The sequence below is a fragment of the Lytechinus variegatus genome, chromosome 3, assembly GCF_018143015.1.
Source record: "Lytechinus variegatus isolate NC3 chromosome 3, Lvar_3.0, whole genome shotgun sequence".
Lineage (NCBI taxonomy): Eukaryota > Metazoa > Echinodermata > Echinoidea > Temnopleuroida > Toxopneustidae > Lytechinus > Lytechinus variegatus.
This window is the reverse complement of record NC_054742.1, coordinates 58,502,164-58,646,342: the sequence shown is the minus strand read 5'-3', so window position 1 is coordinate 58,646,342 and position 144,179 is coordinate 58,502,164. Positions and strand designations below refer to the sequence as shown.

Here is a 144,179-nt window from a genome sequence, read left to right as displayed (position 1 = left end):
TGAACAAGTGGTTATGAGCACTCATGAACAAGGTTATGATATAACCTTGTTCTCAGTTACATCTCCATGTGTGGCAAAATAAGGATGGCAATTTTGGCTTATTTTCTCTTTTTCTATGGGACGAATGCTTGATTTTCTTTCACTGTCAATTTCCAATACAGCTATTCATCATATAACTTGGCTCTTATGTAAATTTGATTCTTTAAATTATTTTTTCTTAATTAAAAATAGAGATTGAAAAATGAAAATTTTCTTGCCATATTACTTTCCACCAATAGAGGGCGTACACAAAAATATGCCCCAAATTCAAGTTTTTGAGCACTCTGGTGAATACATAAATTATTTACAAGTTACTAATAAAAAATGAATTGCAACTGTATGGAAATTAGTAATTTTGGTCACAAAAGTGATATTTTTATGATTTTTTAAAGTGTGTGCTATGTACAGCATTGGCACACCATAGTCCTACCTGTAGATTCCCCACAGGCAGGATGGTTGCAGTGAGGGATATTTTCAAGGTGATTTTGCAGGAGCTTTTGGAAGCTGTCAAGCGAAACTGCATTCCAAATAAAAGGGGAAAAATAAATTATGCACTTAACTTGATTATGGATGAAGGTTTATCGTTAAGACAGTTGGCAGCCATCTGCTTTTAGGAGTTTTTTAAACATTTTTTTAAAATTTCTCCTCGTACACAGACGGCTCGCTATCGTGCAGCCACCATTAGGGGGTAAATAATGCAACCCCCCCCAACAGGGCTCATCGATTTTTGTCTTTATTTTATAAAAGTATGTAAAAAGAACTAGGCCAAAATAAAGATTATTCCATTTTGGCCTGAAATGCACCAAAACGGAAAAAAAAACCTTAAAAGGGGAAAAACAGCGACTAACTTCGACTGTCGCGCAACTCCCACTTCCTGGTTTATCTGAACTTAATACATAAACATATGGCCATTGAGTCCCTGTACAGATCGAGTTAGAATTTTGGTCTCTGTAATTGGTGAGTGGAGCCAATGGAGTTCAGCGGAACAAGCAATATATTAGAGACCAAAGCTTTTGGTCTAGTTTATCGTGACACAGAATCCTGACATCGAGGCACAAACTGGACCCTAAAAAAAGGAAAAGTTAGACCTCTAATTCGTGTTCGTTCTCGGTATCGATTGGCCATTTTGTTTTCAATTTTGAAAGGAGAACGAACGAGACAGAACTTTTCCTTTTTTGCGGGTCTCTGTAATTGGTGAGTGGAGCCAATGGAGTTCAGTGGAACAACCAATATATTAGAGACCAAAGCTTTTGGTCTAGTTTATCGTGACACAGAATCCTGACATCGAGGCACAAACTGGACCCTAAAAAAAGGAAAAGTTAGACCTCTAATTCGTGTTCGTTCTCGGTATCGATTGGCCATTTTGTTTTCAATTTTGAAAGGAGAACGAACGAGACAGAACTTTTCCTTTTTTGAGGGTCCAGTTTGTACCTTGATGTCAGGATTGTGTGTCACGATAAAAAAAACCCAGAAAGATATCAATATCAGAGCTGTGCACAGGTCAAGGAAGCTTAATAGCGAAGGTTGATTTAGTGTCTTTGTTTAATAATAACTTGAATAACCAATGTGTTTGTTATAAATTTATAGTCATTAGAGACATGATGACATGATATTTTCAAAATATTCATTCAGTTTATTAAGCTCTACCTATTCTAATTATCTACAGGTTATCACTGTGCAGTATTAACAGAGATTCGAGAGAGGATGCCAAGGATGGACATGCAATTGGAGAGTCTGACCAGCCTCCTGCTAATATTAAGGTATCTTTGAAATGTGAAATGGTTGAAATGAGATTTTAAGGAATAGATATTGCTTGGTTGTTTTGCAGTATTGATATAGCTAGTCCTCTGCTAATTTAAATGCTAGTTGTGACGATTCCATAATGAGTTCAAAGAGAGTCCAATAAAGAAACCCAATTGTTTGTATGAATGAATTCAAATAATATGAGCCAAATGATTCTGTTAGAAAATGGGTAATTGCAGAGAAACGAATAAAGTTTCCAATCAATTATAATACACCGTCATACATGTGCCTATTTATGTTGTTGACATTCAGTGAAACCGTTCTTCACCTTGGATTTCATGATATCATGAAGTAAAATTTATGTTACTGTACCAAATATAGATCTTTAAGCATTCAGTTGTGGATCACCTGTCTTGGGCATGATCAAACTGACGAATTAGTATGATGGGATTGATGATTAGAAAATTCCAGCCAATTGCCAAACTTTGTCTCACAAATTTCTTTCACTGTCCAGAACCCTAATGGTGAAATAGAAATGCATTTAAGCACTGATGAGGTCGTGAAGGAAGAGAAGGTTGGAGGCATCACAGAGAATCAACATCAACAAGACTCCACTAAACAAAAGGTACAATACAATATAAATCAGGGGCCGTGGCTGGGCTAGGGGTGCCTCAGCCCCCCTTTTCCAAGACTGTGTACTAAAAAGGTAAAAATGACCATATGATTGTGATTATTTTGCATGGTCAGCCCCCCTCCACTTTGACAATCGTACCGCAGCCCCTGTAAATGCCATTCAGTGTTAAAATACAGATCATTATGTGATTAACTTGAAATTGTCTTTTTAAATGCCCAGTCACATGAAAACAACACACACTGTACAGCCCATTTATTGTGTGATTTGAAAATTACTCTTATGAGGTCCTTGTTTATTTTTTATTTTTATTTTTTTTCAGAATTCAGGTGTTTTGTCATCAGAAACTGTTTATCAGGATGTGCAGAATGAACCACCAATAGACCCTAAACCATCACCGAGAGAGCAAAAACATGATCAGGATGAGAGCAGGTATGTCACTTTCTTTTTTACAAATTGGTCTCTATTTATAGAAAACTGCAATATTAACATAATTCTATGGTAAGCTTTTTTTTCAGCAAGAAATATATTCACTTCATGCTCTACTCAACACAAGTAAGGTATAGTGGCATAGTGTTATCCATGAATGCATTGAGCATTGGCAATGTCAGTTCAAGCTAAAGCTGATGTAATAACGATAATACAAAATAGTATGTTAATTTGCTTTGCATTCTTTTGAAAAGATGCTGTATGAATCAAGTTTTATCATTATTAAAGGACAAGTCCACCCCAACAAAAAGTCGATTTGAATAAATAGAGAAAAATCCAACAAGCATAACACTGAAATTTTCATCAAAATCGGATATAAAATAAGAAAGTTATGACATTTTAAAGTCTTGCTTAATTTCACAAAAAAAGTTATATTCACATCCTGGTCGGTATGCAAATGAGACTGATGACGTCATCCACTCACAATTTCTTTTGCATTTCATTATATGAAATATTGTAATTTTCTCCTCATTGTCAAGTGAAAAAATGATTATGAACACATGGAATTAGCATTGTGTTGATATTATATGGTTCAGTCAAGTTGGTCCTCATTGTCAAATCTGTAAAATATGAAATAATTCAAACAATAGAAAACAAAAGAAATAATGAGTTACATGTAGGAACATCATCTCATTTGCACGTCACTGAGTTTTGCATATATCACTGTTATGTGAAAAATAATCAAAACTTTAAAATTTCATAATTTTCTCATTATATATCCGATTTTGATGAAATTTTCAGCATTATGCTAGTTTGATTTTTCTCTATTTATTCAAATCAACCTTATTCTGGGGTGGACTTGACCTGTGATAAATTGCACCTGCCAAATATTGCTGCTGATATTGTATTTGCAAAACCATTCTATTGTTAAGAAATTTCCATTGTGACATAGAAAAATAAATATTATTTTTAGGCTTCAAATATTGTTGCCCATCTTAAAGTTTAATTTATCAAGAAAAATATATTAAAATCAACTTAGGTGTTTGAATGGATGTAACCTTAGTTTCACGTTTCTACTGTTTTCCTCAGTCATCTTCCTTTGAATGTTAATGTACTCCTGTATTTTACTTTCTACGGTATTTTATATTCATCATCATCATCATATTTATTGTTGTTGTTATTATTATTGTATTTTTATCATTGTTATTATCATTATTATCATTATTATTATTACAATTATTACATATTTTTCATAATTACTATTATTGTTGTTATTATCATCATCATTACCATTAGTATTATTGTTGTTATTACTTTTACATGTATTTATATTTTGGTGTTGCAGAGAAAAAGACATTGTCATTCCAGATGATGATGACAGCCCCACCGATAATGACCCTATGCCTGTTAACAATGATATGGATGGTTCATCTGAGGACGGACTGATTAAACAGGATATATCTGGGTAAGATTTCTGTGTTATGGGGTCTTCACAACAAAGTACAACCAAGAAGTCTTGGTGAATCAAAATGGCAGTTTCGTCCTAGACTCTAAACATAAGACACATTTGCAATTGTTTGTCAGCTGCTAGACTTGGGACGAAACTGTTGTTCTGGTTCACCAAGTTTTGACAGATCTTCAAGGTTCTTTATCATTTGACAGGCATTTTCAATACATTTACTGTTCTTGAATCTGTCCCCATTGCAGTTGTAAAACTCCTTATTGTTACCATCTGAAAGACATGAAATAGCAATTGAGATTATTTCCTTGGCCAAATCAAACCCTGGATACATGTGTTGACTTCTTGAGTCCATTCGGTCACAGTACTTAAGCTTGCTTTACATAGGGTGATGTTTTGTTGGATACACTAAATATTGTATAGTGATCGCTTCAAATAGCATTGCATTGTCTGTTAGCACATGTAGTAAAGAGTGCAGAGCTACATGTAGATCTAGATTTTGGTCCAGATTCATTGAACAACTAGGACTAGCTTATTTGGGATCTGTCATTCTATCTTTGGAAAAAAGGATATAATAAAGGAAATGTACCAGACTTTGAGAAGTAGAGAGTGAATTATATTTATTGGATGAAATTACTTTTTTCTGAGATGCAAATTTCAAAAAAAATGTCTGGTATATTTGTTTTATATCCATTCCTTAAGATAGAACGATGGATCTTGGCAATCTACATCTAGATGATAAATCCCAGATCCAGACCAAAATATAGATATCGCTGCCCTTGCTGAGCTGATGTGTGTGCTGATTGACCTACTTCTTGTTCAGTTGTAAGCAATTGGGTTAGGGATGTCTCTGCAGTCACATCTTGAGAGAGTCCACAAAAGATTATACGATCTGTGACATTGATGATGGAATAGTGCACTTTTCCATTAACAACGTCACAGCATTGCAAATTTTCATCATATGCATTTTGTTCTCACATCATAGCCAGAATATACTGGCTAACTCACACCAATCACTATACAGGAATTAATTCATGTAGAATATCAGATGATATGTCACCCTGTGTAAATTAAACTGAAATGCTGTGACCAAAAATTCTAAAGCATTAATTGACAAGACAAATGAGAGTTCAGGGTACAACATCCAGTCAAGGCACTTGTGTCCCTGAGCAAGGCATTTGATCTGCATTGCTCTTTCATATATTTTCAGTTGATGACCTTGGGAATTGTTAATCCTCAGTTGGACTGGCAATATTGCTATCTTTCTGGGCTTGGCCCCTCAGATAAAGTGACCTGCACAGGTAGATGTATTTTTGTTTAAAGGTAGTGATAGAATCAGTTGCAAACAGCTTTTGCCATGTAGATACAATTAATTCATCTTCTGCACATTTCAAATATTTCTTATTCATATTTGCAGGGATAATGAAATCACAGAAGATGTCGAAGAGGACAGTCAACAAAGAGAGCTTGCACAAGCAGAAGCAGAGGAAGATGAAATAGACAAAAGTGAAGAAAAACATTTAGATGGAGATCCAAACCAGGATCAAGAATCGAGTGCGGAAGATATATCAACAGATACCACAAAAGAGCCAGACCCTGGTGAGAAATCAGTAGATGCCAAGACAGAGGTAGTTGATGAAAATACAGAGGAAGAAGGAGCAAATGTGTCGGCCGATGACTCTCATTTAGCTGATAATTTGGAAGAAATAAGGACAGATGACAAGAAAGACATCTTAAAAGAACAGCCCAGCATGGAAACCTTTGAAGAAACAGGTGAAAGAAAATTACCTGGGACTGGTGAAGATGAAGGAGAAGAGATAGAGATTGATCAGCAGATAGATGAGGAAATCGCGGGGGATAATGTAGTGGAACAAAAAGACGAGGAGGAGAAAAAGACAAAGGAAAGGGGGAAGGAAGAGGAGACAGAACCGGAAGAAAAAGGAGGTGAGAAATCACTGGATGTAAAGCGAGGCTTAGATGAGAAAGACAAAGAAACAATGGATGACAAAGATGAAGAATTAAAACAAGATCAAGAGGATAAGACAGAAGATGAGAAAAGGTCTGAAGTTGATTCTGGAGAGGGGATCAAACCTACCGAGGAAGAAACCAAATCTAATGCGACAGATCATGATGTGATTAAAACTGATGAAATGCCATCCTATGATGAGTGGAGGGAAAAGAAGTTACAACAAGCAAAGGAAGACTTTGATAGAGAATTGGGTGAGTAGTTTTTATTCACTCTTTCTTGATTGAAAATAATGTTGCTATCTATAGATACATGTAGATGAAATAGATTGTGTAATGAAAAAAAAATCTACCTCCAATGTTGAATAGATATTGTGGGTGAAGCAATTCAGGTTTAATCAACAACTATGAAATGATAATCAGCTTTCAAGAAATTTATAACAATAGTTCAGCTGAGATTTTCAAGATTACCATATTTAGAACCAGGGCAGTTATACATTGACTTCAATGGGACCAATTATGTATTATCAGGGGTGGATCCAGGAATTAAAAAAGGGGGGGGGCACATTTTTCTGATGAAAATTTGACAAGCAAAAAAAAAAAGTTTTTTTTTGTCCAAGAAAAATTGGAAAAAAAGTTCTTCATTTTCAAGGGGGCGGGGCACACTTGGGTAAAAGCGGTATATTTAAATTACAAATTTTAACTATGGCCCCCCCCATCTGCCAGTGGGTATTATCCATGTGATCATACAGTGCATCCCAGCAAAAATTGAAACTGAGAATTATGAATTATTTATCATAACTTAATCACAAATACAGTAGACAAACAAATAATAATGATGGGTGATGGTAATGCTATTGGTGGTGATGATGATGATGATGATGGTGATGGTGATGATGATGGTGATGATGATGATGATGGTGATGGTGATGATGATGGTGATGGTGATGATGATGATGATGGTGATGATGATGATGGTGATGATGATGGTGATAATGATGATGGTGGTGGTGATGATGATGGTGATGGTGATGATGATGATGGTGGTGGTGATAATTTATACAATCACAAATCATTGGTCTGAATTTTACAATTGATTGCATATTTTATTGTGTATGATCAATCATAAAAATATCCCCATAATCAACGGGTAAGCTTTATATATGGCACAGGATGGTTAACATTATAGAATTCTTACCATAATCCTTTACAGGTCAAGGTGAGAGAAATCCTGCGCCCGCTCCAAAGTTCAACTTGAATGAAAACAGTAAGAACCATGCATCGGCTGACTGCGGATCAAAGATACTTGGAACCAATCCGGAAGCCCAGAGCCCTTCGGCTATTCTCAACAGCAATAGGGACATCTATATGATCAACCCTTGCTCAGCCAAAAGTATATGGTAGGTATCTGTACTATGGTTTATCCTAGGTGTGTCCTGCCTTCTCGTCCAAGCTTTTCTTTGTGACCGAATCGCCTTCATAGATTGTCCATTCCCATTCCTATTTTATTGCCCTTGGTGTGCTTTGTCTTTGTATGTGTATATGTAAAAGTCTCATGATTTGTTACAGTATTTTGTTCATTAATTTTGAAAATTAATTTCATGATGTGTTTTTGCATTTCGAAAAAATGAATTTCAGCAATGGACAATAAAAAAATTATTAAATCAAATTTGTATATTCCTATAAGACAAAATAAAAGCAAGTATAGCACCACTGTGATACTAAATTTTTAATATTATTTGAATTATTTTACATAATCTATTGAAACTTAAATATTTAAGTAAAAAATGATAATTTCTACTACATGTAATAAAAGGACATCTATTGTGGTATGGGTTTAGAAGAACATTAAGTTAAAAGAGGGAGCATTTTTTTTGTTATATACATAGAAATATCAATGAAAACTGATTACCTTCATGGATCCTTTTTGTTTTGTTCCACAATATTGTCCCCCGTCGTTCTATCTCTTTTTGCTTTCTGTCTGTCTATCTCCCTTGTTCTCTCTCTCTCTTTTCACACACTCACACATCAGGTTTACTGTAGAGTTATGTGAGCCTATCCAGGTAAAACTGATAGAGCTTGCCAACTATGAACTCTTTTCTTGTGTTCCTGAGAGCTTCAAAGTCTCAATAAGTGACAGGTAAGGCTTAGAAATTGAAGAAAAAAAAATGAATGGGAAAATGTGCTTTTATGTAGTTTTCCAAGAAAATATGAAAAGATATTGTGAATTATGCTGTGAAAGTAAAATTCTCTTTATTAACATATTTTACGTTCTTCAAACATGTCTTTCTTCAACTATTAAAAACACAATTAGTATGTCATTCATGGTGTTTATAGGTACATGTTATCTTCTTAAAACTATTTCTGTAAAATATTTGTCCTAAAAATATATAAAAGTATTTGTGGTTGTCTTGAACTTTTATCCATCTATGATCAGGTACCCAAGTGGCATCATCTACGTTCTTTGGATAAAAAGAATAAAATGAAAAGGATAATGAAAATGATTAAAAAAATGGTGGTTTTTCTAATTTACTTTATCAATTCCTATCAGGTACCTATTGAGAGGGTGACATCAACTAGGTAATTTTCAATAAAAAGAATAAAATAACTTGGATGAAGAAAATGCTAGTAAAAATTGTGGATTTCCTAATTTTCTTTAATCCATCCTTATCATCAGGTACCCAGTGAGAGAGTGGCATCAGCTAGGTACGTTCGTAGCTCGCGATGAACGATCTCTTCAGAACTTCCCTCTTAATGAAGAAACCATGTTTGCCAAGTACATGAGGATTGAGATGCTTACTTTCTTTGGCTCGGAACACTTTTGTCCTCTTAGTGTGCTCAGGTTGGTGTTTCAATCCTTTTGTTTGTAAGTTATGAATGAATTTACTCATGGTGACCTGTTCTTGTGCTAGATGATGTATCCATTTGTACCTGAGTTAGCATCAAAGAACATGTTCCAGTCATGTGTAAAGTCGTTCGTAAAGTAATGCATAACGTCTTGCAAAACGTTACAAACAGTTCCCTTTCATTGAAGGTATTCCGTTACTTTCTTTGGCTCAGAACACTTTTTTCCTCGCAGTGTATGAGTGTACGTGGGTGGGTGTTTCAGAAAGCTGTTTGTAAGTTCTTGGTTCATGTAAAGCTTACATAAAAACATTAATCTTGATAAATCATGATAAATCTTCAAATTTCAAAAGTAAAAAAATATAATTCTTTTCAATTTCCATTCAAAATAAATTATTTTAATATGAAATAAACAATGAATATTCAAAGACCGTTTCAAAGATGTGGGACATTAATTTTGTGATTATTTTTTTAAATGTTCGAGTGATTTTCTTGTTAATCTCTTCCCTATTTTATCACTTGAGTTAACGGAACTGCCAAATTTGTAAAAACGCTTAAATATTTTGTGAAATAAACTTGATGAGTTGGCCCTATTTGTAACGTATGCATGCAAATTTTATATTGTACTGACCTCTTATTCAAGCTTATGTAAATGCATTTGGGAGAATCTGGCATTCACAATGATATACAAATTCCAGGGTCATGTTTCATGAAGATATTATGACACCTTAAAAATTGAATGGTAACTTGCTTGGACTCCTTGATTTTGATTGGTTATCCAGCATCGTAACCATGGTACTTGCCATAATGTAACTTTCATGCAACAGGACCCAGGTCTTGATTATCATGCCGTATGAACTAAATAAATATCAAAGCTTTCTTGCATCACATCTGAATGGGCCTTTATAAAATCAACATCACTTTAAGAATGTTTCGTGACCAGAACTTCATCTTATTCTTATAGAGTATTTGGTACAAGCATGGTGGAGGAAATTGATGATGCAGAGGGAGTCGACTCGGCATCTTCAACAGAACAAGGTCAGAATCTCAACTAACCCTAACTAATCCTAACCCCTAATCCTCTTTGATTTTCAATCGAGAATCAATCAGTAGAACTATACATTAGATAATTTGAAGACTTCAGAGTTGAAATGTGGTCTGTAATTACTTTGAAAGAGAGACAATCTGATGACCTCATGTGTTTAAAGTGCACTGTGGTTGACCAATTTCTCAGGATTAATGCACAAATATGACATCACAATGAGGGCTTCTTTTACATTTTCTTTTGGGCATCATTGTTTATTTTTCAATAAGCATTTCCCATCTTACGAAGGGTTACTGTCTCTGGCACCATGATGACACTCCCACCTCTTTATTTCTTGAGCGTCCTCATTCATACTGGCCTTACCGCTTCCCTTCCCTCTTCTTCACATGGATTATGAAATGCATAAATTGTGCACAATATAAAGGAATTATTGTTTGATTGACTTTCTTTTCTAATAGATGTGCTTCCCGTACATCCGACACCATTACCTGAAGATCTCAAGGGTAATGGTATTCTGGACCACGCCAAGGATGCGGTCTTCAAGCTGGTAGAGAAAGCTGCTAAAGTTCTAACAGGCTCCAAGTCAGACGGGGAGGCGGACACTGATAAGAGTGCTGATGATATTGGTGAAGAGATGCCAATGGATAGGTATGTAGATGTTGATCGAAGATTTCTTTCCATGTAAAGACATAGAGGGGACACACTACACATCATCAAAGGAATTAGTGAGATTTATACCCACAAGGTATGTTTGGAACAGTTCTGACACACCTGTGGCTTTGCCAAGGCCATTGGACCGTTTCTTTGGTGACCTTACCTTACTGCTGTTCCTTCTCTTTAAATAGGTTTGTTTTCCATCTTTTTCTCTCTAGTGCAATCTCACAACATTCATCTTTCTGCCTATCATCTCCTTAATATTCCCAAGTCAGCTTTTAGTTTCCAACCTCTTCCTCTCCTGCCTTCAGTTTTTCTCTCCAGAATAGGTGACAAATGTGGGTAATTATTCTATTGCCCATGCAACATTATGTGTATCATATTTTATTTAACAGTGATAAACCATCCTCATCTTAAAACCAAGTCAGTATTGTATACTTTACTCATAACTGCTCGCTCATCACTGGTCATTAGTAAGTCCACACGTTAGGCCAAATATATGAATTTAATTAGGGGATGAAATTACTGACTTTATTCAGTTTGATTCTGGTCCTCCTCCCCCCAAACTCCCCTGGTTGTGATAAGAAATCCCCCCCCACCGAAACTCACAATATGGACACTCAAACATTTGGCGGTACCTATAATCTGAAAAAACACAACTATTTGTAAGAGATATTACTTCGATTTCATATCCCCATCATGACTTTGATATTTTTCCTATTCTTTGATCATTAACAGAAACTTTTCCGATGGCAAAGTGAAAGAAGATGGCACTCAAGGCTCTGACAAGGAGAGTGAACCTCATAATGACAGGTGTAACGGACAAGAAGTTTGTTTCCAAGAGAACTATGCCACCGCATCACAACATTGCTGCTTTAGTCTCCTCGCCCAAGCTGCTGGATCAATCCTTTTATGTTGCAAGGCACTGAAACAAAGACCTAAACCTATCAAACCAGGAGGAGAGACTGTTGAGGAGACTAGCAATCTTCTTCTGCCTAGTCAAGTACCGATGGAAGTGATTCAGACAAAGATTGAAGATACAAAAGACAAGATAGAGGCCAGTATTCAGACGTCGATAGTCTTAGAACCAACCCCACCTGACATTTACCATGGAGAAGACAAGAAAATAGAATCCAGCTCTCCCCCTTCGATTGTCTTCCCATCAACGGATGTCGCACGGCCTATCAAAAGTTCACGTTCGGAGATATTAGCCACGAAGACCAAGACGAAGCAGATACTCCATACATCATTAGACCAAACACAAAATATGATGGATGTTGGAGGTGAGATTAATAGGTTGCCGAGTGAAGATAAGGAGAATAAATCTGAGATAAGTGTTGAACCAAAACCAGTCCCTCTCCTTAAAGATTCTGTAACAGAGGAAAAAACAAAATCGAAAAACAAGAGCATAGATGTTGAAGTTGCGAGTGCTTCTGAGTCAAATAAATCAACTAATATCAGCCATGATGTTCCACCCATTGAAACCATCACAAGACCTGAATCGGAAGAAAAGGAACAGCCTCCGGTACAAACTTCTGACAAAGACGCCATCAAGGTGAATGCTGCAGTAGGAACAACAAAACCATCCAGTCAACAAATAGCCAAGTCAGAAATTGATAGCAATGTCTCAGAAGAACTTGAGGACAAAGGTTCCCCACCTGTAGCTGATACCATCAAAGAAGAGAATGGTGCTAATACGACAAATAAAATTCAAGAATCAAAACGGGAAGTGAACGAATCAACAAAGGTAACCCAACCCAGCACGCTTGGTGAGAAACCAACGTCTCTGGCCAATAACAGTAAGTCTACAGCGGCGGCGGCAGATGTGGGGAATGGGTCGTTCTCTCCAAGTGCTTCAAGTTTAGGTTCCCTTCCCCATGGTGTTCAGAAGGAGTCCGTACTGATGAGGCTGAATAACCGTATCAAGACACTTGAAATCAATATGTCGCTGAGTGGATTGTATCTCGAGGAACTCAGTCAGAGGTAAGCATCGAGCTAGATTTGCTTTTACAATACCTAAAATTGTTGTCATTTTCTGTTATTGGGCAATTCCATGAAATTTAAATCCTTTGGACATTCTACTTCAATTTTTGTCCATTCTTCAGTTTGATAACTGCTCAAGCTATGATAATTTAAGAAGATTACCACATTTGAAATGAAGAAAAATCATTTCCGAAAGTCCCCACAGATATGGGATCGGATATTCATACTTTATGGAATTGCCCACTAGTATAGGTGATAATAACTACATTTCTACTGTGCATATACAATGCATGAATTAGGATTGCATGAAATTACACTACACACCATCATATTTAAAGTGTTGCCTTGATTGAACATTATCATCAAATGAAAGAGAACTTAAAAAAAAAATAAAGGCTGAGTTAATGTCACAGTCACACCAACGAAACCGATACCAGACCAATCAAAGCCATTTGCTTTAAGATGAATGGCAAACCATTTGTTTGCTTGGGGTTTGATTCAATCGTATGACTGCACTATGAGTGTAGAATATTATTGTCAAGACATTGTGCTCGTACTGTATGTTAAAATGAAATCGTGAATGAGATTACCATTATTATTATTTGATGAAGGTATCGCAAGCAGATGGATGAAATGCAGAAGGCTTTTAATACGAAGATCAAAAATGTACAAGATAATGCCCAGAAAGCACAGGAGCTTGTAAGTATTGTAAATATGACATCAGGTATTCTTCTTCTCCTGTTGTAATATTAGGAGGGCTCAGCATCCATGAGTTCTGTATTAAATTCTATTTGCATGCTTGTAATGAGGGAATTATCTAAATGGATTCACAAGAGATTTTGGAAACTCTCAAGTGAAATTGTAATGACTGCTTGGTTTGGGAGCTTGTCCTAATCATGGACAGATCGTTGGGCATGCCCAAGTTTTGGAAAGATCACCCCACATGCATCTGCCCCAAGAACTTTGACCCAACCCTCTGATATCTTTAGGCAGGAACTTATAAGACACTGCAAAAATCGATCTTCCATCAGTCAAATAATCATTTAACTCAAAGCATTATTTAAGACCAGAATATGCACAACCTCTATTATTTACATTTCAACACTGTTACTAAACTGTTTACTGTTGGATAAGACAGGAATTGTTGTATAAAACATCTTGACGAGTCCATTTATGAATTGCTTCCCAGTCTGAGCCAACAAATGTTGACAGTCAATGTTCTCTCTGTCTCCACATGATATCCATTTTTCAGTAGCAAGCAGTATGGAGTGTCTGAGACAAAGCCAGAAAATAAAGTTTAAAAAAAGAAAAGGGATAGCATCCATATTTTGACATGTGACCTGCCCACAAGCAGCTCAAATATTTGAAAAAGATTCCCTTTATCACTAGAGCTCCTCATTGATATGATGTCATATTGTTAAAATGAAATGGGATGAGTATATGTGTATTTTCATCTTTCAAAGTCTGAAGCAAAGTTCTTTCTATAATAATGATAATAATAGGCATTTATATAGTGCCATCTATCTAGAAATTTTCTATTCCGAGGCGCATTGTTTATTATTATTACCCCGGCTTTAGCACGAGCTGCCTTCCAGCGCTCAGTGCATTCATGGAATTAATCCTGCCGGGTACCCATTCACCTCACCTGGGTTGACTGCAGCACAATGTAGATAAATTTCTTGCTGAAGAAAATTACACCATGGCTGAGATTCGAACCCATGACCCTCTGTTTCAAAGTCAGAAGACTAATCCACTGGCCCACAATGCTCTATCTTTCTATCTTTACAGAGACAACAGCAAGTAGAATACATTCAGCAGCTTGAGAAGAAATTGGAGAAGATGACAACAGACCTTGAGAATGTGACTCACAGAATGGATGGAATCCTGAGAGAGGTTTGTCACTTTTCATTTTCCTTCACCCTTTGTTCTTCTACCCATCCCTTTCCCTTTCCGGGAATGTATTTATTGACCACAGTACCTCCATGATATTGCTTGAGTTGAGCATATTTGACCTTACAAAAAATGTTCCTATTATTAATGGCAAAGATTTTTTTTGTGTGTGTGTAGTGTGTTAGTGATGTGCTTAAGGTATCAAATTCTAGCTAAGTATTAACTACCTCAGGGTTAAGTACAGTACAATAAAATATATGTCCAGTTTAGACTCTTATTTTCTTGGAGTCATTTTTGATAGAGGCTTACTTTGCTTTTATGGCAACTGCCGCAGAAGCCTTGATTGTGATTTGCTTCTTCGCCCCTGTTACTGTGGTACTAACATAATGACAAGGTTACCAAATTGTAAGTCTTTTTAAAACAAGCACATCATCAGAGGTCAATGAGGGTTTATTTTATGTTACTTTTATTCCTTCCTTATCTAAACAGGTTGTTGAGCGTCATCTCTTTTTGATGCTGTGTGAGGTAGTCGTCATGGTGATCGTCTTCAGCTACTGTCTACGAAGGTCTTCCTCACAATCATCTCACGGCATCAACACGTCTGTTGGCATGGCAACCAAGTCAAGTGGTAAGAAGCCTGTTGAGGAGACTGGGAGAAGGAACTCAGATGGTCTGCTCCATGTGCCTATGAGGGACAAGATCTCCTTGAGTCCTGGATTGGGACCAGGACTCGGCTTCATGAAAGATGTCGGAAAAACAGGTAACAAAGTATTTCATGGAAATCACTTCTAGCTCAACGAGTCAGGTTACAGGGCATTCTTAAATTCAGATTTTCAGGTCTAGAAGTCTTTTATTATGACAATATTTACAAAATTATACAAGCAGAAATAATGTAGCTTCATGGAATAATGACGTAATAACTTGTAATGCATATAAATTTATAAAATTACACGGTAAACAACACAAAGTAACTAGGACATGTGTTTAAAAGAACATGAGATAAGAGGAACTAATAGAGTACCAAAGTGTGATGTCATCAATTTTCACTTTTTGCATACCAGCGTTTTTGATACCATATTTTGGTAGAGGATGATGAAAACCCCCACAACCCAAATTTGGTGGGAATCGGTCCACAGGGCCCCAAGATATAGCCTCATGAATACTTAACTCCATTGAAGTCAATGTATTATCGGTCTGGTTCCTAACATTTAAATCCAGGCCAATAATACACTGAATTCAGTGGTGCTAATTATGGTAGTGTTATTTTTCCTCATTCTCTACCAAAATATGTTATCAAAATGCTGAAATGATAAAAAGGTTTTTTGTGATGTCATCACTTCAGTACTATATAAGCATCCAGGCTTGTGTAACATTTTAGTCTGACTAATATTTGTCAACTGAACTATCCCTTTTTTAATCATTTTAAATTCCAATATCTAAATGTATATTGGATTTTATGTATGCATTGCTTGATGATGCTCCTCTACAGCATTGTATTTGTGTTTTGTGTACTAAGCTGAAACTGAGTTGAATAATTGATATTTTTATCGACATACAGGCAGCCTGGATGATTTGTTGATCATAGGACCCACGACCCCTCTCAGGGAGGCTCTTAGACAGGTATGAATGAGACCAAAGGAATCAACTAAAGCTAATCCCATTTCAGGGCTAATTTTTGGAGATTAATGACTAATATAGCTTAAATTTGCCAAAAAAATGAGAGGGCAACTCTTGAATTGTTATTGATAACCTACTTGTATCTTGTACACCACTCATGACTTAACAAATTTCTGCTGAAGACATCAGCTGGGAATCCTATTTTTCCAAATTCTGGGAAGTATGGTCAAGATGAAATTTTCACTGATGACTCAGTTAATAATGGACATGATCCGTTTGAATGTTAATGATTGGGTATGAAAATAAATTTTGAAAAAAAGACAACTTTTACCTATGTTGGACAAAATAATCGAGAATCCCAGTTTCCTTTTTTCCTCTGACACACTGTACTATCATTAAAATTGCTCTCTCGATATCATTTTCCATAACAGGCATCTGAGCCATCCAAGCAGAGAAACCGTCACAAGAACAAGGGGAGGAATAAAAACAGCCAAAGGCCAGCTTCTGCAGCCTCTGCAACCTCCACAGAGAGTGTTCCTCAGGATCTTGTCTCCTCGTCTTCAAACTCCTCTATAGCCTCCAGCTTTTCATTGTCCTCGACGTCAAGCACCAAGGGACTATCGTCATCGGCAACCTCTAAGCAATCGACGTCAGGACCGTCAACATCCGGCAACAGGGGATTGCCGTCGGCAGCGAACTCTAGGCATTCCACAGCGGGACTTCTATTTCGGGGTTCTGCTCCGGTGAAGAAGGGATCACAAGGGGGGATGGGTGGACACCAACAGCCACAGAGGGATGTGCCCGAGAACATTGGACAGATGAATGGAGAGTATCAGGGTCATGCAGGAGGAGGAGGAGGGGGTAAGAAAAACAACCAGTGCATTAACGGCTATAGCAAAAGGTGATGATTGAAAGAAGTTACCCAGAAAATGTCCATGCCTGTCCTTAAAGGGCTGTTCTTCCTGGACGTTTCAGCCACTGTATGCCAACATACTGTATATGTGGTCAGCCTTTTTCTCCTTGAAACACATTATTTTTTTATTGACAAGAATCGCATTTCATTAAAAACATAAAATATCAAGTAGTCAAATGATTCCTTTGATGAATCATTTTGTTTTAACATAAGGCAAATCTCGATACTTTTATCAAGAAATGGCATGAATAAAATGGCTTGCCGCGACCAGTGTATGTCGGCACACACTGGCTAAAACATTCAGGTGTGATTACCCTTTACCTGAGTTTTAGCAAGAGCAGAAAGCTAAGACCTTTGCTAGTTGTTAAATTTATTACAAAAGCTTTCAACAAATGCCTGCTTTGCAAGGGTGTTACATGTACCTTATGATTGGATTATAATGTGAAGCTGAAACATCAACAGCAAAAGTAAAACTATTACATGTTTGTCTTAAATTTTTTAGGTACTGATTAGTAATGTTCTTTTTTGTACTAGTTCCTTTCTTGTAAACAGCTGAAACGGTAACTAAACTTTTTTTTTGGTGTGGAAAGTTAGCAAAAGTACTTTTAGGATTAAAAATATTACATTTTTGGAGAAAATTACACCATTATAAGCTTCAGCCTTAATGAGATGAAAGATCTTGATAAAGTGTTTATTTGTTTGATACTAAATTAATTATGGTTTCACTAAATATTTCTGAAGATTTTAAAATTTGGGTAAATGGGTCATGTTGCATCTGTCAAATTCTAACAATGCTCAGCATCACCTAATGTCCAAACCAGAGTATGTTTCAGGTAAGTGTTTAATAAAAAAAAATTGTGCACACATGTGCACATGTACCAAGGTCATAAAGCATGATAGAATCACCTTATGTCTGTATCATGGCATTATGATTATTTTGCCAAGCTATTTCTACCTTGTTCAGCTCTCTTTGACCCTTCATTATGGAATAAGCGTCATGAATGAGCATGTATCATATGACAGAGCTGCCAAGTAGTACGGATTTTCAGTATTTAGTACTGAAAATGAGAAGAATACTGATGGTTTCATGCAAAATACTGATATCTCAAGTTTCAGTTTTATGTGTTGTCCTATGGTATTTCTTTGAAAATACTGATTTCCTTGCCAATATACTGATTTTCAGCTTTAAAAATACTGAAATGTTCTTGTTCAGGTTGGCAGCTCTGATATGAGCACAAAATATGTCCTATTTGGACAAATACTTACACGTATATCTAGTGGAGCCTGTAGAGTGTATACCCAGTCCTATTGGAGTGCTTTGTAATTACAAGGAAAAAGGAGTTTATTAAATAGATTTGATTGGATACATGCCTACTGCAGAATCGACAGTAACTCTCAATTTTCTTTCATAATTGTATAGAGTATACATTGTAGATGCAATTTTATGTTTCATTTGACCCTTAAGTGTATTGTGATGTCATCGTAATGGCATCTAAGCTAAAAATTACCATTGTGAACTACATGATGCCTTTGAATTTATGAAATTTGCTTGTAACTTGGTTCATATTAAAATGTAGCATTTTCTGCAGAGTATTTTTTTCTTTATACTAGGATGATAATTTCCTTTTTTTTTCTATTTATCCAAAAGCATCAAAATTAATATTTATACTGCAACTGCAATATAAAGGTAGAAAAATCGATATTTTGCAGACAGCATTGATCATTCATGAGTAAAATCTTTACAAAGAATATATAGATCTCTTCATATCCTATGTTTATTAGTAATTTGCAATAAAATTTGTACTAGGCATGTTTTATTATGTACATCTGCTTTCATGGGGGATAGCAGCATATTTTTTACCTTTATATTTCTAAAAACAGTATTCATATAATATTATGCCTGTGCTTCAATGGTCCATGGAAACAACCAGTCATATATTTTTCTATTTATTTATGTTTTTTGTATTTATGTTATGAGGTTTTGATTTTTACTTGCATCATGGAATTGTTTATGTATTTCTTGTACATGTAATTCGTTTTCCATGATGATATTTGATGGGGGATGTATTATCTATGTTATTTTGCATTTACAAAGGGGGTTTGAAAACTTGTGCTCGTGAGAATGTGAATCAGCACAAATTTGTTTACTGGCAATTTATGAGCAGCAAAAATATTATACAAATAATACATGCCATTGAGGGCATTATTAAGAATTATATGCACTTTGTACCTTTGGAATAGTTTTAACTATGCCTGAGCCAAGGGCGTTTAGACTGTTTCAAAGGTAAAAAGGGTGGGTGATTACTGTAGTGGCTGAGCAGAATAATGTGTCTTCTATGTTTTATATGGTGGTGAGCTGGATCCTTGTTATTTTGTTAAAATTAATAACCCTTCACATCTAAAACCATTGACCTGTAAAAAGAACAAGTCATTAGTACCAGTCATTAAGACATTTGCCTATTAGCCAATATCAATGACTGGTCATGTGATAGATCTCAGCCAATTATTTGATTAGGATCCATATCACTATTTTATAAAGGAAGATAGGATTTCTTATTGTGAATGGTGATTGATGCAGTTTAATTATGTAGTTGAATACTGTATTTGTTCAGATATTCATTATCTGATTTGGAAAGTTAATTTCATTTCATGTACCACTTTGTATTTTCCACTCTGTACCCAGGTGAAGTAAATTTATATCCACTGATATGCCCTGAAGATAATAATACTAATTCTATCCAAGGAAGCCACTTCAATGTTCAAATAGTCTAATATGTCAAGGTTGGATGAAGTCTTGAATTCTAGTAATTTTAACCCTCACGTTGCACTCACACCAATGAAAACTAATTCCATCCATCGATTATAACCAAAAGTTCCTGGATGTAGCTGACAACGTTTACTTGTGTGACCTAATAACTTCCGAGACCTTGAAGATACCAACAGTATACAGCAAGAGGGGTAACACAAGTAGCAAGCTTTACGATGATTCCTCCTCGAAATGTAAGAAGGGATTGAGAACACGGTGCAAAGGCGGATGCAACTAGACTGGCGCTAGCTATGGTACGAGCAGTCCGGCAGTTGTAGGGTCACGCATCTCCGAGCAAGGAGTAGAATGTCTAGTTAAGTGCACACAGGAGATGGTAAATTCATGCCATGCGCTACATCCTGGAACCTTCGGTTATTTTCAAAAACAAGAATTTCAATGGCTCACCAATTACCATCCGTTGGTTTGGAATCGGATACCTCGGTGCGACAGTGGCATCACCATTCTGTGCCAAAATTTTGCCAAATTTTTTTGCTACAATCAAAACTGTTTCCTGATTCTCAGTATATTCAAATAAAGAGAGGATGGCTACGTTGAAAAATATTCAAGCCTTTATGGTCATGATTATACATATTATATCTTTCAATAGTTCATGATGTTCTGTCTCCGCAGTCATTGGAGGGAGCACCATGGTTTGGGCATGGACCTTACTGGGATAGGATCTCTACAAACAGGGTAGTGTTTATTGATATATGTTGGTGTTATTTGGTAAGGTTTGTTTGTTTTTTCATTGTATGCTATTTATACCGTCCTTCGTAAAACATGGCAGAACAACTCCCCACAATAGTGCTTGTGCCAAGTGTCTACTTCTTTTAGAGTAGATAAAATGCTTCTCTCAGCAGAGTTTTGTGCATAATGGAAGCGTCGATGTGGGTTCTAATCCCTACTCCTTCAACAAGAATTTTACCATTTCATGCTGCATTCAACCCAGGTGAGGTAAACAGGGACCTGGCAAGAATTGCGTTCCTTGAAAAGCAGCGCATGTAACAGCTGCTCTGCCAAAGCCAGGGTAATTACGCTGCATTTATTGTAGAGCACTTCCTATAAAGTAGGCGTTAAGCATTACATTGCAAATTATGACAGTATATAGAAATGTTGTATTTAAAGCACAATTTATATAGTTATCAATATTTATTCTTTTAATCTTATCCATGCCAATGATAAAAAGAAAAAAAAGAATGTTAATAATCCTGAATTTCAAATTTTATATTTGTCATTTCACCTTGCTCAGTTAATATATGTATATTGTGAACTTCATATCCATAACAGTATATGATTGATATTAATTGTGATTTACCTGGACCTGTTTAAAGAAAAACTCTTTGAGGTTTCCAGTTGATGTGCCAGTTTGTTTAAATTTCACTCATGATTGTTACATGAAGAGTATTATGAACTAATAAAATGCTTTCAATTATATCTTTGATATCTTATAGAAAAAAATTAACTGCTTTTGTTGACTATTATTATTTTTGTTTTTGTTTTGATGTATCATAATTATACTTAAATTGCAAAACAATCATAAATATTCATATAACTAGGTTATTACAAAAATGACATGAACTATCACTATGAAGCAACTTCTGATATAGTTGAAATAAGGGAAATCTCTTGCTTGATGATTTGTATTTTCTTTCATAAAAAACACAAATACATATGTTCATGATTAAAGGGAAAGTCCACTCCAAACTCCAATTAAAAGTTTATTTCAATATAAACATACAATAAACGCTGAACAATTTGTCAAATTTTATATGTATTGAGAAAATTATGACATTAATTCTTTGGTATTTCATTACATGAAATACGAAACAACTTTTTCTTTCTTACAGTATTGAAGATGAATTCCAGTTCTGGTAACAATCTCAAAATGACTTTTTACAGAATCTAATATAATGACCACCCAAGTGTCTGTTTGTATGAATAAAAATAATGTGCCCAAGGATTCTGGAAGAAATTGTGTAATTGCTGAGAAATAAGCAAACTAAGCGCGGATTCGGTCACTTCCGTTGGGTCTTTATTCCAGCAATAATAATACATTGTCCCACGTGTGCCTATCTGTGTTGGCGATCTTCAGTGTGATCGTATTTCAGCTTAGATTTTATGATTTCACAAAGTTCAGTTTATGTAACTACCAGATCTAGATCCACGATGATATAGTCATACTTAACCTTGGTTTTAAAGACTTCCTCACGAAATTAGTGTTTTACTGCAATTACTATCGTTTAGCTTTAAGTGAGGTTTAATATCTCATTGAATACATGGGATGTCACTGTAGCTACTTATTGTGATTTAATGAAGATGCTACCTTATTTATTGTCAAACTTGCAAAAATAAAAATATTCTATATTTCATGTAAGGAAATACATAAGAAATAGTGAGTGTGAGACATCATGGACCCTCTTATTTGCATTTCACTCATGGTGTGTACATAACTGTTTTGTGAAAATAAACAAAACTCAAATTTCCCAATGTTCTTATTTACTTCTGCTCTTGGTGAACTCTTCAGCGTTATGATTCTTTGATTTTTTTCGTTATATCCAAACCAACTTTTCAAGGGGTAGACTTCCTCTTTAACAATCAATACATACAATGTAATATGATGAATAGCACTTTTCAGTCTCAATAATATTACATGTATGTCAATGTTCTTCCATGGGGTCCTTTGACATACAAGTAAACACATGCATATAAACAAAACAAAAAAATTACAATGAATGAAAACCATACTTCATCAAATACACTACAACCCTTGGCACACCAAAGTAGAAATACAAAGACAATGACCCCACGCCTAACTGAAAAAAATTATTGTTAGTATGTAGGGGATGTCAGTGTTTATATATGATTTCATGATAACCACCCAATTGAAAGTTAGTTTATCGGAACAAATTTCCAATTTCCTCATCTGACACTGGTAAGAGCCATCATTTTCGTTGAAGATTGAATTGAATTAATTCCCAAATTTTACCAATATGAATTAATTTCTTATTATTTTAATATTACATATAGTATTTTCCAATTTGAGCTAACTTGAGCTAATTAGCAACATGATAATAGAATAATACTCCAAGCAAATCATCTAGATTAACTAATGATTAACATGCAATTAATCAATAGTTAAAATCAATTCTACTTGTGAAACATTTCTTCATCGTTGTAACAAACATATGTGCACTATTTATAGAAAAAATTACATTAATATATAAAAAAAAACATTTACAATGACGTTAAAGATGCATTTCAACTTTACCATACCCGGTAACCTTGTTAACCTGTTACTTTCTTTTTAAATGCTCTGACGTGGGTCTGCATTATACAATCTTTGTCTGTACAATGTTGAATAAAACAAATACAGATTTATAAAACAGGTCACTATATAATTGTTAATTTCATCAATTAATAATGGTAAAGAAATGTCATGTATTTACCTTGCTCGAGAGAGACATGGTCCCCGTCTTACAAAGAGTTATGATTGATCCAATCAATTGTAACTCAATGGATGTCCATCAGTGTCATAATTTTTTCTACCGGAAATTTGCACAATGTCCTTTGTAAACAAAGAGAAGCACAGTGAATTTTTAAGAAAACAATGAATGCATGAATATACATCATAGAAAATATTTTGAACAAACATGCATAAGAGATGTTGACGTTGCTGGCCGTCCATAGTTGTGATTAATCGGATCAACTGCAACTCTATGTAAGACGGGGCCATGGTTTATTTATTCTTTGTTACAGAACTTGTCCCAATCCTATGGGAATACCCAAATAATAGATATGGACAAAATATCTTACCACAGGTTTGCTATATCCTGTATTTAAGGAAGGAGGTGACATATAATTATGGCAGGTCGTCAGCTTGGTTTTACTAAAAAGAAGACAATAACAAAAAAGGATCAAATTCACATCATTTATCTCTTACTTCAGAATGGATGAATATGTGCGGTGTCCTCCAAAGTGAAATAAACAGACGGTGCAGTCAGTTGGCCTACCTTCGTTAAATACATATACATGAATTATTCATATTTTTTGTTCTTTTTGAGCATGGAATCAAGAAAATTTAATGCCTTGAAACATTAATTTGTCACATTTATTTGTCGTGCATCCGATAAGGATCTACGATGTCACGTTTTTGAACGTGTTTTATTCGGTTTCAGTTTTAACCATATTATAGAATACATTTCTTATCAGAGATCCCTTTGGTTTCAACTTTCAAACTGTGTTTATTGATGACAAGCATTAAAGGTCAAGTCCACCTCAGAAAAAATTTGATTTAAATCAATAAAGAAAAATCAGACGAGCACAATGCTGAAAATTTCATTAAAATCGGATGTAAAATAAGAAAGTTATTACATTTCAAAGTTTCGCTTATTTTTAACAAAATAGTTATATGAACGAGCCAGTTACATCCAAATGAGAGAGTCGATGATGTCACTCACTATTTCTTTTGTTTTTTATTGTTTGAATTATACAATATTTCAATTTTTACGAATTTGACGATTAGGACCTCCTTGCCGGAAGCACAAAATGTTAAAATAAAGGAATTCCACGTGTTCAGGGAGGAATGAAACTTCATTTCACATGACAATGACGAGAAAATCAAAATATTTCATATTTCATATAATAAAATACAAAAGATATAGTGAGTGAGTGATGTCATCAGTTCCCTCATTTGCATACCGACCGAGATGTGCATATAACTGTTTTGTGAAATGAAGCAAAAATTTAAAATGTCATAACTTTCTTATTTTACATCCGATTTTGATGAAATTTTCAATGTTATGCTTGTTGAAATTTTCTCTTTTTATTCAAATCAAGTTTTTATTGGGGTGGACTTGTCCTTTAATGACTTTAACGTCTTACACAATCAAACTCGTGAGAATTACACACATTTACCATTGGAAAGGTTTTAATACGCCTAGGCATAACAGGTACTCAAAATGTCTTGTGAAGCAGTCATCTTGTTGTAGTGCAAAGGGGTTTAATTCACAAATTGGTCTCCGATCAGGTATTAATGGAGTCAAGTGGGGGCACATAATCCTGAACGAAAATCTCTCTCTTTCTTTCAATTTCTGAAAATTCTGAGTTCTTGAATTTCTGCGGCTCCACAAAATTGTGGTATTTCGCTAAAAACAATTGGAATAAAAAATTATGATCCATTTTGACATGAAACAATAAATTGATGATTCGCATATTTCGTTTCCACAAGTAAATTTTCATATATACTCTCCACATTGAGTAGCAATCATATTGATTTACCTGAATTTAAATAATTTAAATGTAGGGGGGGGGGGGGGGTCCCGTATTGTAATACTGATTGATATCTAGATGAATTAACGTTACTTCCCTACATGGCACCTATGTACCATCATCTTTTTTCCCCCATGTATTCACTTCTGATATTTTGCATGTTCTGATTGTTTTTTTTCCTTGTGTAATTTGCTTGTCTGTTATACTTTAAATATTTGTTTACAGGGCCCCCTGGAAAACAGTACAAGACTACTGATGGGGTTACCCTGTATAAATAAAACGAAATAAATAAATAAAAATAAATAGACATGCCCGTATTATATAAGGTTTCCAATTTTTCTTCATTTTTCTCTCTATTCTCTCTATTGTGATAAAGGTCTGTGCGCCCCTCAAATTATTTCTACAAATGTCATGTATTATGGATTCGATAATTATGCCTCTAAAAAGTAGTTTCAGAACTATGCAAAAATCAAAAGAATCTATCGAGGAACCAAAGCAAACGAGCTTTACAACCAAGCCCGTCTTTTGATGCTTCTAAATATTTGTTTCTATCATGCACTTCACCAACTGACATGGACGCAAATCCTCAAAATTCATATATTTTGTTTTTCCTACGCATTATTTTTTTTTCTCTTTTACGTTGATTTTGTGCCTCTCGAAGTGCCACCTGTTGGCACGAGTCACGTACACCAACCTACATTAACATACGCCACTAGATGGTCCTCATTATGTATCATTATGAGATTAAATGGTTCGAATAATATTAGTGGAAATGGGAACCATGAAAGGTATCACTAATTGATTTCAATTCGAGATCTTCCCAACCCCCTCCCACTCAGATGTCTTATGTCTCAGCTCTTCTTACCTCTACGAAAGGGCGGCGGTAGGGGGTGATTACCCCCAAAGATTTTTCAAAGAGTGAAGAAAAAAAAGAGGAGCGAAAGAAAAGAAGAAGGGGAAGGAAAATAGAAGAATGGAAGAAAATCATTGGTCGTGTCTCTTTAAATTGCCCCTGTAATCTAATCGAGAGTTGTCTGGCCCCTCTTACTTTCTGACAAAAGCGATTAATCTACACATTAAAAAAGGATTGGTAACAAATTACTATTCTCTTGGTTCATATGTGTCCGACCGAACTCCCCCCCCCCAAAAAAAAAAAAAATCAATATTCATCGGTCGGATAGAGAATGATCAGCACCAATGCCAAGCTCATGAATGGTAGTCCACAAAATTATTGAGAGGTAAAAGAAATCCCCGGAGGAAGTTTCAAACATACGATAATAAGACTACATCAACCACCGTGTATAAAAACAGCTAGGCAGTTGAAGAGAAACAATGTAAACATGTGGGGGGGTATGGAAGTTTAAAGGAATTAGCGACAGAAGAGGGGAGGAAATCCCTGGAGAAAAATAACGCGAACAACAGGTATAACCTCGGTGTATAAGAAGTTGGAAGATCGGGGGTCTTTAACCCCGTCTTTAACATCAAGTTCAATTTAAAGTGATCTGATGATGTCGTGGGTCAGTGTGTTCATTGGACAGTAAAGGTGAATAAAGCGGATTCGTGTAGAAAAATAGGGAAACTTGGAAAGCATTCAAAGATGAACTTGTAAGCCAAGACCACGAAGTTCGATGTCCTCGCATTAAGCTGGAAAGTAAAATTAATTGGAGTGAAACACTTGAAGAGGGGACAACTTTTTAAATCCTTTGATAGATCTTCTTTTATAAGGTTCTTTTCAATACAATTTAATAAGAAAAGCCTGTTCTCAAAAGTCTGCAAAGTAATCGAGGGGAAATAGATACAATTTTTAGGAAAGCAAAATTGAAATAAAGTTTCTTCAAAATAGTAATTGTCATGTTTTATTCATAAGGGAATCAAAATACATTCATATTATGACTTTCGTTTTCATTCATCAACCGCTTACAAACACTGCTCTGCTATATCATTTCAACCAGTGAAAAACAAACTCTTCAGTGTCACATTTGTATTTTGTACCCCTTTCTAATGATGAAGGTTTACGTACATAATTGACATCTCCATCACACTGACTGAACTCATGATGAGGCCCTCTATTGACAACTTTGCCAATCATTCTGCCCCTGTGAAATTGCAGCATGCCTTGACAGAGAGCAGACGACAGGTTTTGGGCCAGCACATGCGCTTAGCAAGGGTGAACATATTATTATGACTCATTCAGGTGTACAGGTGGTGGGGAAAATTCAGCCAAGGTTCGGTAAAAGTTAGCAGAAGTGCAGTTTCTGCATCGTCAGTGCTTGGCCGTGTAGCGATGCATCCAAGTTCGCCTCTACGCATGCTGAGTGTGACTGAAAACTAAGCTCGGAGCTCGGAGAGCTGTTGGGCGATACTTGGTTCTGGAGGGCCCCTTTGCAGTACCGACTTTAGGAGCGGGTCTTCTTGAGGGAGCCAGCCATCTGGTTCTCTGGATTCTTAATGTGGAGTTCCTCCCTCGATCCTGACTGCAAGGTGATGATCAGATCAAGTTATTTAATCCTTTCTTTAATTGTCTATTATCTCGTGACTTGGTCTTAAGTTAATAAGAGGAGGTCGTTTTTTTTGTGGTGCTGCTTATTCGTGTGCCGTTTTTGGCCGGCTGTTTATTCTGTTAGCGGAATACTCCTGATTTGCATGTACTGATTATACAGAGAGATGGTTCCCGGGTGGTTCCTTTATTATTTTTTTAAGATGGAAGTAATTTTGCTTTACAGTTTGAAGCTCTTTTGATACACTGCTTTCACCCTTCAGCTGACTTTCTATAAATCTTTATGAAGTGTATTAATTTCTTTGCTTATTGTATAAGGTCCTAAGTTCAAATACTATGGTATTAACATTGTTCTTCAATTTAGGTTTGTTATTTTCCTTTTGATAACTAATTATGTAATTCTCTGCTTCAAAAATATTGTTAAAGCTGACTACTGTACTGCATTTCCTCTTATCTTATGTACATTCTGTTTTCAGGGGTTTTCAGAGTCATTTAGATGGATTTAAAAAAAATATATAGACAAACATTCTGAGAGATTGCCAATGGAAAACAAAAATATTGAATCAACTTATTGTTTTTTTCTTTCCCTCCAGACATCAACACCTTGTCTAAATGTTAGGAACCATACCAGCCATGGATGATGAGCCTGTTGTTGGATTACCGTGTGGTGCTAGGTCAGGAGAGGGCACCGTAGTGGATGCTACCCCAGAGAGAGATAAGATACCCACCCTGGAACATTCTAAGGAGCCGGGCGGTGAGAGTCAAAAGGAAATGGGAAACGTGATGAATGATGTTGATGATGTTTCATCCGCTGGACCTAATAGGGATCGGATTGATACCGCATCAAGCGGCACAAGCGAAGGATCGTTGGGCAGTGGGTGGTGTGTCATGTCGGAGGCATCCGTCAATCGGGAGATTTTTCAAGATCTTCAATCTCATGATGAGGTGAGGGAAATTTGTTTTTAAATGTTTCAAGTTCAGTTCTAAATGCTTCAAGTTACTTGTGAATTGTTCAAGAATCTTATATTGATTAAGTTAAATACAATGCACAGAAACAGCCTTAGGTTTGATTGTGATGGAAATTTTCTTCTGAAAATTCTTAGTTTTAAGGTTTTCTTGTAGCCTATACCTACCATACAATCATTTTGGAAACATTTTTGTTGTTTGATAATACTGAGCAAATACAGTGGTTTCGGATGTGCCCTTTTCAAAAAGAGCAATTTCAAAGTTTAACTGGGCATCCTAAAATGTTGTGTGTGTGTAGGAGGATTCAAGCCAATTACTCTAATGGAATAGCAAGCAAAGAGAATTGATGTTGTAGAGAATTTATATTCACAAACTGATGATTCAAAAAGGTGCCTTCTTAGGATTTCATAGATCTATTCTGAAACCAGAAAAGTAGTTGATATATTTCAAGTTCATTCAAATTTCTTTACCTTTTCAAATTTTGAGTTATTCTGCAGAAGGTCATTTTGAAATATTTTAAGCATTATTTACATTTACTCAATTTGCAGTTATGGTTGTTGAAGATTGATCAATATCATTCAATAGAATACCCATAGTTTTTCTTTTTGTATTTGTTTGTTTGTGTATTTTTTTTCAATGATTGATAATCTGAAGTGCTGTCAAGAAGTCATATCGTCTTGTTGAAGAGAATTCCAAGCCCTTTTTTTTACTCAAATGAAACAGTTGGATCGAATTATACGACTCTGTTGGGTCCCATTATGTTAAAGACAGGTGCTTCATCTTCACACTTTGTAACAGCAGGTCTAATTAGCGTACAGCGTTTGAACAGGAGATGCTTGGTAGCTTGCTCACAGGAGGGGTGAAATCATTAACATAAGGGTTTTCAAGGGGGGCTAACAAGACTGACGAGGAGACAATATTATTAATCAGAAATTAAGGTCATGGGTGTTGGCACTGTGACTCACTGAATTTGACACTGGTTGGAATTGTAACAAGAGCCTTAGAAGTTCTTCAGAATGTTCTCTATATATCTCGAGTCTTGATCAAACAACATCTTAAAATGGAAGATCGATTTCATTTGTGTGGACAACTTAGGAATGTCTTTAATTTATGCACATTTTTATAAAAAAATTAAGATTGTATTGGGCATTACATAATATTCAAAGAAGACTACTTATTGAAGTTCTAAAGTGATATTAAGTTTTAATTTTCATTCTTTTGAAGTATTTGAAAAAAAAGTTTTACCCCCAAGTAGAGGAGGAAAAGGACATCCTAGTTGATTAAAACTTGCAATATGCAATATAGTGCTATGTTTCCAAGTGCTGTGCATACTATTACTCCAGCTTTAGATTAGACAGATGATTTTGATTTGAGAGCCCATTTTCTTTATTTAAATTTTTGATAGATGAATTCCAGATGAACACATCACGTCATGCCTTCACCTACTTTGTAGCTCTAGGTGATTAATTCACATAGCAAAGGTGTAAACATTGTAGTTTTGTTAATACCTAATAAAACTCGACCCAATGCAGCTACTGCAGCGGCAACAGCAGCAACATAACATGGGTTGGGGTATGGCACGGCGAGGGCAGAGTTTCAAAAGCGAACGGCGGGGGATTAAAAGCTGTAATGGGATATTTCCTCTGAGTGTGATTACGGGGACTTACGCTGCAAAAATAGCCAATGTCAAGGCACATCTGACTGAAACAGAGCCACATGAGCAAAACATGACTTCTTGTGTTTCAATCTGGTGCTGCCAGATTGTCAGAGTATCGTTAGAAACATACACAGCGCGCTGCATTATGCATGCTCCGATACTTTGATTGCAGTTGTAGAAGAATCGCTTTGGAAAGTCTTAATTTCCTTGATTCCAGAGTGATCCTGCTTATCCCACTTTAAATCGAGGAAAGGTCTTTACAGTAAATGCGTAGGCTATACCCTTTTTGACCTGGCCTTGAGTGTGTACATAGTATGAATTTGAAGAAATTACACAACTTAGCTGGTTATTTTTTATGTATACTGTACACAGTAAAAATGAAAAAAAAAAATATTATACAACCTGGGCCCTTTACCTTCAAAAGTGCAATCAATTTTGCAATTAAATGTAACTGTTAGTGTATGGCATTCCCTGTACAAATAGTTAGAATCAATTGTAAATGATCAGTCATATATATTTCTTTATATTACACCCGCTGAGTTTACACAAATGTTTTAACAAAACTTTTTAAAAATTTAAACAACTAAGTTTAACTTTTAAGCAATAGAATCAACTTTAGCACTTAACAAGGTTGATGTGTGTGTTATACCCTATATTTTTATTTTTAAAATATTATTATGAATATTCTAAAAATTGAACATTGCTCTTTGAATTTTAAACTTATTTCTTATTCATACAATACCTAATGATCACTTCATAATTTCATGTAGTAAAGTTAGTTGTATACCGAAAGCATTTTTGTGTATGGAAGAGCTTTATGGAGGTTTTCTTTCGTTGATAATTAAAATGACAGTTTGGGGGAAGTGTCTTTTGCAGGAAGCTCAACTTTTGACAATAACACTTTGTTATTCATCCTTCCCATAAAACTGCTTCAATGAAAAACGTGAAAAGGTTGTGGGGAATTTCTGTATTAATCATCAGATTTCCACATTTGACAGGAGGACATTCTTTCACTTTCATTTTTTATGAATAAAGCTGCCATATGGCATTGATACTATTTAACTGGTTAGAACATGGTTTCACTATATTTTATATTCATATATGATTGCATTTTGTCGACTGTATTCTGTTTTAATTATTAGATGCCTTTAGCATTCACATAGTGAATATATACATGTATATGCACAATTAAATTATTATCATTATTGATATCATCATTATTGAAATCCTAATTGTCATTATCGTCATCACCATCATCATCACCATTATCATCACCATCATCATCATCATCATCATCATCATCATCTACAACAACAACATCATCATCAATTTATAATCATCATTATTATTAATAATCATATATCATTATTATATCAAATTTATATTTGAAATCATTTCATTGTTCAAATATACTAGTAAATTGTCATGCAGGCTTTAAGTAAGAAAATTAAAAATATTGCTTTTAATCCTTTACTAGTAAGCTTCTTTCATTATTCATGGTCCCTTTTTATTTAAAGGAATATTGAGTATTGACCTCTAATGTTTCAACTCTAGTTTGTTTACATTTGCAAATACAACCTGTCAATCCCCATAAATTGAATATGAAAAGATGAAGAAGATTTTTTTATATTTTGTTTTGTATAGATTAAAAGCATGTGTTGTATCTTCCAAAAAATATCTGATAGATAGTGGGTGGAACAAGATTTTTGCCTCGTTTATGGGGCGGGGTAGACTGTTGAAGGAAAGAGGACAGGACGTCTCAAAAGTAGGGTAATATGGATCAGGTGTTTCTATCAGGGTTCTTATATGGGTGTACAAGTTAATCTGGTGAAATGACGATGTAGAGGATGGATGAATTTCAGAAATAGAAATATGTTATTTCATAGGCTTAATTGTTTGTAACCTCACTTGCATACTGACAAGAATATGCATGGAAGGTTTTGTGAAATGAGGTTAAGTGTCATAACTTTCTTACTGCAAATCCAATTCTGATGAAATTTGGAGCGTTATTTTATTTTCTATGAATTTTCCATTCAATTTATAAACTTATTGTTTGTGTGGTCTTGACATTTGATAGTAATTAAGAATGACCAGTGGTTTCAAGTGACTAGAAATGCTTTTGGAACATGAAAAATTTATCAGATTCATTCCATCACTTTGATCAGCCGTGCTCTATGCATTTCACATTTGGATATTTTCATGTGATGATGGACTGAGAAGAAGCTCACAGGTTTGGTCTATTAAAGTGTGTGTTCGAAATAAGATTTCATCGTTTGAAAAAAAAAGTTTGGGGGAGTTTGAGAAGCACAAATGTTGAATCCCTGAAAGAAATGAGAAGGGTACATGACCTGGCTAGAAGGCTTTGATGGGATGTAGAGTTAAGAGGTGAAAAGAAGTGCTCCTGCAGTGAAAAAAGGAAACAGGATGTTTAGTAAGGGAGGATAGAGGATCACCAAAGGGCCTTGAAAGAGGACCTAGGGTGTTCCATTTCGAAAAAGAAAAATCATCTGTCTCCTTGGAAGTTGAATTTGAAACTTGTACTTGGCTAAAAACTTCAGTATTGTATTGCATTTGCTGTGGATAGGCCTTTATCACTTGATATGGTTGAATATTTTCATCAGGTTTAGTTTTGAATGTTTAAACTTTAAAGTAGAAATGAAATTCAGAAGTATGTACATTAATTTTTTTTGGAGACATTCAGTTCTATTTAATTCAAGCCTCCATTCAAGATTTAACTGCATAATTCAGCAGCCCATAGCAAGCTGACAGAAGATGACATAACAAATAACCAGTCAAAACATATGGGGGAAAAAAGAAAAGCTAAAAAGTTCTAGTAAACAATCTAAAGAACATGAAGGTATTGTAAGTTACATTTTAAGAAAAAAATTGTTCACATTTATGGTGCTGATCATGAACAGTACATGATTTCCTATTGGGCATGATATTCCATCATAAAGTCAACATGTATACATGTACATGTAAGCTACTGCTCTGTATTGCATAAAAACAAACACTGGATACAAAGTCCGACAAGGGTATATTTGCTTACAAATAAAATATTGTCTGGTATACGTTGTCTTTGGTATTTTCCATCCACCAACATCCTCTGTGTGTACATGTATTTGGTCATGTGTCTTCATGACGCAATATCCATTTTTAACTTTGATAGAAATATTGGGATTTACCATATTGTTTTATTGTCAAGATATGTGGTTTATTTTCATTTTGTGGGATTTTTCACATTTGTATGGTAGTGGTAACAGAGTATTTCCTTTTTTACCTCAGTTTTTCCGATTGTTTTTTGTATTATTTCCTGCTCAGGGAAAGAAAAAAAAAGAAAGCTAAATGAAAGCTAATGTGATCAATAAGTTTTGGGCTTGGGTTAAAAAAATTCCATACTTACCTACATACCTATACTTGTTTACATATAAAGATTTATTGACAAATCTGTAGTTTTTGAGAGAAATTTTTCAATTTGCATTTTGAGATCAGCAAAGCAATTATTCTGTCATCTACAAAAATTTTGTATGCATTTTATAATGAAAAAAATTGTATGAATCATTATTTGTTCATTTTATGAATAAATTTTGTATTCATTTTATAATTATTCTCATTCTATTTGTAACACAATTACATAAAAGGAATGATATCATAACATAATTTGATCAGTTTTAACTTGACTGATCCCCTTGAAGTAAAAACCTGAAACTTATAAATCCATTTTCTCCCTGAAGTTGTAATAAGTATCAAATTCTAAATAGTTGTTGATATGAGCAAGAAGTTACAAGCTCTGCCTTAAGTGTGATCAGTGTACACTGTAAAAACTGTAGTGTTAAAACTGACAGCAATTGGTGTTAATAGAGGACCACACCCTGAGGTGTTAAAATTACACCCTTAAGATTGAACATAACACCAAAGAGTGTAAATGTAACAACCATAGGTGTTGTAATAACACCTATAGGTGTAAAACTAACACCACCAATTTAACACCGGTGTGAAATAACTGGTGTGGTCCTCTTATGTACACCGGTTAACACCACAGTTTTTGCTGTGTAGAAAGTCTTTTAATTAACCTAAAAACCATAATTATATAGTACTAGTAAAAACAATTTAAAATCACTCACCCTTGCATACCTCTCAGATATAATAGCTAGCCAGGTTTTGATTCAAACAATAAGCACTTGAAAGTTGGGAAGGATCTCACTCTTTAATATTGGCTTGAAGTGTCCAGTCATACATTTTGATCTGAGATTAATCGATTGTGATTAAATAGTAAGATCTACAGGGAGTGAGCTACATTGAATGTGGGTATGTGAAGTGCTTAAATTTTCCTTTTTAAATGAATATTTGAAACTCTGTAAGTGTTCATTTTATTTCTGTAGAGAATACTACAGATAAATAATTAACTAATGAATGTAATACTAAGTTTGCATGATCATTGTTATTAATTCTCTTACAATATTTCAAATTAGACTAAGCTTTTGATGTAATTTTGGTTTAAATGCTATGCTATCATTTAACATGGATGTAGATAAGCAGTTTTGATGTTCATGAAGGGCAAGTCAGATATTTTTCAATGGGACAGTGTGCTAAATATTATAAATGACTGTGATAAAGACATGACATGGTATAAGCTATGAAGTAAAATCACTGTACATTACAAAAAAAAAAATTATTGAGATGTATACACAAAAATTTGAAAGTGCAAAGTCCCTATTGACCTTCACCACAGCAATATTTGCTTTTCAAGTCATGAGTGTGGCTTATGGTGCTAAAGTTGATTCCAGCAATGATATGTATGAATGATTTGACTAAAATTTCTTTGAAGAAAAAATATTAAATCTTTGTTTTGCATTTGTTATGCCAGTGTTACAACTGAATACCTTTATTAATTCATCTGGGATTTGCTACTAAAATGTAAAAATGCTGTTTAAAATTTCAAGCATATTGTTTAAGCCCATGACTCCAACAATTTTTGTTTACAGTTTTGAAGCAAATTGTTTAAAGTTGTAAACAATTGTTTGTAAGTTTGAACAATTGTTTAAAAATCTTGAACAACTTGATGTTAATGTGATGGGCTTAAACAACATGCTTAAAATTTTAAACAGCGCTTTTACAATGTAGAGGCTAAATGTGAGATGTATGCAGCACCCCAATGGCTGGGACTAGTTCCTATAAACAACGGGCTAACTGTCATTTTCCCTGCTGTCTTCATGTAGTCATTCATTATAACGTAATTAAGATTATTTCCTGGTCAGGAAGAACAGGAATTTCACACCCGTCACTCAATCACATGCAGAGTTACTGGCCGGAGAACATGCCTTTTACCTCAACTCATACAATATGCATACATGAAGTGGACATAACTCGGTGACTGATGGTCATTGGTGAAGAGATTGGGGGCCTAAGGGGGTACTGGACTCCCCAACTGAGGAAAGATTAAGAGAACAAGAAAGGAAAGAAAATGATGTATTTCATTATGAAATATTGTGTTGAAATCTATTCCCAAATTAGATTTTTTATTTGAGAAAGGTTAATATGTGCACTTGCTTGCCATAAAAAAATGCGCCATATGAATGTTGCATCCCCCCAGTATTTATTGGCTCATTATTCCTCTGCTGGTGGTCAACATCGTGTTAGAAATTTTTTTTTGAAAATAAATTGAACAATAATTAAAGCTGATAGTGTAAAATGAAATCATTGAGATTGTTTGTTTTTGTTTTATTAAAGCTTCAGTATATTCCCTCCTTTCTTGAATTAATGTATGGTTCCTGTTTGAGAGTACTTGGTGATTCATGTATACTAGATTAACTACAGATGATATGTTAAAAAACTTTTTATCTTTAAATGTAGGATTGTATGCCTATTACCTGCAAACAAACTCTACTGTAAAGAATAGTGTCAAACAGTGGGTTCATGTGATGCACTATGTAAAGATGTAATTCACACTGCTAAAGGGCTCAAATGCGATAGTGTGGAGAAAATTCAACAATGTGGATACCTCAAGCAATAGCATGAGTGTTCACAGTGTGTTCATACTGTGGATTATTTGAGGATGTGATTCACTCTCTTATTAGATGTACTCTTATTCAACACTGTGAAGACAGTTCCACACTTGTACAGTGATAGTTCAGTGTGTTTACTGTATGTTCACATACATCATTGGCTTGTGTAAAACTGTGGTACACTCTGTTAAATCATGTGATTTTAGATTGTGTTTACTGTGAACACAATGTATATACTCAGTGGAGCACACTGTGAACACACTGTAACTCTATGGCACACACTGTGAACATAATATGGACACACTGTGATCACGCTGAGACACACTGGGACTCACTGTGTGACACTGCTCTTTTCAACAGCGTTATGTGTAATGAGTCTTTCAGTCAACAATGCTTTCATCCCAATCTTAAAAAAAGTTTAATTTTACACCAAGCTTGAATTCATGTTGACAAGAACTATCATTAACCCTCTCTCTAGCTAATTCACCAGCCATTGTATTAAGTTTTTTTCTTTTTGTTTTCTGGAGCCATTCCCAGCAGTGAGTAAGTCTTGACAACAGAAGTGTATGGCCTTCGGGGAAGCTCAAATTTGCTCAGTCATTACTGAAAATGTGGGAAATTATGATCCATATCCCACGCTGAAATGTCAGAGATCATACTACAGATTTTATGAGTCATAAGTATTTGATTTTTTAGTGAAATTATGATTTGAAATAAATGCTTTCATATGAAGATATTAACTTATCATTTACAATTTCTTGAAGATATTCTATTGGGAAGTACATGTAGAGTGACAGTTAACAAAATTTAAACCAGAGAATATTACTTTCTCAATGAGGAAGTAGTAAAAAGTGAAATAAAATATTAAAAAAACAGAAGGTAGGCTCTTAAAAGAATATGAAAGATTCAAAAGTTTAAGCATAGAGGGGGGGGGGGGGTATATAACATCGAAAAAGAAAATGGGGAGAATGAATCAATGAATAAATTAAAGAAAATAAATATAATTGGTATTTATAGTATACTTGTCCATGGTTATGAAGTTATAATGTTTTTCATTTTAGTATGACTCTAGTCAAACGTCTGTTAATGATAAGTGTATGCTCATTAAGTCATAATTGAAAGTGGTTTTATGATGCCCATCGTTGCTGTCCAATGTTTTATCAATCAATTCAAGCTGAAAACAAATAAGTACGTGCATAATCCTTTCACATACATTCATGTCATTGTGCTGCCATTTGATCGGATAATCTGATCTAATCCGAATTTATACAGTTTGTGGTTTTGCAGTTGAAATAAACATGGCAATAATTATGACATGATTTGCAGAAATGTTGGATGGTTTTTGTATAATCTATTTCCTGTTGCTTTAATCAGTCGATTAACATTAAAGGATCATATACAAATAACATCTGTAAATCATAAGTGTGAACATTTGATATTTTTATTCTCTGATAAAGTATCATGCATGCCAGTAACAGTGAATATTGATGGAATGTTTTATTGTGGAAGTGAAAGCTACTTTGTTGGTTACTCTCCTGTCTTGTCTCTGGAAGTTTAAATCATGGATAGGCTACGCTGTACTTGCTTAGAGACGGTGAGATGTGTATTATTTTTTGCAGGAATTTGAAATCATTTGTGAGCGATCAGTGTGCTGCACTCGACCAAAGTGAATTAATTTCGTACCTGGGGCCCGAAACACAATAGTTAGCATTGATCGTCGAATATTTTTCTACGATTGATTGCATTGACTACATTGTACAATCAATCGTGAAATCAAATGTACGATTAATAGCTAACCTTTGTGTTACGTAGGCCTATATTTATTCCAAATTCTTGTGCACCATGGGATGGCACGCCAGGCTAAAGATGGGGTGATAGTATCGACAGTGAGTGCCCTTAGCACTCTCGAGAGTGGATACATGCACAGTATCGTATTATAATAATGATAGTAATAATTAACATTTATATTGTGCTTAAGGCAATAGTTATATCAAAGTGCTGCACACTATTACTCTATTGCTTTACAAAGCTTCCCTGATAAGCACTCAAACATTCAAGGAATTCCTTCCTGCTGGGTCTGGGTACCCATTTACTACACCTGGGTAGAGAGAGTAAATGTAGATGAATGCCTTGCCAAAGGACACGAGTGCTGTGATGGTGTTATCATCATCATCTGACAGTTGAGAGCTCCATCTTCATAACATAAGGATTTCATTTATAAACTTGAAATTCAACATTTAGTACATGCATTTTCTTGTTTATTATGATATTTCCTTCAACTTCATGATTTCTGTCCAGTTTGGTTAAAAGTCTGCTTGTGTTGAGTTTTGCTAAAATCTGATTTTTCTGTAAAAATATGATTGTTTTAAAGGATAATTAGTCTGATTTATTTTGGGCGGTCAAGAGGTCGGCATCTCTGATGGACCATTTAATATTAACTTTAATTAATATGCCAATTGATTTGTATTTTCTGCTGAAGATTGAACATGAAAATTATACTAAGAGGATTCCCAAGAACAAAGCAAAATGATTTGATGATGTTTGTAACATACTAGGGCAGCTTGAAGCTGTCAAGGATGTAAGTCAAAGGATTCCTCTTTCCTTGAGGTGTCGGTGTCATGAGTCTTTTATTGATTGTCCTTCCTTTTCGGATTCTATTTTCAGATATCCCAGCTTGCCTCATCCCTTGTCACAAGAGATTTACTCAAGCAAGCTGAGGACCAGATCTCCACCAAACTAGTCGATCAAATCTTCAGAAGTATCCAGGTGAGGAGTGCTGGCAAATAACTATTTTTATTATGAAAATAACCCTGGTTATAAACACTTGATTTTACAATAAACTCAATTTTAATGTGAGAATGCCAAAAAAGCCTGAAGAAATTATAGCATAAACTCTAAAATGTACAGTGGAAAAATAAAATCAAAGTGAATTTCTATCAACTTGCTTCATGACCTTCCTTTGTGATTTTAAGGGTTTTAATCACTTAGTTTTATCTTTTTTGGGGAGGTTCTATGGTATCTTTACTGTTGATTTGGGTCTTTCTTTTTAATTTTAATTTCATGCTTTTTTCAGTCATCAAATGAAAAAGCAAAGCATTCAGTCTTAGAGTCCTTTTTTGTAAAAGACAAATTGGCAATGCAGCCAGTGTGAGGTCAGGTAATGAAAATATTAATCACTAATTGATACCCCAAAATAACAATCTTAGTTTGATGAAGGTTGATAGAATTGGCCGTCTTCTACAGAAGTGCAGAATTCGGATAGTCTTGAAAAAGGGGGGGGGGAGGTGGGAGAATTTGCATACATAAGCTGGATCTAAAGAATAGGATTTAAAGGGTTTTATTCCGCATGGAACTTGAAAGGGACAGGGTAGGCTGATAATGAACAGACTCTTTTATTCACCTGTAACTGACTTCAAGTTACACTCCATTCATACACCAAAAGGCTTCTTTTCATTGAAGACCTTCAGGTACATTTAATATGTCTGAATGGCTGTAAAAAACCAGCGGCAGTTTCTCCTCTAACTTTGCAAAGTCCAAGAATCATTTACTACTACTGAAAAGAAAAGGTTTAATCAGTAAGCAAAGTATCTCTTAAGTAATCAATATGCATACAGTATATGGCTGATGATGTTAATTCCAAGTCCTTGGGTGTTTCACAAAGATTTAAGTGTGATTTAGAGTATGTACTGCATATCAGTCAATAAGATCACATGTAACAACAAACCACATTGGCTTTTAAACTGATTCTAATGGGTGTTGCAAGAAACTTGCGATCAATTGCAAGTCTATTTTGGTCCCTAAGTCAATCATGTCTTGTAGTTAATTGCAAATTAGTGATTAATTACTATTCTGCTCCTTGAAACAGGAAGTTTAATCTGATTTGCTACAGCTAACATTGATCTATCAGTTGTAAAACTGCTAATATGAATTGCAATATTTCTTGCAACATCCCTGTCACATCAAGTGTCTTTGTGAAACACCCCCTCCCAGGATTCATTAGGTAAAGTGAGAATAAAATTATAAACTGAAGCAAAATATGTGTTAAATACTTTCACATTAGAATGAAACCTTTGTCCATGATAAGTACAGGTTTAAAGAGTAACCCTGTTGAAGCATATGACCCAGCTGTGATACGGAAGTATGATTTAATTGAATCCTCGTCAGTGATAAAGAAACATGGCAGATGGTCATTAGCAAGTCACTCAAGGATGATGATATCCTCAATGAATAAAGAAACGGGAGATACTGTAAACAAAGTCATATCGATCACCATAAAAACAGATGAAAATGAGACAGAGTTTAATGACAATTACAGGATTTTTTTTTCTTCAGAAATCACTGATCTTAGGTTCTCGCTAAGGCAGTCTTTGTCTTTGTGAAAGATGCATGACCAGAAAATAAGGAAATAATGAATTGAAATGGGGCTGTTTAGTGACCTATGTGATATTTTTTTTTCATCTTTTGACTCTTAAAGCTAGTATGATCTTTAGATAGGTACAGCTAAGGGGCTTGTGGCCAGGTGTCACAGGGATGGGGGGGGGGGGCAAAAGTATAAAAAGAGGAAATAAATGATGTCATCCGATGATGAAGAAAGTAGCTACGTGTGGAAGGGGCATGATTTTAGAGCTTGCCTTGGTATCAAGTGTTAAAAGGGCAACAAATATTTGGCATGCATGTAGTCTAATATACCACTGGATAGAGATACAGAATGGGAGTAAATGCATGTACAGCAAAATATGTGAATGTAATCAAAATATGTAGCAGAATTAGCCATTCATTGCAGCCTTCATGTTCATATGGCATTTGACTTATTCATGTTTGAAAATACATGTAATGCTTTATTTTCCTTTAATACATTCAATGGTTTTTGTTATAGCACACTAAATACAAAAACCTACAATTTTGAAAAATACAGTAGCCTATGCAGCTTTCGGAACATTGTTTGCTTCCAGTTCCAAAGATAGTCATTTTAATTTTAGAAGAAGCAGTGTGCAGCCAGGCATGCATCTACATTTCATTAGTGCTTACCGATGCCAGACTTCACTACCATGTTAGCTAGCTGCTCTTCAAGACCTTGTTGCTTTTTATCTTTCACTATCAAGATCTAATTTTATTGTTCCCAAGGTGTCCCAGTGCTACCCAGAAGTATATCAGGTTAAAATACATTTTAGGTCATCGTGTATCATGTTATGTTTTATCAGAGGTAGATATTAAAACATTTTCCTAGATTCATTCAAAATTCCAAAAGAGAATGATAGAGGTAAATGATGCATAATGATATCCCTGAATATTTCCATTTTCAAAAGAGGGAAATGCTTCATACATTGCAATCAATGAAAAATATTTTTAAGGTAAAATTCTGAACCAACAAACAAACTAAATTTGCCATGATTAGATGACAGTGATTGAATGCCAGTAGGGGGTCTTTTTTAGAGACTATCATGCTAAGCCCCATAACAGTCACATGCGTAATCATCTGTGTGACGTCAGAGTGTGGAGGTCTGCAGCAATCTGCTTTCTGTAAAACCCTCAGCTTTTCTTGGGTTTTTAAAGCAATATCATGTTTACTAAGAACAACAGCAAATTAGTTGCGCGAGACTGTGTCTCATAAATGCATTCATCCATTAAGTTTTATAAACAATATTCCGATTGTTATTTTGACCGGAAGTCTACCAGGTAGTACCACCATGTGGTAATAATAATGAAGGTGGTAATGATAGTATTAATACTCTACTACTACTACTACTACTACTACTACTACTACTACTACTACTACTACTACTACTACTACTACTACTACTACTACTACTACTACTACTACTACTACTACTACTACTACTACTACTACTACTTCTTCTGCTGCTGCTACTTCTACTACAACAACTATAAAGACAACTACAAAGACAAAACGATGACTACTACTACTACTACTACTACTACTACTACTACTACTACTACTACTAACTACTTCTACTACTACTAAATGCTGCTGCTTCTGTTGTTACTGCTGCTGCTCCTTGATGATGATAACAACAGAATTGGCCACTTGAATCAACCTGATTTGTACCAACATGAACCTGATGAAACAGAAGTCTTGAAAAGAATCTGATTCACACAGGCAAAAAAAATGTGATTGGAAAGCATCTATCACTATCAAACAGCATCCCACTTGTATCATCTGTACAAAAAAGGTAACTTTATGAAAGACATGCCAAAGTTTGACAGGAGAAGAAGGAAATTGAATTAGATAGAACAACAAAGATTTGGTAATAGAGTAGCCCACTTCATATTGTAGCTATTAGGAGAGAGAGATAATGATGGGTGCTTCAATGTGTCATTTTCCTGTTGCAGATCAGATTTGGCTGTGATTTTTTTTCTTCTGAATCTTCTTTTAGTGTAAGTGTTAAATAGGGAGAGAGAATGAGATAGAGAAGAGCGAGAGAGAGTGAGAGAGTAAAATTAGTGAAAGATAGAGGGAGGAAGAGCGATGTCTTGTCATTAACATGTTGTGTATGTTCCTGACATAAGCGTGCGTCATCTTCGATTTCCTAGTGTTCTATGGTCCATCACCTTTCCCTTTTTATGCTAGGTGCAAGTTTTGTGCTTGCAGTTTCAAAGTATCTAATGTTGATTGGGTAATGTGTGAGCGGACCAGCTGGGCATTCATGGGCCATTCAGTTGTATTGATGTTTCATCTTCTTTCCTTTCATAGGCCTTTAAGATTTTACCATCCCCATTCCCTACAATATTGAGAATGAGAGGGTTATTTTATTGCACACCAATACATGTGAATTTAACTTGGAATTAGATTGGAACAAAATATAGTTATCAAGTTGGGCTTGATTCAGAAATATGATATTATTCACATAAAAAGGAATATCGTTTCTTGTTCTTGTTTTTTAAGATTATTGAAAAATAATTGTGACCAAGTTTCTTAATGCAGTTAATCATATCTGTTTCTAGATTATAGTCATACTGAAATAATATTAAGGTCAATTTCATTTACTGTAGGACGTTATCTGCTTAAGATGTGAACTTGGTGGCCTATGTGATAAAATATTCATTCGCATTACTTTACAAGATCACTCATATCTGTGTTTAAATTTCTTGCCATTGCAACTGGGGTGAACTAGAAAAAAAGTATATATTGAAAACATTCAAGCAAAGCTAGATCAGATCTTAAAGTCTTCAGTCCCACGTATGCTCATCCAAGTTTCCTTCAGTCCACCGTTCATCTCCTTCCACCCAATCCAAAACTTCCTCAGTTGGTGCCACTATGTCTGGCCCTGCACATCTCTCCACCCTTGTTCATGCTTCTTCATGATGTTGGGGTATTCTCCAACTTCCTATCGTAATTATCGCACCACCCGCGGCAACAAAGTCTCTTTTCGGCACTACGCAGGTGATAATTGGCACGATATCAGCTTGCTCGGTTACTGAAGACCGCGAGCTATTTTTGACAGTTGCTCACACAATGCTGCACTTGAAATTACTTGGTAAAGTGAGCCCTTTTAATGAGTGAAAGTGTTCTTGATCAGATACGATTGATTTTTATGATACCTTTGCTAATTATCATTGACGCCTGATTACGCAGTTATCTGCAGACTCGGCTGTTGCTGTTGAAAAGACTCCCATTCAGTTGATGATTTGTGTTTAATTAGTAATAAGCTTGGTAGTGATTGAGTGTGATGTCGTTATCCTTTTTAGTTGCCCAAAATACATGTAATAACCAGGTTTTTAAGTGATTTTGAATATTTTCTTACCAGAATAATATATTTGAATAGAAAAATTAATAAAATAGAATAATAATATTCAAAGTCAATGCACTTCAGCGGGAACAAAAGGAAACATTTGCATATATACTCTTGAATCTTCTGGCAAATTATTACAACTCTTCATTTTTCAAAATATTTTTTAATCCAGGAGGTAATTGTAATGAAATATCTGTCTCCTACATCATCAATACATATCTCCCTGCCTCCAACTTATGTCAGCTGTTTATTATTTTTGTTTATTTATCCAATCTGAAATTTGAAATGCCAAAATGTTGATAAACAGGAACGTGCTTCTTAATAATGAATGACTCAGGGAAGCATCTGTACACTTGTGACTCCTCGCTTTAAGTCCTCAAGGGTAAAGTGATGTAATTTGGTGCAATTAATTGCCAGACAGTCGGAATGGGGCTCCCCATCTTACATTTCCTCCTCCCTTTGCCCCCCAATCACTTGATTATTCTAAACCTATAGAGGTTTTCAACAACTTAAATAATAATCAGAGGGAGATAAGTATGTCAAGTTTAGGTAGCAGTGTGCAAGGTGTCATTACTCAATCAAATTATCTATTTTTTGTTGGCACCAGAAGTTCACACTCTAAATGAGTAAGCCAGATTTGATTAGGGTAAGAGAAACCACTTAATCTAACCCTTGATGATGAATCAGGGGGTTTAAAGGGTCTCAAATCACCTGAAGAACATTTTTATTTGTTTGGGATTCATTAGTTGTCATTGTCTTTTTATCCAAAAATAGTTTATGCAGATGAATAGGAGATATTCCTATATTTTTTTTTATTTCATTTTATTTTTATCAGATTGTGGAAATGAATATATCTAAACTTATTTTTTTTAGACTGAGGAGTTGTACTTTAAAAATCTTTTTCATCCCTGGGCCACTATCTTTTTCTGTAAATAATCTTTCTTGAAATGCAGTTGAAATTCTATTGTGTTTATTGATTGATAAAAATAATGTTAATTATATAGAGCAGATGTTTGGTATTATCCTCATTATCAGTAAAAGAAATTGATAGGTATGAGTTGTCTAGTTTGATATGAATAAAGTAAAATTTCAGCCACTAATGATTTTTTAGTAAATCTTAGATTTGATTCATGGATAACTATTAATTACTTTGGCATTATTAAGCATTTCACTGTCTCCATAGGTATACTCAATGTACTATAACCTTCTCAAATTTTCATTGTACAAATGTATGACATAAGATTTATCTCTTTTGTGGCTTGGTAAATCAAATTTACAAAGGAGTTTTCACATCATATTTATTGTAAATTTGAACTGCATTTCAATTAACTCTGGACCCTACAATGTCAGTGAATTGTAATACACATTTTGGCCTATTGTATTCAGCAAATATTGTGTTTTCATCAGTAGATCGCCATGATGGTGATAGTTGAAACGGAATTGATAGCACATGATACCTATTTCCATGGACCTTGAAACACCTTAATACAAGCCAAAAGAATTCTATCAGATATGACAAGTTCTGTGCCAACATCACATTAGTGTCTTGGAAACATTCAACCACATTGCGCAGCAGGATTTATTGGAACACTCTCGAAATCATTATCACCTTCGAAGGAACATTGCCAGTGACATTTTTGAGCCAAAAATACGAGATTTAGGAAACTCTTGTGTAAGAAAATTCCATTAAAATCTGAAGGAAGAGTTACATAGGTGATTTAGAGAGAAAGTTGTGTGATCAACCTGAACAGATGTTGATTAATGTGTGAAATTCAAGATGTGGATAGATTTTGTTTAAAGAGAGAAACGTTCAGACTCTATTGGTGACTCATTTTCATGTTGGGTCATTAATAATCATGCTCAATATTTTCATCAATTAGAAATGGATGGATAATGTTGTTGATGTGGTTTGAAGACAGCAACTTCCAGTATTGTCCAAGTTGGTGGACAAAAGTAGGTTTAGCAAATCATGTAGCTTTCCAGATTTCATACTGTGTGTATTTCAAATATAAGGAATTTTTAGGTGACTTTTATGACATTTTATCAAGTCGTAGAAATAATTCATTGTTCAAAATAGACATGAAATGAAATACTCCGAAAATTTGCTTTGCCTAATTGATCATGGGCCCGGCAGCTGCTGTGCAGCGTCAGATCGACGAGGCTCTATCCAATTGCTGAACGCCATAACACAATATGAATAATAAGGATGGTGGAGGTGATGGTTGTAATGATGATGATGATGGTGGTGATCATGACGATGAGGATGATGATGATGATGATACTGATGATGTTGATGATGGGGGTTAATAATAATGATGATTTTCGTCATATAAAAACATTCTTAACTACTTTTAGATGTATGTTTACTCTACATATTTTATTTTAGTGATAGAGTTGAAAGATTATAATTTACCACTTTTGGAGTGCCATATTTGCATTGTAAAGATATTCACCATGAACTGAAGATGCTATGATAAGTATCATTGTGCATGTAATGCACAACAAGTAATTTGGTTTCTATGGAAATAATTCTTGATGATGTTATGATCCTTGGAGATCCCAAAGGTCTATGACTGACAAATTTAAGAGGAATCATAATGTGGAATGACGTTGATTGGGCAATGCTGATGGTTGGGATTGGAAATGAATGGTTATAGGCCATAAAAGAAGCAACTTGGCACAAACCTGCTAAAGAGATCATAAATATCGTAGTGTGTAATAATTTTTTTGTCAAGAAATTTTGACCAATTGGATGTTTAACCGAGAGTGAACCCATTGTTTCCCATATTTTGAGTTTTTAGGTTGTGTTTAACTTCATGTTAATCTTGGGCTTGAAAACACTTTCTAGAAAGGATTTTTTTCTCATATCTGAAAGAAACTTTACTCTCCTTTCATACCAGGATCAAAATGTTGATATTTTTAGGGCAAGGGCGACAAGGCTACTTTTCAAAAGGGCAATTTTTTACATTACAGAACAAGTGAAGAAAATTCTAAATGCTTCACAAAATATCAAAGTCTAGTGAAAGGGGATTGAGGCCAATCCAAAGGGCATTCACAGCCATCATGACCTTTGATAGCATTGGACAATGTAAGCCCTGCAAATATATAAATGGATACCCCATTTTGTTGAAAGTCCAGACATATTTCTTTGCATTGATGATTTTTATAAGCATTTATGACTTCTCTTACATGTTTTGTTGCTGTTGATATTTATTCAATCTCACACTTCACTGATAATGAAATCAACCAATAAAATGTTTACAACAATCCATCTCTGATTTTATGACCATCCATCAGGTTATGAACATGGAAAAGTTTACTTCGGAGAATAATCAATGTCAGCGGATATTTCCACGACTTTCGTTTCAGTAAATCCTTCAGACTTTAATGGGGGGCTTGCACCTTAGTGGTTTTTAAGCCAGGATAGTTTGTGTTTCTCCTTTGAGGCTTGGACCTTTTGTGGTTTTCAAGCCATGTTAGTTTGTGTTTCTCTTGGTTACCCATTCCTACCCTTCAAGGGTTTTAAGACTGACTCGGAAAACGAAAATGAAACAAGGTATTTTCTGAGCTGGAAAATTTTTGGCAGTCGAACACGAAGTTTTTGTAAGAAAACTGAGAGAAAACTTCTGAGAGAAGATCCCTGTTAAATATTTGGTACTGATCAAAGTTACAAGAACTTTCTCAGTGATTTTTTTAAAGTTGCAGATATTCTCATGACGTGAATGTAAATGACAAGAATTTCCCATGGTGCAGTTGCCGTAAGGGTCTTTTTTTTTTTTTGAACTACCAATTTTGAATCGTGCACCTAATGTACTCAGACTATATTGTGCATGCTCATAATGTTGTTCGGGTAGGTATGAATGCTAAAACTAATTTGGTATTTTGAGGCCAGGATAAGTAATAACTTTAAATGGGTATTTTGGTGATATAGTCAGTTTGAAAGCACCTTTGATGATGGGGTAAGTTGGAGTGCATCCAGATACACAGGAGCTCCTTCCTCTCCAGTCAACCACAGACTCTGAATCACTGACCAGAGGCGGCCATTTATAGATGTCCACTGAGGAATAACCGGTACCTGTTAGTGGATTCATATTACACATGTGACATGGGAATGATGTGTTTTCACATGATAATAATGATATTAATTTCTTGTAAGTTGCGCATATCACATTATCATCTTTGCATCTCTCTGCTCTTTCAAAGGGAGTTTGGGTATTTTTTTAACCATCTGAATTAAGCCTGCTTTGGTAAGCCTATTACATTTCAAGGAATGCATTCCTGCCAGGTACCCATTCACTCACCTGGGTTGAGTGTAGCACAATGTGGATCATTTCCTTTGCTGATGAAAATTATTTCTGGGATTTGAACCCAGACCCTCTGTTTCAAAGCCCAGAGACTAATCTATGTGGTAACAATATTTCATTTCTCAATACATGAGAAAATCTCTTAGTGTTATTTGTTTTGGCAAGTTTTTGATGAGGCAATTATTTTGAAAATTCTTTCTGATATGTTTTATATCATGCCACTTCTTAGTGCCCCTTGGTAGCAATGTAGATTGCTGAGTATATTCGTCATGTTGGCTGCTGAACAATGTACGTAGGAACCTGCATTATAAGTTGCTACACTTCTGAAAGTTGAATATCTGCTAATTCAGATCACTGACTTCAAGGATCTTTAAAGTCCTAGTACATGCATTAATTTAAGAGGGATTATTGATCTTTTTAACAACAAATAATCTTCCCTCAATGCTTAGTAGTTGTATAGCCCTTCCTCATAATCGTTTTACCTTTCAAGATTCTTCCACTGATGCAGGACAGATATATGCTTTTCACACTGCACTTTTTTTTCCTTAACCCCAGGAAATTGGTGGGGCTAAGACCCCCCCCCCCCTAGCCCCACCAATTTCCGGGGGTTAAGCTTAGCTCACTTCGTTTTCAGACTACATTTTAGCAAAGTGGGCTAGCAAAGTAAAAAGTACGGTACTATCTGGCCCTGCAATAAAGCAGGGTTAGCTGGCTTATTGTGGTGCTAGCACCACAATTGCAGTGCTAAGAGATGCAGTCCCCTACAGAAATTTCCAAGCTTGCGGGAAGCGTGCGACTAGCTTGCGCAAGCTTGCGGCATGCTAGTAACTAGCATGCGGTTAGCTTAATAAGCGTGTGATATGCGTGCAGAGTAATAGTTAAGCGATCTTTTAGCGAGCAGGGACTGTTCGCTAGCATGCACTCGCTTATTAAGCGAGTGCCCTGCTAGTCGCATGCTAGTTACTAGCAAGCGGCACGCTTAAATTTCGGTAGGGGGTGTGAAACAAAACTGGGCTAAGGAAAAGTGGGGCTAAGCATTAGCCAATCACAGAAGTTGAAATTGCATGATAATCGTGCTTTGTGTGGTAAAATCATCAATATTCATGAGCTGTGTGATATGGGATTCAAGCATTAACCCTGGCTAGGCAAATAGTATGGGGTTAAGAAAGACAGTGTGAATTAAAAAAAAAGAAAGGATGGGGTTAATGATAGTCTGGGCTTATGGATACTACAGGGTTAAGGAAATGCAGTGTGAAAAGCACAGTATTCACCAGTATTTAGGATTCTGCCTGAATACTGAGAAATGGACTGCTCTCTGTTCTTTTTAGAAGAGGGAAGAATATTGTGAGTTTCTGCCAAATTTTTCACATACTTGTTAGCATGCCAATATTACGGCCATAGATGAAATACATGTAGAAAAAAAATGCTCAGTAACAGTTTTCTTAATCGTACATAAACCCTATACTTTAGTCGTTAGAGTATAAATTTGACAAGTATTTCAGAGTTAGGGAATTTCTATATGTCATTGCCAGGCTCCAAAATACTACAGACTAATGAAATTCATTTTAAAAAGTTGAAGATCAAAGTAGGTTTTGTCAACACAACTTTGTACATTTTCAAAAATATTTATTTTCCCCTCCATAGGGATTTTATTAATTGTTCAACATAATACAGTGGTGTTCAAAAGTTAGTTAACCCCACCAGAAAAAGAACATATTTATAGTGTTCAAGTTCTGTCATGTTTTAGATATGTAATTGTGAAGTCAGGTGATAAAATATTACATTCAATAAAATTTGTTTCTCTGGGCTCTCCGAAAATTGCATTGTTGTCTACATTCAACACTCAGCATGAAGGAGTGCATTTTGTGGTGGGGTTCACTATTAACTTTTGAGCGCAACTGTATATTTTCAGTCACAAATCACAGTTATAACAGTAAAATATAATATGGCAATAATTGAAACAAATATATTACTTGAAACATACGGGAATTTATAAATTAACTTGTCACACTCTTTATGAAAACTGCATCAAAATGTTCCTCAGCTTTGATTTACTTGTACAGACATTATTAGGACTACTTTGTAGTTCTGGCGGTCTAGGTCCCGTTTTACAAAACCTTGTGATTGATCCGATTAACCTCAACTATTTGTGGATATCCATCAATGTCATAATTTTTTTTCAACAAAGCATTTGCACAATGTACTTTTGTAATCAAAGAAGATCACACTGATTTGTCAACTCAATGATGAATGTATCAACATTTTGAACAAATGTGCAGTTAGATGTTTGTGTTGCTGGCTTTCCATAGTTTTGGTTGATCGGGGGTCCGTTGCAGAAAGAGTTGCGTTTAAACGCAAATCAAAAAATCAGTCGCAAGTACCAAATCCGTGCTGTTGATTGGTTGAAAATCAAGTTGCGCATGATTTTTAGATTTGCGATTGATTGCAACTCTTTCTGCAATGGGCCTCGGATCAATCACAACTCTTTTTACTCTTTGTAAGTCGGAGCCCTTGGGTCCATTGCATAAAAGTTACTATTGCAGTGACGCTGCCATTAAATGATAACTTTCCTGAAATCCTTGATTCTGATTTTGAGCTTTGTTGCCTTGCTAGGTACCATTGGATGGCAAAGTTACCTTAGTATCAACTTTTATGCAACAGGCCCCTGGTCTATCATAGTTGTTAAAGCAATGATGAAAAGGAATCAGGAAACAGCTACCCTTGCAATGTGGCAAGGATGGTGCTGTGTCACTCCTGATTCAGCCCAAGCAGATTCAGATCAGCTGCAAATTAGTTTTTGAGTGGGTACATGACATTGAAGTTCTTATTACCTGGGAGTTCAAGTGTAAAGAACATACCTTACTGCACAAGTGTATAATAATTATGGTGATGACGAGGATTTTAATATGCTTTTTTAAGAGGCCCTTTAAGAGGTCTAGAGAAGAGATGTTTTAAAGAGTTGGAGAGAAATTGTTCTGAAGATAGTGTTTTGTACTCTTAGTGTTTTCTTAAAGGTGGTTACATCACCAACTTTCAAAATCTGGGGCCCGTTTCATACAGGACTTACAACTGTTGTAACTTTGCCATTATGGCAACTACCATGGTAACAGGGCTCAGCAGCCAATCATAATCAAGGTTTCCATGGTAGTTACCATAATGGCAAAGTTACAACAGTTGCAAGTCCTTTATGAAACGGGCCCCTGGTCATCACTGTTCTCCAATTTTCAATGCAAAAGTTTGGGCTATTTACCAAACGGAAGTCAGCCCAACCCATGCTGTTGTTGAATAATGATTTGGTCTTTATATATTCTGGCCTAACTGTCATTAAAAAGACTATACGACAGGATGACTAATTGACCATTGACACAAAGTTGGCTAAATTACTGATTTTCCACCTGGTAGGTAAAAATTCATATTTAAAAAAAGAAAGATTGTGATTAAGAAAAGAGATTAGTTGAGCCTCCTAAGGTTAAAAAAGGCAACTTGATACTACAGAAAGAGAGATGAGTTAAACCTTTAAGCAACATAATACTGATGTGGTTTCACAGGTAGCCATGACTCACCTCCTGACCACCGCCTCACCTCAGCAGAGCAGACATCTTGGGACAACCCTAACTAGGGACCAGGGTAGCAGACGACAAAACGATCACGTCAGGTCGAAAATCACAGGGAAATACAGAACAGCTTTCCCACTTTCTTGAAAATACTTTATTCTTCAAGGTAGTTAGATAATTGATTTTGAGGGCCTTTCCTTTGTTGTGCTTGCAAGAGTAAACTGTTTTTGCTGGGTGCATCCCTTCCATGTTCCTGTTTATGGGGGTGCAGTCTCTTGCGTGGTGCGTTCTGGAGGTTTGTAGGAGAGTCAGGAGGATATGCTCTTGAGTCTTACCAAATGTTCATATGCCACCAGAGAGAAAGGGAATCTTGATCAATTTTGGTGGGTTTGTTGAAATGATTTGCTCATAGGAAACTTAGTCAATACTACAACCTTTAAATTCTAACTACAACATTACGAGCTTCAAGTACTAATAAGCGTGTCCTGAGCGTCAGAGAGTGACTCACAATCATCAAACAAATATTGAATTATTTATTATTATTACTATTATTAAATAAATGTTTAAAAAAATACCTATCAGAAGGTGATTTCATACTTTCAATCACCGAAATACCTGTGCATGAATTCAACATTTGAACTTAATATTGTTTTTATGCAAGTAAGATCTTGAAGGAGAAATGCTAATGATGTTTTTGTACTATCAACAAAATCTAAAAGTGGCGTTGTCTAGAGGTACTTACAACCAATGCAATAACAAAGGGTGTGTGGCATCAAATATTTTGGGTTAGAATGAAAATACAGATATACACACAAAGAGGTTATTTTGCAAGAGCGATCAGTCGCACTGCTTTCCTATGTATTTTAAAGCCCACCCAACCTCATATTTCAGAAAGTTTGAAGTAAATGTCAGCTTGGAGAATGTGCAATACAATTCTATATCAGAGAGTACCATGGTTAAGGTATCTTGTGTTTAATTGACTTTTGACGTCATTGGTTCTGCAAGTTGGCCTTTTTCAGGTTTTCATGATCGCAATTCGAACTTTTGTGTATGACAGACAAAAATTGATTAAATTAAACACAATGGTGGTTGGAACTAATGTTTTTCAAAACCATGTTTCTAGGGTAAAACACTGTCAATTAAATACAGCCTATGGTCAGAAGTAAGATAAGTCAATGACATCCAAAAGGACGTAATTGAATCGCTGAAAGACAGTCAACCTCAAATTTATTGCCTCTGATAAAATCAGTCTTAAATCATTACCCATTAGCGCAAACTGGCTGGATAGACACAAATAGCCATACTGGAAGGTAGAATGTATTTGAAGTGAAACATCTGGTTCTATTACAATTGCAGCTATTTTTGTAATCATTTCTCGCCATGGTAACCACACCTGCACTTAAGGTTATTACTATTAGAAACCCTTTCCTTTGGATTAAATCTCCATTAAGCCCAAGAAATGACATTTTCTCTAATTTAAGGAAGAAGGAATTTCTAGTTGTGTTTAGGATGATGAGTTAGCATAATTCAAAGTAGTGTCAGATGTTCATTTTCGGGCTGTATGTCATGTTGCAGTTTTACGTCTCGGGGGATGGAAATATTAATACAGGAATTCTACTATTTTTGGTCTCACTAATAATTCTGTACCAATCAGTTTCATTAATTCACTGCTGAATATGTAGCTATCTTGAGAATCCTTTTCGTAATTATTTTTTGGGAACAAATTGTCATGATAATGTCACAAGCCCAATTCAGACTGACAGGAATTGTGTGTAAAATTGGGTTTTGTGTGCTGTGAACTAGTGACCTTTGACCGTTTCAGGAAATAAAAAGTAAAAGAAATGATAACATACAGTTCATCTTTACAAAATTTCCCAAGAAATTTGTTAGAAAAAAAACATTCAAAATGGACAAGACCCCTACTGGTTATTTGCAGGGATATTGAGTGCTACTGTGATGAGCTAGTCCTGTACAGCCATGTGGATATTCCTTCTACTTTCTTCTTCTGTTCACTGACTACACTATATGTTGAGGACAAGGTCAAAACAATTATATCTGTATAATCTGTCAAAACCCATGAAGAAGTTTCATGATATTTCCAATTTCCTAGTAAGTCATGGGTTAAAAACAAGGATTTAGTGAAGGAGATGGGCCCAAGTGTTCTTGATTATCCATTGGTTTCCAAGACCCAGGGTTGAAGAGCCTCAATCAGATAGCTGGTGATTTATTGGCAGTGACCACTTCAGTTAATACATGTAATTGATAATATGCTCAAAATACAGTTGTAAAATGGGAAGGGGCACCTGAATTACTTTCATGCCTTGGTGATGGTATATTGATTGAAGTAGGTGTCTATCTAGCAGTGTAGCAAAATAAGTCAATTCACAACTTTTAGCATGACTCAAAATCAATTACATAATGCAAGACAATAATAATAAAGATAATTATTATTCACCCAGGTCAGCCACTTCAGTTCTTATTACCTGTTTTCCCAGCGGGTCCTGCATAATTAACCTTCTCCATTTTCATACGTCAAGAAGGCAAAAAAGGTCCCAATTTCAAATCTTTGTTATGACCTCGTCATGGATTGAACCCACAACCTTCCATTCATTAGATGGATACTCTATCATTGAGCCAGCATGTACATTCAGTCTATATAATAAAAATGAAATAAACTTGATATAGAGAAGTTTACAAGAAAGGAAGGAGTAAATAGGTCTACTAGAAGTTGATAGTAAATTGAAGATCATGAAGAAATGGATTCTGGTGAAGTCTGTATAATCTGCACTCCTGATTTGGCCATGTCCTCTGAGGAGAGTGATTCCTCTATTTCCTGATAGAAGAGCAGCAATCAAAATGTCTGGGTCCGAATTAACTTATCAAACCCCTCCACTCTAATGACTTTACTTTGATTAAGTCAATGAGATTACGAAGGCTACTGATGTATGATGTCTTCATAATGTCAGATTCCCATGAAAGGGAAAGAATTCGGATGCCTGACAAGGTTCCTGAAAATCACTTGAAGGACTGACTTAAAAAAAACCTCTCAAGGAAGGATTGTGAATGATATTAATCTATCTGAAGCTGTCTAGCATTGCTCGACTTCAGGAGAGTTCATGTATATTTTATTTTCAGTTAAGACAAGGACAAGAGGATGAATAAGCTTATATATAGCACAGTTGTGTTTTTTTTTAGATTAGCTGTATAGCATCCTTCTTTTTAATCCCACCCTTCATTTTACCACAGTCAGTTGCAGCTTGGAAAGATACCCCAAGCAAGAGTAGCCTTTGAATTCTCATTTCAGCAGTGTCAAATTTGACCATAAGGTGTGCAAGCTGGGAGTTTGAACTTTTTCATGCAGATTGATGCAATGTAATTCTTAGTCTCACTGAAGATTCTCAGCTGAAATAATCAGTGAATTGAGATTTAAGAATTCAAGAAAGATTTAACATGAATCTGAGAATGGAAACTAATTGGAATGAACTTCCTATCCCAGATTGCTGAATGAGGGTTATCTTTCCTTTCACAATCAATTGAATTGACATTTGATAGGTCAATAAGTAGTTCAAGTGAATTATTATACTACTGTCATTGTGTTTTAAATACTCAGGGTGGGAATTGGAGTGTGATAGGATAAAATGTCAGGGATAGTTCTCCCGGTTCAATGAAAGAGATTAAATACGTTTTCACGTAAATCAAAACCGATTACGATAGATGACAAAGATGATGAAAAAGAGGAGTTACGGATTGTTCCAGGATTGGATTCATTGCTAGCCTGATGAAATCCCAGTTTAGGAAGTAGCACTGCAACTTAAAACTAGTCATAACACCTGACTCTAAATGTGTATTAAGACTCCGCTTACTCACAAGGACGTGAGATCAGACCTTCTTGAAGCTACCCAATGTGGGGTTTAGAAGGAAGACAAGGATATTACTAACTCTCAGAAGCGCTTTCATGATATACAAGCTTTAGAATGATGAAACAGTCATATTTACACCTGTTAGTCGGTTGATGACGTACATGATACTTTAGTAGGCAATTTTCATGCTCTGGCCTCCTACTATTTGGGTATAAAGATTAAGCAATTTACAATATTTTTATAGACGTATGTATCATTAAAAATGACACAAACAGGAACCCATCATATTAAGATGCAATTGATATTGACTTTGTGAGTTTAGATAATATCACTTTAAAAGTGATGATTGTTTGTATCGAAAGCATTTCTTTAACAGAGCAGTTGTTAGGCACTTTACATTTCAAGTGTTAAATTTCTGCCGGGTCCCTTTTATTAATCTTACCTTGGTTGAGTGTAGTGTAGAGTATTTTTTTTTGCTAAAGGAAATATTGATTAAAATTTAAATTTAAGAGAAAAGCTTGGGGTTTTCAACCATGACCCTCTTTTTTCCTGGCTGGTGCTCTGTTAACAGGTTTTTAAAACTAACTTTTCTCCACCTCCTGTATGGCCACTTACTCAATAGTAACAAAACAAGAGTTAACAATTTCTCTGACATATCATAATATTTGCCAAATGGAGATGAACAAATGTTACTTTCAAGGATCTTTTTGTACACAATCTTCCAGAATCATATGCAAATTAGATGAATGAGACCAAGATCCTCAAAGAAAAAAAAGGGTAACCCTGGATGAGATGAATCATAAGGTTCACCTCACTATCACCTAGGAAAGATACCTCAGTGAAGAAAGTTGACCTCCTGGTCATTTCTTAGAGTCTAGTTTCCCACTTAGCAAATTAGAATGATCAGGCTGTGATTTAGGAGACTTTCAGAAGATTAAAGTTTTAATGATTGGATTAACCATCCATCTTGGCTCATTTCCACCCTGCCATATTTCTTGTGCCTGACAGCAGCTACTCTTGAAAGCTATAAGTTGGCAGGACATTTAGTTCCAAGATTGAGTATATCTTGACAGGAACACAATCTGTAGGAGATATCAAGTAATTAATTTTATCCTCTTAATATTGCCTGTATCTACATGTACTTGGCCCACAGACTGATGGTCTAATTTTCAGATCATCTAATATCATCATGGCTAAACTCATCTGGTCTACTCCGGGGGAGGGGGGCCACTTCCATTGACAAGTGGATACCATGCGTGACCAAAAAAACATGTAAAAAGGATCTACATCCCCAAAACAGAAACAGAGGACAAAACCATACCATCTTCAGCCAGACAATACCAATACTGTGCTTTATATGCACTGTTAAGTGTCCATTGAAGGAATCACAGATAGTGATGTCCCTGTAGGTGTGGACTGGTGCAGGAAACCAGAACTTTGGGCGAATTCAGTATGCAAGTTCATACCACTGAAAGTTCAATATTTTAGTATTGGAATGGGTTAGGGTTGGATACACTTCCAAGCCTGAAAGGAGTTTTCCTGTTTCTTAGCAGCGTGCTCCCTCCGTCATTTCTCCTCAAGGACCAAGACAGTATGAGGAAGGAATGAGAGGCTGAGATAGTGGATAGGTTTCCTGACCCGAAGGGGGTGTCCAGCAAGGCACTTCTGACCATTTAAAGATTCTCTTGGGGGTATTGACCGTATAATGATCATGAAGAAATTTAATACTGTACATGGTTTTTTACTGTACAGTGGTTTTAAGTAAATGACCAGGGTGAAATAATTTGCCCTTCCTCAGACTTCCGATTAAACACGAAGATTGAAAGATAAGCCATTAATGTGCTAATTTTCACTAAGCTTTGTCCACGTTGATCACTTAGTGTTGATGGGGGTTAAAACCTTGTATCTCACAATAGAAAATATTTTTAGGACTGCTCAGAAAAAGTTGTATTTGAGAATTATGGCATTTACAATGGTGGCAACCTCATATTGTCTGAAAACAGTCTCTTAGCCTGAATCCCTGTAGAGAACTCTATCTAGGTAAAAAAATGTTTCCATTGATGTTACAACTCTAAATTTGAGTATTTACTCGGTTGCACTTAAAACTAGTCAAGTTTGAGATCCAAAGGCTTATAAATAACCCACTTGCAATATGCATCCTCCAAACATTCAAAACAAATGCAGCTGCAATATGTTCTATGTTATAGCCTGTTAAGTATTTCATACTGTCTTTAAGCTTCTTCTTTTTGTCATTTGAAAATAAACTTAATCTAGGCTATATACCTTAACTGTTCTACAAGAATATTATTCTTGATTTAATCAGTGGTATTAACTAACTCCATTCAATTCAATTCAATCTTTATTTCGCAAATAGGATAAAAATACAAGGAAACATCAAATAATGTGATTAGATAATAAAATAAATTGTGTGGCTTTCCATGAAGGTTATAAGAAACCTGTGAGGCTGGATTGCCAAAACATAGTAAAAACACAACAATATTAATTAAAAAAACAGAATCTCATATCATTATAGTAAATACAGTGTAGGAAAAAGGAAAAAAAACACTTGAGAATACAAAACACGATTTGAAGGGGGGTGGTTAGATACGGTACAAGTAATGTATTGATACCAACTGTGAGAATTAATAATCATTTACTAGTTGAAATTTTTATACTGTTTTTTAAAGGAAGATATAAATTGTGAATTAGTTATTATTTGGGAATCTCATTCCATTGTTTGGGACCTACATAACTCAATGATTTAGCTTCGTGACTAGACTTGATCGACTATAAATAAAATTTATTGGAAAAAATGGTATTATGATAATGAACTTGATTATTGATTACTTCCTTTTATAGGAGTTTATTTAATGTATTAATCTTTGAGGCTCTTAATGATGATTAGAAAGGTTGTTGGCAATCCAACTGATTGATCTACCTCTGGCCACTTCTTATCTTATTGCAAAGTGTATCTAATTAATGAGCCGACAGTACCAGTACCCCCTCCCCCTTCCTCTTGAAAGGAAACTCATAATAATTCAATCAATCAAATTAGAAGAAAAGCACATGTATGCCCCTTTTAAGGTCTTCCTTATCAGAGTAATGACCTCATATTAGAACAGTGTTGACCTGTATATATCTTATGCATTAGGTTGTGGTTATGAGTGTCATTTTTTTGTACACATAGTTATTTATAATTTTATGATAGTTCGTAATGTAAGAATCAGTAACACATTTTCAAATAGGTCAAGTTGGTCAATGATAGCGTCATGTAACTTTTTTTTACTATAAAGAACTTAGTAGGATGCATAAAATATGATATAAGATTAGTAGGAATTGAAAGTTGACTGAGAGCTGCCATTTTTATTAAGGTTTATAGTGCACATGTTGGTACATCAGAGACAAAATCTAATTACGTGTAAGGGTAGATAGTTATTTCATAATTTGAGCCTCCATGGTAATATGATTTCATTTTGATTTATTTATGAAATCAGGGTTTGTTTATTGCCAATGAAGTGATGTGCATGACATATGTTCTTATGTAATGTCTCTTATTGTTCTATTTATCTGTACTTTAGGAGGTCACAGAGCTGGATCCAGATATTGTGAGGAGTTTTCTGTTGTCACACAGCCAACCCCAGGGTACCACAGAGAAACTTGATGACATCACATTATTAGTTGATCTCTTCATGGAACTTCTTCAGTGTTCCCCAGTAAGTATCCTAGTATTAGTAGCTGCAAACGAACCTAGGGTGCTTTATAAAGCTGTTCGTAAGTTAAGAGCAACTTTGAGAACAATTGGTGAACCTTCCTTATGCACTAAACCACCGCCAATGAACATGTTGTTATGTACCATTTTCCACAACAAAGGGTCGCCAGTTCTTAAAGTCACTTTTAACTTACTAACAGCTCAGTGAAACCTTCCATAATAGCCCTGTAACATAAGGCTTTGCACTGGTTTTTACAATCGATCGTACACAATAATCAATGCAATCAATTGTCAAAATCAGCCCCATGATCAGTCATTGAGCTTTATGTTACAGGACCTCTATGGAAGGTTTCATAAAGCTGTTCATGAACTGATACAAATAATTAGTCAATTCAAATAAATTTATTTAGTTAATTTCAAATAGTGATTCACACTGTTGAAATACTAAATTTTACCAGTGTAAAGATAATTTCACCATGGGACACCTGTAGGCTATTTTGTGAGTGTTTGCAGTGTGTGTTTACAAAAGCGGGCTCACTTAATAATGGACTATGTGAAAATGTGATTAACTGTACTCAATGTGAAGATAAATTCACATTGTCTTTCACACTGTGAACGCACTGTGGGACACTTCATTGTAGCAAGTTACATGAGTTTAGGTGGCATTGAAAATCAGCCTATTGGAGAGACATGTCAAAGATATAACACTTAATCTCATTGAGTTCATTTTTTCTAAAATCCTGTATCGTTGCACCTATGTAAAGCTATGCGGCAATGTGCAGTATTTTTTATGGTCACACAGTCAGTTTGGTTTCCTTTAATGGTTCCATTTTAAATGCAACATGTTAGGAATTGAGCTCCTTTCATTCAGGTCATGCCAAAACAATGAAGAAATTCTGCTTCTCAAAATAGCCATTATTCCTTGAACTCTTGCCAGAAACAGATTTTGCTTCCATCAACAGATAACTTGGCCAAAGAGTATCAAGTACAGCTAAATTACTATGATTGATAACTTTCTGATAATCTAATTCAAGAATTATACTGTGACCTTATTTTTTTTATTAGTCCGGAAAACAACATTGTTCTTTAATTTCTGCCCTGTAATTGCATATTTTTATTTCCTTCTATGGATAAAAGAATTTGCAGTATTGGAACTTGCTTTGAAGAAATTAATGCATCCTGCAGTGTAATTTTGCTAAGGAACAGTCAAAAAATATTTCCACATTTCCAAAACTCATGAACACATGATGTTCTTGCTTTTGATGAAAACCAGATGATTACCCACATTGCCTATTCCTCTGTGAATGTAAATGCTGTGTTTCGTTTTGTGCAGTTTTCATTTCTCAGAGAAAAATAAACATATTTTTGCTTCAAATGTCCTTCAAATATTGCTTTCCATAAATCGACTTAAGTCTCTTAAGTACAGGAAACAAGCTGTTACAGTGTGTGATGGTTTATGAGAGCATTCATGTGATTTCTATTACTGCCTGCAATAATGTGTATAGGAAGAATAGGGGTTGAAATTACTTCAGATTACTGACAACTTAGCTTTGTCCGATCAAGTTCCTTGCTTACAAATAAGTTTTGGCAAGATTAGTATTCATATTCTTCACTAAATCAAAGTCCTAGCTCAAGAGGAACAATGTGCAGCTATGTATATTGTAGGTAGAAGTGAATTAAAATTTGCTTGGACAAAATATTTGGAAATAGAGGTGGAAACAGATTCAAAGTTAATTGAAACATTTTGCATTCAGATGTCTTTCTGAGTCTTGGATGAATACTTCTACATGGTGATTGGACATGAAGTCTCAGTATTTGCTTTCGTTTTTTTTTATCCTGATATAATACTTTGAACATTGTGTCTATCTCCAGTTGCCGGTAGAGCACAACCACCTGTGGCTACAACTCCTGTATGTCCTCATCTTAGATGATAACAACCTCTTGCTCTTCATCAAGAAGAAAGTGGCTGCCACAGTCTTAGGCACCATGGCTGTTCACAGGCCACATGTGTCAATTCAAGAGATCGGCTGCTCCATTCTTAATCCATTGGCACACTTTAATCAGATTCCTGGATTAAAGGTATGTTTTAGTCGTTACATTTTATTTCTTTGTTTTCTTGTATGTATTGCAGTAGTCATATAAAGACAATTTATTTATTAAGCTGATGATGAATATTGACTATTTTGATTGTGTTAGATCTTACATTTTTTTAGGGTTTGGGTATTTTGGTGGTTAAGAAATATATTTGTTATGATAGTAGAAAGGAAAGCAATACATATTGATAACGCAAACACAATGAGGAGTGATAATGATGGAAATTTTTAATTACATGCTTTAGTAAGCAGCAGGAGCCCAAGTTCATAAGATCTCATTGGTTTATCATGAATTGTTTTCCTGGGGTACACTACGTAACATCGATTGAATGATTGGAATCATTTGGATAAATCCATACATGCAGAAATAAATAATTAAATTCAGTAGATGGAATAATGTCTATGTAACCGAATCAGTGGGGAGTTTTTCATGGTTTCATGGTTTTATGCTCATGAGACTGTGTATTTGTGATGACTAGAGTGGTTTTCAATCATACAAATTATATAAAAAAATAATTTTATTTTCTTTTTTTACTACTTTTCTACTTTTTTTTATATGGCAGGCCTATCCGTGAGAGTGGAATACAGGTCATCCTTCAGTCCATGGAGAAGCATAGAAAAAGTGAAAACCTGATGATCAAAGCCCTACAAGTTCTTGCCAATGTGGCATGCACAATGTCAAGCTACAGTAGCTGGGCTATACATCAAGGTAGGTTTGAAATCTTATGGAGTTTCATTTGAAAAATCACCAAATGTTTCTTTCCCTCCCATTTCTCTTAGAATTCTGGATGCCTAGAACTGCATTTGTATCATTCACATTTCACCATACAACCTAACCCTTGCTGCAATGGAGTAACTTTTACAGAAATTTTTTCTTTCTTTCTTCCCGGTCATAGAATTCTGAATGCCTAGAGCTGCATTTGTATCATTCACATGTCAGCATACTTCTAACCCTTAAGGGACAAGTCCACCCTAAGAAAAACTTGATTTGAATAAAAAGAGAAAAATTCAACAAGCATAACACTGAAAATTTCATCAAAATCGGATGTAAAAATAGAAAGTTATGACGTTTCAAAGTCTCGCTTATTTTTAACAAAATAGTTATATGAACGAGCCAGTTTCTTCCAATAAATGAAGAGTCGAGATGATGTCACTCACTCACTATTTCTTTTTTTTTTTTTTTTGATTGTTTGATATGAAATATTTTGAATTTCTCGTCATTGTCATGTGAAATGAAGTTTCATTCCTCCCTGAACAGGTGGAATTCCATTATTTTTACATTTTGTGCTTCAGACAAGGAGGTCCTAATTGTCAAATTCATAAAAATTTAAATATTGTATATTCAAACAATAAAAAAACAAAAGAAATAGTGAGAGTGAGTGAGATCAACGACTCTCTCATTTGGATGTAACTGGCTCGTTCATATAACTATTTTGTTCAAAATAAGCAAAACTTTTGAAATGTCATAACTTTCTTATTTTACATCCGATTTTGATGAAATTTTCAGCATTGTGCTTGTTGATTTTTCTCTATTGATTCAAATCATTATTTTCTGAGATGGACTCGACCTTTAAGGATATGGAGTTCTCTCTCTCTCTCTTCCTTTTCATAGAATTCTGAATGCCGAGAACTGCATTTGGTTCATTCACATTTCAGCATACCTTGTAACCCTTGTGGCAATGGAGTAACTTTAACAGAAACCCTTGAATGATTCAGATAACTTTGATAATCATTGCTGAGGAGGAAGTTATATCCAGACATCAGGGTAGTTATCAGTTGCTTGAGATCTTTTCTTTCTCTCTTTTAGACCTCTTTCACCGAGAGATGTGATTATACAGCCTGAGGGCAAGTTCAATCTTACAGAATGTGTCTGGGACAAACGTCCTTTTTACTTACTTAGTGGTAATAAACGGATAATCATTTCAGATACCTGCATTTTACATTGATGATTATCGATCCTGAACATGTCTGCAGACCGACACATGTAACTGCGTCAATCGTCATTCCAGTCATTTGCGATAAGAGATGCCACCAGCCAGCAAAAATCAAAACAAATGTGCGCTCTGATGCGGATTGGTCGTCACACTGGATAGCAATCGATGGAGGGTGCCCCCGAGCAATACCACACTTCCTTCTAAGGTCACTGTGTGAACGTCTGGCGTGGCATTGACATTTGACTGTGTGAAAACTCTACCTTTCGTCTTTGTCGTAATCGCATTACCTAGTCACATGATCACGCTCTGATGGAATTGTAACCACCGTAAAGTTTTCCACTTGGTTGGAAGAGATGAGAGGTGATTGAGAAGATGACAGACACATCTCAAACATGATATTCTTAAAGAAGAAGTGTTGAAACTTTTTACCACGTTTAACCAATCAGAATCATGCATTGCCTAAAGCTTAAACATCACCTTCCTCACCTGAAATGAAATATGATGGTCTTCAGAGAGATGTAATTTGAAGCAAAGAATGATTTGATATGCCACATGAATAATTGAATTCTTGTTGCCCAGTACTCTGAGGTTTATCCATGCATTGCAGTCATAAGTTTGTTGAACCTATGTGAGATCCTTGACAAGTTGTGTCACGGTAGATTCTGTATTATGCAGACCTTTTTGTACGTTCAATTTTCAAGTGTATATTCTCTGCTGCATATCCACTGTTACTGAAGCCAGTTAGAGCAAAACACATAATGTGCCATTACTAAAGAAAGTAACATTGTAAAATAATATTGGGATTATCATTTTGTTTATCAGTCTGTTACCTGATTTCCCTGAAAGGCAGAAGCAATTTGTATTTTGGTATTCATAGAACCCCTCTCTTTGTTATTCCATATCACTGATACTTGATACTTGACTTGACTGGAAAGCAATCACCAACTTTTTGATCACATTAAAATATAAAGATTTTCATGCATTAGAGAGAAGATGAGTCCATTTTTTTTGAGATCATATAATAATAATGAGAATACATCATTAATATGGTATGGTGCATGATGAACTTGATGTTTCTCTTTTCACTTTTCAATAGAGAATATCATGATATATAAAGATCTCAAGTTTTCTTGAGATATTGGTCTGATTTTTTTCTGTCTGTTCATTCATTTATTTTATTCAAAATTCCATTCATTATAAATAACATTTATCGGTGACACCTGCCCTAGACTTTGACTACTAATTTGATTGAACCACAAGATCATATGAAGAACAAAACATCAGCCTGAACAGAATTAGGTTTGGGCTGATAGAAAGTGACAAGTTGAGCGTCATAACTCCGTCTAGGGACACAGTCTGCTGTATGTCAGCTTGAGTTGGCCTGTAAAGCATCTTTACAAGGAAAGCATCAGGAAACCCCTTCAAAATAGCCTAATTATATCCTGATTTTCTTCTTCCATTTTGAGCTGATTTATAATTTGAAGTCCTTTATAGCACCATCCATTAGACATCATCTAGGCAGTGTTTCATGAAGCATTTTGTCAGTGATTTTCACCGACAGATTTGCTCTGGGCCAATCAGATGCAAGGATTTCAGTAGCTTGTAACAGAAAGTCAGTAGGAATCACTGGCTGTTTGATTTTTGAAATGCTTTTCCATATGTCAGCATGCTCCAGGCTAGTTAGAATAAATTTGTTTTGGATTTAAGTTGAGCTTTCAGGAGAACAGCTTGTATTCAATCAGCTGCTAATGAATTGCACTTTTTTTATCATGAGGTTTGAAATGTGAAAATAAATTCATGAAACTAACTTTAAACCAGAAGAGAGAGAGAGTATTTAAGACTAACATAAGCATTCATTATTAGGAAATAGGAGAGACATAGTATTGCAAATAGAATCAAATTTCATAAATTTATAAGATCACCCATGAATATACAGCTTTTTGTGTTTGAAGGCGAAAACAATATGTTACACTTTATATTTTTCTCACCTTATACATGAAGGTTGTACTTATAAAATTTAAGAGATATGTATTTCTTGATGTTCCTTACGAATCTGCATTTAATCATATAATGAATAATGATAATCCATTGTAAAACATCAAAGGTGAAGAAAGTGTTGATCACCAGCAAACATCCCCCTGTTAATAATTTGCTATTTATAGATAAATGTGATTGCATTGAGTTACAGGTAGTCTTATCATACAATCTAAAACCATGTTATTTCTCATGAATGCTTTTGAAACACTTATGTGATGATTCAATCATTATGACTATAAACAGGTACAAGAGTACATCATGTCAGGCAAAACAGCACACTTCACGGAACATAAATCTCACGTAGGCAGGAAAGCGCTCTTATTGCACGCCGAAACTACATGCGGCAAGTTTGACGCATGTTTACATTTGCTGCTCCAGTTAGCGAGGGAGGGCCCGAGATTTAAGTGAGCATGATGCGACCGCTGCCATTCCATGAGGGCAGAACGTGTTTGGGGCTGACATACATGGGAAGGGGGAAGTCTTTAGACAGGTCTGAGGTATCCCCCTCCTAGTTTAGAGGAATATCATTACTTTTCACATCTTTTTGAACATGTTCTATAATTCCTCTTTTATAGGTTTCAGATGTATAGCCTCATCTGGGTCCAGTATCACAAAGGTTAGCGTACGCTTGATCTTTGTAACTGATTGTACATTTTGGTTAATGCAAGGAATCATAATGGTATTTTTCTTTGATGATTGCTAAGGTTTGTGTTACGGGCCCCTGTGGTATTAGTGCATTGTCAACAAATTCCCATCTTTGAAAATGCTCAATTTATCTGCTTGAATTTAGAAATTACATCATCAGAAAAAAATATCTCGGGTGAAATCCTGATTTTGCTTACCTGAAATGCATAATGCTTTCATTCTATTCACCAAGAGGAGGATAAGAACAGAGGAAAATCTGCGTTTTTTTCTTTCTCTGAATTGCAATTAACTTTGATAGTACTAGTATTCCATCCTACAATGTGGTGCTTTGCTCTTTGGATGCATGCCATAACAGATGATTTTCAGGTCTTGTTTGTATTGCGGTGTTTGACCAATCACAAGTGGGCAAAATGGTCGCATCCCTTTCTCTCTTTCATGAGTCACACGCCAGCTAATTATAGCAGTCCGAGGAGTAACTCGATTTGCGGCACTGAAATCTGTGGATTTCGTTGCCCTATATTTATCTATTTTCCCTTTTACTAGTCCTCTTTCAGCTGATTAGGTGCATTTGGAAAGTAACCTAGCAATCGACTTTTACTTTTACTGAATTATAAGGCCAATTTATTTGGAATAAAAAGGGATTCCTGTTGACCGTGGTCTTAATGAAAATAAATCTGTAATTTAGTCTTTTCCACATGATTTATTTGACCCATATTCCACGTCAGATTTACAGGAATTACTTTGTAAATCGGTTGTTCATTGGTCTCTGATTGTTTGTATCAAATAAGCTAAGTTTGTGATTTGATAGAACAAACCTTTGTTTTTAAAATTAGCAACCTATTTTTCCCAAAGGATTATCAAGCACAAATTATATCCTGTGTTACTGTCCTGACATGGCTTCTGTTTGTAATAATGAGTATTTTGTCAGTATATTTAAAGCACCCCTTCCATCTCCATGGGATTATATAAGCAATGCTTAAAAGTGCTATAGACTTTTCAAAGACTGCAAGATACTGTGCATGGCATTTTTTGTGATAGATTTGTTTAAAGCCTGTAAAGCTTTGGTAAAGGATTAGTAGTACGAATTAGTGTTTTTTTTTAATAAATTTGCATTCTCTATGACAGGAAATACTTGTAAAGAAAATTAACAAAATCCTACATTTCTGCATAAAAAAATTAGGAACATATTTTTTATAGGTGCACATGTATGATGTGGTCTTTTTTTACCACTTTAGAATTTCTAGTGGAAAAAAAAAACAAAGTCAAATGAAGTATCGAAAGAATGGTTTAACATTGTCTATATTGCAATAGAGCACCTCTAAGAAACATGATGAGATTGATTAGATTTTGTAGATCTGTCTTATGACCCAGATCATGTACATTTGGAATAGAGAAAGAGAAATAAGTGAGTGAATTTGATATATCAAACAGCTGAAACTTAAAACTGTCTTAGGTGTGGTAGCTGATTCTGTTGGTGTAAAGTTCAGCTCTAACCGCAGTGTCAAATTAGGTTTCACTTAAAGAAACTTAACAAAAATCAAACTGGCTGGTGTTGGAATGGGAAATAGTATGATTATTTTAAGATACATATATTACATCTGCTAGCAGAACTTAAGTAAATCAATGTTTACGGACGAAAAAAAAGTTAGTTGGCAATGCCATCAGATTTTTTTTCTCCCTCACACCTAGAGTTTATTAGCAATAAAGGACCCTTGCTGATATTATGTTGGATTGGGGGAAAAAAATTATGATCTACAAATTATTCTTATTAATCAATGTTTAAATCAATACTTAAAAGGGATAAGAAGGTTTGTTGCATATATTTTGGTATCATTCAATTTTCTTTTTTCTGAGGCTATGGTCTAAGCAGTGACCCAATTTCAGCTGTCGTGATTTTTCAGGAGAATTTGGGTTATGTTATGATTTGGTTATGACATGGTTTGTGGTTCAAAGTAATGAAAGGGGGGGGGGGGGGGGGGGTAGCGGCTAAGGTAGAGACCCAAGTTATCTGTTTTCGAAAATGCTAATTAAATGTTCTGTGGTATTCTAAACATTATTTTTATTTTATGACACATATAAAAATATCATACAGCAATTGTAAATAATAACAATATAGACAGACATTATTTTTAATACAGATAAGCTTGGCAAACATAATGCTAAATACTGTGATTCAGTGTGATAGGTGAATTTCTCACTTCTGTGCGGTTTCGTTTCAGTATTCTTTGCTTTGAATTTCATGATCTAATTTTTTTTTGGGGGGGGCTGAAAAATTGCATTTTCCATTATATGTGTTCTTCCTAAATCCGATAGAAAATTGGGGAGTCTAGGTCACGGTTCAGTTTGAGGCTTTGTTTTATGTTTGGGCTTCTAAAGAAGAATTTCCAAAGAAGCATTTGTTACCAGAGTGAACTTCAACAATCTATTAAAGCAACTAAAAGTTAAACTGGAGAAAGAGGATAGGGCCGAGGAAAAGAATTAGGCCTATATTGTAGAGGGAAGGAACCCACGGAATAGTAGTTGTGGGAAGTGACTTTGCTCTATTGGACATCTCCTTCAAATTCAAGGATCCTACAATCGAGTGAATCCCTTTTGAGTAGCCCTTCCAGTAGTAACCGTCCCCCATTTGTAGTCCTTTGGTTGTTGCAGTTTTTATAATTCTTTGCAATGAATATGCAGTGAGGTACTGAAACAAAAAGCAATTTTGCTCCCAATCTGTCTCTTAGTCTGCGTGTGCATATTAGAAAGCAAAATAATTAACCCGGACCCTGACATCATAATGCAAACTGCCTCCTGTAGAAATGATTTGCTTTATCAGGGTTGGGGGTGGGAAGACTTTGGTGAAGAACTTGCTTTCTGCCCCTAATGAACTGTGTGCAGTAACATATACTGTCAAATCTGTTTTAGTGACCTATGTATAGAAGGTCCACCTTTGAATAATTTTCCACAGTGAAACATGTATTACCATAACCGGTCCATAAAGATCATCCACTCAAAAAAATTACTTTTACTATCTCGCTAGGTGTGAATTTATATTCAATGGTAGCCTCACTGTAGCTGACCATGACATGTAGTAACTTCTTTGTATGTTGCTCCCTTAAGATTAGACTGAACAGATTCCTGGCCCCTGTATCACAAAGATTTGCAGTGGAATACAAATATGAAAGAATTCCTCTGATTGGTTCCTGGCCAATAGTTTGAACAAATTGCGCATGCAACGATGATCTTGATTGGCCATTGCCATTTATTGAGTGATTGCAAAACTTTGTGTTACCCTGAAAATGAAGGAGGATGGAGACTTCAAGGGGTACAACAAGGGACCCATCTTGAGACCATGGCCTGAGATGAGCTACTTGAAGAGCCATCATCAAGCAGTAGCAGACCATTAAATGTGACAGCTAGACCTGTTTGGCTTTCTTCCATGGACTGACTTGACTCAAGCGCTCAAGAGTCGAGTTAGGAAATGAAAGGAAATGGTCCAGGAAATTAGCACAGGCTAGAAGTCCTGAAGTCACTCAAGAAATGCTCCTGGAGTTATTTTTGCATCATCCGACGAGGGGGAAATCTATATTCTCCCTTACCGAGAGAAATTCTTGGATGTTCTGTAGTATTTTGACATCTAAACTGTCCAGTCGTCTAGACACATAGGTTCGTTTGTCAATTGTAAATGGTGGATGAGAAGGAGGAGGTATGAGAAATACCAAGTAGCCCCACAATGAAAACAAATAAATTCTATCTATTGGTACTTTCAATGGAAGAAAATAATGATATATCCTACTTGGGAATCGACCTCTGTACCCTAATCCAACAATACGTTAAACCGTTTGGGGAGGGATATTTGATTGCATGGGGATTAAAACTGTGTTGGTTGGACACCGGTGTCAATGGATGTTTGACTGGTGTAAAAAGAAAATGAGTTGGTTGGACACTAGTGCCCAAACAAGGCCAAAAATGTACACGAATTACTCATCCTTTCCTTTCGTTAACCTCCTTTTGTGAAGGAACATGGGAGCGGAAACCGATTTCTCGTGGGAGGATGGATATAGCATCTCCTGCCCACACAGAAACATTGTCACTCTTCGCTTCACTGCAGAGGATCATGACTTTGGAGAATTGGCAGAAAAACACCAAGAGGAGAGCTGTTGACATTTTCAAATGTTAACCACATGAATGTGTTTGTGTGGGGATAAGGGGCTTATCAGTCTCCCTTGGATATTTCTTCACATTAATATCATGTGCATGTATATTTTCTATACTGTTTTTTATTGTATATTGAATTTATAAGTTTCTGTTCCCATGCAAACTCTCTATTGTATGCCTTAGATAAATGAATGAATCTATTAAAACTCTTCTCTTTTTAGTTGTATGTGGTTAAAACTCCATAGAAAAACGTCGGCCAATTTTAGATTAAACATGTTTGCTTGTAGTATTAGAAACGGCAGTTTTGAAATATTAATTTGTACTGCGCCTATTGTACTTTTATAGAATACCCTAATCTGCACATATTTTCCTGAATTTCCACAAAAGTTCAAGTATCAAAAGTCAATTGTTACTTTAAGGAAGAAATTAAAACTATCTCCACCCACTAAATTGGTTGATACTTAAACATTTTGCAAAGTGCAGGCCTCCTTATCTGAAGGGTTCGTAAATATTTTAGTCCATATTAATTCTCTTCCTCTGTAATTAATTCTATCATGCAGTACTTTGTTAATATTTGGATGACAATATTTAGGATTGAATGATCCCGTCTGTCTAATCCTGGCTCCTCTTTGTCAAGGTTGTCTTCCAACTGTCTCCTCCTAAGCAGCAATCCTTTACTGAAGAGAGAAAATATTCTATAGGGAGGCACAGACATGTGGCTTCCGTAGCCTAAAGCTAGGTATCCCCTGATCTCTCTCTCTTTCACGCACTCTCATCCCATTTCTGTATCTATTACTTTCTCCCTCTTTTCTCTCTTCTTCTCTGACTTTCTCACAGTTTTCTTTCCCATTTTTCTTACACGCACATACAGACACACACACACACACATGCACACACCTGTTCCACAATGTTATAAGGTGAAAAGAATAAACAAGTTAAAAAAGAAAACAAGTTCATAATCATAAGAGAGAAAATATAGACCTATACTCCCTTGATTGCTTTCTTTTTACCTCTCTTTATACCATTCCTCATTCATGTACTCTTATCTGTGATTAACCAAAATGGATGAATTATGGTATTGTATTCTGCTTTTGTATAATACTATTAATACATCCGACTGACATCTCAATGCACTTTATATTATATCATTACCAAGATCAGATGATCCTGGTTTGCCTGCACACAATGTATGCATTTTTTCCACTCCCTGGGGGGTAATCCAACAGTTTTCAAAATTCAGTTTTTAAACTCAACTGCTAGGCATAGCACATATGCTATCGCTTCCTACCAGGAACCCATTTATTACTATAGCTGTAAAGACTTCATCTTTCTTTCCTGAAGCTTGTTCCAAATTAATATCTCTTTGATTGATCTTGTAGACGTTAGTTGTAAATTAAAATCTTCCTGGCTTGAAGTACATGTATTGATATTCTCATTTTCAATGCATGGTGGGGATTTTGAGCTTCCTTTTGTTCTACTCAGCTCCTCTCTTACAGAAGAAGGTACTGGGTGATAAAAAAAGCTAATAAGTATCAAATCTTTCCTATTTCTACTGCCTTCCATATGTTTAGACATTTTGAGCTCTGTTCAAATTATCAACTTTGTATCCATTGACGAGAACTATATGATCATCATTATTTCAATTTCTGAAGATATGAAAGGTAACTATAATGCCCTTTTCATAAACCTATCCTCCAATTAGCCGCCTAAGAGTAATGCGGATAATTCAATAAAAATTGCGTTCACAAACTCCGAAAATAAGCCGCATTATTTTTACGAGCGCTCGTCCTGAAAAAGGCGGATAATTGTCATGACAACTGGACACGCCCCCTCCCGATGCGGTTGTGTTGGAAAAGGGTGACCTTGTGACCGCACCATGGCAATTATCCGCATTATTTGGAAATGCGTTCATAAACTCAAAATCTTGTCCCGATGCTGCTATTATGCGGATAATAGCAGCATCAAAATAATGCGGATTACTCTTGTCCTCCTCCAATTTTACGACCAAATTATGCTGCTATTAGCCGCATAATTGGGTTTATGAAAGGGGTATTAGTATAGTGGAAATGTGGAATAATTTAGCACCTTTCAATTTCTCTTTAGCTTGTTTGTTTCTTATTCGTATGTATATACTCTCTTAGGATTAGAAAATGAACTTTGATTTTTTTAAAACTTGAAATTTGATTTTTTTTAAATTCAAAAGCTTAGAATGAGAAGTACAATTTAGGGACTTGGAGCAAGGTCTGGGCCATATATTTTAGTGGGAATCCTCAGCATCTTTTGCAATGGCCATCCTGTATTCCCCATTGCTTTGTCTATGATGAGATGAGGGAATTATTGATAAAAAGATGCTGTGCTGGATACCTACTAAAAAGACACTGTTGAAACTAGTGTTCTGGGTACATTATATCAAGCTTTTGCTTCTGTATGTTTAGGGGAAGTGCATCGAGTTAAAGCTTGAACATGTCTTGAATTGTCAGGGATATTTTAACTTCTTCCAAAATGATGTAAGATAACTCTTAAATCTATATCACCTCTCCCAAGAGCCTACTTCATAAAGAACGTGTACTTACACTATGGCAACCTAGCGATTAGGGCAACAACCATGGTAATGGGGCTCAGCAGCCAATCACTATCAAGATTTTCATGGAAGTTACAATGATAGCAAAGCTACCATAGTTGTTAAGTCTCTTTAAAACAGTCCACAGATTGCCTGGATTAAAAAGATGGGTTAGTTTAAATCCATGGGTTCTAGTTAACCCACATTTGAAAATTCAGGTCAGTGTGTTTAGGATAGTTAAACGCAATCACAATGAATTCTCTTGAAGGTTCTTTTCCAAAGGTACCCCTCCCCCCATTCCCACCTGTTCCATATCTGTGTGATGATGGTGCAAATTTGTTCACAATGTTCCATTTAAATGACTACTTCCTGGCTAGGTTATCCTCTCTGAAGTCACAGCTATCAACAACTCACAATACAGAACACATATCAAAAGCAGCTAGATTAGCACAAAGACATTATGTTGGACAAAAAATTAGGCCAGAAATATTAAGAGAGAGAGTCTGAATTGATTGAAGAGCCTAGAGAATGTAGGCTGTATTCAGAAAGCAATGACAGCTAGCACAGATTCCCACATCCGTTTCCAGGGCAGAAAGTCCCCAAATCTCACAGGGCTTGGGATACCTGTGGGACACCCGAAAAATAATGTTTCCCTGACTGTGCAGTATAATCACTTTAATGAGCAGATAGAGCTGGCTCGCTTTGTCTTTTATTCGAGGAAAAAGTACCTAAGACCTTGGAATATGGGGGATGACTAGCTCATTGTCATTCTCTTTGCCAAATGTCAGTCTACTTTCTGAAAATTCGAACAATCAGCATGAACAACGAAAGACAATGTCATCACTCATTCAATGGCGTGATTCTCCTTCAGGGTCGCTTGGGGAATGCTCGGTGAATTTCAAAATGATTTGATTTGGAAAGGGAAAGGGTTCTGAACCTCTATATTCAAATACAAGGAAAAATGAAATCGGGGAGCTCGGCAAACCACGTTCATAGGCCTGATGCATTCAAGGTATTATTTTTGCTTGTCAAATCCTTGTAATCTGTGACTATAGAATGATCTTGACATACATTTTGCGAGAGTTTTCGTAGTCGGATCCTTGGGATATCAGAGTGGATGCATGTCTCTGTCTGGTATATTTCTGATTGATTAGTGTTAGCATTGCCCTGCATGACGGCTTTTTTTTTGAAGCACGAACTTGCAACGTTCATCCAAGAGAATCAAAATGAATGATTTATGGTTTTGTTAATTGTTATTGATACTTGTGTTTTACTCAACATAATTATCTTCTTTGAAGATTCTCTCTGTCAAGGATGAGTCATGCTCAAGCTATGTTATTCCAATGAATATATCAAAGGAGACTGTACAAAATTTTGATATGTCAGACTTCAGGTAAACTTTCATTAGTCGACCTTCCATCAGTGGGATATTCATCCAAGTCAAAGCAATATTTTGGACCAGATTATGCAAAAAGTTATCTCTTTATTATTTATCTCTTGTTATTTTTCTTCAGTCAAACCGTTACTGTGTACCCAATGCATTTCATTTTGTAGGCAAAGTTACCTTTATATTCTACAAGTTGGTTTGATACCTGCAAGTACACAGGACATTGTGGCATGGCACGACTGCATATCCTTAAACATCTCTTGACTTTTTTACATTCATGTCAATGCTATGATTACAACTTTTTTTTCCTGTTGTACATTAATGAGGTAGGATAAGACCAAGGAGCTTGGTAAGACACTGCAGCCATCTCTACAGCAATTGGTCTTGACACGTTTCGTCAACTAGACATTTCCCTTTGAAATTGCATTCCTTGGCTCCTTCCTTCCAGGTTTTGGTAGTGAGGAGTGAGACTATGATGTGCACCTGGTATCAAGATTGATCTTCACTTCTCAGTCCATACACTCCTGGAACTGAATGATCGCTAATATGGGATGAAAGAAGTCATTGGGTCACCATGTATGTCCTACACAACTTAAGTGTGACGGCAGAAGTGGCTGGAATAGTACAGGCATTCAAACTGTTTGTTGAAATCAATTGCTCTTCGGCAAAAGTATCATCAGTGGATCAAGTTGTCAATTGAAAAATGTCCCCTTGGCTTCATATTTTGTGTGATGCAGTTGTACCACGCAGATCAAATGCATACGGGGGTGTGATCGCATTTTCGAAATTGTAAGTTCATATTTCTTGTGTGTGTTATGAACTGTAAGTTGTGAATTGTGCCTGTACTCCCTATTTTTGCTGTTGTACATGTTACAAACTTTACCAAAGGATGCTGTATTGCATCTGAAACTATATAGGCCTTTCACTTCTGAGAACTACCTCTGCATCTGCAAAGTGAAACCTTTTTATAATGTAAGTTCTGAAAGGGCTTGTTGTTCTCCCATTTCTCACATTGTTACACGACAATTACCTGATGTTCGACTGGGAACTTGCCTCAATGATGCTCTAAGGGAAGACATCCCGGATTACAACCACTGTTTTCCTCTCACCAGATGTGGAACTTTCCTTGGAAAGCTAGAAGGGACTCATGTCGTCTGTCAGCTTTATGCCTCACTGAGCCAGACATGAAAATAACAAATGCTGTAAACACAGGGAACTTTATTTTTAACATTTTGGTTTTCCTCCTGATATGGGGCATTGATTTTGCTGGATATCTGATGGGAGAACAAAGTGATAATGTGAGTTTTCCCCTTCACATATAGGCTTGTAGTATTATGGGAACAAGTGATAATTTTGATCAGCAAATGTATTTATTGTATTGTGCTCTGAGCACTCTATGGAGTGAATGTATCTATTTATATAAATGTCATATTATTATCATTGTTGTTGTTGTTATCTATAGTATAATTATTATTATAATTATCATAATTATTATCTTTATCATTATTATTATCATTATTATTATTATTATTATTATTATTAGTAGTAGTAGTAGTAGTAGTAGTAGCAGTAGCAGTAGTAGTAGTACTAGTAGTAGTACTAGTAGTAGTAGCAGCAGTAGTAGTAGTAGTGGTATATTTATTATTATTGTTATTATAACTATCATTCTTATTGTTGTTGTTGTTGCTGTTATTATTATTATCATTACAAACCTTATTTACCTGCAGAGTTCACTGAGGAGCAATTGGATCGACAGATGTTGTCTGCCAGTGATACCTTGGACTACATCAAGACAGAGGCTGTTCCATTCATACAGATGGTCATGGAGGATTTTATTAAGAATGATGAGATCCAGATAGAAGGGAAAAGAATCGTTGCTTGCTTTGGATACCACTCCCCTAGAAGGTATGTTATTATGGACATTGTGAACAAAACAGAAACTTTCCTGAGAATGCTATATACTTCAATAAAATTCAAGGTAGAAAGGGCATTTTGCAGTTAGAACGTTCTCTTCCTGTACCTTAAAGTCCTTTTTATTTATATAGACAGTTGGGAGTTTAAGATTTGCATGATGACATTGTGGACTGCACATTTGTCACATTCTGTCCCTTAATTGTCCACTATTAAAACCAAGAATCCAAAAATATTGATTCTCATGTCATCAAAACTCTAGGTCATTAGCATTTATTTGGCATTCTCACAAACCGCATACCCTTGGCTTTAGCCTACATGTAAAGTGTGATCTTACAGGTTTTAATTATTAAGTCAATGGGCCCTATCAACGACATTGACCACATGATGGGTGGAAGGGGACACCCTCTACAATCTAAAACTCCCAAATGTAAGGCATCACTCACATCAATAACACTGCCACAATCTGATTTAAAAAAAAATGTACTACAGGGCATTTTCACGGTAACTGACGTTACACGGCACAATTTTTATACACACTTTTCATCGTGTGTTTGATTATCTCTAAAACAACAAATGATCGGAATTTGCTTAAAAGCAAACTCCCATCATTTGTTGTGTTAGAGATAATCATACACACACTGAAAAGTGTGAAATCGTGCCGTGTAACGTCAGTTACCGTGAAAATGCCCTTCACTGGATGGTGTTTAGGTCCAGGTGTTGAGATTTAGGTCCAGGTGTTAAGATTTAGGTCCAAGTGTTGAGATTGAAGACAGTTTTGAAGCAAACCACAAACACAGGTGCTCAGATAAGAACAGATGATACCAACGTATGCCATATTTTCATGAGTCATTTCTTAGACCTCCCTAACTTCAAGTTCACTGTAGTAGACTGATGTCACCCCCCCCCCCTCCCCTCCCATGCTCTATAACCTTAATGAGCAATGTAGCTAAAAAAGACCTGAAAATGATGGCGGCAAATAGGAAGGTTGTGCATTATGCCATATATTCTGGCCAAATATCTGACATTCATTTATAAAATTGATTGACATAAAATAAGGAAGATGTGGTAGACTGATGCTAGTGTCCATACGTTTAATTTCGATTTGTCTAATGCCAATTCGTCAAAATGCCAACTTGTCTACTATCATTTGGTCTACCATCGTTTTGTCCACAATCCACTTGGTCTAATTGCCAATTCGTCCACTCACCATTTCGTCTAATAACCAGTTGGTCCAATAGCCATTTAGTCCATGTATCATTTGGTCTAATTGGACTAAGTGTTAATGGTGCAAAATGAATGAAAATAAAGTGGATATTAGACCAACTGGTTATGAGAAGAAATGGTCATAGACAAAATGGTGATTAGACAAAGTGATGATTGAACCAAATGGTTATTGGACCAAATGGTTGTTAGACGAAATGTTGATGGACAGAATGGCATTAGACAAGTAGACCATGTGGTGAATGGCCGAGTTGGCAGTAGACGAATTTGCAATTTACGGTTCATACAGCTCCCATGCCAGGTTTAACACCAAACTTACTTCAACTCATTCCCTGTTTTAATGAAAATTAAATCTGTTTTTAGTCCATCTCCTAGTCAGTCAGGAATTAGGCAATTCGACTGGATTGGGTAAAAGACCTTAACTTTACCACAAGATGAAACAAGTCTTGATTTTATCTAGTCAATTGAGTTCTGTTTGTCCACTGGCAACTGCAACTTTATTACAAATTATAAAGCTAAATGAGCAATTCAAGTTAATTTGAATTTATCAAAGATTTTCGACACAATGACTATAATATGATCAGTGCTCAAAAGAATAGCAAGAACACATACCATAAGACCTACCATGCCATTGATAAGCCATTGAAAAGTGTTTTTGATATGATTTTGAATAGGCGTCTTGGAATTACAGAGACTGAAAAATGCAAATCTAGGCAGAGCAAGGAGCAACTCTGTAGGAAACAAGAAAAGCCTCTGGGATTTTCCCAGGGAATGGGTAATGATTACGTTAGGTGAGCCAGCTAATAGCAGGAAGGCTTGCTCTTGAAACAAAGAATATGGTGAGAGGCTGCTTGGGGATCATCCTCTTCAAGATACCCCTAGCTAACTCTACTGCCTGTGCTGCCTGGGAAGAAAGGCCGATGGAAACTCCCTAATCCTAACCAGACAGTGAATCATAGTTCCTCTACTGTTCTTTCATTAACCCTCACCATCCCTCCTTCATTCAACCCTGACAAAGTCCTTAACTTGCTGGAGACTGAATAATTTCGCTTTAACACATGTTTTTCATTGACTCCAGTTTGTGCATATGCGAGCTCAGTGTCCAACGGGTTAAATCTTTGGTTTTACTTGCATGCTGTATTAAGCAGTCATTTATCAGTGGTTGTACATTTGCACACTGCAATTCACCACATATGACAATACACCAGACAGTGGTCCGTATTGTTACCTGAAGAAAAAGTCATCTAAAAGCTGTATGGGCTGTGTGCACCTTTACCCCAGAAACACACGTTTAAAGGTTCAGTGCAGCAGTTTGCTTTAAGGGATTTTGCATTTGTCTCTGAAAGGTCATTCTTGAGTACCAATACTGTTAGAAATCAATGAGCTCCTCAAATCTTAACCATGATTCTACTACACGACTTCTTTTCCAATTTGGATGAACCTCAAGTGGTACTTTCTACATTGCCCTGCACTTCCTGGGACAAACTCATGGCTCTGTTATGTGCAGTGGGTAGGCTTAAGAAGTGTGGGATATGATTTTGTAATGCTCCAGGCATCTTTTTATGATACTTATTTTATTTCAAGAAAATGTAAAAAGAAAAATAAAGAGATAAAAAGAAATAGATTTTCATTAAAAAAATCAATGGAAAAAAGAGTTTTTATGAGTTTTAACTTTCTTATTTTTGAAAAGTGAGAGGGGGCAAAATCCTGTGAAAGTGATAAAGTAATGCTGTATGCCTGAGAAGATAATTCTCTGGAGTCCTCACCTTTGGGGGCCATTGATGAAAATGATAAAACCAATCATTGCACCAGGAGACTTGACATTAAGATGATCAAAGAGTGAGAGAGAGATTGGCAATTAGCAGACTTGCCTTGAAGATCTTTCACGTTTGGGTGATCTGCGATGAAAGAACAGTATCGAAACCACTCTGGTTTTAGTAATCATTTGTGTTATGGGATTGCGTCCCAGTTGATGCATTCTTCCTATTTCTGTGAACTTGTCTCGTTGCTTATCTCCTGGGGAACATTTCATGAACAATTCTGTCAATGATTTTCACTGACAACTTTGTTGTGAGCCAATCAGATGCAAGCATTGCAGTAGTTTAGTACAACAGTCAGTGAATATCACTGACTTGTTGTTCCGTGAAATGCTCTCCTAAAATATTTGTTATCTCTTCTAGATAGAGTGGCATTGGCCTCATTGTAAAAGTGGTAATTTGACGTGACCTTTCAATAAATGATGTTTACTTCCTGCAAGACGTGTATCAATATTTAGATGATAATTTTGGATGAAAAGGGAATTTGTACTCATATTGTGATAAATCCTGATGAAGACCACTTTAATATAGCCCTATTATGTGATTGACACTTCCTCATCATAAACTAGGCTATTTAAGAGGAACAGAAACAAAGAGGAATATGATGGTTTTGTCTTGATATCCATGATAATGTTGAGGTTCATCCCCATTGGAGATGTAGAGTCATGGGTAAAGATAATTTACAGACAGACAGAATACTGTAAAGATACAGAACAATGAGGTTGTCTTCAAGTTTACAAAAAAAAGAAATATCACTCACAAATTGGCACAAAAGCGTGAGACATAGTCAACTCGATGAAAGATTGGCACTTGTAAGAAACGGACAAGGAGTGACAACACGCCTTGTCAGAATGGGTAACGAACTTCAACGTGTGATGGTATAAGAAGCTGACGGGGATTAGCCCAAACTGACCCTTCTCGTGATTCAGTTCAAATTTGCATGATAAAAAGTGAATCAGCGGTACCACACCATATTTGGCCAATAGAAAATTTTGGAAAATAGAACTTGGGCGATGATTTAAGATTCCTAATATTTAGGCAGATAAGTGATAAACTTGTGCACTTTTTGTTATGAAATTGAGCACAGTGGTAGAATTTTAGGCAAAAAGCATTTTAAGGAGAAATTTTGAGAAGTGCGCAATCTGAAAGAAGAGTTCCAATTAAAATATAAGTTTTCCAGCAGGTTATGTTTTAATGCGATGATTACTTTTGATGGTGCTAGTAATTGTTATAAGTAACAACTACAACATTGCAATCATGGTATGGTACAGTATTCTCAAACAGGCAAACAACCAAGAAATATATCTCAAATAAATACTACACCAATTATCTTGAGACTGCAGTCAGACTCGATCAAGGTTACATGGTCAGAGAGGCAAAACTTGTGGGTGGGGACAGTTCAAAGATAGTGAAAGAAACCAAGGCATTACAAACCAACTACTGTCAATAGCCATTATATGAAGATTACATGTGAAATTCTGTGCTGGACTTTCGAGTCTCTCAGAATCAGCATCAAAAGTAAGAATAATATCCCACAGTGCTCTCACTCTATCTCCCCCATCTAATCAATATTGTCTGATGCATGTCTTCAACCTCCTGAAATTGACAAATTCTGATATAATTATCCTTATTTATTCATTTTTGCAAATTCGTATAAAATTACCAGAATACACGCAGACAAGCACAAATTGAATTATGACCAACAATGGTCTCATCTCCATTGCGACTTATCCCCCTAATATAAAGTGTCATATTAACATTAAAACACAGACACCAATCAATTGAATCATGGGATAGAAATTTGTTGCTGAGATATCACCGAGAATCTGCTCTTTATCGTCTGACAGACTGATTATTAGAATCTGTATATACAGGAAAAATTCAATGTAATTAGATCAATCCTCCATTGTGTAAGAAGTCTTCTTACATCTCTTGTAAATTTTGATAAAATCAATGACGATCAACACATTCCCATACCGATAAAAAGTGAAGTTTTGTTGGCCTGCATTTACAGTGCCCAAATAGAATATATGAACAATGTAGTAACAAATCCTGTTGAATTTGAATGAATATTGGGTGGTATGAAGATAATGATATTAATGATGCAGCTGTTACATAGACTTCTGCCCAGATTGTTCTATGAAAATCATATTTGTTTATTTTTAAATCAAAGTATAGTAATCTAGCAAAAAATGTGTGCACAGTATATTTCGGCAGGATATTACAAAGCTGGAAATGAAATTGGGAAAGAGGACTATGTGAAACAAAAACAAAGATGCATGAGTAGATTTAACTGACTGTATGCAGACAAATGCTCCCATAAAGCAATTTAATCATGTTTTAAAGAAAATAATGAGAATGAGTTTGGGGAAAAAGAATATTTTTTGAAGGATTAGGATTTTTTTAGGATCCTCTTGAGAATTGCATGTAAATGCAAAAAGAAATGTTAGGGGAAAGTGTTGTGTAAGCCAGCACGATCCCCCAAATTTAGCTTAATCCTATGGGATTAGAATAAGGATATCTTAATCTTCACCTGGATAAAATCATCCATCATCTTCCATGCTTCTCTTCCATTCCACTGTCTATGATCAGTTACTCATTCTTATTAGGATTCCTTGAAGATCATGTCGGGAGGGAAGGAAGGAAACTTGTAGCGATGGGAGAAAAAAAGTACAAAGAATAGGAAAAGCAAACAATTCTGAAGATAATTTTGTGCGGGAAGTTGCACATCAAGTCAAGTTTCAGCAAGCTGATTAAGACTTCAGGAAATGAAAAGACAGAATAAGGACAAAAATAGGAGTTAATTTGAACCAAGAGTCATCAGGCAGCAGCATGGGCATACTGTAGAATACCAGCAAAGGATTTAAAATAATGCTTTTCAAAGATATTGGAGTAAAGAATTTTCTTCATATTCATTGACACCAAGATAATTTCCTTTTCAGTTGATAATTGTTTGATCTATTCCATTAAGACAAAGAATTGGTTGAACAAAACCTTTTTTGGGGTGGGTTTTGCAATGGAAGTATGGAAAATTTTCAAGATTTTCATCAGTTTTCATTACTGTTTACCATGATAGCCAATATTGATAGTAGGCCTAAACCATGATATTAATAAATTGAATTAAATTGTCTTTGCTTGTTTTAATTAAATACTAACTCTCATAATCATTTCGAGATCCTATTTGATAAAATTAATTAATGCATAATTTCCTTTCAGTAATTATATTACCCTCTCTTCATATATGAAAAGTGTGTCCATTCCCTTCTGATTTCTATGATTGTTTCTTCTTTATCTCTTCTTGTTACTTAGAAGTTTCATGAAAATTACATTCTCCATCTTTTTCTCTTGTATTTCCTTGGGACAGGAATAGTAGAATATGAATGGATTACTTCTAGCACAGCTTAATCTCCATAATCTGCTTCACCCATCGAAATAGATGCAATGTTTTAATCCCGAATGTCAAGGATGTTGACAACATATCAGAAAGAGGCTGATGAGTAGAAGTAACAAGTTTTGCTGTCACTTTGAGTTGCACCACTTGATATTCTGTATAGTTTATAAAAAAGACTTCACATTTTGAGAAAATAAAGGATAGAAAGGATTTATTTCAAGATTTGGGGATCACAATTTTGACATTCCAATGACAGGTTAATGTTTTGGTCAGGTCTATGGAGGCCATTTTTACACATTTGGTTGACGTAAATGCATCATTCATGATTTTTTTAAATGAAACATATTCAATTGAGATGTTGTACTGAACCATTTGGGATATGGCTTTGTTTAGCTATATATCTTTCCCTAAATACTTATTTTATCCTCATTCACATGGAAATGTTAAAATATTCCCTTTCAAAATCTGACATATGATATATTTCTTTTTCAAAAATTTCATTTGATTTCTACATACATATACATTGTTAACAGTACTGGAAGTCTAATATGTAAGATTTAAGCATTGTCATGCCCCTGTCGCCAACCCCAAATTTATGAGGTTGATTCTTCAAGTCATTGTTTGAGTCACTATTATTCTTCAGACAATAGGCTGTGGTTTCTGGGTCAAGGTAGAGCAAGGTTTTGACATAATCTTCCTAGTCAGGTAGATCTTAAATTATTCAACATCTTTATATCAAGTAAAGTGCCTAGGTGAGTTAATGACTGGACTCTCTTATAATTACCACCAGCACAGACATTCTGTAATTAATTTTTAAATGAAAATGGCCAAGGTTGTGGATCATTAAGGAAGCTTTGATTTACGTCTTGGGGTTCGATGACTTTATGTTATTTCATAGATGAAGTATGGCATCACCTGTTGCATTGTGGGATTGTTGAATTCCATCACGGTTCAACCTTCAAGTTAGCTTCCGGGCGAGCATTTCATGAATCCAACTAGTCTGTGATGTTCACTGGCAACTGTTATAAGCTAGTGAAATCCTTGCATCTGATTGGCTCAGAACAAATCAGTTGATGTGGATCACTGACAAGATGAGCCATGAAACACTCCCCTAGTTAAACTACAACTATGACCCTGATTGAATGGGATTAAACCTGCTTGACATAGTTCTTGTGTAGACCTGAAATTTATGAGATATTTAGGCAGATAGTAACTTTTTAACTTCACTTCAACCTATCCCCGCCTCTTTTTCTCTCTCTTCCCTTCCTTCATGATGCTAACCCAAACCATCACCTGTCCAGCTCCGGGGGGGGGGGGGCACTCAACCTAAAAAGTGGTAGGGGTGTGCCGCGGGCCTTGGAGCGGGCTTATTGTAAAAAGGAGGGTCCTCAGAACGGGCTTCGGAACTACAATTTTGTGAAAACGGGGGTCCTTGGAACGGATCGCCAGCGTGTGAGTACTTGCGTATGCACCCCTATGGAACGGGCATGCGTGCATGATGCAGCTAGCGCGGCCTCCGCTGGGTGCACTCCCACAGAGCGCTCGGCGGCCGCTTTTCGCCAAAATTGCAGCAGATCAATGTGACCAGAACGGCGCGTAACGAAAAATATGCCAAGCTTTGGAGCGTTTTTTCTTTTCTTTTTTCTCGATAAGAACAAAATGCTATGCCTTGGAGCAGCTTTCTTTGTTTTTTTCTCAATAAGACAAAAACGCTATGCCTTGGAACGGATATTTTGGTGTAAAAATGGGGGTCCCCTCCGCGGCACATACCCACTATGCATTATATACTGAGTGCCCCCCCCTGGGTCCAGGTACTGCTGCAATCATAATTACAAACTTCTCGGTCATTCTTGGTCTTTTGTTTTGCTTTGAATAGTTTATCATTCTAATACCGTTTTTTTTTTGGGTGGGGGTTATGTGAATATATATATATTTTTTTCTTCTATATCTCACCTTCACTCCAACCTATCCCCGCCTCTCTCTCTCACTTCCCTTCCTTCATGATGCTTACCCAAACCATTCTCTCTCTCTTTTTTGTTTATCATTCTTACATCATGAAGGACATAAAACTCAAGGTATATGCCTTCATTGATCGCCATTCATAGTAACATGTATCGTCAAATCATCCTGAGTATCCGAGACATCATTTTTCACTTTTTTTCACACAATCCATACCTCTCCGGCCTGCCCAATTATATCACTACCCCCTTTCCCATAGAGAGGGAGACACTTTTCCTTTTCTCCATACAGGATATGAATCAGGCCCACTCACGTACCCCTCTTACGTTTGTCCCAAATTATGACAACCGAACTGGCAGGTGATGACCCTGTGTTGCGTGCTTCCCCCTTGTTCCTCGTTTTTGTTTTTCACTTACAGCGTGAGGCCTATAAATAGAACATGTTTGCGTACACTTAGCTATACCGATTCACACATTTGGAGCTTTGGCTCAACAAAACATGCTATTCCCATTTATTAATAATCCAATCATTTTTATGCATCATATAAATTAGCCAAATCAAAAGATTTTTCATTTGATTTCTGAGGCTTGATCAAACATGTTAATCTCATTTATTAATGATCCAAGCAATTTTCATGAGTCATATAAATCAGCCAAATCATTTGAATTTTTTTTGGACCTGTTAGGACTGGCTTTATTGGTATTTTTTTTTACATTTCCATTTTGTTATGTTTGGCATTTCAAGTCATTTCCTGTTTAGCATTTGGTTCAAATTAATGAGATAGATATTTTATTTTGAAATAAATCATTTAAAATACTAAAGTATTAGGCACTGTTGAAATTAAAGTAGATTTGCCTAATATACCTACACATACTGTGTAAAGCTCACTTTACTCCTAAAATGTCAATAGTAGCCCCCATGAATTGCAAATGGGCCCGTATTGATTGCTGTGGGGTTTAGTACAGAATGAAAAAAAGATAGTACAGAATTAGTTTTTCTTCTTCCTTCTGTCTCCTTCCTGGCAAAATCAGGAAGTTTTTCTTCTATTTTCTTGATCAATTTGATACTCGGGGATTGTTTCATTTGGTAAGCTACTTGTTTCTGTTGTTAAGCTACATATGACATAATGAATGACAGACCCCACCTCCCTAAAAAATGAATAAATAAATTAATTAATTTAAAAGTAAATGAAAAAATAGATAAAAAATAAAATGATATAAAATTGAAATAAATAAAATAACTTTAAATGAATTAAAAAAGTAGATCAATAAAATAGAAATACAAAATTAAATGGTAATTTTACAAGTACAAAAAGGAAAAAATGAAGGCAAAAACAAATAAATAAATGACAAAAATAAAATGATTCAGAAAAATGAAAAAAAATCCTGGTGTTTTGATATAAAAAAAACTAAATTGTCTATTATCTCCAGATATCATATTTTTCAGCTTTAGCTGATGGAACTTCAGATAACTCAGATTTCGTAGTAGCAAACATGATACATTCATATGTAAATTATTATGTCAAATAAAAAAATTGGTTCATAGACATTTCACCTAACCATATAGTCAAAATGGGTAAAGTATAATTGGAAATTTAAAAAAATGCCAAATGGACTAAATTGAAGTTGGCCTATATTTGAATATGGGTCTATTAAAGTTTGATGGAAAAACACAAAACAAATTACCAAGAAGCCGACACATGACCCATCAAATGGACAGGATTTAGGTCTAGTTTCTTCAAAAATGTAATTAATAATGACAGAAATCGATGACAAATTTACTCTAGGACTATCAATAATCCAGTATCATGGCTCTGTTTGCATTACAGTGAACAAGGCCTTCACTTTTATGAGTGACAGGAGCACACGTAAAATGGTGTATATAATTTACTATCACTGCTAAATATAGGAAAATAATAACCTTGACTGTTTTATTCATTGATGTATACTAAGGGTGAGTTGCCTTCTCGCAGCATGTTGTGATTATAATAATCTTCCCCCTATCATGAGCTGTTCCCATGGTGGATGATGAAATAATGCACATTCCATTTGTTTTTTGGTATGAATGAATTGTAATTTTAACTTTGATGTGGGTTATTACCCCTTTCAGATAAGGTCTCCTTTGAGTAAAGTTCATTGTTTATCGAGCAGAATCTTCTCTTTATTTTCTTTCACAAATCAGGATTGCTTATTAAATATAGGAATTGTATCTCTTGATTTGCTCTGTGTCATATTTTGATGCAGAGTCCTTTAAATTCTTTCTTCTGTTGCCTGCTCTCAGCTTTCTAATACAATCTTTCGTTTTTAATTCTCCTCTATCTTTCTATCTTATTATGAGTTCTGAACACGCCCTTGGACAGTGTGTCCCTTGATCACCCCATACTCTTGTTGATTTTCTGGCGTCCCTCCACTCGTCTTGTGTCCAGTCTGTGACAACTGCGGGGCAGCAGAGGTTTGACATGTTAAAATCCAATCAGAAATAATTCAAGTACAGAAGGCTCAGTGATTAGGGGGGCAGGATGCAAATTATAAGTCTCCAAAGTGAAAAAAAACTAAGTCGGTCATTAAGAGTCGTGCTGCCTGTTTTCATTCGTGAAATTGCGATAGGTGTGGTGTACTGATAAAAGGAGAATGCCTTAGGGTACACACTGAATATGCACACATAGGAATACTGCAAGAGTGTGCATAGACTGTTAAAGTGTAGGGCTTACTTCCCATTTAAGTGCTGTGTCATTAAAAAAAAATGTATATGTGACGATGCAGTGTTATTAATTGCTGTTTTCTTCGTGTTATCTACTAAACGGCACAAGTTTCAACTGAACCTTGCAGTAATTCGTTGTCAAGGCAAGGTACAGGACTGCATGTACAATCTTCTATTTGGTACCCTTATTTTGATATACATGTAATATAACTATACTTAAAAATATCAACTTGTTTTTTTTTACTCTATGTTCTTGTCTTTTATGCAGTATTTTGGGCACTCCTAAGAAGACACATTCCATGCCAAGGCCGAGGAAAGCTAAGGCAGATGTAGGCCCTTCCAAGGAATACATGCAAGCACGAAGAGTCACATTTTCCAATGTATTGGATGTGAATGCCATCGAGATCGTAGAGCTAGAGGACGACGGAAGCCAGGCGAATCGCAGAAGACACTCTTTTTGCGTAGGAGATATCAAGAAGGTCCAACAAAGACTAGAAGACGACGAGATGGGTAAGGCTGTCTCCAGAGCTGTGGACGATTCCAACATCAAGTACCAGTGTCCAACCCCATCTGCTCCCTACGAGGACAACGATGTGGAGTCGGGTCAATGGAAAGTGCCGATGATCAATGTTAATGAGTGGAGAACTGTCGAAGAAGACGACCATGGTTACGAAAGAGTTATCAATATTGATCATGATACTGATGGAGTTGAGGCAGTCATTCCTCCCAAACCTGAGAGGGGAAATTTGGAAGAAGATACCGATGAAGATGATGATGATGATGAAGACACCGATGCTTATGAGAAAGTGGAGACTGTAGATGAACAAAAGCAAAAGGATGCCAATGAGAATGACTATACAGAATTAGAAGCCCTGATGGCTCAACTTGCAGAGATAGCTGGGCATGAGAATGCTGCTGATTTAAAAGCATTAGAAGCCAAGGATTATGATATGGTTTTTGATGGGGCCGAAGAGTCTGATGTAGATGGCTACGAGGTGCCTATGACTGAGGAGGAGGTTTTAAAAAGCCGAAGCAGTAGCATGGAGTATCTTGTGGATTCCATGGAGGAGGACGATTTTGGGGTTTCTCTTGCAATTTTGTTTGGTGAATTAGGGGAGGATGATGATGGGTATGAAAAAATTGAAATTGGAGCTCAGGAGGCTTGTCCATCAATTGCTGAAGTAGATATTGAAGATGAGAGTGTAGAAAATAAAGTGGAAGCAACAGAACAAAGGATTTCTAAAGAAGATGAGGAGGAAACCATGGATGATGATATCAGCCGTTTCTCTGAATATTCAGAGATAGACATTGTTGAAGCTCTGGTAAAGTCTGGGCTTATGAACGCTCACAAAGACAAAAGCAATTCTGGTCAAATGTCTTCCAGCGTTGATTCAAATGAAAGTAGAATGTCTCAAACTGTAAAATGTGAAGTTGAGATGCCTCATACAAACTCAGGTGAAACTAAGGAGCTGGCTTCCATGGAGAGTTGTGAGGAATCTGTCTTTAGTGATGAATCAACATGTATGCTTAGGACAGAAGATGATATCAAAGTAGACATGGAACAAAATGGAAATAATAAAGAAAGTTGTGAGATGGAGACCAGTGAATCAGACATTAGCAATGCTGATGATACTGTTAATAATGTCAATGAGAATGAAGAGGTTCAACCAAAGGAAAAGAAGGATGATGGTGATGGAAAGAGTGGAGTCACCACCCGGTCTTTCAAAAAGTCCATGAACAGCACGTATCAATCTATAACGGCAAACCTGCTTCGTAAGAAACGGTCTGCTAATGAGAAGCGTCAAGGAAGTGTTTTTGGTGAGGATATGAGAATTGAGAATGTGAACTTTCGTGGTGACTCTTTGGATTCTGATGATGGCTACCAGGACAGTGGGGACTTCAAGGAAACCACTTGCAGTGATGTCAACAACTCTTTTGGGTTTCCAGCACCAGCAGCTGAAGATGGACAGTCTGTGGATTTGGAGTATGCCAGTGACTCTAGCACAGGTCAGAATGGTCTCTGTGACGACCCAGTCTATGACAATGTTTGCATGGATGATGATGACAATCTGGATAGGAATGTATTCAATAGTAGTCCAGTCAGTTCAGTCAGTGCCACATTTACAGAGGGTAGTGAAGATGCTGTTCAAGAGGACAAACAGGAAACAAAATCAATGGGTTCCCTCGAGAACATCTGTAGTCTTGGCGAACTCAGAGTGCGAAATGTCATCTCTAAAAGCATACACTGCCTCCCTAGCGGGGACAGGCAACTGATGAAAGAAGCAGAGGAAGGTTTAGACACACCACCCAAGCCGCGCAGAACGTGGTACTACCGTTCAAGTGCAGATGTCCGCAAGAGCCTTATCCGTAGCTTTGGCTTGGATGCAGATGGAATAATGCGCAACCCTACCTATGCACAGGTTTCCAAACCGAACACTCGTGTCATTCATGGGAGTCTTCCTGGACGTTCCAATCATGGTTCTGGTCACAGGGCAATGAAGCGTATCCCTTTGACTCTAAGCAGACATAGTAAGATGATCTACAAGGAGAGGTTTTCTTCGAAGTCCTCTAAGCTTGGGAGGAACACCTCCCATGATTCGGGAGTCTTGACTGGAGATGAAGATTCCAGATCAACCATCAGGGATAATGAGATCTACAGCCAGTCACATCTCTATGAGGAGGTTGCTACGGTAACCAGAGACGGGGATCGGTCTGGAGCGAAATCAGAAGTCAGGAAGACTCTCACTATGGATGAAGATACTACTGAGGTGAGAAAATCAAGCAATTATGATTACAAACATTATCTGTTCTTAGATCATTCTACAATTTTTATCTTTGGTAGCAGCATGATGGTGATGTCAAATAACCTATGTTTCCCATTAATTTTTTCCATAAAAAAAGTACAATTTATACTGTGTTGCATTAGATCAGAATTCTCTGACAATTTAAGAAGCTTAATCTCCAAACTTTTTTAAGTGTAGTGATTGCAGGGGCAGGGTTGTATCTATGATAGATGAGAATTTAATGAGAAAAGCTTGCAGTCTGTTAATTCATATCAAGCATGATATGCTAGTTGGTGATAGGATGTTTTGTTTCTACTTGCCGTTAATGACCACTTTTACGAGCATTTTGTATTATTGCAAATCTAATTCAGTGGTTCCCCATTTGTAAACACAGTAGAAAGATATGTACTATGAAATTCCTGTTAGAGTACAGTAATTCTAGTTTTCAAATTCCTATTCATAGTGGGAGGACAAAATGGTCATTGCCTCAGACAAATCCAAATTGGCAACACGCCCCAAGGGAGGTTACAATAAGAGGCTTCCTTCGTGACCTCCGACATCTTCCTCTATCACCCCGATGACCATTCTTCCCTTCCCACTGGTCACTCCAGTCCAGACATTTTGTTCCCCAGAGTTTCAGAATTTTACCTGCAGGATCCTATGCACAGTCACACCCACCAAATCGACTCCAAACCAATCAATGATATGTCATTCAAAGTAACCTGATAGCTTTGCTCGATCTGGAGTCAGTACTATCAGTGTGTCTGTAGCTATAGACTGTCATTGAATGAAGGAAGATGCCTCTGTCCTAATGTCCTTCCTGTAATTCAGCTTAATGGACATGCCACTGGTTGAGTAACAGAAGGTCTTATCTGAAAAAAAAACATGAAAGAAACGATCTTTTAATGATTTTTTACCAAAGAAGCAACTCTGTTTAGAGGTCATAGGTGTCATTTTGCTCTGTAGGAAGTTTAATTGAGTTAATGTTTTATGGTTACCAGAATCTGTAGGTGCTACCAAACTAACTTAAGTTATAAAATGGCATAAAAGTGAGTTACGTCCATACTCAACTTGCAGTGTATTAGTGTCCAAGATTTTGTCATGTTACGTAAGCCATGTCAATTCAGGCAATATGTCACTGTCTGATTAGAATCACTTCCCATTGTCTATATTAGATTTATGTTTTATTTTGAGCTGATTGAAATGCAACTTTTTGATTGCCCTGTTGAATAATTATCTGACAGTCTCAATTTCTAGATGTAGAATTATACGAGAGTTGTACACAGAACCTGCAAGTCTAATAGAAAGTTTGATCAATATTGATTTTAGAAGGGGAATATTAGTAATGAAAGATGGATATGATGATGAAATTGAAATAAATTACTCTGTGACTTTAAAAATTGCTAGTTTGTTAACCCTATTTGATACATTGAACACTGTAAGAGGTTACAGTAAAGGGAGTCCGTCAAAGTTGGAAAATGACCTGAAAGGGTTCAACATATGTCACTTTTTTCATATACATACTTTACTACTCTTTGGAAGAAATAAACTGGCCAGTTTCAACTTTTTGTGTGAAAATTTCTTTGAAATCATAATCATCGTAACAAATAGTTACTTGTATTGGATATGTCACTTATTAATAAAAGGGTATTTTTAATCACATAGAGCTTTCATGTTAACTATTGCTGCTGCATATTATTTTGGTACACATAGTAGATTCACACCATTTACTTTAATTTTCTTTCATTGTAAAGTTTTTTGTTATTTCTTTCTTTTATTTGTTTAATGTATAAATGTTTATATTCCTGATACAGTTTGTTATGATTTATTTCAATTTTTTGCTTTGATGTATATATTCATAATAAATTTTGTTTTAATAATTCCATTCTATTTTTTTGCTTTGATGTATATATTCATTGTAAATTTTGTTTTTCTGATTTCTTCTTTTTTCCTTTTGCTTTGATACAAAATTTTATGATTTATACAGAAGGTTGAAAAGCCCAAACTTGCTAGTAAACCCTTTTCTGAGGTGAGAAGAAAGTGAAATATTAATTTTCATTTCAAAAGTTTGCTTATTAATTCTTCGGCTGAATTTCTCCTCATAAATTGCTTATCTGTAATATTTGCTTCTTTGCTATTTAGATGAATAGCAGCTGGTTTTCATGCTTGCTGTAACATTAGTATCTGTATCATTGCTAGCTTAGATTTTTGTCTGGCTATTTGTGTTGCTTACCCTTTCATGTCCTCTTTCCATTTTCATGTTTTCTGTGACAAAATCATGAAAGTTTGAACCGAGTGCTTAGTATAGTCTTCTTCTTCTGAAAAAACCTAATATTTCATTTTTTGGTGATATTTGAAATCTGTATTGGGTCCTCAACGTGTTAAATATATTTTCCTCAAGGAGAACATATCTAAATGCATTTTCTTCAGTATTCGTGATTATCATTTAAAGCTCTATTGCTTCTTTTCTTCTTCTAAATTCCAAATGTATTTTTTTAGGAATTATTATCTTTTAAAGGATAAATTAAGAAAGAGTGATTGTGCACACTTTTCTATTAGAAATTTGCATATGCTAAGGAAGAATTGAGGCAAATAAAATACACGCTTATAGGAGAGTCTGAACATTGGCAGTTCATGAAGTCATGTATTGGAGCTACAAACTTTTATTCTATATCAATCAGTGACACAACAATTGCTCCTGCAACATTTGCTCTGGTCTTGATATCTCAGAGGGCATAGGGATAGAGTTAGGATTGTAATAGAGTTTGTGGTTTGGAATAATGTAAAGATAATGATTAGGGTTTATTTAGTTATGGATGTTAGGTTTTATGTTTGGCTTAACATGCAGATTTTCTATTTGAGCAATTGTCTCCAGAGCAAATATCATGGAACCATTTCAATCACATCTTTTTTTTTTTCTTTTTTTTTTTAAACCCAAGTACAAACCATAAACAGAACACAGTGCGCTTAGAAACAACAGTAGCAAGCGCGTTATAAATGTTATGTATTATTATTATTATTATCTTTTAATAAACATTTGATGTTTCCATTTTCAAATGAAATTAGTAAAGTACAAAATAGGCTATTTTGTTCTCCGTGTTTAATAGCAATTCATAACACACAGTAGGGGAAGGCGGGGTAAGTTGTGACAGTTTTTGCTTTTTGCATGTTAGAATTGATATGATTAATAATCTTGTCGAAATAAGTACCTTGCCTTGAAATTTAATTCTTCTGAAATATTTTCCACCTATATATAACTTTCTATCCCCACACTGAAAGTCATCGTGACCTCTGAAAAAAACGATGTCAAATGGCTCAACTTGCCCCATATATGGGGTAAGTTTGAGCCACCTTCTGGGGTAAGTTGAGCCACAAAAACTATGTACAAACTGTATGGGGGAGAACCAGCATGTCAATTTTTGTTTTTAAAGTCTTTTCACTGGCTAATTCTCTATAAATACTAACATCCTGTAAAAGGAAAAGAGCAGTCATGTAAATTTGCTCCTTTCAGCCTGCTTTTCAATCGAATTTTATGGTTTGTTTGTTTTTTAAGATATATTACCATAGGAATTACCATGGCTCAACTTGCCCCATGCTGTTTGGCTCAACTTACCCCAGTCCGAACTTAGTGCGATAATTTTGTATCCACACATTTATTATGTATCCATCATATAAAAGACTATAACAAGAATGAAGATCCATACCTGGACTAATAATGTTGTTATCATGTCTTTATTATATTTAAAGACGTGTGTGTTTATAAAGCACTTATCTATTTCACACTCTTTTTTACTTTTTTGGCTGAAATTCATATTTTCCCTCCAAAAAACTACTTTTTGTTTCAAAGTTGGAAACAATGTGGTGGGGTTAGGGGTTATGCTATGGGTCATCAATACATGACACCACCACAATGTCTGACTCATTCATTATTGGCCTGGGGCTGGTGGCTCAACTTGCCCCTATGCTCAACTTACCCCGCCTTCCCCTACTGGTCAGTCCGTTCTTGCTTTAAGCAACACTTTGGGCGATTTGACCTGTCTAGCCATCCTCTTATCATATCTCTCATCCAAATTAGAATCAAACCAGACTATCATCAATCCTCAAAAGAGTGATAATTTCATCCAAACCCGACCTGCATTCATCCTTGATCAGCCTTCTGATTCTGATGTCACTTTGACCCGCTCGCTCGCCTCCTCTTCATGAATCCTGTTTACGTCAAGATGAATTTAGATTCCCCATGCCACGTCCTGGTCAGAGAGGTTCCCCTCACTCTCAAAATAAGTTTGTTTCTGTCTATCTTTTGAGAAAATGTAAAGGGGCTTTGTAAACAGTCAGTGTATGAAACCATATTTATGCTTTGGCACACCATTTTCTCTATATCATTTCTTGATATAAAGAGTATGTTGCTTTTAGTTAACAACGGAAATTATTTTCATATGGAAGTGATGTTTACCTAATTGCGAAGAAAGCATGAATGTTTGTAAGCAATTAACCAGAAGACCAAAGGCCTGAGGTCCTCTCCAAGGGACCTGGTTATGAAGATAAATGCCTTACCAGAGGGCACTAGCGCACCAAGTGGGAATTGAACCCGGGTCACCGGAATCCCAACCCTGCTCTACCGACTGAGCTATCATAAAAAATTGAAATTTTTATGTTTATAAAATGCTGTTCTTCAGGACTGGCTGCACATTGTTAGCGGTAACATAGTGCTAACAGAGCCACTGTTACAATTGATAATGTACCAGCGATGCCTAACCTTACAACAACACCTTGAACATTTGACATCACAATCAGGAAGGTGTGACTGCTCTTACTGTTAGTGCTCTGTTAGGCCACAAACGTTTCTGTGCGGCCGGTACAGATCAAGAATGGGATGTTCGATGTCAAGAAAAGGGGTTAAACTAGAAAACGGCTCGCCACACATACTGTAGTCAGAACACACTGGCTGAAACGTTTAGGTGTGACATCCTCTTAAACCACACTTGGATGCTGCTATATATATGATTTTGAGATATTGATCACTTTGAAGGGATATGAATGTGTCAACGTCACTCACCAGTCTGGCAGTCCTGTAGATTGTTAACTCCACGTCTTTGTTGCTCTCTCCCACATCTTCCTTGTTTGTTGCCATGGTTACTCAATGAAGCAAGAAACAAGAAGTGTAGAAAGGAAAAAGCATATCACTGAAGCAGTCATCACTTTCATTACTGTCTCATCATGACCAATAAAAAATTGCTGACAAGCACCTTTAACCTAAACTCACTCTTTTATCAGTTAGGATTTCTGCCATGCCAACAACAAGGTTGTTGAACTGTTAGTTTCAACCATTTCAGAAACACATTTAAATTACATTCGGTCTGTCAGCAAGAGTTGCTTGCAAAGAAAACTCATTTGTTGTGATTTCAAGTTTGGTGTTTGTTCTGGTGTTGGGATTGGAAGCACAATTTTGATTGCTTTTCGTGGCACAGATACCCAATCTGAGTTTACAAAAATGGCCAATATCACATCATAAATAGCTCAACACCAAGTAACACTTGTCTAAAGATTTGTATTTTGGTGCCATGCTGATGTAAAAATCGACCTGCTAGAAACACCAGAAAACAACACCAAACTTTATATCACCCATTTTATATTCTATGAATTAGTGTTTTAGTAGCCACAAGATGATTATATCTTCAAATTGTAAAGAACTATTCCCCCATAAACATACGAGATCCCTAGACCATGGCTTTAGAGAATTAAACATAATTTTCACCAAAAGTCACAGCTATGTATCATATTTCTGAAAATGTTTTGTGAATGACTCTCAGAGATATATTTTACATTATCATGATCCCTTTCACAATGCCCACAAGCTTACCTATATTGCAAACTCTTTTGTTTCAGTAATACTCTATATCTGTATATTTTCAATTTCATTTCAACATTTTTCCAGTGGTGAATAGCTAGATTCTATGTTATAAGTTTTGAATTATGAGGGAAAACAAAAAATATAGAATTTGTTTATAATGCATGAATAAAACAAATGCATTTGTGGTACGTAGTATTTATATTTATGCTTTATTTATGAGTTAGGATGTCATTATAGTAATGATTGGCAGGAAATTGTGGAAAGTTGGCAAGGAATGAGATTGTTATGGTATTTAATTGGCAGATGTTTTTGTTCCCGTGACCTATTTGTTAATTATAGGTTGTTTATTTTGGAATAAATGGAGCAATTCTTTCAAGTGGGAGAACAAAACTTAGCCCTCAGTATGAAGGATACTACTCCATTGTTTTATTTTTCCCTTCCTGTATTTCTGGGGAATGTATTAGATTAATTGTGATTAATTCAAGTCACTATGCCAAAGCCATTATGAACAGCACCCGGGGGGCCACTTCCATTCACGAGTGGATACCATGCGCGACCATGGGGTCTTGAAAAGCACCCGAAACAAGTAATTTCCATATTCTGAAAATGCACCCTTTAACAAGTATGGGCGTGTGAAACCCTACGCTTAACAAGTATTAGGAACAAAACGATATTACTTGGTATTATGTTTTGAATGGAAATGAAATAAAAAGAATTGAATTGAATTGAAGTGAATTTGGAACAAAACGATATACTCTTGGCAAATATTCCCTGAAATGAACCCCTTAACAAGTAAAGGAATATTTCATTGTTATGTCACGGGTCCTTTGGTCGTTGGTTTTCATCCACACCTTGTGCAAATCATCCCTCTAAACACATAGTGTTGGGGCGAAAAGGACATCCTTTATAAAACATTTTAATTTTGTTTTGTCATCCCCGCAAATTTGACCCTAAACACGTAACTTTCCTAGCGAAATAGACACCCTTTTTTCCTTATTTTTGTGTATTTGACACCCTTATCACGTTACGTACGTAACGTGCCCTATCTTGAAAAAGACATCCTTTTTACATGTTTTTGGGGTCGTGCATGGTATCCACTCGTCAATGTAAGTGCCCCCCCCCCAGGGACAGCACTATCTCAAGACCTAATCTACTCTCATGGTTCTTGGATTCCTACCCATAATGCAACATTTGATCATGTAGTCTTAGAATATATGGCTACTAAAATTATAAATGATTTTTCTCACTACCTTTTACAAGATTGTTATAATACAACAGATCTTTGCCCTGGAAGCAACATTTGATTATATAGTCTTGCAATATTACCTATTAAAGATGATGAATTGTAAATGCTATTTTCAATGCTCTTTATAACATTGATATATATATGTATTTATTTGCCAATTTTTTAGTAAGGATGCAACATTGATCCTGTAGTCTTAGAATATATACACCTACTGAAATTATAAATGATTTTTCACTACCCTTTATACAGTGCGTCCCAGAATAAATAAAACCGAGATTTAGCGATCATTTATCATAACTTAATCATAAATAGAATAGACAAATGACCTACCAATTTAAAGCTTAGAATCTCCTCTTTCATCTGATATTCCTTAGGTTATTTCTTATTCACGCATGAGTGAGCAAAAACAATTTCAAGAAAGGATACCAAAAACTCATTTGGCGGGGGTTATCTGGGTTTCAAAAAGAAAACCACATTTCTGAAACGTTCAATATCTGCTCTTTAATTTGGTACCAAAATTACAAAAAATGGTCAAGAAATAAAAAAGTTCTGTTCATTTGAAATAAGGCTTGTATTTCCACAATTTCATGAGATAAACGTGTTTTCACCGGTTTCCCACAGAAACTTTCGCATGGTGAACATAAGATTCAATGCATGCCTGATCGTCAACAAAACAGTGTCGAGAGAGTTTGAAAGCCATCCTGGAGAACCTCTTCATTTTATGAAATTATTGAAATTCAAGCCTTATTTCAAATGACCAGAACTTTGTTATTTCGTGACCATTTTCTGTAATTTAGGTATCAAATTAAAGAGGAGATATTGAACTTTTCAAAAATGTGGTTTTCTTTTTGAAACCCAGATACCCCCCGCCAAATGAGTTTTTGATATCCTTTCTTCAAATTGCATTTGCTCACTCATGCGTGAATGAGAAATAATCTAAGTAATATCAGATGAAAGAGCAGATTCTAAGCTTTAAATTGGTAGGTCATTTGTCTATTATATTTATGATAAAGTAATGATAAATGATCGCTAAATCTCGGTTTCGTTTTTTCTGGGACGCACTGTATGTAACTAATTATTAAAAAACAGTGTTTACCCAGGATACAAGATTTGATCATGGAGTATTAGAATATATACCTATTAATATGATATTTTCCTGCTACATTTATAACAATATTTATAGTAAAACATTTTTAACAATCTTTACCCAAGATACAGCATTTGATCATGAGGTCTTAGAATATTTACTTAATACTGAAACGATTATTGATTTTTCATTACCCTATATTTGCCAAAAATTACATATTTACAGTATGTTTTCAAATATCTTTTTCTCCCATTTATGTGAAATTATATTGCCATAGCTACTTTTTCATTTCTTATTTGATTTTAAATGATTTCATATTTGGGACATGCCTGATGTGTTTATCTCTTTTCCCCTCTCTACCTTATATACGCGTACTGTCAATGTTCTGCCTTTAAATAGTATATTCAGTTCCCCTATATTCCTTCCCTCTGTGCTATGTGATGCAAACCACAGAGTATATTATATTGTTTCTACATATCATAAACAGTTCATTGTTTTTTTCCAAAATTTGTCTTGTGTGGCTTTTATCCATACTCATGCTGATATTTTTGTATTTTACTTGGAATCATGCATTATATTTGACATTGTGGTTTGGGTTTATTTTCTATAACAAATATTTATGATGAAAATAATGATTATGTTCATATACCAGAAGCTATGGAATTCAAATTGAAGTGTAACTTCAAGTTATACCATTCCTTTTTCATGCAAAAAATTGTTGTGTGAACATAATGATTACAAGATGATTAGTGAACATACTTTAGTGTAAGGAATATTCATCAATATATCAATCTATTCATTATTCATTATTAATAGTTTGTCTCATATATTTAAAATTTACCTGTAGCATATATCATTCACATTTGTAAGTAAAGGGAATAAAGAAGTGGCTAAACCCATCATTGCTATTTTCATAACATCACTGGGGTGTTATCATCTAAAACTTTGACAATTTCTTGGGAGCTCAGAAAAGGCTATATTTTAGAAATATGGCATAGGTAGCAAACTCATATTGTCTGAAAAGGAGTCCTAATTCTTTTAGAGAACATGTCTGTGTAAAAAAAGGGTTGTTACTTATGTCATAAGTCTGAAATCAGCTTTTTCTGAACTGTTCTAAACTTTTTTTTTTGAGATACACAGTTTTGAAACCCTATTAATGATATAAGAGATAGGTTAGCATTCATTGACATAATGAGTTAGCATCAAACATAGCCAATAATCTCCAAACTTTCATATGTCATGGATGACCCAAGAAGTCAATACACATTGGGGGAATGACATGATGTATCTGGCCTTTGGTATCTTTGTCCAATTGACTAAGAAACTGGCCTCCCGTACTCCTTTAGTTCTTTTCCGTTACTCCATTACTTATACTTTTCTTTCACAGACTACCTATGAGGTTTGTACGCATTGGGTGAATGACCAGACGTCTGAGGCCATTGGTATCTTTGACCGCTTGACCAAGAAGCTTGTCTCCCCGTACTCCATCATTCCGATGGTGAGGGAGGTTGAAGGAATCCGAAGGAAGAGCCTTGGTAATGCCATCGAGCAGGAGGAGGAAAACATTGACTTCCCAGCCTGGACTAGTATTCTCAATGTCCTGGCAGCAGATGAGTAAGTATACACATTTCTATTTTTTTTCCTCCTCAATTACTTTTAACTCGATTCATAGATCATATAATTAACATTAAGAAAATGGATCCTACCATGATTTAGCACAACTTTACAGAGTAATATTCGGACACATAATGACTTATTGTGTTGGTAGTGTCATTAAACTTTGATCAATCCTCCTTTCTTCTTCACTTCCTTCTTCTTCTCCATCATCTTCTTCTCCTTGTCCTCTTTCTTCTTCTCCATCTTACCCAATTCTTCTGTTCCCCTCTTCTCATCCTCCTTAGTTAGTGGTTTTGACTTGAGCCTTGTATTAAATGAATCATAGAGGCATGTGTTCAAAACCTGTAAGGACATATTTTCACATTTCCAATCTCCACCCATGGGTTAAATGTGTACCTGATGGGGTGAATACCATGTTGTTGACTTAATAAATTCATTGTCACTTAAGCATGATATGAATTAGCCAGACTTGAATCTTTGTGAAACATTCCTTGGGGAGTAAATATTCAAGTTTCTACACTGTAAAAACTGTGGTGTTAAAACTGACACCAATTGGTGTTAATAGAGGACCACACCCTGAGGTGTTAAAATAACACCCTAGAGATTGAACATAACACCAAAGAGTGTAAATGTAACAATCTTAGGTGTTGTAATAACACCTATAGGTGTAAAACTAACACCACCAATTTAACACCGGTGTAAAATAACTGGTGTGGTACACTATGAACACAACAGTTTTTGTTGTGTAGCGCGCAATTCCGTACATCCATTTATTATTAATGGAGCTTTTGTAAAGATTTTCCTACAGAAATTACATGAGATAAAGGCAGACAAGGTTCACCAATCGAACAGGGATGTGCTTCATTACCTTGTACTAGCTGCTTTGCTTTTCATTAGTTTAAAACTGGGGCCCGTCGCAGTAAGAGTTTCGATCAAACGCAACTCAAAAAATCTTGCGCAACTTGATTTTCAGCCGATGAAACACCCATATTTGGGAATTGCGCTTGATATTTTGCATTTAAACGCAACTCTTTCTGCAACAGGCCCCAGATGAACAAAAAGATATTTTAGTTGATAAATGTCTGATTTCTAAGCACTGTGTTATTCACGGCATAGAAGTTAGAACATCCTAGAGACTCCACATTGTCTGAACCAAGTTGATTCAAGCGTGTATCTTGCTAGTGTCATCTGAAGGATAGCGACAAGAGAGGAAATTGCTTCTTTCTTGCGTCTGTTCGTGATACGACAAAGCATTCATGTTTCAAATCCTGTGAAAGTCTTATATGAATAATCCAAATTATTTTAAGATCTCTACATAATCGTTGTTACTTAAAATTGAGTGACTGCATGGGTGGGTGAAAGATTACAGAGAGAGAGAGAGACAAAAGGGTGTTAAAGGGTAAATTCACCCTGACAAAAAGTTTATTGTAAAAATAGCAGAAAAAAATCATTGAAAACATGGGTGAAGGTTTGTGGGAAAAATCATCAAAAATTTAAAATTATTAGAATTTTGATTTTATTTGTGACATATGCGAGCATCTTCCCATGTATGGTGAATAAGAAAAAAGGTTTTATTGTACCTTCAGTATCTCAACGGGCAAATTATTTCACACCTGCTCTTGAAAATATTTTTTTTTTTTAGTCATCATTTACCATTGAAAATTGAAATTCATAATTTTATTTTACATTTAATGTATGAAGCAGCTGCTCGTGTACAACATCACACATCAAAAACTGAAAATTCAAATAACTTTCCTAATTTTAAAAGGATTTTTCTCAAACTTTCACCAGTATCTTTTATTACTTTTTGTGGTATTTTTAGAACAAACTTTGCATCACGGTGAACTTCCCCTTTAATACTCCCCTGTCCCCCCCCCCTTTACAAAGAGAGACAAAGAAAAAGAGACAGGGAATTATATTGCCCCCCCTCCCTTTCAGCAATAATTAGTCTCATTTCTGACCACTATAAAAGCATAAATCTTGTGTAATCAATTGTTGTTTGCATGTTACAAAACAATACATTTTTGCATGAAAAATACACATGAAGTATAGGGAGAAAAGGTGATGGAAGGGATTTGATTAAAAAAAAGGCTTTTCTAATGTAGAATATATTGTTTGTGACCTTGCTACTTTGGAAAAATCTGTTCCGACATATTTCAAAGAGTTAACCAAAGTTATAACAGATTTTCTCAAAAGGGAAGGATGACAAAAGAGGTCTCAGGTGACTAGCTGATCACTTGATGGGCAGATACATGTACCCTTTATAGCAACAACATTGTGAATGTTTAAAGGGGGTAAAGGGTGAAAGGTGAACATTAAAGGTTTGCTAAATTATTTTTGAGATTTGAAGCAATTTACAATGTTTGAATCATACAAAAAAAAATTAACAAAATTATGTTCATGGAGGGGGGGGGGGGGGGTAATAGCAACTGATGGTCTGTGTAGAGGGAGAAGCTATCCCATTCTCCATCCACTACATCAGTAGATAGCAATACCCCCTTTAACCTCTGTATATTTAGATGCTGTTTACGATCAACCGCCGCATATTGATCAGAACAATGTGATATATTCATTGTGGTTGTTCAGAGATAAGTTTGTAATTGCACTTCCTGTGAAGATAGTGTAGAAGATCCGTCTGGGTTATGCAGTGCGTTCACCCCACTACATGGAAAATTTAGACTCTGAATTAGCAATCCTTACATAATACATTACAGATAGTTTTGTTGTTAGATTTCACGAGATATGAGATGTCAGAGTAATGTAGATGAGTTCAAAAGTTTCCATTCAATACTTACATATCCACACTTTAAGTGAATTTGGTGTCCAGTGTTTATGTACCTTCTTACTTCAATTATATTTCATTCTTGCTTAACACTTTTCCTACATGTTTATACATACAAGCGCATGGAGACATGCTATGTGCTACTAGTATGTGTAATGCACTATAAAAGAATCACCTCCTTACTTCATGGAGACATGCTGTGTGCTATGTGTAATGCACTATAAAAGAATCAAGTATTATCATTAGAAATTTGACAGACTATGATAAGAGTTTAATTAATTTTAGGTCATTCCTATACTTGCATTCCTATACATGCATGTGAAGATATCAATAGGCTACATTGTTGTTAGTATGCATGACTAATGATGATTTTAAAAAAAATGCTAATAATGTAACCTCAAACTCATATTATGCCCCATATAATATTAGACCACTCTATAGATGGCCAACATCTGTTCTTGTTTTCATATCATTCTCCTTTTGTAGGTCAATGTTGATTATTAACATGGTCGATTATTTCCATACTTTCCTGAAACCTCAGTATAACTTCATGACACAACTTTTAATTTGCAATCTGGGATTAATCTGTATTGTTTGTCTGAATCCATTATGAATGAATATTTTGATATGGGAGGGGTGAAGGATGAGGGACAGGAATCCATACACCTTTTATGACAAACTGATAGAGAATGAAAGGATTGTTAATGAGGTATTTACGTCAAGGTTGGAGTAACCACCCAGTCAGACCCACCCTGCTTCGGGTTTATGCACCCACGTCAGCATGGCAGTCTATTTTCACAACACCGAGGACCAAGATTCAATTTCCCTTCGAGGATAAAGCCTAGTGTTCTAATTCAAGCATAGACCATCCACTGCACTTAAAGGTCATACACGTGATATGAAGGGCGTCTGGTCAGAACGATGTCGGTGCTCTGTCCTGTTACTCTCGATCCAATGAATCAGCTCGATCAGAGAATTTTAGACATATTTTATGGTCTCGCCCATTATTTCACAAAAAAAATTAGCCCCAAAGTCATTAGACATATTTCTAGAATAGCCCGCTCGATCAAAAATTAGCCATAACCCAGAATGTCTTATGGGACACATGCCCCAACATCTACATGCCGCACAAGAATAACGCCTATGCACATGCATGTCAACTTCAGGCTTGTGTTCGAAGTTTAAACTTTGGTCTTCTTTCTGATGAAGAGCCACCTCTTGACATTGGCAGAGCATATGCAAATTGAGCTTACATTAAGAATACCTTTGTAATACTTCTACAGTTGACAATGAAATACACGTTAAGTGTTTAATCATGCAATTTTTTCTCTCAAATCTAAGGGAATTACATTGTGTTACTTTATTCCATGGTCTTTAAAGTCTTATGTTCCATTCATGTTATGTATATATTTTGAGTCCCTTTTCAGGAAATTCACACTGTTCACACTTTCATTGCATCCTTCTGTTTCAAATTAACACCCGTATCATGTTCCGATCGCTTCGATTCCTTCGTTCCTGCATGCCCTCATTTTTTTCAAGCCATGATCTTTTCTCATGTGGTTGGTATGGGGGAAGATGGAACACCTTGTAATGCTGTAACTATATCTCACATGGATGCGGTCTTGTAATGTCCTCTCACCACATTGAAGGTGTGGATGAACTTCTTCACCTTAGATTTGATCAACCCTGACTTTCAACCTCCTATTCCGAAATCGTTTTTTTAAGCAATGGTCTAAGACCGCATATATTTTATCAAAGATGGAAACAAAAAATCCCAACTTCTATTTACGTTTTAGCCAATGTAGGGAAAAGGCAGTGAGGACTGTGGAAAGCAGTGTATAAGTTGTATTATCAACTACTGATGAATTTAAAATATTCTGTGGAGAGATTTGTGTCATATTTGGCTTCCCAAAAGTAAGCATTTTTGATTCACACCACATTTTAAGTTTAACCTTTGATCAAAATATGGCATTGGGTTTTGAATCTTTAATTGAGCTCATTCTTTGTTTTAAAATGTATTCAGAAGTCCTGCATCTGCTCCATGTGGTATCTTTCCTCAAATTCAACATTTTTTTTCAGCCAAAGCTTCTGTTGGATGAATTGATCCTGTCAATACCCCTTTCCGAATGGAGGAACTAGCAAGGATCTTTTCCTTCTCTTAAAGTTGTCTCTTCTCTCAACTCGGTCTGTTGCATCAAAATTACTACTGTATTGTAACTTTGCCATCCAGTGTTACCTTCCATTTAATCCTGGATTTTGATTGGCTGTTAAACATTGTGTTGTAACGTCTACTTAACAGCCATTAGACATGAAATGTCCAGGTCCTTGCCTTCCCTTTCTCAAAAGGTTTTTCTTTCCTGTACTTCTCCTACTCTGGCAGTTATCATCAATCCACGTGTGCCTTCACCCTTTTGTAATATGTTGTTGCATACATGGTTGCATAGATAGAATGCCTCTTTATCCCATGCTTATGTGAATTGCATATTGAAATAATCCTTCACCTGATGGAGGCACCTATATGGGATCCTCTAACTGTTTAGATGATCCCAGCTATTAGTATCTTAATCCTTTTGAACCCCACCCTCTGATTCTGCACACACTCCATCCCCTTCTTTTCTTGGCCATTACCCTCATTTCCTGAATATTTATGAGGCAGAGAACTTGGGAAGACTAAAAGCTTCTGAGTCCGTACTTCCATTGGATGGCATGAACTATTCAGGTGGTATGCTCATTCCTTAATCGGGTTTTCATCTTCATTGTCTAGGAGAGAAATCTAGATGAGAATTAGTATGTGTATTTTGTGGGACTGTACAGTAGTTTTCACAATTGGTCCTGCAACTGTTTGCGACCATTTAGTTACAGTATATTTCGCACATGTTTCTGTTTGTGGTAACTCCTGTAGGAACTCGGCAGGACAGCATTTTGCTGGTAAACGCTAAGCTGGTATATAACCAATTACCTATGAAACATTTTACGTCTAGGTTAATCAGTTATAGTGGCTGACGTTATAGGTGACAGATATCAATCTCGGGCCTTTTTATCAAAGTGGAGACAATGGCAGAGTGGGATTCGAACTCACAACCTTGCGATTATGATTCCAATGCCCTAACCACTGGACCACACAACCAGTTGTAATCCCCCTCAAGTCGAATTGTTGATGCTATAATACTAATATCTGACCTCTCTGCCCTAACAGTTCACAGACATTTCCAATGATCTTAAAAGTTTTCCCAAGAGTTCCAGGCTCAGTAGAATACATCACAGTCCTGTCATTGATTCCTTGTCATCCGTCCGGGTGCCCCTGGCATTATTCCACCTGGATCATTGTACACCAGAACCTCCTTTTAATCATTAACTTATCCTTCCTGACCGGAGGGGAGTTTGATGAGATAGAAAAGATTAGCCCCAGTCCCAGCTACAGCAAAATGTGTGAGTAATCAAGGAGCGCCAGACAGACAGTTGGGACTCTACCGGTCATGCAAAATGATTCCATCCATACCGGTATCATTTGAAAATCTCAGAAGGACTGGTGGACCAATAGCCTCTGAAATCTTGTATATCATTTCATTGTGTCTGGCATGATATCTTGTCTTTATGGTCCCCACAGAGTTGGAAATGGGGATATCCTTCTTAGACGTTACTACTTCTCTCGCAGTTTTTATGAAAATTTTCTGTTTCTACAAATTACAGATGAGATACACACAATACTTGTTATAATATTACTATGTTTTATAGTAAGGCTCTAGAGTATCAAACCTGAATCAGTTTTTTTTTTAATATTTTAATTCCGTAAAATTGTATAGATCTTTTAATCAAATGAAGATATGAAGTTAGTCATCAAGAACTTAATGTTTGTTTTTTTAAGTATTGGATATTTTTTAAAAGCTTTAGTAGTTTCAATAATGTGATTTTTATGGGATGATATTCTAACATTTTTAACCTTTTTTTAAAGGCTTCATGTGATCTTTACATCAGTATTTATTCACTGAAAAATTAACTTTTCTTTTGGTGAGATTTAGTGCCATCTTGCGGTAATGAATTTACTTTTCATAGTAAAAGTCCTTTTAACACTTACCTTATCAGTTTTAGTGATTGTATTTAAGAAAGCCTTTAAAGCCTTTAAAAGTGTCCTCAATCCTGCTTGAAAAAGTTTCCTCAATCCTGCTTGAAAAAGTTTCCTCAATCCTGCTTGAAAAAGTGTTTGTTTTGTATCTAAATTGAAAATATGCAAATTTTTTAGATTTTTGGTCAGAATTCAATTTTTTGCATTTAAACACTGATTGTAAATTTACCCATAAATACAATACTTAGATCCTTTCTTTCACACAACATGTGTTGTTTGATATTCTTTCATTTTTTCTGACAATGAATTCAGATTTTGAAAATAATTCATCTGTAGATTTACAAAAGCAGGCTTATCACAAAAAAAACACCACTGTTTATAATTGATATCAGCGTTTCATCCTTATCTTTTCTATGTGAAGTAAAAAAAAATTTCAGGACTGAATTCATTTCTGTGTCAATGAAAGACATCAGGATATTAATCCTAAAATAGCTAGCATTCTTCAGCATCCTGATAAAAGCTGCAAATTGGATGCATGTGTTTTAGGGGGCTTAATTATGTAAGGTGCTAATCCTTGCCTAATCTATCAGCAAGGGTGTGTCTGTACTTTAAAAATGCTTTGTAATCTGCTCATTGCAGTACATCACCACCCCTTGTCATATTTGTATGCATAACTTGATTAAATATTCCAAGGGGAGTGTAGGGGTGATAATTGGGTGACCTCCAGAGTCTCCTTTCGAATTCAAGTGTTTATCATTTACTCTTCAAGTGTAAGTTCACAGCTGTAATCAGATGGTTTTGTTTTGGGAATCAATGTTTTGTTAGAAGTTATTGGGGTTTGCTTGTTATTTAAAGCCCCCTGCCTTTGAAAACAGAAATCATGAATTTCTGTAGATTGTCTCAGAATTGAAATTGAATGTTATCTTGCAAGGGGTTCCAGAATTGAAATTTTCTGACTTCAGCATACAATATTTTTCTATTCTTACATGGACATGGAGATATTGCCATTTTGTATTGTAAACTAACTTTTTTTTCAATGTGAAAATTCACATTTGTCCTGCCATCTATAATCTTTCAATGTAAAAATTCACATCTATAATCGTTTTGTCAGTTTAAAACTATTATACAAGCAAACTTTGGAAAGGAATTTCAGTAGATGCTACAGATTTTGTGCCAAATGAATTGTCTTTCAACATGTTGAAATTAAATGGTACACCTCATTAAAAGTTGTGACCAAAGGTTGCACTTTTTAAGTTCTACTTTACACTTATTGCCTTTTCTTGAAATGTGAGTTTTGCTTTAAAGCCAATTTGCGTGTTGTGGTTTGCTTTTACTGCCCCTTTAATTGACTTGTGAGTGTATCCAATATCCTGTGAATATTTCAATTTGATTTTATGTGTTTCAGTAAAAACTTAATTCTGAAAAAAAAGATTCGTGAGAGCAGACTAAAAATTGTGTCATTCTGCCAAATGCATTTTTAAACAGGAATTATGAAATACCTCAATGTGGTTTGGTTTCTTCTTTCTTTGAATTTATACACAAATTAAAGACTGGTTATAAAACTTTGATTGTAATTGTACCCTTCCTTGTCCACAAGCATAAAAGTGTCAAAGCCATGTATTCGATGCATTGCATCATATGGCTTTTACTTCCAACAAAGAGGGCAGCATTTCTTTCCAGTCCACTGCAGCACTGTGGAGGTGCCGTGGCCGAGTGGTCTAAGGCGCTTGGCTATACATGAAAAGTCTGGGGTTTGATCCCGGCCGCAGCACCTATGCCTGTGAGCAAGGCCTGTCCTAACTTTTTTCTGTAACCATGTACAAAAACATGAAAATGACTCTCAAATTGTCATATCATGCTTTTCAGCCCCCTCCCCCACTTTTAAAACGATTCCATGGCCATTATCAGAACATCAATGTAACAAATGGCCTCAGAATTTTCTGACTTTTTTGTTTGTTGGGTTTTATCACTTTTCATGGCATTTTCCCCAGACCTGACAGTTTGTGTTTATAGTGTAATATACTAATAGTATTTACCGACAAGGAAAATTGCATGAACTGTCTCTACCTAGTCCCCATGAAGAATCCTCCTCGGCAGTCACGTACAGTTGTTTGAAGTGCCGAGCTTTGGAAAGAAGGTAGATTGATAGTGGAATCCTAATTAAGAAGGTCATTTGCCTGCTGAAAATTGTACTTGAGACTCAGCATGCCAAGGCCAAGAGCCAGGGAATGCCTCCTTCAGTCGTGACTCACCTGTCACTGTTGATCGTTACCAGCTCCTGTCTGAAAGAGTTTACATTCACTTGGTCTAAAAGCAGTTGGTCTACTTCTCAAAGATAGTCTAATACCGCATTTGCTTTACCCATTTGGTCTACACAGCGCTTGGCTTGCCATAAAGATCTCTTTGTCTAATCCCCAATTGGTCTGACTTCCACTTTGTCTACTTTTTATACTTGGTCAAATCTTTCATATCCAGACTTGATAGTTTGAGACCAAGTTGATAATAGATTACATGGGTATAACCTTTGAAGTGGATATTAGACGAAATGGCAAATGGGCTTAAAGACCACTTAAAGGTGAGTAGATGATGAATTGGTATTAGATGAAGAAAGAGTAAACCATGTGGGATGAGACCAACAGAAAGTCTTATAAGGAGTGAAGATATAAACCATGAATGTTACTGACTGTTTGAAGGGGTGAAGACTTAACCGTTTATTCTCATTTGGGAGCATGAAATAGTTTCCACGATAAGTGAGAAAAAGGGAGAGAGAGAGAGACAGGGAGGATAGAAAATGATAGCAAATACATGTTAGGTGTTGTGACATGTTGACATACACCATCATCAACATAACTTTTAAATGTTCCTAAGATTAAAAACCTGTAGATTTGTGTTGGTCCATTGTTTGATGAATTGACTTAAGCGATCGATCGATGCACATCTTTAACTCATCCTAAGATACTTCATCACCCTGGGGTACACATGTGTCATAGTTTTGACTATATACTCCTTTCAAGGTGAATAGTAATTATATCTGACAGCGGGTACTATTGCCCCTTGTCTAGGAGATGGGTGATGATGAGTGACAAAAAATGACAATAGCCCAGGTAGATTGATTCTTACCTTGTCTGTGCAGTCATTACGATGTCTCTTCTCAAGACAAGAGTGACATTTATGTGAAAAAAAATTGGCATTTCAAAAGCGGGTTATACAGATCTTAAAGATGTGTCATTAATACTCTTATTGTGCACTGATAATGTGATAATTGCAATGATGAATACAGGTAGATGTTGGTGATGAAATGTCAAGGGTATGATATAAGGTGATGATAACACTCGGGTATTATCATATAATTATATGCTGATCTTGGCTTGAAATCATGTCTTGTGTTTATACTTGGAATAAACTGTCCTCCATGGACCAAGTTATTATGGTTAAGTGGTTTTATTAAGCTTCTAAACAATTATTAAGTTTGTCACACCATATAGCTACCAAGCATTTATAAACACTCTCAGTGTTTCAAAGTTAGGTGGTCCTTAAAGGTCAAGTCCATCTCAGAAAAATGTTGATTTGAATCAATAGAGAAAAATCAGACAAGCACAATGCTGAAAATTTCATCAAAATCGGATGTAAAATAAGAAAGTTATGACATTTCAAAGTTTCGCTTATTTTCAACAAAATAGTTATAGTTATACGAACGAGCCAGTTACATCCAAATGAGAGAGTAAATGATGTCACTCACTCACTATTTCTTTTGTTTTTTATTGTTTGAATTATATAATATTTCAATTTTTACGAATTTGACGATTAGGACCTCCTTGCCTGAAGCACAAAATGTTAAAATAATGGAATTCCACATGTTCAGGGAGGAATGAAACTTCATTTCACATGACAATGACGAGAAAATAACAATATTTCATATTTCATATAATAAAATACAAAAGAAATAGTGAGTGAGTGATGTCATCAACTCTCTCATTTGGATGTAACTGGCTCGTTCATATAACTATTTTCTTGAAAATAAGCGAAACTTTAAAATGCCATAACTTTCTTATTTTACATCGGATTTTGATGAAATTTTCAGTGTTATGCTTGTTGAATTTTTCTCTTTTTATTCAAATCAAATTTTGTTGGGGTGGACTTGTCCTTTAATGTAAATGGTAGGCCCACAAAATATTACATGGTATACTGTAAAGCCTCTGCATTGATTGATTTATTTTTTTGTCATGGAAACCTTCGAAAGTTACTGAGAAATTCTATTTCCCCATGATTTTATTTTTAGAGGAAAGAAAGTTGAAACATAGTATCTGATTCATGTGAGGGTGGGGGTCATAAAACTGGTGGATGTTTCATAAAGTCATTTGTACAGTTACGAATGACTTTATGGATGGCTGGAACAGTTCTCAGGTGCTAGGTCTGCTATATCATTTAGCAGAAGGAGTCTTCTGTGATGCATAAAAGTCATTCATTATTTACAAACACTTTTATGTGTGTACTCTAAATACGTGTAAGAAAAGTAGTGATGCAGAATTCACATCATAAAAAGAACATTCACATTTCTCATTATCTACCTTCCTTTTTTTTCTCTCTCCCCTTTCTTCAGGGATAAATGGAGCCTGATATTAGCAGCTCAAGTGTTACCTGTGATTGACAGGCTATTCTACACTAAAGACGAAGCCATCATGGATGCTGCCATTGAGCTTGTTCATGTCCTGCTCAAGAAGTTTGGCAAAGATATTGAAAAGAATCACCATGGAGGTTGGTAGAGAATAGAATAGGAGATACCATATAGAATAAAAACTTGCATTAGAAAATCCCACTTTTTACTTTTCTGTAGTTTAGTAGGTGAATCCATATAATTCTAGTCAGTTTGTCACTACAATGGTCAAAATATTCCACCACTCAAAATTATCCCCCACTACTCGGTTCATCATCACAACCTCCGGCCCAACACTTATTTTCCCACTGACAAAGAAAATTATAAATATGAAAGTTATATTATTCCAATGTTTTAATCCATGAAAATGAGGCAAATTTTCATTCTCCCAATTATACTTTATTGATAACAAGTTTACTGCATTATGTTCAGTAAAAATGATATTTGATTGAGTTTGGATGGATTGGAAGTTGTATTTAGGGTTGGGTTTACTTTTTGTCTCACCTGCATAGCAGAGTGAGACTACAGGCGCCGCTTTTCCGACGGCGGCGGCGTCAACATCAAATCTTAACCTAAGGTTAAGTTTTTGAAATGTCATCATAACTTAGAAAATATATGAACCTAGTTCATTAAACTTGGACATAAGGTTAACCAAGTATCACTGAACATCCTGCATGAGTTTCATGTCACATGACCAAGGTCAAAGGTCATTTAGGGTCAATGAACTTTGGCCGATTTGGGGGTATCTGTTGAATTACAATCAAAACTTTAAAAGTTTTTGGATCTGACTCATGAAACTTGGACATAATAGTAATCAAGTATCACTAAACATCCTGTGCAAGTTTCAGGTCACATAATCAAGGTCAAAGGTCATTTAGGGTCAATGAACTTTGGCCGAACTGGGGGTATTTGTTGAATTACCATCATAACTTTGGAAGTATGTTAGTCTAGTTCATAAAACTTGGACATAAGAGTAATCAAGTATCACTGAACATCCTGTGCGCATTTTAGGTCACATGACCAAGGTCAAAGGTCAATGAACTTTGGCCATAATGGGGATATCTGTTGAATTACCATCATAACTTTGCAAGTTTATTGATCTGACTTTTGAAACTTGGACATAAGAGTAATCAAGTATCACTGAATATCCTGTGCAAGTTTCAGGTCACATGATCAAGGTCAAAGGTCATGTGAGATCAATGAACTTTTGCCGCATTGTGGGTATTTGTTGAATTACCATCCTATCTCTGTAAATGTATTGGTCTAATTCATAAAACGTGGAAATAAGAGTAACCAAGTATCACTGAACATCTTGTGTGAGTTATAGTAGTTTTCAAAGTCAGCACTGCTGCTAAGTTGAATCGCGTGATGCAGGTGAGACGGCAAGAGGCATTCCACTTGTTATTGATAACTCCACACTTTGTTTATGTACCTGTTCCACAAAATTCTCTTTTCTTTGACATCACTGCTTTTCCTTTGGCAAAGGAAGTAAAGGTCAAACTTTAATTTCAGGTTACATCAGGGGCTAAGGATATAGCATTAATAAATGACCGCAAATTTTGTTTACATACCCGTTCCACCCCTATCCTTCCTGTGTTTATCCCTGTCATGAAATTTATCCCCTCTCTGCCTCCAGGTCTGTTCCGCTCCAAGTACCGGGATGACTGCCGGACGTGCTACCACTGGTTGGGCAAGCTGCACACCAGGGTCACTGACCTGGTGCGTAAGGAGACCGAAGCAGAGGAGATTGACCTGGATGACATGCTGCATGCCTCCCTGCTTTGCTCATTGAGTGAAGCCCTCAAGCCTTTCACCGCCAAGTCCTACTCGGTCAAGGAAAGTAGCAAGTGAACATGGTGAGGATTGGATCAAAGACAATAAGAAACCTTGATCAAGGAATGAATCTTAGAAAGTGGAATGGAGAGAGACAAGCTTAGAAGATACCACGTTGAGACTTTCACTTCTAATTTCTACTCAGTCAAGAAAAGTAGCATGTGAACATGGTTAGGATTGGAGCAAAACCTCGGCAACTATAAGAACCTCAAAGACTATGAGACTATAACCTTGGTCAAGGTCAGGGAATCCAAGAAAGATTGATGTGGGAGTTACCATGTCTCTCCTTCCACTTCCAAGTCCTACTTGGTCAAGGAAAATAGCAAATGAGCATGTTAAGGTTCAGATCAAAGAATAGAAGAACCTCAGAGATTATAACCTTGGTCATGCAAGGTTAGGGAATCCAAGGAAGATGCAAGCTTAGAAGATTTCAGTGAAATCATTGGTTTTGACTGGCTGGTCTCTGATTCATACTGTGGTAACTGATGGAGAATGACAACTTGTCAGTGCTAACAAACTTCGTGAATTGATAGTCCGAACAACCCCATGAAGTCAGGGATGCAATCGGCACATGAAGGACCCAATTGACGTACCAAGGATCCATATCCAATTCTAAGAGTATTCATTCGACAAAATGTAGGACCAAAGGAAACTTTGATGCAGTGCAATTGTGGGTGAATAGCTGAAATGATATTGGACTTCTCCATTCATTACTAGCTGAGGGAAGTGGATAAGAGATTACTGCTTCCGAAGTAATGGATGGCTCTTTGTCAGGTCTTGATAGAACTTCAAAGCGGTATTTAGTTTGAGTACATAATAACTCAGATATGCTTTTAGAATATATTGCTGATATTGGTTTATTGCAGGTTACTTAATAGTTGATTTATTGCACCCAAATGCTATCTTATTATTAACATATTTTTATCATTCTCTTAAAAACATATCCTCCTTTGCTTCGATATGTAAGATATTGTTTTGCTTCTAAATTTGTTGAATTTCCATTAAAAAAATGCTCCCACTTTGTGAGCTTTCCATCTCATTATTTCTCATCTCATAATAATGTACACATCTCATGAGAGTTGCACTGTAGTCGTTCCTAGGTTACATATAGATGTAATGTACAACTGTCCAACCATAATCTCCACAGCATTGCATTACACCTGTTTTTTCAAAGAATCCATTTCTCTTGGATATTTTTTTTACAATGGATTCAATCTCAAGAGAAGAAAGGTTAGACTTCTATGAAAATTTAGGGAAGTGCATGTTCACGGGTCACCAGCGGATGGCCCTATTGCTTGAGAATTTGTGTACATTTGTTTGGAGCAGTAAATTGAAGACATTAACTAGCATATCAGGCAAATACATCTAGTTATTGATGTAAATTAATATGACTTTGGGGCAATTAACAATCTGATCTTCTCTATGTAGGGCCTTTCTTAGTTCATCTAAAGACTAGTCATCCTCTCCATTTATCACAGCTAGAACAGTTTGTAAAGTGAATGAACAAACAATGGAGAAAAATGTGGGTCAGACATACAAACAGGTCCATTGCATAATAGAATTGCCCTTCTTCATTACATTCTGGCAAAAAGTAAAGGTATCCAATTTTGAAGCTTCTATTGCCTTACTGTGTAATAAGATTATGGTTGGACAGTGTAGGTAGCAGTAGATCGTATCTGTTGGATGTATGAGTAAAGTGTACCATGGAGACACAATTTCTTATGTTTTTTATTCATTCAGCTGAGATTTTCCTTCCATCGTTATATCGGTGCAATATTCCTTGAAATGTGGATCGCAGCTTTTCTATATTTTATAATAAAATCTAGATGGAGGTAGAGTGTATTGTCCATTAAGGTTAGGAAGTGTATACATGAAGTGTGTCTGATAGACTGCTGAAGCTTTGTTGCCAGCAGTAGTGTCATCACTAAGATTAATATAATAATCATTCATCATCAACACCTTTGCCGCGAACATTCTCAGTCATTCTCAATGTCATTTTCATCTCCTGTTATCCCATAATTAATTTTCAGTAGATATGGCATGCTATTTCTATTTTCTATACTAAAAATGCTTTTTGTAAAGTTATTCCAAAGCAATATTGGACTGTTTAGTTGCACCAGATGGTGTATGTTTCATTGTTTTTTTTCTCATATATTTACCTGACAATCATGGACCAAAAACAAAGTTTTTCAGGACTTGGGAATAATGTGCAAATGAATTAGAATATGTCATTCTATGATTAGAAAAGATTAAGTAGAATGAAAAGTAATAATATATTTGAATTTGATCTTCCAGAAATATGGACATACTTCATTTCAGGGATGCAATAATAACATTGGGGTATACAAAATACATATTTTTGTATAAATTGTGATATGTTTCAAATTTCATGTTCATTTCAGTATTCGTTATAAGTCATGAAATATTCTGATTTATATATGTTCAAGTAGTATAGATAGATGCATCGCCTGTTGCTCCTATGACTAACAAAAATACTTTCTGGTTTTAGGAAGACAAAAATTTGGATGTATTGTTTTGGAGGATGCGCTTATTTTTAACCCATAATGCAATTTTGGAAAATTTTCCGATAAGGCATGGAATGAGTAGCACCATTGTATTAAAATACAAAGTACATAATCTCTCCGCTGCCCACCGTGGAATCCCCTTCCAAATGATTCAAGGTTTGTTTTCAATGAAACGGTTCATGAGCGATATGTTAGCACCAAACAGGTGATCAATCTTTGAATCCGATGATTCATGTTTAGAAGAGGTGAAAAGAGGGCTGCTTAAAGGGAAAATGCATGATGTAACTGTGATATTGTCTTTAGGGTGTTAAATAATGCCTTGTATGTCAAATATGAGGTCAACTGAGAAGAAGTTGATTTTTTAGAATTATGGAAATAGTAGCAAGCTCATACTATCTGAAAGCATTATCTCCTGGTTTATGCACAGAACTCTTTCTAGGCAAATTAACTCACTTATGAAGATTTTCATAACTCTCAAATGTGCATGAAACTTTTTATGAACTGTCTTTGAAATATTTGAATTTGTAATTACTAGGTTTTAACAGAACACCAAATACTGCTCTTTCATGTCTTTTGCATTATGATATCAAGGGTCATTTGCAGACATGATAAATCATATCTGATCAATAAATGTCTGTAAACCCCAAACACACCTACACAGGTTCTTAGTGGTGTCTGATAGGTGAGTGACCAACCTACTGGACCACTGGACATTACTGGTCACTCCAGAGGTCAGGTGATTGTCTTGACCAGGAAGATGACATGACCAGGGCAAAATATCTCAAGGTTATGATGAGAGATGGATGAGGAGTGAACTCCATTGCAGATAGCTGTAGTCTGATATCAGAGACTGCATCCTTAAGTATATCTTGACAATGACCAATCGCAAAGTAGCATGAAAAGAAATACAGAATGATTGTTCAAATCTGTCTACTGTATATGCAATCTCCAATTATTCTACCAACCAATATCTTTCATAGATCCTGGCCTATTAAGTCAGAGACCTATTGCCCATTGCAAGTGTGAAACAGCATTATTGATTGGTTACAAGTCACTCTTTTGAGCATTTTGCTCATATACACCAATGATCTTTATTTTGCCATTGCAAGCTTTGCAATTCATTGCTAACTTTTGTGCTACATAGCTCTGGGGCCCGTTTCAGAAAGAGTTGCGTTTAAACGCAAGCCCCAAAATCAATCACAAGTCCCAAATGCGTGCTGTTGATTGGTTGAAAATGAAGTTGCGCATGATTTTTAGAGTTGCAATCGATTGCAACTTTTTGTGCAACGGGCCCCAGGTTTCCTTTCAACTTGTTGACAAGTCCAAGTCCGAATAGTGCAGGTATTTTCCTGTTTTACCATAGAAAGGGTTAGATAATGATCAGTCACATCTGTGAAACCGAATCCTAACGGACCTGTGTTAGGTCATTGGTAATAACATAAAAGTTTGGTCAGTTTGGAGTCTGTTTCTTTGATGTGACTGTGACATAAGGATGTAAAATTGATGAGTTAGATGGATAGATGATAACAGACCTCCACACCTCATCTCTTATCACCTGTATCATCATCATTGGTCACTATCTATCTAGGGGGACAACGCAACCTAGTTCAGGAAATATCATGATATAGCAGAATATCCCAAGCATCGGCTCGGGTGGAAACTCCTGGAGTGTTTGTTTGTATCTTGGACACTAACTCCTAACTTTGTTTGTGTTTAGTCATGTTCACTTTCCCAATCTTTAAGTTTTTGAAGAAATGTTTCGCTGAAATCAATCCCCCGTAGTCCCACATCCTTCTTTCTGCGTTAGTCATAAGTGATATTGCACCCACACACATGTGCAGTGTGCGGTAGATGATAGTTTGCATGTGCCCATGGGAAGCTTGTGTTTTTACGCTTGGCTGATTGAGTGACGTTGACGGATCCCGTAAATTCAAACCCGACACCATATGGTAGGCGAAATATCGAGGGCAGATAATTGAGAGAAATTGGAAGCAAACTGCGAAACAAGATGAGTATGCTTGTTTTGTAAGAGCTAGTAACATTTCTTTAATAATGTACTGACATATGTGTGGGAATGTATTCAAACCATGAAAGCTAGAATAAATTATCCATCATGCACTTGGGGGCTCACAATGACATCATACACATCTGATACCGAAGCACTTATGTGATTGGAATGTTTCCATAGTATATTATTACGTTTGCTTCATTATGCATATATCTGTGTGATGTTATAACCAATTTCATTGGAAAGATCAAGAAATGTGGAAATCAAAGGGCCTGGTATTTTGTTGTGGGAACAGGAATTGAACAAACATCTGACAAGATCAGTCGATGGAGGATAAGTTTGCAGATACATGAGGCCCAGGGAGTGTTTCATGAAAGAAGTAGTGAATTTCACTGACGTATTTGTTCTTAACCAATCAGATGGAAGGATTTCAGTAGCTTATAACAGTCGTCAGTGAAATCAGCTGATTATTTGTTTTTATAAAATGCTCCCCCCGATGTAACCCAGGGATGTAGTATAATCCAGAGGGAACCGATTCCAAGTAGATTAGATTCTATGGGAGCAATAAGATAACGAGAAAATGTTCTGGTTTTCCTCTAATTTTTAAGACAGGTGCGTTCACCTTAAAGGAAATCATATTGTCTGGGTTATATTCAATTGAATGGGCTAGCTTAACCACAGAGTGACATCATGGATAATTCGGCAAGAATGTGCAAATTCTAACCGAGAGAATGTGGGCAATGTAAATGCACTTCAAATTTGTCTGGTACCCCATAGGATGCTGTGCTTATGTGCCTCAGCGGATAATTCTGTGGACATTGAACCACAAGGTCCAGGGTTCAAATCTCTCTGCAGGACTTTGAAATAAAGCCTTTAAATCATTTTGTCTTTTCTACATCACATCTAAAATGACAAAATGCTATCAAAATCACAGTGCCTCTTTAATAATGGTATAATTTATTCTCAAAACTCAAAATGCAATGTACATTTGCTACTTATTTCCTTGACTTGCCCTGCGGGACGTTATCTAAAGTATGAATACATTTGTGATCGATAGCAAATATTAACAGAAAACCACCCTTCCTGGTTTCTGGTCAGTGTTATGAACAAATGCCTATGTAACATTGATGAGTATTAGCCATCGCTATTTATTGTGATTGACACCAGGAAATATATTTGAACTTAAGTATCTTTTCAAATATCTATTTAGAGTAGAAATAAAATTGTATTATTTTTTTAAATCAAACGAGTTAGAGCAATATCGCTCTTTGGATTTTGGGGATATATATTTCCTTTCTCAGATGGATTTCAGTATTCATTTCTTTCAATTCAGAATGTTTCTTTCAGTTTGTATTCCCAATTTGTATATATAAAGGGTAATTTCCATATGTACTGATGGTCATGTATCAGCTGTGAATATGTTCTATGAATATAATTAGCAATCTTATCTTTTTAATGCTTGTAAATCTTCAAATTGCAAGTGTATATAGGTATCTTGAAACTTGTAAAGAATTTATTCTCCAGATTGTAATAAGAGTTCAACCATACAATCTAGCATTTATTTCATGTGATGTGAATAAGATTATGTATCATAAGAGATGTAGATATATTTTTGTACCATATTGACTGTATTGACTGTTGTGTATATGGGTTTGTGATCCTGAACATTGCTTGCAAAGAAAAAATATTGTAAATATTACATTTTGTAGATAAAGACAACATTAAAAAAACAAAGATTATATTTCATTCAAGATAGAATACTTGTAGTAAAATTGTATTCTGACTTCATCTATTTTTTAAAGCATGCCATTTTAGTTTAGAAACATGGGTGAATGAATCTAATGCAATATGTCAGATGTATTAAGGAAAAGAGTATATTTCTATTTTCTTTGCATATACTCCAGTACACGGGCCTTTTCTGCAATATATATTTTGTATGATCAGAGAGATTTAAATGATTTTAATAATAAAAAATCAATTGTGCATTGAATTCAACAAGTGACCATGTGTTTTTACTGGATCAATGCTAACTAAGAAGATGAAGAAATACATGCAAGGAGAAGAAGGAGAAAAGAAGAATAATAATAAGATGGGGAATAGATGAAGAAGAAAAGGAAGGAGAAGATTAAGATGGAAAGAAACAAGGGAAGGGGAAATGAAGTAGAAAGAAGAGGAATGGGGAGAAGAAACAGAATGAGATGGAGATTAAAGGAAGAAGTGAAAGATTGAAAGGGGGAGGAAGAAAGGAAAAGATGAAGAGAGCGAAAAGGAATGGGAAGAGTGAGACAGAAGAGAAGGAGGATGATGAGAAAAGAAGAACACAAACGAACACACAACCAGTGTAGATGCGTTTTTTATGAAGTTTATTAAAATCAGGTAAATGAATTGGTTCCATCGCTGGGTATACTTCTCCTGCATTAAGTTCAGTCACTCATCTGACGAGCTCTTTACTCAACAAAAATATTGGGATATAGCATGCCATATCCGAGGTTTTTAATCGAGTAAATCGGCACCTACATGATTTAGATTACAAGAAAAAAATATTGTATAATCGTTTGAAAACAAAGAAAACGATCGCTGCTATACCGCCCCCAACTACCCCCGCCCCTCCTTTCCCCTCTTTTCTCTCTTTCTGTCTTTGTGAACTGTATCCTATATGCATTGCAAAAATCCAAGAGACATGCATTCTGATGTGATTCATTCCCCGTCTCATAATGAGTCTATTTCCTCTGTGGCTTTTCTCCAGATAAATCCCTCTTTCTAATGTTAATCTTTAATCCAGAGCTATATGTTGATTCCAAGGCATACTAATACAGGCCCTCCTACTGCATCCCCATCATGCATTTCTATAATTAGATATGCAAATGATCTTGTTATTCTTGCACGTTAAAAATTGTTCAGAACAAAGCACGATTCCGGGAAACAATTATATCTTTCTTATATTTTCTTCTCAGAATCAAATATTATTGGCGTTTTTGGTGACCTCCTCAACTGGCTGGACATTTAGGCGATGTAGGGCCATGTCTAAAGTTTTTTTTTTTTAATTCCGTCGCAACGGATCGTTTTTCCGAAACACGTAAATTCTATAAGTTCGTTAGTCCGAAAATGAAAAGGGGTTCGTTAATCCGAATATTAATTTCACTACTTTAAAATTTCGTAAAATCCCATCCCCCAAAAAAGAAGTTTTGTTTATTACCCTAAAAATAATAGCACACTTCCGGACATTCGGATAATGGAACCTTCGGAATATCGGACCTTCGGAGTATTTAAACATCTCCCCCCCCCCCCCTCTCTCTCTCTTAAACACACAAACACACACACACGCTCTCTCTCTCCCCCCTCTCTCTCCACTCTAAGATAATTTTGAAAACTAAAATAACATCTTCTGCATGCCCTTCCCATGCACCTGTGATTTTTCCTGCATGTGTGTGTCCCGTTTTTTGACGTCTTACCTGTTTATTGTTTATGATTTACGTCATCAGAATAACATTTTTGTACAGATAAGATAATGTAATGAAAATCATAAGATCTCGGAGATTGATAATAATGATAAATAATAATACAGGGTATAGGGGATTATAACCAGGGGCGACACTAAGGAGGATATAAGCCTGAGGGCATTTGCACCCCCACCCCGTTGCAACCCTCCCCAGAAATGTTGAAACTGAAAAGAAAATGTATAGTAAATGCCACTCTGACCCCTAAAAAGTTGTGCCCCCCCCACTATTTAACAATATTATTACACCGTGGATATTTTAGAAATTTGCATATATTGATCACATAATTATCTACGGTGTTATTTCCCCCTTGAAACTAACAGATTTTTTTTTACATTTTCATGTTGTCAGATCTGACGACTCTTCTTGGTTTTGATTTAATAGCTGAGAGGGACAAGTGTCTTATTGTTGCTATGGTGATTATTTGATAAAAGAGACGTTGTCGGCTAAAATATCTGGCATGTATCTCATAGAAAGTTTCCTGTATATATTTTTTGAAGCATATAGGGTAGTCCTCACGAAAAGCCCCATATTCTCACCATAGCAGCTTTTTGTTCTTTTAAAGTTTAATCATCTTAACAAAATTACCAAATAAATGGAAATCAATTATTTTGGCACATCAGATGTACATGCGTCAAAATCATTATGCTTTTTTTTCTGAAAAATGTATTCCCGTTCGCAACACCGAAATTTCTTCCCATATTTGTTTTTCATTTTACAAGGTTATTGTTATAAATCATTAGAATTCTTTCAGTTCGGGAGCTAAAGGGGGCACTGAAAATGGTTTTAATTCGGAAACTTTTATAAATATATATATAATGATCTTAAAATAAATGGTCAAGTTGTTATTCATCAAAGAAATAGTTACTTTTACAATTCAAATAAAAAGGGCATTTTCAAGGTATAGGGTATTAAGAGACCGTGATGAGACTACAAAGAATGACATAGCCTTTGAGAATGGGATGACAAATCACTTAATTTCATACATCCTATGATGTATGGCTGGAATAGGTCAAATTTAGATTTGACCCCTACCTTCTTTTATCTTATTCTTATTCTCTTTCTGCGAAAGGTGTATACTAATATCGAATGTAATCCCTTCACTGAATGACCTCGACCCTTGGTGCAGGTGAGTTTAGAAAATGATTTCAAGGATAATATAAAGTGCAGTCACAATATAACCCACCCCCCGTTACATGCACCGGTGGTCACTCTTCTTTTTGCAAAGTGTGTATGGCAAATGAGGGGGGGGGGGCGAAGGTTCTAACGGGGAGGGGCAACCCCCAACCAAAGAAATGGAATATTTCGAGAAAAAAAAATATACCGACAAATTTATCCACATGGATATCAAAATAGCATTAGGTCTAATATTTGCCACACGTTTTGGACAATAAAAAAACAATAAATAAATTCATTTTTTACAACCAGTTAATGTTAGTGATAATGCCCCCCCATAAGTGAATTAGATTAGATGCTTTGTGTGTATATTTAACAATCTGCATCACTGTCATGCAGATGGAGAAGGGCTTGGGGCCGAGGACACCAAGAATTTTCACTACCTAGAAAAAAAAAACATAGAAACAAAATAAAATTAGAGATTTGTTATATAAAAATTCAAAGTTTTTTTGCTCGCTCGCTTCAATAGAAGCTTTTAAGAAACGTTGCCCCATACCATACGCCATTTCTGTCCCCTCAAAATTTTCGGTTCATTACGCCACTGACTTACACGTACCTCATACTACAAAATACAAAGTAATCCAAACTTCCGAATTTTGACAACGAGTCGGTTATTGGAAGCTATGTGAATCAATTAAAGTGATATTGCTAATGTGAATTGTTTGCAGAGGATTGCTATTCATTATGATTGATCAAATCCGGTGTTTTGAGATCGCATTAAGTCATCACAATTTTCTTGACAAGTGCCTTGAAGTAGAATGTATCACCACGATTGGACAGTAGTGCGCATGCGCGTGACCTTCGGAGTTATGCATAGCGCAAATGAGAGATGGATCAGGGGTGGGCAAATGGCATATTTTGTTTTCTTCAAAACGTGGATTGTTTGGCCCTTTTAGCCGATGAACACATATCCGACAACCACTTGGACCTAAAATACTAAAATACAGAGTTGTAAATTGGTTCTCATCCCCCATGGGGGTGGCTTTTGGCCGTATTTACATATTGATAGTTTTCTTCTATATGCGAAAAAGCGACTACCACGCAAACTGTATGATGATTTGTAGGCCTCCGGGGTGAATAGTTGGAACCAAGGTTGGAACGGTATCATTTCCACTTTTCCTCCCGTCTTTCAGGTCTGGAGCGGATCCAGTTTTTGCTATGGGGAAGGGGGGGGGGGTCGGAATTATCTTAATCCAAGTTTCCTCCGATTGGCAGCTTGAAAGACTAAAAGCTTGGCGTGATTGGCTAGTCCTATAAAGACGGAAGTTTAAACAGTTTTAACTGACAAAGGAGATTCGTATATATGCGCGCGTGACGCGCAATCGGAAATTTTGGATACAATTTCTATCTAAAGAGAAAAAATTATCAGGACTGTTTGCAGCAAGGGGATCTTTCTCCTATCTTGCTAATCAAATAATTGCACGAAGTGCAAACTGGAAATTATACATGGCTGGGATTCGAACCCACGACCCTCTGTTTTAAAGTCAGAAGACTAATCTACTGGGGCCGCAAAGCTCCACATATAGTATGAATGTAGGCCTTTAATGTAAACAAGGAAAATAATGCTTGTCTTCTTTTCTGTGAACAGTATTATTTTCCTTTTAACTGTTTTATCAATAGATGGCAACCTTAAAGGATATGATGACAGTATTATTTTTTTTCTTATACACAGATTGGGGAAGAAGTGGGTTACGATGACCCATGCAACTTATCGTTCAGGAAATAAAGGACAAGGCAAATAACATACCAACAGCATAATAGGTGTCAATAAGCATTCGGGTGGGGGATAACTGACACGCTGGACGATCCAAAAGCTTTTTTGGTAGTATATAGAGAGAGACCTAATCTTTAAGACTTAAGTATAAAGGATTTCATTTTCATGACAAGGCTAGGTATTTCGTGAGGACTATAGATCAATAATGTGAAAACCGAGTTGAAAGTTTTTTATACTGACCTGAAAAAGGACCCGTGTAAGTTTTCTTCTGTTTTTTTTTTAATCCCTTCTATTCCTCTTTTGAATTTCAATTGCCATTTCTTTTGTCTCTCCTCCACTTATTTCACATAAAACAAGTGACAAAGCCAGCTGAAATTACTGAGTTAAAGTAGAAAAATATGGAAGAACGTTTATACCATCAATAGATTTGTTTATGTGATTTATTCTTAGAGGTGGATAAAATAAGCTTATAATTTTATCCACCTATATGAATTTATTCAACTGAAAAAGTTTGTATTTTTCAGAGGGCGCACTCATGTCTATTGATAAATGCTGATTGAGTTACTTTTGGTGGTTCCTCCACGGATCAGTTCTCATCCAGAAACGGATCCTGGATTTTGTAGGTGATGGGCAAATTTTGAACCATCAGAGCATGTATTTTGAAACGAGATATGTTATATTGTAATTTGAACGCAAAGCGCGAGCTGCATTTTTTATTTTTATTATTTTTTGTGGGGGGCGGAATAAAAACACTCTAATCAATTTGTAATCACAATCAAGTTGTGTTTCTAGCATAAAAACCAATGCGAGGACTGCTTGCAGCAATTCATGACTATGATACTATCTGAATAATCAAAATACGAATGCGGAGCGAGCTAAGAGAATTGTAATATTCAGGCCTGAAAGCAGCACATTTTAACACTTCAAAAAATCATGAACAGGACAGGTATCTAAATAAACAAAGCGTGAGCTAATTTTTTTTTTATCTATTTACCAAATTTTAGAATGTTTTGAGCACTGTCTAACATGTAGGTGTATTTTGATGATACACCATTAATATACCACGTAATGCGAACGCGAAGCAGAAGCTAAACATATATTTTTTAAAGATCTGAAGGGACATTTTAAATGATTTTTGCATTCTTGAACAAGATACGTATCTAACTAAACCATTGATGCAAGCGTGAAGTGCTAGTTGATTTTTTTATATTATATAGACTTAAAGACGTTACATTTTAAGAATATTGAAATCCTGAAGAAGGTGTGTATCTCAAAGTTTAATGCAATGAAAGGTTGACAAGCTAACATAATTTTTTTGTCTATTTACTTCAAAAGAGGATATGAGTACCTTCAATTTCTCCCTTTAAAGAATAATATACGGATCTAAAGCCAGTTCGTAGTTCTTTTTCTGCGCATGATCAAAAGATTCTACGCATGATCAGAAGAAGGTCATTTATACTAAAGTGACATGGTGCTTTAAAATCTAATGAGATAAGCACCAACTTTGATGTCTTGATTATTCATATTATTCTTTTGAATTGTCGTTTTCATTTACATCCACGAAAACAACAATGCTTCCACGAACGACTGGTATTTCAGTTTGTCAAGTACATTGTGCAACATGCTAAGATATGCATTCAAAGTAGGAATGCAACAAATACCTTCATTAAGTGTTCATTGGTGTGCTATTCTAGTCACCTGGTCTATTCAATTTCTTCATCCTGCTATGTAAGGCTGCTTACATAAATCTTGCTTTGAAATCTGCCTATCATGATGAAAGAAATGAAAGGTCATTTGACCAAAATTTCCCATGAAGCAATTACGAACTGGTCTATTAAACAATATGCGAGCGCAAGCAGATTAATCCTTTTATTTATTAGTGATTGAAAGGTTTGCCATTTTGGCAATACTCCCCATCCTCTCATTTCATCACTAGTTTCACCACTTTCTACCTCTTCTTTTCTTGATATCTTTCTTTTCTAACTTGTTCTTCTGTTTCTCTTCTTTCCCCCTTTCTAAGTAAGCTTCTTTGGACATGAAAAAAAGCTGCACTGGCCGGGAATCGAACCCGGGCCACCCGCGTGGCAGGCGAGAATTCTACCACTGAACCACCAGTGCTTACATGATAAAGTTGGGGAAAGTAGACCCCATGTTAAAAATAAACAAATTAAATATGGTCTACCATTTTGTTTTGAATGCTGATTATTTGGCAATTTCTAAGGGAGGGCTTCGGGTATGCCTTACAAAGAAAATTGGACTGGAATGGCATAGAAAAACACCTTGATCATGCTGTTCTCTTTCATATGCAACCCTAAGTGTACCTGCCAACAGTTTCTGAAAAGTGGAAGGGGCATATTAGAGAGGGGCCCCATTCGCGATCGGGGGGGGGGGGTGTTGCACCCACAAATGTAATAACGCCCACAAATGTAATAACGCCCACAAATGTAATAACACTTTACCCACAAATGTAATAAATTTGAAGGGATTTTTGGCAAATCCGTTCTGAACTAAAATCGTATAGTAATGCGTTCATATAGCACTAAAGTGCAAAGTCTCTTTTCCTGACCCGGTTAATTAACAAATTATAATATAAATCCAAAGTCTTTATTCCAGACCCGGTTGTTTCAAAAATAATAATATGAGCCCAAAGTCTTTATTCCAGACCCGGTTGTTTCAAAAATTATAATATAAATCCAAAGTCTTTATTCCAGACCCGGTTGTTTCAAAAATTATAATATAAATCCAAAGTCTTTTTCCAGACCCTGTTGTTTCGAAAATAATAATATGAGCCCAAAGTCTTTATTCCAGACCCGATTGTTTAAAAAAAGATAATATAAGTCCAAAGTATTTTCTCCAGACCCGTTGTTTAAAAAATTATAATATATATCCAAAGTCTTTATTCCAGACCCGGTTTTTAAAAAAAAAATAATAATATAAGTCCAAAGTCTTTATTCCAGACCCGATTGTTTCAAAAATGATAATATAAGTCTTTTCACCAGACCCGGTTGTTTCAAAAATTATAATATAAATCCAAAGTCTTTTTCCAGACCGGTTGTTTAAAAAATAATCATATGAGCCTAAAGTCTTTATTCCAGACCCGGTTGTTTCAAAAATTATAATATAAATCCAAAGTCTTTCTTCCAGACCCGGTTGTTTAAAAAATAATAATATAAGTCCAAAGTCTTTATTCCAGACCCGGTTGTTTCAAAAATAATAATATGAGCCCAAAGTCTTTTCACCAGACCCGGTTGTTTCAAAAATTATAATATAAATCCAAAGTCTTTTTCCAGACCCTGTTGTTTCAAAAATTATAACATAAATCCAAAGTCTTTATTCCAGACCCGATTGTTTCAAAAATGATAATATAAGTCCAAAGTCTTTTTTCCAGACCCGGTTGTTTAAAAAATATTAATATAAGTCCAAAGTCTTTATTCCAGACCCGGTTGATTCAAAAATTGTGTGTGTGTGTATTTGAGTTTTGTCAGACGTGTATCAATCAGATATGATTATTTACGTCTGGGACCGACCTTTAACGTCACCATCCGAAAGACGTGACCAGGGCTCGAACCTCTGCATCAATTTGTAACTTCCCCACAGCTTGGATTACAGGCGCACGCCACAATCCCAGTTATTTATAATATAAGTACAAAGTCTTTATTCCAGACCCGTTGTTTAAAAAATAATCATATGAGCCTAAAGTCTTTATTCCAGACCAGATTGTTTCAAAAATGATATTATAAGTCCAAAGTCTTTTCACCAGACCCGGTTGTTTCAAAAATTGTAATATAAATCCAAAGTCTTTTTCCAGACCCTGTTGTTTCAAAAATTATAATATAAATCCAAAGTCTTTATTCCAGACCTGGTTGTTTAAAAAATAATGATATAAGTCCAAAGTCTTTATTCCAGACCCGATTGTTTCAAATATTATGATATAAGTCCAAACTAAGATACGATAATGATGTTCCGGTGGAATAAACATGAGAATCGAGCCTAGTCTTCTCTCCAGACCCAGTTAATTAAAACTGGTGGAATCAAGGTCTTTGTTGTTGTTTTAAATTATATGAACGTATTGTGAATATACGCGCTATGAGTAAATTGAGAATCAAGCATAGTCTTTTCTCCAGACCCGGTTATTTAAAACTAAAAACTAAAACCCTATATAGTAATGCCTTCATATAGCACAAAAGTCCAGTCTTTTTCCAGACGCAGTAGTTTCAAAAATTATAATGTAAGTCCAAAGTCTTTTTTCCAGACCCAGTTATTTCAAAAATTATAATATAAGTCCAAACTAAGATACCATAATGATATTCCAGTGGAAAAAAGGAAAATCGAGCTTAGCCTTTTCTCCAAACCTTGTTATTCAAAAATTGTAAATAACAATACAACAACAACAAAAACCGTATAAAGACCCCATAATCTTATAATGCTGGATAACATGGATATATAGCGTAGTCTTTCAGCCAGACCCAGTCATTTGTTTTTCAAAATAAGGCTAAGAGTAAAAATATAAATAACTCCAAATCTAATACCAAGCAATCCTTGAACCTAAGAACATGTTCTTAAAAAGAGGTTTAGAATGTTGTCTTTATTCCAGACCTAATCATTACAAAAATTACGGAAAAAAAATCTTCTTACATAAGACCCTATCATATTCTCTTGGAATAACATGAGTTGTAAAACGTACTCTTTCCTCCAGACCAGGTTATCTAAGAAATTAATTAAAAAAACAAAATCACATCTAAAACCAATTTTTTAAAATTTATACCCAGTAAAAAATATGTCTGTACCCCACACCCAGATTCTTTTGCATAATAATACTAAGACCCCTACAAAACATTGTAGTTATGCATTTGCAAAGAAACGTCCATTTTCCAGACTTGGTTATTATTTAAAAAATAAAATTGTCTAAAAACAAATACCCAATAATCTAACTACTGTGGAATAACATGGAGATCGATTGTAGACTTTCCTCCAGACACAATTATTTCAAGAATAAAAAACAATAAAACCCAACCCCCCAACAACGAATCTAAGAACCAACAATCCTCCAAATTAAGACCAAGTACAAAAGCACATGTTTAGAGCGTTGTCTCTATTCCAGACCCAGTCATTTACAAATTAATTCAAAACAATCTAAAAAAACAAAGACTTTGTCATAATCTTATTCCTGTTGAATAACATTATTATTATGCTTAGACCTTCGTCTAGACCCAGCTATTTATAAGATAAACAAATATTGAAAAAATCAAAGCTAAGACCAATCTTTAAAATTAAACCCAGTTAAAATGCTTGGGTTTAGAGAGTTGTCTTTACCCACATCCAGTTCTCTTAAATACAAATTAAGAAAAAGATTAATCTAAAAACTTAGACACCAGCATCTCTCAAACTATAAAGCCATTGATAAGGCATACCGTAAGTTGGTATACAACTTGTTTTTGTTTGATGGAAGTGAAATGAATAAAATTGAATTGAATTGAATACCACAAAAACGTCAAATTAATAAAGGTGTAAATATTCAGATCTGAATGGTACGCGCCTTAAAAACCCAAAATAACAACAACAAAAACGTTATTCTACATCAATGATATTGTGGCGTCTTTGTTAATATTGTTTGTCTGTTTTTATCGTTTCTAATAATTTCCTATTTTGAAATAACTGCATGGGTCTAGAGCAAAGACTACACCATATTTAAAGACTGGGCGTTGTGGCGTGCGCCTGTAATCAAAGCTATGTGGGGAAGTTACAAATTGATGCAGAGGTTCGAGGTTCGAGCCCTTGTCACGTCTTTCGGATGGTGACGTTAAAGGTCGGTCCCAGACGTAAATAATCATATCTGATTGAGACACGTCTGACAAAACTCAAACACACACACACACCCACACACGTTTGCCCCCTGGAAAGATAAACCTCAAGATGTTGATGGACCTGAATCCACCGAGGGGACAGCCTAACTCCGTAACTCTGGTACGGGTGTGGGAGGGGCTCTTCTTTCTTTGCCTGTCTCTCTTTCAGTCATTTCAAATCAGTTTTTGTCTCACCTGCGAAGCAAAGTGAGACTATAGGCGCCGCTTTTCCGACGGCGACGGCGGCGGCGGCGGCGTCAACATCAAATCTTAACCTGAGGTTAAGTTTTTGAAATGATGTCATAACTTAGAAAGTATATGGACCTAGTTAATAAAACTTGGCCATAAGGTTAATCAAGTATTACTGAACATCCTATTAGAGTTTCATGTCACATGACTAAGGTCAAAGGTCATTTAGGGTCAATGAACTTAGACCATGTTGGAGGATTCAACATCGAAATCTTAACCTGAGGTTAAGTTTTTGAAATGTCATCATAACTTAGAAAATATATGAACCTAGTTCATGAAACTTGGACATGAGGTAAATCAAGTATCATTGAACATCCTGCATGAGTTTCACGTCACATGACCAAGGTCAAAGGTCATTTAGGGTCAATGAACTTTGGCCGAATTGGGGATATCTGTTGAATTCCCATCTTAACTTTGAAAGTTTATGGATCTGATTCATGAAACTTGGACATAATAGTAATCAAGCATCACTGAAAATTTTGTGCAAGTTTCAGGTCTCATGATTAAGGTCAAAGGTCATTTAGGGTCAATGAACTTTGGCAGAATTGGGTGTATCTGTTGAATTACCATCATAACTTTAAAAGTTTATGGATCTGATTCATGAAACTTGTACATAAGAGTAATCAGATATCACTGAACATCCTGTTCGAGTTTCAGGTCACATGATCAAGGTCAAAGGTCATGTAAGGTCAATGAACTTTGGCCATGTTGGGGTTTTTTGTTGAATAACCATCATATCTCTGTAAGTTTATTGGTCTACTTCATAAAAAGTGGACATAAGAGTAACCATGTATCACTGAACATCTTGTGCGAGTTAGAGTAGTATTCAAAGTCAGCACTGCTGCTATATTGAACCGCGTGATGCAGGTGAGACGGCCAGAGGCATTCCACTTGTTTTCCTATCGTATCACTTCTTGATCACATAAATCCTCTCTCTCTCTCTCTCTCTTTACTTAACGGGTCAATATAACCACAGAAAATATATCTTAGGCCACTGAGATTATTGGAATTGTAACTAATAAAAAAAATGCTGAATATATTACAAATGGTGCTTGGTACACTGAAAATTTAAAGTACCGAAGAACTTGTTAAAACTTTATCCCCTCTTGCTAGAATGATTTTCTTTTATATAATATCTCATAGATCGTCGATCAACAACCTTATCGTTTACGGGAAGTAATCCCCATATTGTGTGCTGATATCTTATTCCTCAGTTTTTTGTTTTATATGTATTTAAAGGTTTTGTGTTTTTTTTTCATAAAAAAAGGAATGAATATACAAGAAATAATAATAATAAACAAGTTGAATGCCTCTGACCGTCTCACCTGCATCACGCGATTCAACATAGCAGCAGTGCTGACTTTGAAAACTACTATAACTCGCACAAGATGTTAAGTGATACTTGGTTACTCTTATTTCCACGTTTTATGAACTAGACCAATACACTTACAGAGATAGGATGGTAATTCAACAAATACCCCCAATGTGGCCAAAATTCATTGACCTCACATGACCTTTGACCTTGATCATGTGACCTGAAACTTGCACAGGATATTCAGTGATACTTTATTACTCTTATGTCCAAGTTTCAAAAGTCAGATCCATAAACTTGCAAAGTTATGATGGTAATTCAACAGATACCCCCATTATGGCCAAAGTTCATTGACCTTTGACCTTGGTCATGTGACCTGAAATGCACACAGGATGTTCAGTGATACTTGATTACTCTTATGTCCAAGTTTTATGAACTAGACCAACATACTTTCAAAGTTATGATGGTAATTCAACAAAAAAAAACAATTCGGCCAAAGTTCATTGACCCTAAATGACCTTTGACCTTGACCATGTGACCTGAAACTTGCCCAGGATGTTCAGTGATACTTGATTACTATTATGTCCAAGTTTCATGAATCAGATCCAAAACCTTTTTAAGTTTTGATTGTAATTCATCAGATACCCCCAAATCGGCCAAAGTTCATTGACTCTAAATGACCTTTGACCTTGGTCATGTCACGTAAAACTCATGCAGGATGTTTGGTAATACATGATTAACCTTATGTCCAAGTTTAATGAACTAGGTCTATATATTTCTTAAGTTATGATGATATTTCAAAATCTTAACCTCAGGTTAAGATTTTGATGTTGATTCCCCAACATGGTCTAAGTTCATTGACCCTAAATGACCTTTGACCTTGGTCATGTGACGTGAAACTCTAATAGGATGTTAAGTAATACTTGATTAACCTCATGGTCAAGTTTCATGAACTAGGTCTATATACTTTCTAAGTTATGATGTCATTTCAAAAACTTAACCTTAGGTTAAGATTTGATGTTGACGCCGCCGCCGCCGTCGCCGTCGGAAAAGCAGCGCCTATAGTCTCACTCTGCTATGCAGGTGAGACAAAAAGAAGTAATACAAATAATACTAAATAAAATTGTTACCCTACTTCTCATACAGTGGGTGGCAAAAATAGTCAATCATGACTTATTGCCAAATAAAAACATGGAATGCAATGGTTATCCCCTCTTGTTAGAATGTTTTTCTTTTATATAATATATCATAGATCGTCAATCAACAACTTTATCGTTTTCGGGAAGTAATCCCCTATTGTTTACTGATATCTTATTTCCTAGTTTTTTCATATGTATTTTAATGTTTTGTTATTTAGGTTTTTTCAAAGAAAAAAGGAAGGAATATACAAGAAATTATTTTTTTAAGGACAAGTCCACCCCAACAAAAACTTGATATGAATAAAAAGAAAAAAAATCAACAAGCATAACACTGAAAATTTCATCAAAATCGGATGTAAAATAAGAAAGTTATGGCATTTTAATGTTTCGCTTCATTTCGCAAAACAGTTATATGCACATCTCGGTCGGTATGCAAATGAGGAACTGATGACATCACTCACTCACTATTTCTTTTGTATTTTCTTAAATGAAATATTTTTATTTTCTCGTCATTGTCATGTGAAATGAAGTTTCATTCCTCCCTGCAACACGTGGAAATTTATTATTTTAACATTTTGTGCTTTAGGCAAGGTGGTCCTAATCGTCAAATTCGTAAAAATTGAAATAATGTATAATTCAAACAATGAAAACCAAAAGAAAGAGTGAGTGAGAGTGACATCATCGACTCTTTCATTTGGATGTAGCTGGCTCGTTCATATAACTATTTTGTTAAAAATAAACAAAACTTTGAAATGTCATAACTTTCTTATTTTACATCCGATTTTGATGAAATTTTCAGCATTGTGCTTGTCTGATTTTCCTCTATTGATTCAAATCAACATTTTTTCTGAGGTGGACTTGACCTTTAATGGTTGCAGGGTCTTTGTTTTGTTGTTGTTGTTGTGTTTCTAATGACTTTTATAACTGGGTCTGACAGAAAGACTAAGCTACATTTCCATGTTATTCAACATAAATAGGATCGTGGGTCTTTGTTGTTTTTTTTATATTTATTATAATTTTTGAAATAAATGGGTCTGGAAAAAAGACTTTGGACTTATATTATAATTTTTAATTAACCGGGTCAGGAAAAAAGATTTCGCATTTTATGTGCCATATAAACACATTACTATAAAGTTTCAGCTTTTAGTTACCGGGTCTGGAGCAAAGACTATGCTTGATTTTCAATTTACCATTAGCGTCTGGAGTAAAGAATAAGCTCGATTCTCATTTTTATTTGGCGCAAATATTCACTACTGAATGACACGCGCCGTATAAGCTAAAACAACAACAACAACAACAACATTTTATTCCACTGGAATATCATTAATGTATCTCATTTGGGACTAAAATTATAATTTTTGAAATAACCGGGTCTGGAAAAAAGATTTTGGATTCATATCATGATTTTTGAAACAACAGGGTCTGGAAAAAGACTTTGGACTTGCATTATTATTTTTTAAACAACCGGGTCTGGAAAAAAGATTGTGGATTCATATCATGATTTTTGAAACAACAGGGTCTGGAAAAAGACTTTGGACTTGCATTATTATTTTTTAAACAACCGGGTCTGGAATAAAGACTTTGGACTTATATAATCATTTTTGAAACAATCGGGTCTGGAATAAAGACTTTTGGCTCATATGATTATTTTTTTTAACAACCGGGTCTGGAATAAAGACTTTGGACTTATATTATTATTTTTTAAACAACCGGGTCTGGAATAAAGACTTTGGACTTATATTATTATTTTCTAAACAACCGGGTCTGGAATAAAGACTTTGGACTTATATTATTATTTTCTAAGCAACCGGGTCTGGAATAAAGACTTTGGATTTATATTATAATTTTTGAAACAACAGGGTCTGGAAAAAGACTTTGGATTTATATTATAATTTTTGAAACAACCGGGTCTGGAATAAAGACTTTGGGCTCATATTATTATTTTCGAAACAACAGGGTCTGGAAAAAGACTTTGGATTTATATTATAATTTTTGAAACAAACGGGTCTGGAATAAAGACTTTGGATTTATATTATAATTTTTGAAACAACCGGGTCTGGAATAAAGACTTTGGGCTCATATTATTATTTTTTAAACAACGGGTCTGGAATAAAGACTTTGGACTTATATTATTATTTTCTAAACAACCGGGTCTGGAATAAAGACTTTGGACTTATATTATTATTTTCTAAGCAACCGGGTCTGGAATAAAGACTTTGGATTTATATTATAATTTTTGAAACAACAGGGTCTGGAAAAAGACTTTGGATTTATATTATAATTTTTGAAACAACCGGGTCTGGAATAAAGACTTTGGGCTCATATTATTATTTTCGAAACAACAGGGTCTGGAAAAAGACTTTGGATTTATATTATAATTTTTGAAACAACCGGGTCTGGAATAAAGACTTTGGGTTTATATTATTATTTTTGAAACAACCGGGTCTGGAATAAAGACTTTGGGCTCATATTATTATTTTTGAAACAACCGGGTCTGGAATAAAGACTTTGGATTTTTATTATAATTTGTTAATTAACCGGGTCGGGAAATGAGACTTTGCACGTTTGTGCTAAATGAACGCATTACTATACGATTTTAGCTTAGAACGGATTTGCCAAAAATCCCTTCAAATTTATTACATTTGTGGGTAAAGTCATTATTACATTTGTGGGCGATCAAAAATTATTACATTTGTGGGTAAAGTGCATTATTACATTTGTGGGTAAAATTATTACATTTGTGGGTAAAGTGTTATTACATTTGTGGGCGTTATTACATTTGTGGGTAAAGTGTTATTACATTTGTGGGCGTTATTACATTTGTGGGCGATTATTACATTTGTGGGTGTAACAGGGGGGGGGGGGGGGTAATTCTTCCCTCGCTTGGTAGCAGTGGCTTAATGACCCCAATACAAACATTGCGTATATAAATTAAAAAAAAATCCATGAAGTCGCGAGGAAGCAAAGCTTTTAACCAGGAATACGAAAAGTTAATTTTGTGATAACTATTGAAAAAAAAATGAAACAACAGGCGCTGTACCGGTACATTTTCCGTTTTTTGACTTTTAAGGGGGCAAAATTAGGGTGCACAGTTTTATGACAGTGGGTGATTCCCTGTGAGGGAGTAAACCGACCGAGATGATGGAGGGTGTTGGAGGGGCTACCGGCCCCAGGGGGATCCAGCTTTCAACGGAAAGGGGGGGGGGGTTTCATTTTCCCCATCGGCAGCTAAACTTGTTTTCTGGGGCGTGTTTTTACAGACGAGATTAGAAAGCTCGTAAGGAAGAAATAAATAACGCGTGCACGCAAAGCACGAGCTCAAATATTTGGACGTATCATGTATTTACACCTGAAAGATTTAACCTTCTGAGCATTTTTTTGGGGTAATCATGATTAAATATGAGTATCTAACTGAACAAATAGTGCGAGCTGAATGTATTTTGTACCCGAAAGGGGACTTGTTTAGGACTGTTTGCCGTGAAGAGCTGTAAGTTCTGCACTTTTCTTGAATCATGAAGAGGATGCTCCAGCACTCACTTTGTGATTATCAAGAGTAAAAAGTGTTTAAAATCTTAACCTTTCAGATATGATCAAATTCATTAATTATTTCGAACCCGCGCTTCGCGCAAGCATGTTTCGATTGATAAGATACAAGAATTCTTACATACAGTACTTAAAACGTCCCCGTTTAAGAAAATATTTCAGCTTGCAGTTCGCACGCGTAGTTTCTGAAACACGAATTGTCATATTATAGATTTACAAATAGGTTTCTAATAAAAAAAAAATCAGCGAAACAATCCCGTTCTCTGAACTTCAGAGGTGCCCTTGGCTGTCACTGGACTTGGTGATTACGTAATGAGCACTGAGGCGACATGAGCTCACAAAGGCGGGAAATCTGAATAACTCCCTCGTAATGATAGAAGTACACCATTACCATTGCACTGGGTGGTATGAATGGGCGATATTCAAACACATATAATAGAATGCCTTTCAGTTCAACTTGCGTGTAAGAAATGTAGACGGAAAGAGAGTTCGAGAACGACTGTTAATCTGTGTAGTCTGTGACTTCTAAGCAGGGGAAGAAATTAAACTTGCAGATATTTCATTGGTGTTGTTAAAAACTCTTCCATCAAAGAATATATTGATTAAACTTGACGAGTGCAGTGTGCATTTTCGACATGGAAGATGCAGCAACATAATGGACTTGGAAATAGGTAAGCCTACGAGAAGACAAGCCATTTAGATTTTTGCCCTTTTTTAACATTGATATCTGCTAGATGATGACATGCCGAATGACATGACTTGTGTAGATCAAAACCAGAGGAAATGGATTTCGGAGCGGTTAATTGACTGAAAAGTGAAATAACTTTGCTCTAATACCGTTTTCTTGTTTGTTTTCACTGTGAAAACTCAGAAGCAACCATTTTCTAGAGCTTAAAAATACACACAGTCTATGTATGTCGCTAAATGATGATTTACTGTTAAAGATCAATGCGAACTAAGTAGATTGGGTCACAGTTTACTTCATTGCTCGGAAGATCATCACCGCCAACATTGTTGTCCTCCATTGCATTTTAAAGATTTCTTTCACCACTGAAAGGAAATTGAAAAAAATACACAAGAAAACCCCCAGGTAGAAATTTGAGGTGATCCAATCTAATGGTGATGGTGATGATGATCTGGGTAATGATGATAATGATGACGATGATGATGACGATGATGATGGTGGTGATGGTGGTGGTAATGATGATGATGACCATGACCATCTTCTTATCCTCCTTTGCATTTTAAAGATTTTTTATACCGAAAAGAATTTTTAAAAGAAGAGAGATAGGACATGGGGGTGACCCAATCTAATGGTGACGGTGATGATGATCTGGGTAATGATAACGATGGTGATGGTGATGATAATGATGGCGATAAGGGTGATGGTGGCATAATGATGATAATGATCATGGTAATGACGATAATGACCATCTTAGACCATTATTTCAATACAAAAACAGGGGAAAGTGTAACACGTCTAAAACAACATAAATTCGAGAAATATATTCAGTTTAATTTTGTGGCCCTCGTTTATTGAATTACGTTTCAAGTGATATATAAAACACAGTGACTCACAGAACACTTCACAAATTTACTATTGCTGCTTGAAGAATGTAATTAATCAGAGATACTCCCAAAATATTTCACCGATAAAGTTTTTTTAATGTATTTCTGAAAATAGTGTGGTGATGATAATGATGAGAAGTATCATGATTTGTGATGACGATGATGATTAAGGTGATGTCGGTGATGATGATGATGATGATGAAGATGTTGGCGATGATGATGATTTTGGTGACTGTGGTGTTGATGATGGTGATGATGATGATGGTGATTTTGGTGATTCGTGGTGTTGATGATGATGGTGACGGTGATGATGATGACGGTGATGATGATAATGATATTGATGGTGATGATGATGAAGATGACTTTGATTATGATGATAGTAATGATCATGATAATGCTGGATGAGGACGATGATAATGTACCTTTATATCACACTCTTAATTGTTCCTGATACCTTGGCCCGTATTCTGAAGTCGGGTTTAACTTAAACTCGGGTCTAAAGTTGTGGTTTAAGTATGGGAAGCCAAAAGTGTCAAATTTTGTATTAAGTTGCATGTTTCTTATGTTTACTATACTCTTTCATGATTCATCGATGGTGAAGACAATCATCTATTCATACTTCCCAGACAATTATGAATGATTTGAGAGCCAGACGAGCTGAAATATGATATCTCTACTGTTAGTCATTTATGTGACAATTGGCTATCCATATTTAAACCACAACTTTAAAACTGGGTTAAAACTGGGTTTAAGTTAAACCTGACTTCAGAATACGGGCCCGTGACGTTAATCGGTACAAAGGGTACTTCGGAGCCATAGACTTCTTACACATGTGAGAGAACGTCCTAATTTTTCTTTCGCTGATTATTTAGATTTACAATCAGTCATGGTATTGTTGCCATTGTATCTGACTTCGTCTCAATAATACATAGTATAACACGTTTATTTTTCATTCTGTTAAATTGAAGTATAAATAAATTATAAATGATATAAATCTTGATAGTCACTAATCTTTATGCTAAATTGCACCAAACCCACAGATTATTAGATTAATGTACAAAGAGATTGGCATTTAAATCTTTCTGTCCCAATGAAGGGGGGGGGGGGGGGGGAATTGACCAAATCCAAATCTATCTTTCAGACACAGTCATAATTTACTTTTTGATCATCCTAATTGTCCGATGTTAACAGAGAATATGGTGAGTGAGCAAAACAAACTCCTTAGGCAGTTTTATTTTCAAAATAAAAGAATGTCATTGAATAGCTTTAATATCAAATAAACAGAAAAAAAGCTTGAACTTTGATACTAATCATATGTTCCTATGTTCTTTTGCCCATTAACCCACTATTTTCTATCTTTCTTGCTTAGATGATAATTGTCTTCAGCATATCAGAGAATGGAACCTATAGAGATGAACATTCGGGACGAGAATCTCTACTTTCTCCAGTAAGGTTTGTCATGACTTTCCCATTCTCAACCAATATTTAGGCATTTTTGTGATTTTTCTGACTGTCCCTTAATTTAGATGTTTTATACATGACCTTATCTTTGTCTCTGGCATGTAGACCAATATCTGTTTCATTTCCTGCAAAAGTTTGCCCAAATTTTCTTTCTGGTTTTCGTATAAATTTTTGAGCTTCTATCTTCCTTTTCTTCAATTCATTATTTCTACTAAACATGATTTTCCTTGATTGTTCGATGGCTTGATATAGAAGTTTCTGTTTTATTTCAGTTTATTTAGTAATTTCTTTGTTCCACCATTGGAAATGAATTCGTCCCAATTCGCTTTTTTTTGGGGGGAGGTCGCTTCATTTCATTTATTTCAAATGTTTCGTGAATGAATAAAAAGTTTTCTTGATATCATCCTGATCATGCTGATGTTGACTTAATTCATCATTAAAGATTCATTCAAACTTTCGGGCAATTCTCTCCGAATACTGTTTGACTAGTAACTTGGAAAGGATAACTTCAGAAGAATCTTCCATTACCTTCCACGTGGCCTTACTAGCAATTTTTTTCAGTTTTTGTTATTAGCACCCTCCCTCCCGAAAAAGATACGTTCAAATTTCTTTCTATTACTTGGAATGCTGGCGATACATTTTGTAGTGAGTAGGCCTGTGTTTTTTTGTCAAATTGTAGAAAAGATCTTTAAAAAAAATCTTAAAATAAAAAATTAATGAGGAATCCCAAAAGAAAAGCTCTTACAAAATTCGTGTGACAAAGTCGGTAAAAAGGGGCCTTGAAACGATTTCTTATTTTTTGTTATCGCGTTCTACACCATGTTTCTTTATATGAATCTCAACCGTCTTGATGCCGCATGGGGAGAAACATTAAACATATGATATATGAATGAGGTAGGAAATAATTTATTAAGGGTCAATTGGTCGGCAAAATAGGAGAAAGTGAATTTAGAGTTCAACCCCTCCCCAATTTTTGACAAAAGTATATTCATATCTCTTAATGATCATTTCATTTTAGGCCTTACGTCTAGATCATCAATGTCCACTAAGCCCTAGAAGGTAGTCGTGACTCCCTAGTGCCCATGAGACACTAGAGGGAGAAAGTTATATTCTATGACGATGACAACGACGTCGACGACCACGACGACTCTGGTTCATTTCAGCTTTTGGTCAGCGATGCATCCGCAGTGGATCGAGCAGGATGTGGGATCACCGTGGGAGGTTATGCACTCATGGCGCGCAGGGCTTAGGTGGATAGCAATACTATTATCGTAACATTGTCGTTTACTGGTAGGGCTTGGATGCTGGTGCTGAGACCCCCCCCCCCCAAAAAAAGGATTTTTTTTTTAGATTTGGCGATTTTTATCAGTACAATCTTAAGCGAGATTTTAAAGTGTTAGTCCGATTTCGACTATTTATGCAAGTCAAATCTTCAAATGATATGTATTTCTGAATCTTCGATATTTTGTTTTCCAGCGAATTTTTCAAAAATATGCACAATGTTAACAGTTCGACGTCCCCATGTTTTCCTCATTATTGAGATCTGGATTTTGATTGGCTGCTGAGCCTTTTACCAAGGTAGCTGCCAAGGAGCAAAGGTACAATATCATAGGTCAAATAGTAAATATCATTCAATGGGACCCTGAAACTTAATTGGCTCTTTATTTAAAAAAATAATAATCTTGTTCTCTTATAACCTGGTAAAACAGTGTTATTTGAAAAAGGCAGCACAATGTTAGTTATTATCGACACACATTTATATTCCACTTATATTTTTGAAGGAAGTGATACATATCAACTCATTCATGCAGAGCCTATATTATGTTTCAAGGGAGCAAAACTCATGAATGGCCCTTTTTCTATATTTATAGAAAATATGAAAATTCACTGGTATCCCCGCCAAGGAAATAAATCTTTCCTATTGCCTGGAACCCATATTGCGCTCACGAAAAATGCTAATAAAGGCAAATGCATTTTTACTGCCTAAAAATGTTCACGCTAATATGCCAAATTATAAAGGGTTTGCTATGCTTTAGGGCCACTAAGTTAAACTTAACATTTCATATGGAAAGGCAAACACCACCTGTTGTATTTCCTTACATGTGTTTTCTCTGTTATATATACAAAAATATGTAAACCGGGATTTACTTTTTCAAATATCTAAACCGGGATTTACCTTTTCCAAACCCAGTGATACCCTCCAGCCTCCATATCCTATATGTGTATTGATTATGTCTAATCATACATTGCATTTTCTGTTTGTTTGTAAATTAGGGACAAGCTCTGCTATAGCCTTTTATATAATTGTCAATGCTTGTAATGATTCCATGCCTTTCAAGTGCCTTGTTACAGGAAGCATGGAAAACTTGAAATATTCGGAAATACAATTTGTTTTATTAAAAGAAGTCACTTAAAATAAGCACAAACAAAAAATAGAAGAAATGATAATGAAGATAAATAATTGATATGTATTTACAAATCAATGTTTAATCAGACATAATCATCTACATCACTTGTAATTTACTTCAAAAAATCATTATCGTGATGAAACACCGGAAGAATACGGATAACTTGACCATCTATTGTGGAAGATATGATGTAAATGTCTGGACTCCTGTTTTACAAAACTCCTCAAAAGTTCTGCAACTCAAATTTGACGGATGATTTAAATTTTTTTATTCAACTATCAAAATTGAATTTGAAGTATGTATCATCTGAAACATATTCCCTAAACGATGAAACCAATATCTCGAACCCGCTTTTCTTTCTTAACTCTTTAAAATAACGTGGTTCAACGTTAATTATTCTAAGCAATCCAGGGCTCCGATCCGTAACACGAAGGTTTGCAATCAATCGCTAAATACCAATGACCAATCAAGATCATCGTTGCATGCGCGCTCTGTTTAAAATACTGACCAGGAACCAATCAGTGTGGTTCTTTCATATTTGCGATTCTATATGGAACACATCAGTGCATGTTAACAATTCTCAGTCCATCCTGGGAATTGGGAATTCACGTCAAAGACAACTGTATTTTGATGCCGTATATTAGCTTTGGTGGAACATCATTGTAGAGAGGAATAATGTTTTCCAGCGATACCATATTTACCTAATGCAGCAATAAAAATAACTTCCAGAACTTTTTGAGGCGTCTAGATAATCCAATAGCCAAGTACGTTAAGTCCAACCTCCAACTACATAATCAATTGTTTCGAAATATTGTTTTTCGTTGATGTTTGACAACACTTTATAGGCCCTGTTTTATTGACGGACAAGATGAAAATGAAATTTCTGATATATATTTTAAATATGTTCAGAGGAATAACAGAGGTGCTTTGCCGTCGATAATCTGCATAATCACTTCTGCCGAATTAATTTGACCTTGCAAAATTGTATTCGTTATTTGACTAGAATGTGTGTTCACAGTGTGGAACAAAAATGTGAAATCTATGTACACTGTAATATTTTATCATTTTCTCATTCTCACATAGTTCATGGTGTGAAACACTGAACGACACAGCACAGTGTGAATTACATTTTCATATAATCCATAACGTGACTTGAACACACTGTCAACACTACGTTCTTTCCATTAGATATTGTATTAAATGATATTGTTTTCCCCGCTTTGTCTACTTCGTATTTATTATAACATTTTAATCTTTGCTCCCCTCTTCTCTTTCTTGTCTGACCCCCCTTTAAATGTTGTCATCTGCTGTCAACCCATCCTGCCAAAGGTTTGTAAAGCATCCTCTCTTACCACGCCCCTTTCTACTATTTCTTGTCAGACCCCCTCCCCACATTAATTTTGTCATCTGCTATTAACCCATCCTGCCAAAGGTTGCGTAAAGCACCCCATTCCATTACCTCATCCTATCTCATCTACCATCACTTCTCACAAGTACGCATTTACACGTCCTGACACCTTCACTTTAATACATTCAATTTATTTTGCTCTGTCTTTCATTCTTGGGGTAGGGGGAAGTGGGAGGGGCTCCTGATTCGTTTTTAATTTCACGTCCTAGTCATTTTACTCCAGGCTTCTTATAGAGTATTTTACTATTCTCTGTTATAAAATAATGTGCATTACATGTCATTAATACATTAATGTCACATTCATTAACTTTTTCATCAATTTGCCTTATTACAATAACTACAAAAATTATTTTTTATGATATTCAAGAATTCTAAAAACAAAGTGTATTAAACTTTAACAGGTGCATTCTTTTTAATTCGGGGGGGGGGGGAGCTTTACATTCGTTATTGTTGGCATCCAAGTGCACTTCTAATTATACCAACCCCCTTTTTTATTCTAATCTTACTGCCTTAACTTTAATTAACATTTTTTCCATTCTTTACCCATCCCTATCATTTTCATTTATGTACACACAATTTCCACTTATTTTCTTTCATGTTTTTTCACCAACCTACCACTACACCCGCCCCTCTCTTTCCTCCCATTCATTCTTTTCCTGTACGTCTCTCACCCCCCCCCTCCCTCTCTTTCTGGTTGTTTTTTTCTCGTGAGCAAAGTAGAGAATGATCACCCTCTGAAGGGCCTTCACAGTTGGTTGTGCGATCATTAGTTTCAATATATTTTGAACATGAGAGCAATGCTCTCAATCGTCGCGCAACCAATTTTGATAACCCTTTTATTCATACAGTGCGTCCCACAGAATAGGAAACCACGATTCTTGTTTTTTTATTTTTAATTTAAGCAAATGATTTAAGATCTTTCATTGCTAATAATATTCAGTTTTATTAATTTTCATGCATAGATGAGCAAGACAAGTTTGAATTTTCAATTTCAAAACCAAGTTGTAAGAGTAGGGGAAGGCGG

General features: G+C 35.7%; 2 protein-coding genes, 1 long non-coding RNA gene and 1 other non-coding gene across 5 annotated transcripts in view; 3 read left to right on the top strand and 1 right to left on the bottom strand.

The window, feature by feature from the left end:
- Positions 1-17,638, top strand: part of LOC121411489 (SUN domain-containing ossification factor-like) — a 19,086-nt gene extending 1,448 nt beyond the window's left edge. The window contains exons 2-17 of the mRNA XM_041604255.1: positions 1,706-1,799; positions 2,297-2,407; positions 2,736-2,845; positions 4,188-4,307; positions 5,719-6,521; positions 7,480-7,666; positions 8,299-8,406; positions 8,944-9,108; positions 10,075-10,148; positions 10,614-10,803; positions 11,548-12,792; positions 13,404-13,491; positions 14,581-14,685; positions 15,172-15,442; positions 16,241-16,302; positions 16,731-17,638. Coding sequence (XP_041460189.1) covers positions 1,706-1,799; positions 2,297-2,407; positions 2,736-2,845; positions 4,188-4,307; positions 5,719-6,521; positions 7,480-7,666; positions 8,299-8,406; positions 8,944-9,108; positions 10,075-10,148; positions 10,614-10,803; positions 11,548-12,792; positions 13,404-13,491; positions 14,581-14,685; positions 15,172-15,442; positions 16,241-16,302; positions 16,731-17,204 — 4,207 coding nt within the window. The 3' untranslated portion in view covers positions 17,205-17,638. The remainder of the gene's footprint in view (positions 1-1,705; positions 1,800-2,296; positions 2,408-2,735; positions 2,846-4,187; positions 4,308-5,718; positions 6,522-7,479; positions 7,667-8,298; positions 8,407-8,943; positions 9,109-10,074; positions 10,149-10,613; positions 10,804-11,547; positions 12,793-13,403; positions 13,492-14,580; positions 14,686-15,171; positions 15,443-16,240; positions 16,303-16,730) is intronic.
- A 9,734-nt stretch (positions 17,639-27,372) lies between these two features.
- LOC121412088 lies at positions 27,373-113,477 on the top strand. The gene is made up of 13 exons (XM_041604997.1): positions 27,373-27,767; positions 28,377-28,728; positions 39,076-39,177; positions 59,459-59,593; positions 61,462-61,668; positions 62,140-62,144; positions 62,246-62,391; positions 76,113-76,290; positions 87,656-90,155; positions 92,158-92,199; positions 99,742-99,968; positions 111,417-111,571; positions 113,107-113,477. Exons 2-13 carry the CDS (start codon positions 28,396-28,398, stop codon positions 113,319-113,321), a joined length of 4,245 nt encoding a protein of 1,414 aa, XP_041460931.1. The 5' UTR covers positions 27,373-27,767; positions 28,377-28,395; the 3' UTR covers positions 113,322-113,477.
- A 12,793-nt stretch (positions 113,478-126,270) lies between these two features.
- TRNAG-GCC lies at positions 126,271-126,341 on the bottom strand. Its single transcript has one exon. It is a non-coding gene; the product is annotated as a tRNA-Gly (tRNA).
- Positions 126,342-136,626: 10,285 nt separating this feature from the next.
- LOC121411488 lies at positions 136,627-140,661 on the top strand. Of its 2 annotated transcripts, none has more exons than XR_005969477.1 (3): positions 136,627-136,980; positions 139,248-139,325; positions 140,358-140,661. It is a non-coding gene; the product is annotated as an uncharacterized LOC121411488 (long non-coding RNA). The 2 variants fall into 2 exon arrangements; XR_005969476.1 differs by having other exon boundaries at positions 136,628-136,980; positions 139,248-139,330.
- The last annotated feature ends 3,518 nt before the right edge of the window (positions 140,662-144,179 follow it).

Excerpts from the sequence above, each read along its gene's own strand:
- LOC121412088 (XM_041604997.1), top strand. The coding sequence starts at position 28,396 with ATGTTAGGAACCATACCAGCCATGGATGATGAGCCTGTTGTTGGATTA. Across the intron at positions 28,729-39,075 it reads ATCTTCAATCTCATGATGAG|ATATCCCAGCTTGCCTCATC; the intron begins GTGAGGGAAATT and ends TTCTATTTTCAG. Across the intron at positions 62,392-76,112 it reads TAGCTGGGCTATACATCAAG|AGTTCACTGAGGAGCAATTG; the intron begins GTAGGTTTGAAA and ends ATTTACCTGCAG.